This window comes from Esox lucius, chromosome 20 (assembly GCF_011004845.1).
Source record: "Esox lucius isolate fEsoLuc1 chromosome 20, fEsoLuc1.pri, whole genome shotgun sequence".
Lineage (NCBI taxonomy): Eukaryota > Metazoa > Chordata > Actinopteri > Esociformes > Esocidae > Esox > Esox lucius.
The window spans coordinates 25763177-25907355 of record NC_047588.1 but is presented as its reverse complement, the minus strand read 5'-3'; the positions used below and the strand labels follow the sequence as shown (position 1 = coordinate 25907355).

Genomic DNA, 144179 nt, shown 5'->3' with positions numbered 1-144179 from the left:
GTATCTACCCTGCTCAGTGCATCCACATGAGAGCTAACTAACTCATTGACTATTTATACACAGACACTAATTGCAATTTAAAAAGCCACAGGTGTGGACAATTCCCATTTAATTGTAATTTTCACCTGTGTGTGTCACCTTGTGTGTCTGTAACAAGGCCCAACATTCAAGGGTATTTAAAATTTTGATCCGGGCCATTTGGGTGATTTCTGTTATTACGATTTAAAAAGGAACCAAACAACTATATGATAATAAATGGCTTCATATGATCACTATCCTTACATATATATATTTTCTTTTTGTATGATCAGTCATATTTTCAAAATCAATGCCAACATTTCCCAATTTCTGCCAGGGTATGCCAACCTATGAGCACAACTGTATAAACGTACACCAGCAGTTATTTCACCCTGTGTTTATACTATACACTTCCCAAACCGGAACAGTCCTTACTGTAAACATGGCTCCAGTGATCTTGCAGAGAGGCGTCCCAAAACTCCAGCCCGCAGCGGCCTGAGCTGCCCAGAGAGGCAGTGTGAGGAGCAGTAGGGTGTCAGCTACAGCAAGGTGCAGGATAAATGTGTCTGTCACGCTCCAGCTCCGCCTCCTCTTGACAAGAACCACTAGGACCAGCCCATTACCCAGCAGGCCCAGGACCAGCGTCAGGGAGTAGAACACCGGGAGGAAAACCTGTTCAAAACGCATCCCATCCTCCGTGCCGCACACCTCACCACTTGAACAGCAGGTGTCAGTGTAGTTATAAAAATCAGAGTCGTTTTCAAAAAGATAATCTAAATAACTTCCCGAAAGGGACATTTTTCCAGTACCCATAGGGAAATCCTGAAAGTGAAAACAGGGATAGGTGAATATAGGTGGCTCAATGTATCCATAAAATGCAACACATGAGTTTCTTTTGTTTTTTCCAAAGGTCCTAATGGCTCAGAGGGTTATAGCTTTTTCACAGTCCTTGTATCATCATGGTCATCCTGAGTGTATTTGTGTGTGTGTGTGTGTGTTGGCATGTTCTCTCAGACAAAGCCATAATAAGCTTAAATGATCTGAGCCCTTTCTATTTGAAGCTGTCCTGCCGCCATCATTGCAGCCCCTAGCACCTGGCCATGCTGTAAATGGGTGTATCGGAAACCACCTACCTATCTGCCCCACAAACATTGTTACCTTTGATAGATCTGATCTTAGTATTATGCTGGCTCGCTCACACTCTTTCTAGCCCTCATGTTCTGTTAACATTTTGGTTCCACTCATTATGTTAGTGGGTCATATTAACCCAGGGGGTTAAATCACCACCCAGTACTCACTATGGATATTTTAGCAGCAAACAAATGTGTTTGACATCCATAACTAACTCATTAATTATATAGATTATAACATTTACTAGCTTTATTTTATTATATAGTCCATTTAGACCACATTTACCTTATGATAAAAAACAGAAATGTATCTCAATTTGCTATGATTGGAAAAATGTTGCAATACCTTTTAATTTTCTAGACAATCTTCTGCTTAATAATGTCTAGATATTATGACCGTAGTGACTACATCAGTGTTTTGGGTCAAAACATGTTACACACAAATGGAAAGTTAAGCAATCAGAAGGTGCAAGGTTGGTCATTTCTGCACAATAAGTGATGACGCTGTTCACAGAGGAGAGGTTTCTGGGAAGTCTCTCACACCACGTGCTGTTTGTCTCTCACACAGTGTACTGGTCTTGTGTCACACTTATCGAAGTGGACTATATATACTGGATGAAATGTATGGGTCCTCCCACCTACTACACAACAAAGCCTTTCCTGCAAGAAAAGTGCAGTTCCGATAATAACAAAGATAATAATTGCTTGTGTATGTGAAAGGTGAGGGGTGATTTAACTTTTAGTGTGTGTGATGTTAGACATTAAAAAGGGTCTCAGTGGGTGAAATATACCGATCAGCCATAACATTATGACCACTGACAGGTGAAGTGAATAACACGGATAATCAAGTTATCAGTTGATTCCATATCAGTTATTTAATTGATACTCATTATTATTCTTCAATGAGTATGTGTCTCTCAACTTTGACAATTGCTGTGTAAGAAATGCATATGTACACATTCATAGGAATGTGTTATTGACAGGATAACCAATATTTTCCTGTCATGTAAATGTTTCACATATAAATTCCAGTAATAAAACTTGGAAGGTTTTTGCAAATGATTAAAATGGTTTTATATTAGTTTTCAATACTTTTGGCACAATATTGTCTTTCTTAGTATAATTAAACTGTTTAGCATGGTGTAATGAAACGTGCATTAAATTGCATTATAGAATCACAATAATCACAATACATTTAATTTATGCAGATGTCCCAAGAATGCAGTATCTTCTTAACCAAAAATAGTTTTTCCAAATTAAACAAATGTATGCATGTTTTTTGGCACATTGGAATGAAAAAAAGTGGAGGCACGTCAACCACTCTTACCTGCACGAATGTACATTTATGATATTAACCCTTATGAATGATCATGCATCCTAATTGTTAATGGCTGCACAGATTAATATCAGTTTTTTTCTCACACTGTATTGTGATGCAGTTCCAGGAACTGAAAATTTTTGTTTCAACCATTATTTTTCGTTTAGTTTTTATTCCCTATTTTACTAGGTAAGTTAGCTGAGAACAAATTCTCATTTACGGCAAAGACATGGGGAGCAATTAAGGCTAATTACCTTTCTCAGAGACAGAAAAAACATTATTTTAACCTTGGTGGTTGTGGGATTTTGATCATGCAACCTTTCACTTATTATCAATAAGGCTACCTGCTGTTCCCCTGTTTATTGACCCACATTCAAAACCCCATATATCCTGCCAAAATATACTTACTGGGCATTAATAAATCATACAATTCCTAACATATTAACCCTTAACAGATTCCATTAACATACTCTCTGTGATTACACATGTATGGAGAAACTCTGTTGGGAAATGGTAATACCTTGAGTTGGAGAAACAATGTTGATTTATTTGGTCACCCACCATTCATTAATGCACTAGTTGTTAAAGTGGAGTTGTGGAGCCAAAACAGGTCCTTGAACATTGTATACTATGTCATGTGTTCTGCCCTGAATACGTTTTCAATGTCAAAAAACATTAGGTTTACTGTTAAAATATATTTGCATTGTTATTTGCGCGAATTATTGTAGAGCTTTTATTTTGAAGACCACAATGATAAGGAAACAAGCCAGCCCACAATAGACAGGGTTGCCATCTGGAGATTCGAACACGGGTCTCCCACGTGAGAGGCCGTGTCGTTAAATACACCTCAGAGCAGTACATTTGCTGGTTGTCAGTATACCCTCTTGTCTATACTGACACCCGGCATCTGTATATCCTGAACAAATCCTCTTTTGCCACTGGCCGTTTTAATAGTTAATTGGCCATTAGTGAATGACATTGATACAGTTAAACGAACTAACGTTTCTTAATAAGTTTACCTCCACCACAAATGGCCTCTATGTATGGCGTTTGCCACTGCCCGTTTTAACAGCGTATCAGCCAGTAATAAGCTTTACCGGTGTCTAACTTACTGGAATAATCATAAGAATTAAGCAATTGCAAGTCTGCCCAAGCTATTTCATTTTAATGGCTTAAGAACGTATTTTTTTCTTTCATGGCAAAACAACATTTCATCAAGTGAAAAGACGAGAGAATCATGGAATCTACCAGACAATTAATAAATGTTGTTTCAATAGATTCAAATGTAGGTCTCCCACATAGACTGTAAAAAAAATGGACGACGCCCTTTCGCTCTTTTCCATTGGTGAAAACTGAAGCCGCCAGTGTCCCGATACGGCGCTGACATCTTGGACTTGCGTCTGCGCAGATAGCGATCTTGGGACCAGTTCTGCGCAGTAGTTATGCGCAGTAGCGAGCAGGAAGTAAAGCCGTAAAGCCGCGAAATCAACGGCCCCACCCCTGTGCCCCGCCCTTACTCTCCCTCGCAGAATGCACATACCGTAATCAATCGCAAGTCCAAGTACAGTACAACCTTTGCTTGTTAAACCTAGACGATATGTTATAGCCTAACTTACATCATGTTTAACCTTAATTTAGAATAGGCCTAATACAAAAATAATTGGTAACTTCTAGCTAACGATCACCTGCTAGCTATTAACATGGCTATTAACGAGGCTTGTTGTCTTTTAGCTAACGTTAGCTAGCCCATTACATTTATTTACTAATTAAATAGCTTATAAATGTAACTTACCGAAAAAAATTCTAAGATCAATTGGAAATGCCAGATCGGTTAGCACAATATACTGCAGAACAACCCATTATGTCCGTGTGAAATTATATCAATTATAGAAATTTAGAGATTAAATGTAAAGCTCCAATCTCGAAAAAAGCCTGATGGCGCTTCAGTGGCTCCTCGGCCCAGATAGCTGTCAATCACAGCTGTGAATCACGACGTCACACCACCGTGTGCATTAAATAACTAACTAAAAACCAACTTATTTTAAAAACAAACTCTTGAATTTACATTAACATGATACAAACTAGAGGAGTTTAAGTATCTAGGGGTCTTGTTCACGAGTGAGGGAAGGATGGAACGGGAGATTGACAGACGGATCGGTGCAGCTTCTGCAGTAATGCGGTCGATGTATCGGTCTGTCGTGGTGAAGAAAGAGCTGAGCCGCAAGGCGAAGCTCTCGATTTACCGGTCAATCTACGTTCCTACTCTCACCTATGGTCATGAGGTTTGGGTCATGACCGAAAGGACAAGATCCCGGATACAGGTGGCCGAAATGAGCTTTCTCCGCAGGGTGGCTGGGCATTCCCTTAGAGATAGGGTGAGAAGCTCGGTCACCCGGGAGGAGCTCAGAGTAGAGCCGCTGCTCCTCCACATCGAGAGGGGTCAGCTGAGGTGGCTTGGGCATCTGTTTCGGATGCCTCCGGAACGCCTTCCTGGGAAGGTGTTCCGGTCCCGTCCCACCGGGAGGAGACCCCGGGGAAGACCTAGGACACGCTGGAGGGACTGTCTCCCGGCTGGCCTGGGAACGCCTCGGTGTCCCCCCGGAAGAGCTGGAGGAAGTGTCTGGGGAGAGGGAAGTCTGGGCATCCCTGCTTAGACTGCTGCCCCCGCGACCCGGCCCCGGATGAAGCGGAAGAAGATGTATGTATGTATGATACAAACTACAGTAAATGACAGAAACCAGCTTCGGAAAAAAGATATTTGAAGGGTAATTTAATTGTTTAGTTGGTCTCGCGTCCCATTGAATAACATAGGGAGGGCGGGGTTTATGACCTATACTGGGACCACTCACCAGGGGGCGATCGAGACGTTTTGGCTTCACTTTTCAGGGCTTGTGCGGCACGCTTGGTCTCCCACATGAGAGGCATTGTCTTTAACCACTATGCCACGGAATTACACGTTTCAGCAGTCACTAGACTCCATTGAGGATTGTGTTAAACTGACTAACATTTCTTATTAACACCATAGCGGCTGTTAAGCCAGCAAATATGTATGTTTATCCAGACCCAAAACGCATGCATGAATGGGTACTTCGAAAATCCACCAGAAACAGTCTCAATAATACTGTAAACAGTTTTATTTCAGGCTTATTAAAATGTAGATACTAACGGTTTTAGCCAGCAAAGTTTTTGTCTATAAGAAATAATTAATGATGCATACATTGCTTCGCCTGCGAGGAGACGCAAATTCGGGACCTATAGTTCACAGGTCCACTTCTCTAAACACCAAGCTATTTAACAAGCGGTACTCAGTAAGAGACATTTGCTCTTAGCCAGCTTCGCTAACGCAGTCCGGCAAAAACATGGTTGCATCTGTACACTTTCTCAGGTTAAAGTTAATCCACTGTGTGTCCCTCAGAAAGCAATGGCTGTAAGTGTTACATGTTCTTTACATGTTCATAAATTAATAATATCGGGTTTTGTAGACAATTTGCAAGTTTGTACAATTCTCATAGCATGTGTTACAGCAATGTCCTGCTAATCCTGCTAATCACTTATTTGTGTATTGTGTTGACGTTAGGCTGTCCACATTTACCTATTGATCACATAATTGTCCATTAAGTCTAGTTTTCTAGTTTCACGCCGATTCAATGTTGTCATTTTGACTTAGTTGCCATGTAAGAAGTCAATAAAGGAGCGAGCAAGCTCACATTCCTGGCTCTTGAAAAGGAGTTTGGCTGACTGTTTATCTATGTTAACACTTGGAAGTAAAACACATTGAAAGAAAAGTACATCATGTCATATCTCATTTAACACAGAATAAATAAAGGACGTTTTCAGTTGAACATGTACATGTCTTGTTTGGGAACCTCATTGCTGCTATCCCTGCATTTCAGTTGCACATGCTACCTTACACCTTCAATTTGCAGTAAATGCACATTTAGAACTGTAACGAGGACGCGCGTGGAGGACGCGCGCCATCCCCCCCGACGTGGTATTCGGCGCGCGTCGTCGCCGGTCCTCTAGCCACGCCGCTCCTCCTCCCACGGCACTGTCATGTCTTGTTATTGCACACACCTGGTGTCCATTCCCTCATTAGGTTGCCTATATTAGTTCCTGTGTTTCTGGGTGTCTTTGTGTGGTATTGTTCTATGTCTTTATATTGTGGAGAGAGGCACGTTCGTTTGAGCGTTTTATCGCCGTGTATAGCGTGCCTTTGTTGTATTATTATATTTTTGAGAATACAGTTTTGTTTATCGCCTCCCTGCGTTTGGCTCCAAGTTCTTTGACACACTCCACTACACCCAGCCGTGACAAGAACTGCATTTGTATTAGCATTTTTCAGTTTTTACATGTACATGTCTACCTCGGGAACCTCATTGGTGCTATCTTTGCATTTTAGTTGCACACCTTCAATTTGCCTCGATTGCACATTTAGAATTGCCATTTGTACTTGCATTTGTCTCATTGCACATCTATTCTTCCCACTTGTAACATACATTATACTTAATATTTGTAGATTTTCTGCCCTCTTCTATTTGCACTTCTGGTTAGATGCTAACTGCATTTTGTTGTACTGTACCTGTACTTTTTCAAAGACAATCAAGTTTAATCTAATCATGTTATAACAGGTGAGAAAGGACCCAAAAGTGAAATGCAATAATGCAATGTCTTTAATATTGAAAGAGTAACCGTCCAGATGAACAGAAATCCTCTTCTTGAAATAACAAACAGAAACTGTCATCGATATGGGCGTTAGACAAACTACAGAAATATTCCAGTAACAGAGGCAGAGCACAGCAAAAAGACCAGGTCTGGCGGCGTAAAGTCTCGGGTCTCACAGTATACGGCTGGCGGAGAGATTGCTCAGGCAGGCCGTCAGCAGCAGGCAAACTAGGCAGAGTGTAAAGTAAGCAGCAATACAGCAAACACAGCGTAGTACATGTATAGACCAGATCCAGACAGGACGGGATGGGGCAGGACGGGACGGGAACAATCAGGTCAGAAAGAGAGCCTCTTGCATGAATAACTCACGGAATAATCTGGCAAAGAAGCAGGGAAAAGGGGAAGCTAGAAGTAGCAAACACAATCGGGGGGAGAGAGAACAGTTGTGGGAGAATTAGCGTGATCGCTGGTTGCAACTAGGAACAGCTGAGGGTGAGTGAAGGTGCATGTGGTTGTGTGTGTGCGCGCGTGTGTGTGTGTAAGTGCAAGTGTGGCCAGAAGAGGGAGAAAGAGAAGGATACCAGATTCTTGACAAATCTAATCTAATCAAATAGCTTAATGAGGTGATGTAACCTACTTGTAAAAAGATAGCAAACTCCGCAAAGCTTGTCATTGGCCTTTACCTCACACTCCTTCAAGGCAGTACACGCCTACAGACGTTCCGGCCTTCTACGTTTTACTTGCACCCATGGCACTGGGGATAGTGTCAGTCCTGACACTGCCAGAGACTGTTTTTAAACGTTTTTCTGATGGTATGTATGGTTATAAGTCATGGAGCTCCCTTAGCCCCTGGCTTTGGAGCGGTCTGGCTCAGAGCATCGTTTCCTGGGTAATGCGCGTGCACCTGCTGTGGAGTGAACTCACCACCGATTTCTTTCGTGCTCACACCTTCAGTGAGAGTGAACAAGAGCAGGCGATTGCCGGTTGTTTCAACATGTGAATTCTCACAAGGACGTTATGGGCATAACTAACTCAGAGTTAATTACGCCTGGCCATCCAGATAGAGAACAACACTGGGCAATGGGCTCTGCAGCAAGAATGGTGCCGCCATCTAGCTCAGAGCCTCGTCGCCATAACACTGGCATGAGCGGTCTGGCTCAAAGCTTTTTTGCAACTTTTTTGTGCAACTTATGCCGCCAGCGATGCAGATGCCTTTGTGGTGTAATGGGTAGTTTCTCGATCTCCTGTCTGGGAGTTGTGTTCACGTCCCAAGTGGGGCCCTTTTTTTTCTCCTTCGGAAACAAGGGTTATTTCAGCCCTCCTTCAACAGAGATGGCGAGCGGCACAGAAATTTTCTGCTGGGGGCAACGTCATACTTATGACTGACCCTGTATACATGATCACTTCCAGTCCATTTAGAAGGGACGCTGTTTCACACTCTGTGTCTAGCTCCACTACTTCACTGGCTGCTCTTTGCCTCATTGTCAGGGCGACGCGTCTGGGGTGTTTGTTTTATGCCCACAGGAGACCTCGCAGGGCCACTGTTCCCGGGCAGCGTGAATCAGAGTGCTGCCAACAAAATATCCTGCTGCTAAAATAACGCTAATGAAGCCTCGTTTTGCCATCACTAGTGTGTGCACAATTGCGGATCAGTTTGTTTCAGTTATAGACATAACTATTGTGGCGCAATCCCCATTGCTCATTACAGTAGTGTGTGAGCCTTGTGCATTATTTAGCAGCTCAGCAACGTGCTTTCATTCCCTCCTGCCTGGGGGTTTTAGGTGGCATTTGAGAGTGCAACTAGTCAAAAGTGTATTTCTAAATTGTAGAGCCTGAAACTACTTTATGAAATATAAGGACATGTTTTACTAGTCAATTTGAGATGAGTAAAAGCAGAGCAGTATAATAGATAATTAGTACACCAGTCAGCAATAACATTATGACCACCTGCCTAATATTGTGTTGGTCCCCCTTTTGCTGCCAAAACAGCCCAGACCCGTCGAGGCATAGACTCCACTAGACCTCTGAAGGTGTGCTGTGGTATCTGGCACCAAGAAGTGAGCAGCAAAACCTTTCAGTCCTGTAAGTTGCGAGGTGGGGCCTCCATGGATCGGACTTGTTTGTCCAGCACATCCCACAGATGCTCAACACTTTGAACTTGTTGTATTCCTCAAACCATTCCTGAACCACTTTTGCTTTGTGGCAGGGCGCATTATCCTGCTGAAGAGACCAGTGCCATCAGGGAACACTGTTGCCATGAAAGGGTGCACATGGTCTGCAACAATGCTCAGGTAGGTGGTATGTGTCAAAGTAACATCCACATGAATGGCAGGACCCAAGGTTTCCCAGCAGAACATTGCCCAAAGCATCACACTGCCTCCGCCGGTTTGCCTTCTTCCCATAGTGCATCCTGGTGCCATGTGTTCTCCAGGTAAGTGACACACGTGCATCTAGCCATCCACATAATGTAAAAGCAAATGTGATTACCTTCGCCCATTGCTCCATATTCCAGTTCTGATGCTCACATGTCCATTGTAGGCACTTTTGGCAGTGGACAGAAGTCAGCATGGGCACCCCGACTGGTCTATGCAGCCCCATACGCAACAAACTGAGATACTCTGTGTGTGCGATTCTCTTTCTATCAGTACCAGTATTAACTTTTTCAGCAATTTGAGCTACAGTAGCTCGTCTGTTGGATCGGACCACATGAGCCAGCCTTCGCTCACCACGTGCATCAGTGGGCCTTTGCTGCCTATGTCCCTGTCGCCAGTTCACCACTTTTCCTCCCTTGGACCACTTTTGACAGGTACTGACCACTGCAGACTGGGAACACCCTACAAGGGCTGCAGTTTTGGAGATTCTCTGACCCAGTCATCCAGCATCACAACTTGGCCCTTGTCAAAGTCGCTCAGATTCTTATGCTTCACTTGCTGAAGCATAAGAATGTTCACTTGCTGCCTAATATATCCCACCCACTGACTGGTGCCACGATAACGAGATTATCTGTGTTATTCACTTCACCGGTCAGTAGTCATAATGTCATGGCTGATCGGTGAATATGTTTATATAGATTATCTGTGTTATTCACTTCACCGGTCAGTAGTCATAATGTCATGGCTGATCGGTGAATATCTATTGAATATTCTTTTTGTACATTTTAACATCTTTGGAATTTATTTTAATTGGAAATTGATATTTGTACATTCCCAGTTAATATATTTTATGCACATAGTATAAATTAACTGCAGGATTTTCTTCAATACAAATCATCTTTTCTTCCAGTGTCAGTATTAGGCTGTATGAGCTGTAAGGTGTCACGGTAGCATGTGTGTAAAAGTAAGACAAAAAACAAAAAAAACAAAATGATGACAATACTTCAAGATCTGTTACATTCAGTCATAGGCAAATGACAGCACCACCCAGGCAACACACAACAGGACCAAATAATCTGTGAGATGCAGGCGATGACAAGGCACACTTATACACAACGTAATGGTTGAGGTGTGTCTATGGGGTGCGCTGCTGCCATCATCTCCTGTCGGCGGTTAGTATGCTGGCGACGTGCAGTGCCAAAGAGGGAGGGAGCGTGCAGTGCCAAAGAGGGAGGGAGCGTGCAGTGCCAAAGAGGGAGGGAGCGTGCAGTGCCACATGGGGCACCAGTCACATGAGCAATGACAAGATCAGCCTGAATTGTGAATTTAGAGATACATTGGGTATAGAAAAGAATGCCCCCCTTGAAAATAATCACATTTTGTTGCTTTGCAGCCTGAAATGAAAACGGACCAGAAAAAAGTTTTTTTATTCAGCTGTATTCACAACTTATAACATCCAAGTGAAAGATATAATACCAACTTATTATAATACCGACCAAATTACAAATGAAAAAACAGAATCACTGAGTTGGAAAAAGAATCACCCCCCTCCTAAAAATGACTTGTAAACCCAACCAGGTGTAGTTAATCACCTTCTCAATAGCACACAAAGCCAATTCACTTTCAACTGTGATCAGCTGTGGTCATTTTGATTAGCTCATAATGTAATAAGCTTTTCCTGAAGCATTTCAGTCCTTGGTAGTGCAACTGAAGAAAACAATCAACTATGGGTGGCATGGCATTGTCAAAAGATCTCCGGGATAAAGTTGTGGACAGGCACAAGTCAGGAAAATTCAAAGGCTTTATCAGTGCCTAGAAGCACAGTGAAGTCTATTATTAAGAAGTGGAAGGTATTTGGTACAACACAGACCCTCCCTGGGTCAGGACGTCACTCCCAACTGGATGAAAGAGCCAGGAGGAAACTGGTCAGAGAGGCTACCAAATTCTCCACAAATGTGGCTTGTATGGGAGGATTGCAAGTAAAAAGCCACTCCTCAAGAAAGGCCACATGCAATCATGACTGAGGAAAAAGGTGTTATGGTCAGATGAGACTAAAATTTAATTATTTGGCCTCAATGCCAAACAATATGTCTGGCAAAAATCCAATACAGCTCACCATCCAAATAACACCATTCCTACAGTAAAGCATGGAGGTGGTAATATCATGTTATGGGGTTGTTTCTCTGCTGCAGAAAATGGACCAAAAAAAAAAGAAAAATGGATGGGGCAAAATACAGTCAAATTATTGAGAAAAATCTGCTGTTCTATGCCAGAATGTTGTCAATGGGAAGAAGATTTACCTTCCAACATGACAATGACCCAAAGCACACAGCAAAACTAACCACACAGTGGTTGAAGGAGAAAAAGGTGAATGTCCTTGTTTGGCCTAGTCAGAGCCCGGACTTAAACCCCATTGAAAATCTGTGGAATGACTTGAAGACAGCAGTCCACAAATGGTCGCCATCAAATTTAACTGAACTTGAGCAGTTCTGCAAAGAAGAGTGGTCAAATATTACAACATCTAGATGTGCAAAGTTAGCAGAGACATATCCCAACAGACTAAAGGCTGTAATTAAAGCAGAAGGTGGTTCAACAAAATACTGACACAATGGGGTGATCCTTTTTCCAACTCAGTGATTGTTTTTTAATTTTTTAATTTTTTAATGACATGTTGGTGTTATATCTTTCACTTGGATGTTATAAGTTGCACTGAGTAAATACAGCTGAATGAAACAAAAACTGTGTCTGTCTTCATTGCAGGCTGCAAAGCAACAAAATGTGATTATTTTAAAGGGGGGGGGGTTATTTTCTATTCCCACTGTATGTATATTAGGCATTATATTAATTAGACATTAGAGATTTAAATTGAAGAGAATTTTATGATTTCATGACTGACATTGAGTTTAGAACTTTAAATTTGATGTACAGGAAGGGCGATATAATTTTATTGGAATTTTTGGAAATAGCCCCAACTCTGCTTACAGCAGGTCTAAAATGTCATTTGCACAGGGGTTTCACCATCACAAGATTTTGCCATTACAGGAATTTTTATGTGACTCATTTAATTAGTGTTCACCAGTACAATAATTTGACAGTCACAAACACACTAAAACTAGTTCAATGAATCATATTCAAGAAACCATTTACGCATTTATACACGTAACCATTTTGCAAAGTTACAGATGGAAAAGCATTTGTCCCAACCCTTCATACACGTAGTTCTACTTGCACAAGCATAATTAGTCGACAAGCAATCAGGCTGTTGTCATGAATAAAAAGGGCAACAGTTAAGCTCATGCATGTTGTGGAAAAATGTATAACCACATCAAAGAAAGAGAAATGAAAAGGAAAAAAATGAGAGGAGGTAGATGAGTGAGAAGAAGTGGAAGAAGAATAATGATTTCTAATGCAATTCATGACAGTGTACTAGACCAGGTTCTTGTACTGTACATGGTGTGACAGTGAGGGAAGCTGCGCTGAGAGTACAGCCAAACCTGAGCCATTTAACCAGCAACTTTCTAGAACAGAAATTAAAATAGGTAACATCTGACTACTTTGCTGACTACATTGTTTCCTGTACCCCTGTGAATCTTTTTGCATTAGCATATGTGGAACCCTGTATCTGTGGGGTGATCTGAAGAGGGCTGTGCACAGGAAATGTCCTCACAATGTGACAGATTTGGAGCGCTTTTGCCAAGAAGAGTGGGCAAATATTGCCACGTCAAGATGTACCATGCTAATAGACTCCTACCCAAAAAGAAAGAGTGCTGTAATAAAATCAAAAGGTGCTTCAACAAAGTATTAGTTTAAGGGGTGTGCACACTTATGCAGCCAGGTTATTATTCAAAGATGTCAGTTTGTTTTTCCATTGATTTGTTCACATTCAAGGTCACATTAAAGGTGGAAAAAGTTCTGACATGATTTGTCATATTCTCTTACATAACAAGTACCTGGCATTTTAGCAGGGTTGTGTAGACTTTTTATATCCATTGTATTTGTGGATGCAGTGACAGGCAATGTTTTTTCAGAAGTGTTCCTGCAATGATTTCCTGTACGGATTTATAGCTGTTTTTAATGCAGTGCTGCCTGAGGGCCTGAAGATCAATCCAATATTGGTTTTAGGCTTGGTCCCTTGCGTACAGAGATTTCTTTGGATACTCTGAATCTTTTAATGCTATTATGTACCATCGATGATGAAACGTCTTGCAATTTTACGGTGAGAATTATTATTCTTGAATTGTTGCACTATTTGCCCCACAATCTTTTACATAGTTGTGAACCCCTCCCCATATTTACTTCTGAAAGACTCATCCACTTTGGGACACTCTTTATGGATCTTATCATGTTAATGGCCTGTTGCTTTTTTCAAGAAACAATAACATTTCTCAGTATCTAAATTTGATATGTTGTCTTTGTACTATTTTCTTTTGAATATAGGGTTTAAATGATTTACACATAATTGCATTCTGTTTTTCTTTACATTTTTACACAGTGTCCCAACGTTTTTGGAAAAGGTTGTAATTTTTTTCTTTTGTAGAATTGAGAGACACCAGTTAATCATGGTAGATAATGCATGATTGCTGAGTCCTAGCCATTGTAAACATGGTTGCTGAAAACAACCTTAAACATTTTGAAAATTCCAGTCAAGAACAATTGTGGAATTTTTTGAGGTATAGAGACAAATCCAGCCTGAGACGTATAGGGAAACATTTCTGTCCCAGATCAAAACAGGATACTGAGACAGAATAAACAATAATTACAATTATTATGTTAATGTTAAAATCCTATATATATGTTATTATACTAATATTATGCAATTACTATAATCTTATACCTGTGTAAAAACACCTACCTTTTCCCTCTGGTCTTCTTGGGCAAAAGTGTTGGTAAATTTCAGTGACAACCCCCCTCCAAAAAAAATTTGTACTTATTGTACTACAGCATATTTTCTAGCATTTACTGCAGTCTATAATATAATGCAAAGTTCATGGTGAACATTTTTAAACACTGTTTGGTTATTGATTGATTCATACATTTTTACAATAGTGTTTGAAATTCCTCATAGCAGTATACAGTATGTATTTAGTAATGTCATCATGGTTTGACTATGTTTTGGTCTGAGGTTTGTTTTGAGATGTGTGTTAAAAAAATGTTTTAAATGTAGTACACATTCAGGAAATCTGTGTTAGCAGTTTTGAGAAACAGTAATACTAATGTGTATCAACATTTTATTGTACTTAGATTCCCTGTTAAACGCAATTTAAAGTTATCAATAACAACTCAGGCCAACTTCAGCAGAAGAAACCAACCATTGTTCATAAATCAATTCTTTATCATATTTGTCAAAAAAGTGGTGCTTACCATAATCTTCATTCAAGGAGACACCACAGAGATGAGAAGCTAAAGGTGTTTTGAGCTTGACTTCAAATAGCACTGCTATTTTTAGTGAATGGGAAGTACTTTTAAACAGGATTTAGCCTATCTGCCAACAGTTTTACAACCACAAATGCTGTTATGTTATGTAATGATTGATACATATTTTTTAAAATATATTTCATACAGTCCTTTGTAACATGGTTTTATGAGCCAACAAAAACAAGAGCGGGATTGTTACACAAGACAACATTTTAGGTATATATTCTAGTGCAAAGAAAAATTATTGAAATTGAGGTTGTAACAATTTACCATAGTAGCACTAAATGGGCTACCTATAATGCTTAACATCACACTTTCAAATCTATCTTTCTTTTTCACTAATTCACTAGTTTTAGATAGGTTTGAGATGCTTCCTGTGTGTAGATGTATTGTACATGGTTGCATAGTGTAACATCTGTGCTTTCAATCTCTGAATACCAGATTGGCTTGCTGTGGTTGTGAATGTTTACCTGGACTGGGTGTTTGTGTCATGCTTTTAGACAACTGCAGTTAAAAAGTGCTTCATAAAATTAATTGATTGTTTCATTTTTTTATGTATTTTTTTTATTGTTGTTATTTAACCAGCCTTGTCAGCGAGTTAGCTGATTTAAAAAATCTGATCAAGTGTTGAATACCGGTATGATTAGTAGAGCCTGGACTTACATGCACTAACCACATATGGCATGGTGCTATCTTTATTCTGGTGGACAGGCTCATATGCTTAATACAATTAAATTATTTCCATTCCTATATTATTATATTCAATCCTCCTCTCACCATCCTCTTGTGGCTGTGAATCTGGCCAAATTGCCTGGATAACTGTGCTACATGTCTTTCCTTCAGAATTTATTATGAATGAACCTAAAGTGAATTATCTTGATAAAGTTATTGCTAATCTCTTTACGTGATCTGGAACCATCTTCTTTCATGTTGTCACCCCCCCCCCCATCAAAGCCATCAAACCACATAGTTTGCATTCATTTCTCGCTTTTCACCTTCTTGCTCTTTCTTTTAAACATATACATGCACAGACTCACACTTCTCTAGCTTGCTGTCTCTTTTCAGTGTCTGTCTCTATCACTTTCTGGTCTGTTTTTTTCACACCTTTACAGCGTCCGGTGCAGATGTGGTGGAAATGAGTTGTCGAAAGAGTAACCTGCGTGTGGGGGCAACTAACACCCTACATTTCTCAGCAACAACAACACGCGCCCTCGTCAACAGTATTTATTGTTGTGATTCATCTGGTTGTATCAAATATAATAAATATCTAATTGCAAAGAAAATGACAGGCTGTTCTAACTGAAACCATTGATTTGTCATTGGAATGGAGAAGTAGTTTACATTGGCCCCCCAGACCACTTCCACTCTCACTACCTCTAACACATTAAAATGGGTGTTATTCATAGAAACAAAAAAATGACATGTTGCATGACAGGTGTATGGAGAGAATTAATTAATATTCTCTCTGTCGTCCATCCAAAACACAGGTGATCTTATCTGTGGCTTTTTAATTAATGCCAACATCCTGATTACATTTGACTACAGTATGACTTTTAATGTTATCACCAAGACAACTGTGTGTTGAGTGTTAGAATTTTGATGATTCCAACCAGGCTTTCAATGGCAGACCACATGCAACCACACCAGCCAAGGACCTCCCGGCTTCTTTAAATGCAGGATCTTCTGAGACCAGCAACACGGACCCCTGAAAACTGGGTTCACACAATCCAAGAACTTCTTCACAAACTGTCAGAAACCGAAGGGAAGCTCATCTACTTTTAAAAACATCAGAAATGTACTGATTTCTGATCCACGCCCCTACCTTTATTTAAGATCAATGACCAACATGTGTGGGTGTATTGCTAGTCATGTGAAATGCATACACAACTGGTCAAAAGTTTTAGAACACCTAACTTTTTCCAGTTTTTATTGAAATTCACTCAGTTTCATGTACTTTGAAAATAAAGTATAGAACAAATAAATAGCTGGAGACAAAATAATAAGAAATTTTATAATTTTATTTAACAAAATGGAATCAAAATTTTTTTATTCATCAATGTTGCCATCTTTTGCAATTCAGTACATTAGTAACTTAATCGTTATAGATCTTAGTGAAACTGATTATAAAGAGATTACTTTCTTATCTTTCCTTGTGGTTCTTAATATGACGAATGAAATTTTACGTTGCATATTTTGCATCTGGCAAATCTTAGTCCTTGTATCCGAACGATACTATTTGTGGAGCTCGACTAACGTTACTGTCTGCCATGTTTGGCGCGGTTTGAACTGTGCAGCGTTAAAGGCACATACGCTGATTAGTGGTGCTGATGTCACATATAAAATAATTTTATTGCTGTTTGTTTATTATAAGTTCAAGTCATTGTCGAGTCTTCCACTTTAATCAAGCAAGTCACAAGTCCTGAAAATGGTGACTCGAGTCAGACTCGAGTCAAGTCATGTGACTCGAGTGCCCCACCTCTGATGTGCCCTACTGTGATAAACTACGTATAATGGTGTCAGTCCTGTCGACCAAGGAGGAAAGTTTAACGGACTTAGACAAAGCCTTTGAGAACGAAACGCCTATGGACTTATTGGAAGCGGAGATTGCAAATACACAGGATTACCAGGACCGCATTCTCACCTGGAAGACTGATTCAGAAAGCAGTCAGAGAACCCGCGGGTAAGCGATGCAAGTACAAGTTCAGTCAGATCTCTTAATGCACAGACTGTTAAACTGCCCAAGTTGGTGATAGAGAAATAAGCCAGTGGCAAGAATTCTGGTCTCAGTATGAAACTGCTATTCACAACAACGATGTTCTGTGTAAAAGAGAGAAGTTCACCTACCTGAAGTCATATCTGACTGGTGCTGCAGCCAGAGCTGTGGTGGGATTTACCATGAATGATAGTGTCGTGGAAAACCAAGTCCACAACGACTAAAACAAAAGCACTTCAACTCAGGAACTTGTGAATCCAATAGACTTTATTGAGAATCATAGGAGAATGACAGACATTAAAGCCCTTCTGCAGATACCCCCAAATTCTAAGTACAGGACCATGGCTTTTATACAAAATCTTCAAACATCACGCCATATGATCATCACCTTTGGAAGTCCCCTTTAAGGCGGGGTTTATCTCTTGCCCCTGTATCTTTATACCAAATCTTCAAATATCACGCCATCTGACCAACCATCACGCCATCTGACCAACCATCACGCCATCTGACCAACCATCACACCATCTGACCAACCATCACGCCATCTGACCATCCTTCTTTGGAAGTTCCCCTTAGGGCGCAGTTTACCTCTTGCCCCTCATCACTTCCTGAGTGTCCTTAATTTAACTTGAAGATCTCATGGTTCATGTTGGGGTCACACTGTCAGTGAACCCAAGAAGCTGTAAATTTCAAGGCCATAAATATCTGGACACAGGATGCTGTTCTGCTGAATTGCACTGTTACTGATAAACCCCTATGGAGCGTCAAGACCAATTGCCCCAAACTCAAGGCCATATGTTTTCTGAGGCCTTTCTGTCTGTGTGTGTGTGCGTGGGCTGCATCATCTAAGAACTCATAGTGTTTTTGGATCACTCGTTAATATGTTCCCTGAAACGTGTGATTATGCATGCATATTGATATATTCATAAAACGTGTGATTATATATGCAGTTTATAGAAAATTCCCTCACAATAGGAATTATGATGCAGCAGTGGAATTGCTTCAGAACCGTTCTGCAGCTCATACCGGAAGACATAGCACTGGCTTACACACGCAAGTCAGACCTCAATGATGAATAGAAAGTTCTTGAGCTCATAAAATTCCTGCAAACCGAGGTCTAAAGCAGAGAGCGAGTGCTAAGCCCAAGTCTTTCAGTGAGAACAAACCAAAAAGATGGAGTGTGCCCCTAGCCACTGCACTGCACACCGACAGTGATAACCGTAAACCACAACACTGTCCAGAAAAGTCTGTGTCTGCACGCAAAGAGAAACTGAAAAGGTTGGGAAGATGTTATGTGTGCCTAGGCCCTTTAACAGAGTTAAAGGTGCCTTGTGTGCTCGCAGGCATCACCAGTCAGTCTGTGAGCAGAGTGAAATGAAGACAGATGCAGACCGTGGCAGCACTAATGCTATTGTATCCTCTGTGTCTGGTGCAGTGAAACAAAAGGTTAACATGACAAACACAGTACTGCTCCAAACAGTAAAGGTGTGGCCAGAGGGCCCAGGAGGGAGAAAAATGGTATGCTGTCTGCTGGATGGAGGTAGCCAGAGAAGCTTCATTTATGAGGCCATGGTTCAAGTCTTAGGAATACCAGTAATAAGGCAGGAGATGCTACACCTTCACACCTTTGGCTCCACTATTCCTTTAACATGCACAGCGCAACATTGTAAAGGTGTCTCTGGAAAATGTGTGGAATGCACAGCAAAGAATTGACATTGAAACAGTGGAGACTCCTCAAGTGTGCAGTGCTGTGATAAAAGTGCCCGGTGAACCCCTCCAAAAGGAATTAAAGAAAAGGGGTCTGAAACTTGCTGATTTCCCACAAGAAAGCACGAATGATCCAGAACTGGCTGTGTTAATAGGAGCAGACTGTTACTGGAAGGTAGTGACAGGCAAGGTCCAGAGAATAACAGAGGCACTAGTGGCCATAGATAGCAGCTTAGGATGGGCCTTGCAAGGACCAATATCAACATCCAGTGTAACCGACACCACTTGTATGCATATCAGCCTGCAGGTGGATGCTCAGATCTCAAAACTACTACATGCCTTTTGGGAGGTGGAGTCACTGGGCATTGTCAGTGAAAAAACCCAGAACCCAGATGAAACAGAGGCTCTTCAGAGCTTTAAACATGCTTTAACATACAAGGATGGCCGTTACCAAGTTGAGTTACCCTGGCGACCAGGCAAACCAGATCTCCCAGATAACTTCACAGTGGCAAGGAGGAGGTTTGAAGGCCTCAAGTTGAAACACAGCCAAACGCACAGACATCCAAGTTGCATGTCTACAGTGATGCCAGTGAAAAGGCATAGTGCAGTTGCCTATCTGCAAGGAGAGAACAAGGAAGGAGAAGTTGTCACCAGCTTTGTGGCATCGAAGTCAAAGATGGCCCCACTAAAGAAAATGAACTTGCAACGCTTGGAGCTCATGGGTGTACTCATAGACATAATAAAGAGTAGACGCCGCATCGACCGCTACTGCCTACTGGCGCTGACGAGCCGTGGGACCGCCATCTTGGACCGGTCAGCTGCTCCACTCAATGTAATCTGTTTTGGCAGGTGAAATGAGCTGGCAGCGAATTTAATTAATCATACCTCAGTGAATACACGCTGTTTTTTTTGCTGCAAAGGTCATACATGTAGCTATGATACAGGACACATGGTTCGGCGTTTTTTAATATTCATAGTTTTATATTCATCAAAACTGTGAACATAATCCCCAAAAAGGGAGAAAAACAGGAACATTTCCAGTTTGACTATCATTCTGATTGAAACACCTAATGTGTAAATAGTGGCAGTAAAGTCAGAAATATATATTTCTCTCTCTCTCATTTCACAGCCCCCATCCCAACATACTCACATGGGTCCCAGTCTAAAATAGCAGGATGAAATGAAAAGTGACTGTTTTTATTTAAACTGCACATTTACTTTGTTGAAACTCCCTTGAAAAGTCTGCAAACTTAATTAATGTAGCAATTTTCAAACCACAGTTACAAGTGGTTTCAGAACCCAGAGGGAAAGGGATCAGGGCTAAGACACTAACAAGGACATAATGTAAAGATAAACTTCACTATACACAATCTCACAAACCCAGTGTAAGGCAAAGGAGACCAACATTTGGATTCCTGGAGACACACACCATGAGGCTAGAGTTCATGAAACACAGAGGTATTTACAGACCCACCAACACTTACAGCAGTATTCACATAAAATGTGACAGACCACTGTTTTCAGGCAGTTTTAAGCCATTGCTTTCAGTTTCAGTGTTAATCTTGTCAGAATGATGACAGATATGACATAAAGATACTATGTGTGATGAGTAAGGTTAAAGTACAGATAAAGCTTAGAATTAGTTTTGGAATGTTGGAATTTAGGATTAAAGTCTTGAATTGTCGTGGAACCACACACATGCACACGCTCTAAAACCCCTGAAAGAGGACAGTTCTCCCTCATGCTCCCTTTCTGCAGTTCAAGAGAGGTGAGTCTGGTAATGTGGTGCAGCCTTATTTTGAGAAACACAGACACAACCAATGACAACAAGTCAGAATGATGGTTGTCGATGCCAAACTGAGTCTCCTCAATGTGTTCCCCAAGCAGAAAAACATCCTCCGTTCCAATCTCCTCCCGGACGATGTCTGTGACTGTCGACACCTTAGGAGCTGGCATTGGTGAAGCTTGGCGGATCACCCTCTCTGCAGCACTCAGCACCTTATTAAAATAATAATTTAAAAAAATACATTATAATTTATATAGTGCTTTACACAGGTGAGACACCACACCGAACCATCGGGCGGCGGAAGATGGCCTGGAAGTGCCGATGGATTGTTATTCCAACCTCCTTATATGGAAAACAGGCACACAATACATACATTACTCACAAGACATAAAGATATTCATTAGGTATATTTTCAAAATTGTAATTAAAAGAACACCAACCCTACCTGACGCTCTGATTGAATTAAATAGGAGCTCCAAGTGATCTTGGCTGAACCTGTAGGTGAGCACATACCGCTGAACTAAATAATAAGCTTGTTTGAAAACCATTCTACTATCAGATGTTCTGTTGCCTTTATTTTAAGTGGGGTGGGTATGAGACATGAGAGGTAACTTACTTTTGTTAGGGTGAATTACACGTGAATAATACACAGTGTTGGGCAAGTTACTTGGAAATTGCATTGAGCTAAGCTATTAGTTACTCTGTCATGAATAAAGCTTCACTACACAAAAGCTACCAACCAGTCAAATGTAGCAAGCTAAGTAACACAAAAAAAAAAAAAAGTTACACAAACACAGCAGTAGGCTAGTTCATTACATAGGAAGCTACTTTAAGTTGTGCTAATTTCACATGACAAGAAAAGTAGCTTGTGTGGCCAAGCTACTTGGTAAATAAAGGAGTTACTACTACTGAAAAAAGTTACTTGATTCTGAAAATAGTGAAGCTACCACCAAAATACTAAGTTACTAGCTAAGCTAGTACTGCACAACAATGATAATACCGTCTTTTATTTATATAAATATATAATTAGCTGGCCAATGTTATACCAGTAATATTTGCTTTATATCTACAATAGCATTCTTGAGTCAGTGTTATAGAATATGACTTATCAAGTCTCAGTTCGCTGGGTGAACACCGGCTGGTGCAGTAAACATAGCCTAACTAGCTGGATACGATTTCAGTACAGTAATATCAAAGATCCTTGCTCCTTCTCAACTCTCTGGTAATATTCTAGTCACAAAATAGGAGACCCCGGGGAAGACCTAGGACACGCTGGAGGGACTATGTCTCCCGGCTGGCCTGGGAACGCCTCGGTGTCCCCCCGGAAGAGCTGGAGGAAGTGTCTGGGGAGAGGGAAGTCTGGGCATCCCTGCTTAGACTGCTGCCCCCGCGACCCGGCCCCGGATAAGCGGAAGAAGATGGTATGGTATGGTACAAAATACAACCAATAATACGGTAATGTTCAATCTAACTTGTGAAAAGTAATCCCCCGAGCCCTGCTTTCGATGGTCCGCCGATATGAGCAGGAGTATGCTCCACAGTGCTCTGGCATCGTTGCTTCTGCTGCTACGCAAATAGGAGTATGACCGGTCAAACATGGCGGCCGTATTTCTCGTGCCCCAGCAGCCAATGCGGCGTCTACTCTTTATTATGTCTATGGGTGTACTGATTGGAACAAGATTAGGGAACAACCTTCTCAAGCCACTGAACATGGAAAGAAATCAACTTAACATGTGGACCGATTCCATGATTGTTTTTTATTGGATACATAGCACAGCACATGGGTGGAAGCCATTTGTGGCAAACAGAGCGACTGAAATACAAAGTCTCACTAATCCAGAATTTGGTCCCACTGCAGTGGCAAAACCTATCTGGCTGATTTACCCACGAGAGGCCAGAGTGTTGAGAACCTAATCCAAGACCAGCTGTGGTGGAAGGGACCCACTTCACTGTCATCGGCTGATGAAGCAGAGAACATTGATGATGAATGTGGCATAGATGAAGTTAACACTGAGCTTAGATCTAGGTTTCAGGATGTAGTGCAGCTTACCAGCACTGAACAAGCTGAGCCACTATTAGACCTAGAAAAGTACAGTAGGTTAAAAACAGTGTTAAGAATAACTGCATGGGTGAAAAGGTTCTTAGCTAATACACGTTCTGGTCAAAAGATTCAGGGAGAACTCAATTCTGAGGAGCTTACTGCAGCAGATGTGTATTGCCTGAAGATGACACAAGGGCATAGTTTTAGCCAGGAAATCTGTCTGCTAAAATAAGGACAAATCCTCAGAAGAGATTCAAAAATCAAAGACCTGAAACAATTTATAGATGAGAATGGTCTCATTTATGTATGAGGCAGGTTGCAGCACTCTGATATTAGTTACAGGGAACCCATGTTTCTGCCTACAAAGCACAGATACTCTGAGTTACTAGTTCAGTCCTGTCATGAGAGAGTGATGCATTCTGGTGTCAGAGATACTTTAGTGCAAATGAAGGAGAGATTCTGGGTTTAGAGGGTAGGTAGCTAGTCAAGTGGGTGGTGTTACATTGTAGCATTTGCAGGAAACTAAAAGCAAGACCAGCCCAGCAAGTTACAGCTCCGTTACCCAGAGACAGAGTCACAGAGTCCCCACCATTTGAAGTTACTGGGGTAGATTTTGCAGGACCCTTGTGTGTCAGATCGAGTGATCAGCCTAATCACTTGTGCTGTGACTAGAGTTTGTTTCAAATCAAACTACTGAAAGTTTTTTTTTAGCTTTTGAAGAGATTTATTGCCAAACGAGGACTGTGTAAAGTTATTTACTCAGACAATGCTAAGAAATTCAAGAGAGCAGAACAAGACTTGAAACAACTATGGAGGAATTAGAACTTACAGAGCTGTTTACTGACAAAGGGATCTCCTGGAAGTATATTGCAGAGCAAGCTGCTTGGTGGGACGGCTTCTGGGAGAGGCTTGTAAAATCTGTAAAAAAAAATTTTTTTAAAACAGACCTTGGGAGGGCTTCACTAAACTTTGAGGAACTGACAACCATGCTTGTTCAGGTGGAGGCTGTGCTGAACTCCAGGCCTCTTTCTTATGTGGACATTGATACATCAGAACCCCAGCCACTCACACCTTCTCATTTTCTGGTTGGGAAAAGACTGACTTCCTTACCACCAAAGACTATGCTTCCTCCATCTCAAGCAACCACTGTGAGTCGAGAGGATGTGTAAGAGATGGAGATACCGACAGAGACTAATAACCAGCTTTTGGAACAGCTGGCGAAAGGACTACTTGCTGGACTTGAAATCAGCTCACAAGTGTGACAATTCCACACCCACTGTGCTAAAGGTAGGAGATGTCATCTTGATCGAAGAGGATAACACTCCCAGGCAGACCTGGATTTCGGCAGGGGGGATGTTTTCGGCACAACACCGGCAATATTCCATTCCCACCTCCTGGGGTTCTTTTTCCGCAAACACATCCTGTGAGTCAATCATCATCTAACACCACTGAGAACTGAATCATCGGTTATGAATGAATATACCGTATTTTAGCTCATATTGCGGGCCCCCGTGAACATTTTTGATATTTGTTAGAAAATGTAAATAATGTTAGAATATTTAGTCAATACAAACACAGTTGATTGCAGTTTCAACTTAAAACCGACCCAAGTGTGGTAAACTGTACCTTTTGAGAGAAATAGTGAATGTGTGAAAGAACTCTGGTATCAATATATCCAGGTAAGATGTCCGTCCAATAACTAAACAGGGTATATACACATCTATGCATAATGTAAAGTACTGTAAAACCATGGATTTACTGTTTTTTTAGAGAGTAACTGAGATGGAAGCCAGTCAAATTGCACATAAATTCATCTTTGTGGATGAAGCTGGATTCAACCTGGCATCCGGGGAAGAAATGTCATTGGTGAAAGAGTCACCGTGGATGTCCCAGGCCAGAGAGGAGCTAACATCTCAATGTGTGCAGCACTGACCAATGATGGTTTGCTGTTACACAAAACACTCATTGGCCCCTACAATACAGAGAGGCAAGCCTCTGAATACAAATGTGTCTGCCAACCAAGAGGATGTGATCCAGCTGAAACTAGTAATATTACAGATGTGTTAAGTAGCTACTGTAGCAATCCACTATTGCTGTTGAGCAATAAATCCCAAGTTAGCACCACCACAGCTTAGGGTGACTAGCTTGGTAGCCAGCGATTTTGTAATTATTTATATCTATTTCAGTTGTTAGGGAATTAACTTTAGAATTTGTCAGACAGGGAGTGTGAAAACAGTAGCAGGAAGAATTGGTTCACTCACTCACCTGTAAACCAGTGTATGTTGTATGTTAGTTAGCTGGCTGTTAGTAGGCTGAGAACCGATATAATGTTATGTAGCTGTAATAGACATACCTAGCTAAGATGCATTAATTATTAGCTAACCAGCCATTGGGCAACGCTTAAACACAGGATGCGCTGTAACCTTCAAGTTAGGCAAACCCATTTGGAAGGAGAGGGGGGTCCTGTTTTTCACTTGAGTGCCTATTCTTTATGCTACTACATACTCGTCAGCTTTGTTTAGAAAAATATGATATTATGAAAAACAAAATCCAGACAGAAGGGCACTTTGTCAGTGGTGGGGAAGAGGGACAGGGGCTGCCACCCTCATTTGCCCCTGCCTGTGCATGAGCCTGGAAAGAAATACAAAAATATTTTTTCTGTTTTATATATCCAGAATGCATTTCATAAAGGATTAAACATGTTAAGTAACAAAGGCATTTGGTTATATGTTGTAACTCTGATAAATTACCACTTTTGGAAGGTGGGACAGTAAAAGAAAATAGTGTCCAGTAAGTTTACATTTTTTTTTATGTTGAATCCTAATACAACTGGCATACATTGAACAGTTCACCTTTTGTTATACGGACACATGTTTGTGGGAGAAATTGTGTGACTATTTTAACAAGAAACCAGGCAAGCCTAGTTCAGCCGGCCCGCAATAGAAAGTGTTACCACCTCGAGATTCAAACCCGGGTCGCTTCTGTAAAAGATTGTGTCATTAACCACTACACCTCTGAACTGTACGTCTACCACCTGTCAGTATATCCTCTTGTCTCTATCCTGAACAAATCCTCTAGCGAGTCTGCCAAAGCTATTTCATTTCATGGCATGAGAACATATTTTATTCTTTCATGGCAAAACAACGTACTTCGTGAATGACATTTATACAATAACTATTAATAAAGGCGACAATAACTAACTTTTTCATCAAGTGAAAAGACGAGAGAATTGTGGAATCTACCAGAAATAATGTAATTGCTCTCAACAGAATCAAACTTAGGTCTTCCACATGAGAGGCACTGTCTCGCCAATAAACCAGGAAGTACACAATTTTGTAGTAATATTTTAACAAACGTTCAAGTCCTTCATATGCATTCTCATTTATCGTTGCAGCTTTCCCTGACTGTAAGAACCACAGGCAAAGCAACTGATGTAAGGGATTGTAAACACAGATGATCAATAGAATAATACTGTAACTAGAGGCTTGTGCAATACACTTGTTAGTGTTTTATTTATGCAGCTTTAGGGGTAAGCAAAATGTATTAATATAACTTATTGATATAATTGGCTTGTGTGTTCTTTAATATCAAGTAATATTTCAATTTCTCTAGTTATTGGGGTACCAATAACTTAGAGAATTTCAAAGATGGCGGTTCATAAGAACAAGGTCAAGCAACAGACATTGAGGACAACAAAGCTACAGACTGGCAGAGGGCAAAATTTACTGTTCACTGACCGAGATGACCGTCAACTCATTCGAATGTCACTCAACAACCATAGGATGACATCAAGTGACCTACAAAAAGAATGTCAAACAGCAGCTGAGATGAAGTGCACAGTGAGGACGGTTCGAAACAGGCTCCTAGGGGCAGGACTGAAGTCATGCAAAGCTAGAAAAAAGCCCTTCATCAATGAGAAGCAAAGAAGAGCCAGGCTGAAGTTTGCAAAAGACCATAAGGATTGGACCATAGAAGAATGGAGTAAGGTCATCTTCTCTGGATAGTCAAATTGTCAGCTTTGCCCAACACCTTGTCGTCTAATGGTTAGACGGAGTCATTATATTTGGTTCAGGTAATCACCTAATCAGTACCTCATAAAGTAAAATGGGGTGTGCCTATGTTGGAATTTTATAAACACTGGAATGGTATGGCTGCCATACATGTAGAGATGCTGATTTAAGAAAAATAAAGTGTGGTCTCTTAATTTTTTCCAGAGCTGTTTAACCATTGAGTCACATCATTAGTACTCATATGTAAAGATATTTACTGAGTTCACACAAAGCATGATTCAACAAGACATTTGATAATAATGTAAAAGTGATATAATAAAATGTATTATGAAATAACTGAATCAGATTGTGGACACTTATACTCTTTTTAAACCTGTTTTCATTGTCCATGATCAGGTGCAGTTCCGGGTCCCAACACCAAAGGAAGGTGAAGATAGAATTGATGACCACTCAGACTCATTTCTGACAATGAGGAAGAGTAAAGCTTCCATTTTTGCTTGTTATTGTATTTTGACGGTTGGATAATATTTCTTCTTGTTTGATCAGTTCATAGTTTAAAAATAACTCGTGATTTTTCAGAATTTGTCACCATTAGAAGGACCCAGTGAAGAGTAAGGCATTAATATTGGCTTATGTTCTTATATTTAAATTATTTGTAAATAGGCCAGTTTAATAATCTCTTATGTTATCAGTTGATAGTTGTATTTCAATTTCAGTGATTCGGGAAGGATATAACTCTATTAGTGGAAAAAGTTATTGTTTAGCCTGGTTATTGCCATTGAAGACCTGCAATTTAATTGTAGTGAACTAAGTGGGATTTCCTACTTTATCCTTCCTGTTTGTTTTGAAGTCCGACACAGTTCTGATTTTAATTTCTGTACCGTTGACCAATATGGGAGAGTGTGAGGTGGGTGATCAATAAAAATATTTTTTAATTACATACATTTTCTTGATTGTTTGTAAATGTTATTTTCATATGTTTCATTTGGGGCTCTTCTATATTATGTCATGTACTTTGTTAAGAGAAAATACCTGGACTGATGATCAAACAGCATTGACATAATTATATCTGGAAAGGGGTTGATAGGATAAATGTATACATAATACCTCACATGCTCACCTTAAAACTAAAGTCTGTTTACAGCCCTGTGGAATTTTGTTGCGCACCTAAAAGAGGGCATGGGACAGTTGGAGTGGATAAACACAAAGTTTGAGAGAAGTATCATGTGAGATATGTTCACTGGACAGAAAATAACTTAACCACCTATTCTAGCTGTAGGTATGAATATACTAGTGCAAAGAATTGTTATGGCATATTAAAATACCTAGTACAAAATATTGTTTCACAAATTACAAATGGGTTACTTTAAATAAATTGCATTTCAGGTTGTATTTATGTAAGATCATTATCTAACTGGTTCCAAATGTAAGTTACCTTGTCAGTACGCCGTGACAATGCAATATTGTTTGCTGGGAAATGACTACATGAGCAACATATCTAGTAGGGTTGACTATGTGGTTTGTGCTTTAAAAAGAGCAGGAGATTATATTGGCATGTACTTGAAAAATCAACAGGAAAATTGTGGAATGTAGGAATAAAAGGCAGAAAACAAACTGAGTTAACTCAGACTTATTTTGGAATGGTTGATGCTGAAGAGGAACAGGAGTAGAAGGTAACAGGTGACAAAATGAAACTTATTTTAATTACGTTGTAGCAACCAAAATAGGAACTTAACTTTTCTGGTTGCTGCCAAGTCAACGAGACAGTACAAAAACGTACTGTGTAGCGAGACTGAAGATGAACTATTCCATGCCAGAAACAGTCGCAAAATAACCATATACAGTTTCAGGTTTCGGTTTTACCCAGCAAGGTTTTTGTCTATATGGAATAATAATGTGAACTTTGCTTCACCTGCGAGAAGATACGAACTCAGGGCCTACAGTTCACAAGTCCAAAAAACTGTTAACTGTTTCCAATGTGTGAAGACAAGTGTGTGGCACTTGTTAAGTCAATCTAGTATTATTGGCTGTTCAAAATGCATAAACATAATACCTCTGGTACTACTGTCTATTTGTCGAAGGTCAGCGTAAAAGTAATTTGAAGTTAACTTAATTAGATTAGATTTAAATGTGATGTCTTTAAACAGTACTAGTACAGTACAACTGAATGCCGTTAACATCTAACCTGAAGTGCAAATAGAGGAGGGCAGGAAATGTACAATTATCTACAACTATTAAGTATACAGCTCCGGAAAGAATTAAGAGACCACTGCACCTTTTTCTTTACTTTCCAAAAAAGTTGAAAAGGAAGGTTTTGAGTGAGGAACTGAAGGGTTAAAGATAAGAGACCACTGCAAATTGAATGCTTCTGTTCCTCACTCAAAACTTTCCTTTTCAACTTTTTTTGGAAAGGAAATAAATAAATAATAATATTCCGGAGCTGTATGTACATTGCAAGTGGAATGTATAGATGTGCAATGAAGGCAAATGCAGTAAAGATGGCAATAGTAAATGCGCAGTTATTGCTGTCTGTAGCAAAATCCACTCATGAAAAGAGAGGGGTTAGGCCTACCCTCCTGCAATGACAGTAAATCAAATGATAAATTCTGTCTGACAACTTAAAGAAAACATTTCAATTGGACAAATGTCGGCAGGACATAATAAAAAAATTACATAACTCTGGAAAAATGTCATTTTAGAATTTTCAGATATTCAAACAGCCTTGAGAAACAAGTTGGTCTTTATCTGTTCTGGCTGAACTCAGAAAAAGAGGTGATTAGAATGAGAGAGAGTCACACAAGAACAAGAATAAGGAAGGAAAGGGAGAGCGTGACAGCTTTGGTTGAAAAGCAGCAGAATTTTTTTTTTTTTGAGAAAGTGTGGGTGAGAAAACTTTAGGTGTTGAGAGTAGAACTGTCTGTACAACTGACTCCAGTATCAACATGTCCTAAGGTCACATCCATACATCCTCACACAGAAGTGAGGAAGACTGCTGAGAATGCATCACTGTGGGACCCAACGTGGGAGGAACTTCCAGCCTACCTATTGGTTGACGATGATGGTGGCAAACATGCAGATTATTATCTAAGACTGTGGTGAAAGAAAATAAGGACCACACATATGGAGTGACTGGTGACATTCTAGCATGGCTAGACAGAGACATGAATCCGACACAGAACACTGGCAGAAATGGCAGAAGGATGAGAAGCATAATGAGAAGACAACAGACAAATCAGGACAAAACAACGGAGACACCAGTTCTGATGATGTCACCTTGGTGATTCTAGAGACTCTCCACTGAAAAGCAGCAGCTGTTGCATGCCGCAGAGGGGAATTAGAAGACCCCCTCTTGCATCCCATCCTTGCCGGTGTACAGTGGGGAGAGCAAGTATTTGATACACTGCCGATTCTGCAGGTTTTCCCACTTACAAAGCATGTAGAGGTCTGTCATTGTTATCATAGGTAACAATGAGAGACGGAATCTAAAACAAAAATCCAGAAGATCACACTGTATGATTTTTAAATAATACATTTGCATTTTATTGCATGACAATTGCCCCCATGACCCTCATATGCTCCTCCCTCACTCTTCCTCTCCCCTTTCTCCCTTCCTCAGTCAAATTGCCCAAGGTGTGCACCTAAACATCAGAGCCAACATCTCAGCCTTCTCCATGTCCATTACTGTAGTCCTTCCTATACTTCCCCCAAATCAACGCCAATAAACCATTCTAATACACTCTCTCACAATTGCATGGGCTCTTATACTGAATTAGACGTTGATAATAATGAAGGCCCTTTTCCTGGGTCCTTATAGCTGCACTGCAGTCCTCAGGCAACCACCCCCCAATCACCTCTTGCTGCACCTCTTGCTGCACCTATGATAGACATCCCCACCAAGATCCTCTCTCCTGCTCACTCACTCATCGAAATCTCTCCCAGTCAGTCGTCCCAAATCTCCATCTCCTCATTCCCTCACTGTACCTACCACCGACAGTCCCACCATACACAAGACAGGACAATAGTCACTCCCACCCATGGATTTATTCCACACCTCCCAACTGCACCTACAAGCCAACGTGCTTGAGATCAGTGTTAGATCCAATGCAGATTCCCTGCCAGTCCTAATGTTAATTTGTGTTTCCTGACCGTTATTCAAGCACACAAGCCCTCTCTCCTCCAACAGCTCCTCCAGAACCCACCTATTACCATCAGTCTTTCCCCTCCCCATAGCATGCTATGTGCAAAGTCACCACACCACATCACTCTTTCCCCACATTGACCATAAACCCTCATCAAAGCCCTCATTTCCAGGGCCCTACACGGACTGTAGAAATTCACAACCACCCTTCTAGCCACACTTCTATCACTATAAACCCTTGCTCAATTCCCACTCTGATAGACCTGTATGGGATCCCCTCCCTTATGAAGAATGCACAACCCCTGTCTGTCTATATCAGGTTAGTACCGTAATTATTATTAACCTAACCATGATCAACTGGACTGCTGACCCCCTCTATTCAGGTCCTGAATACATTCCCATGTCAGTCCTCTCAACCCAAAGAACCTCACAGCCTGCTTAACTATAATCTGAATCATTAGAGTCTTTACCGGCAGTACAGTTTATCGCTGCTCTCACTAACGTGACCGCCATCTTATCCATCAGCTTTGTTAGCATCCCTACACTTCCTTCTTCATCCTCAGAAACACTTTGCTCAGGTTCACACACTATCCCTGCCTGTCCACTCTTCACTGCCTGTACTACCTTCACTACCTCTGCGCAAGAGACATTACATTCTTTCCGTGACCTGCTGCACCTCCACCTTTCTCTTCATCTCCGAATATCGCCCAAATGCCACACTGTGGGAACCCCCACAGCTATGGCAATTCAATTGAGCCCCTTCGTCGCACTCCCCCTAATTATGATCACCTCCACACTTTGCACACCTCTTTTTCCCTTTACACATTGCCACCACATGCCCAAACCTGGCAGTAACAGCACCTCAAGGGCCTTAGTACATATGCTCGGACATAACTCATATACCCTATCCAAACTTTCTCGGGCAAGATCAATCCCTCAAAACTCAACAAAACCGACAAGCTCTCTACCTTCTTACCCTCATGATTCCTCTGCAGTTGCTTTGCCTCCACAAAGATCCCTACTTCTCTGGTTATCTTTGATCTTCTTCATGCTTACCATTTCAGGAATCCCAGTAATTAACCGCAGTCATTTATCCACCCCTTCATGCTTCTCTGTTCAATCAACCACACACGCTTACACACCTCTTTTACATTTGACGCCTGTCACTTTGTTTAGCATTCAAGCACACCACCACCAAATTACCATCTCCAAGAACTTTAGCCGACACAACTTCTCTCACATTACCCTTCAACTCATTCATTAACGCAATCTCTTACCCTTATCCCAAACCGCTCCCTCCGCACAACCCCTCCCTCCACTAAAAACTCCATTCCGTTCCCTTCATCCCCCAATCCCCCCGCCGTTCCGTCCATTTCTGCTCCAGTCACAGTCCAGTGTTGCACCACCACCTCCCACTCTCGCGGCCTGCAAAGTGTCAATTCCAATGTTATCTTCCTTGTCCGTGCGTGTACTAGCTACCAACCTCCACCTGTTCCTTTGCTCTGAAGTTTTCTCAAACTAACAACAAGGGAAGATTTGTGCAGTTTAAACCTGGAACGAGAGCTCCAACCCTATCTAGAGTCTCTCCGGCCTCCTACTTTCGTCAGATTAAAATCTAACTGGCCCAACTTTAAATAGGGATAGTTGATTGCTGATATCACAGTCAAATTGCATACAGCACAGGTGTTTCCAACCTTGGGGTATTTTAAAATGGAGTTAATGCATGAAAATGCATATGCAAAATTGTTAGTAACCACTGCAGTATAGCACTCAATGCAGCAACAATCATTTCATGAGACTAAATAAAAACATAGTAACCCATGTAACAAAATAGCAATAAATATTGATTACATGTAATGAACCATGATTTCAAATAATTGCACAACATTACACATAAATACAATGAAAAAAACACTCCAGTGTTGATGGGATGGATGTTGGACCTGGTTGCCTTATTGTCTCATTACACACTACTGATTCATGTGGTAGGTCATCCACCTGCAAGCTCAATGTTACATATCTGGCTAATAATGTTAATATGATATCTGAGGGAGAATTTGGCTGGTCAGTTCTGAATGCCAATCTGTAGTACAATCAAGCTATTGCAAGTTTACGAACTCATAACCCCTATGAGTTTGTAAATAATCAATCATTGTCTTGGACGTTTGGGTACATGCAAACCCATTTATGGTTGTTGGCCAGGAAATGCACTCTCCTTCAACATGTACTATGCGTGCTGGAGGAACACAAATGGTTGATCTAGTATTGTGATAAGACGCAGAGTTGCTTCTTGATCTCTCATGTACCCGCTCTGCAGTTGTTGCAATAAGTCAACAAGACCAAAAATGCATATTGCACATCATGAAAATGTCAACCTATCACAAGCCACAATTGGGCAAACATTGGCGTGCCATGATAAAACTGAATGATGATTCTACATGTTTTTCTGTTTGTTTGATGGGTATGTTGAACCCACAGAACAATTGCTGAGGCCCTGGTTAGTGGTCGTGAGCTACATGCGGCAGCTGGTTTAGTGTTAGATGATTGTGTGACATTCACAAATATTTGATGAAAGATACAATTGTTATCTTTCATCAAACATGGGATTGTCACTTTACCAAATTTCAAAACAGCAAGGGCTGACACCCTAGAACCTACTTTAAGTACTTACACCACAACTATTTCTATGGCATCACGAACCTGAAAGGTCTTCTGGGGGTATAATATGTCTGTGAGTGGTGTTATAAAGGTTTTAACACCTGCAATGTTTAGGGACATTTACAATGGGCAGATCTGATCTTAAGACCCATCTCATGTTAAAATAAAAAATGGGCAGAAACTCTCCAAAATTGTAAGTCCCGACCCCTTCTTTATATCTTACACAAAAAAAGCAAGGTTTAGTAAATGCTCTCACACATGAAATTCTGTGCTTGTAAAAACTCCATGCTTCACACGCATTGTAAAACATGAAAGGTTAACACCTACTGGTTGTAGGACATCTGTAGCACTTATCGGAACATACATTAGCATTGCTGAACACTGGCGCTCTTTTGTTAAACATCAACATCACAACAATATCTTGCTGCTGATGTAACGCATATTATTTACCTTGGAATTGAACATTCCGGAACCCTAAGACCCATTTGTTAAGCATCAAATATCTCACTAATGTTATAACACTTGTCTGGGGTGTTTATCAATCGTTATAAAACATCATACATGGACACATCAATGCAATCCTAAATTACAAAGTCACCGGAAAGTCATTCCGGAAGTTCTGCCCTAACACACGTCATACAGGAAGTCCATGCATCACACAGGTAGCCCCACCCAGCAAACCAGAAGTCCCGTTTACCAAACCCGGAAGTCCCGCCCACCTGTCAAATCAAACTGGAAGCCCAGGGTCATTAATCAGCAAAGTGACAGAAGCCAACCTATATTTCTATTACTCGCAGCCTGAGCATTAGTAGACAAGTACTACAACAGGAAGCGGATGTATGTCGTCATGTCCAGAGAGGAGACAAACTGGGGAATAGAGATAGCCCAGTGGATGCGTTGGATAGAATTAGTGTTGGATTGCAGTCATGAAATGCCCTCTGTCACAAGCCAAAATCCTACAAACTCAATATAAGACACACACTTTCCTCTTTTGAGGGTGGGGATGTGTTCTGCAAGTGCTGTGAACATGCTATGGAGAAGCTCATCCTAATGGTGGATCAATGAAAGACGATGTCATCAAGTTAGATGGTGACCCCTGGCCGATCCACACAGGGACATGATATATTGGAAGCAGTTCAATCCAAATGCCACGGACGGGGAAAACCCTGGTGGGTGAGTAGTAAATACAAGCTCTGAGTGTGCAAACGTGGTACCTGTAGATAAACCTGATGGAGCTTTAACTCTGTGGTTAGGATAATGGATTGGGGTGCAGAGGTCTGCGTGTGAGATGACATGCCAACAGGTTCAGATATTTCAATTTGCAAACCACTAGACTGCTCAACACAGTGTGTGTGTTGTTGGTCATTCTAGTTCTAGTATTGAGCAGTTTAATGGTTTGCAAATAGAAGTCTCTGAATCAGTTGGTATGTGATTTCATGCTGAAGAGCAAATGTGGGCTTTCTATGGGCATTGTTTGACTGAATAGTGTTAATGCAGGTATTGCACCAAACACAGGTTAGTTAAAAATCTATAGCATCATCTTGTATAGGACCAATGTGTGAGGGTAATGGAGCATTATATTATCTATAACAATTCGTATCAACAGTAAATACTATATTACCTATTATAATCTGTATCAACAGTAAATAGTGTATTACCCATTAAAATATGTAGCAACAGTTACTGGGGGAACTGCAACCACATGGTATAGGAACTGAAAAATACAAATAGTAAAAAAGAAACTCCTTAATGTATTTGTTTTGTGAAACCAGTTCCAAGAACAATAGAATGGTCAGTGATTTCCTTTTGGAATGGTAATGCAAAACTAACTGCATGTATAAGAAAATTAAAAAGTTACATGATGTTAAGCAAAAAATGTTCTTTTCTCTCAGAGACATTTTGCCATTATGCACTGAAGGCAATGTTAAATAGGTCTCTCAAAAAAACCACGCTTCCCTTCATTACCTCATGATTTTGCGCTGTGGTGGTGGAAATTGGGTTACAACAGCACATAACACAGTAAACCACTAACCTGACATGCTGACACAGTCAAACACGGCTGGCCTCAAAGTGGATGGCAAGCCATAGGTAGGTGTAATACTGCAGAAATTCGCACATACGCAGTTTATCATTTCCGTCTTCAATGATTTGAATGGTGTTTGTGTTCATGTTTAGTTTTTGGTCTGTCTGTGAAAATGACTTCATACAGTTTTAAGCTTCAGTACACAAAATTCAACCAATATTATAATTATCAATTGTTCTAATCTGTTTATGAATATACACAGACCACAAAAAAGATTCAGTGCTGAAATAATGGGCTTTTAGACCATGGCATCAGATCCTTTCAAATCTTATAATACAAACTGGGTTCAACCGTGTGGAGTGTGTCAAATACTTTTTTCTTTTCATAATTTGTTTTAAAGAAATTGCTGAAATCACTAAAATGTATATAGCAAATTTTTATTCAAATAACTTGCTTTTCAAATATTGCCTAAATGCATGTTGTGTATAATGAGTAATTTGTTTACCATTTACAAATATTTGAATTGGACTTTACAAGCAGATAGAAATAGAAATCACAAGACAGGGAAAATTATTGAAAGCATGAAATGTTTTGGCGCCATCTGTGGGAGACAGAATGTTGATCATAGAACAACACCTGGCCAAAGAAGTTAATATCATTGCCACAGGGATTATCAGCCCCAGGGAATATCACTGGCATCTGTTTGGTAAAAGCACAGCACCCTACAAACTGAGCTACAGAGCCAGGAAGGGTTTTGATGGTAATATATGGAGAGTTTATGGAGTATATAGAGGGCACAAAATCTGGCTGCCATAGATCTGGCTGCCATTCATGTTAGGGTACAGATCAATTAAAATAAAAAGAGACACAATTTTTGTCAGCCACAGGAAATATCATTGCCCTCCTATTGATCGAAAGGGATTGTTAAAAAAGAACAAAACAAATACTGTCAATCAATCAATCAACCAATCAGTCAAATGTATTTATAAAGCCCTTTTTACATCAGCAGTTGTCATAAAGTGCTTTTACAAAAAACATGGCCTTAAACCCCAAGGAGCAAACAAGAGTAGTGTTGAATTTCAGTGGCTAGGAAAAACTCCCTAAGAAGGTTGAAATTTAGGAAGAAACCTAGAGAGTAACCAGGCTCAGAGGGGTGACCAGTCCCAGACCTCATGTCCTCCTGAGTTTAAAACGGTAGGAGACAGGGACAATTTTGAAAATGCATTCCTTAGATCTACAAGGATTTATAGTGGAGAAGGAGAACTGACCCTACTCCCCCAGCACAATTATATAGCAGCGTAAGACCTTGGGGGGTCCAGTGATACTGTGCCCTATCCGAGGGAGGCCCCGAACAGGGCCCAACAGGCAGGAAATCAATCCACCCACATTGTCAAGCATCAACCAAAGGGACACCCACCAACCTCAACCACCTTGAATGAGGGACGATGAGTTTTGCCAGCAGAGTACAGCCCAATTGCACAAGTGCGCAACAGTGAGACAACAACAAGCCAGTGACTCCGCCCCTGGGTGGCATTGGATGGAGGGCATCCCAGTGGTGCTGAGAGCCCACCTGGCAAGACAGCAAGGGTGGTCAATATCAAACCTTTCTCGTCACCTTCACGCCCCTGGGCCAGGCTACACTTAATCATAGACCATGCTGAATAGATGAGTCTTTAGTAGACACTTGAAAGTTTGCACTGAGTTTGCATTTCTAACTTTAATTGGCAAATAATTCCACCGTAGTGGAGCTCTATGAGAGAAGGCCCTGCCTCTGGCTGTTTGTTTAGAAAATCTAAGGTTACATGTACAGTGGATATAAAGTCTACACACTCCTGTTAAAATGCCAGGATTTTGTGATGTAAAAGAATGAGACAAAGATAAATCTTGTCAGAATATTTTCCACTTTTAATGTGACCTATAATTCAATTGAAAAACAAACTGAATTCTTCAAGGGGAAAACATTTAAAATAAAAACCTTACAATGACCTGTTTGCATAAGTGTGCACACCCTCTTATAACTGGGGATGTGGCTGTATTCAGAATTAATCACATTCAAACTCATGTTAAATAGAAGTCATTACAAACCTGCCATCATTTAAAGTGACTGATTAATCACAAATAAAGTTCAGCTGTTCAGTAGGATTTTCCTTACATTTTCTTAGTTGCATCTCAGAGTAAATGCCATGGTCCGCAGGGAGCTTTCAAAGCATCAGAGAGATCTCATTGTTGAAAGATATTAATCAGGAGAAGGGTACAAAATAATTTCCAAAGCATTATACAGTCACCTAAAGGATTATTAGGAACACCATACTAATACTGTGTTTGACCCCCTTTCACCTTTAGAACTGCTTTAATTCTACATGGCATTGATTCAACAAGGTGCTGAAAGCATTCTTTAGAAATGTTGGCCCATATTGATAGGATAGCATCTTGCAGTTGATGGAGATTTGTGGGATGCACATCCAGGGCATGAAGCTCCCGTTCCACCACATCCCAAAGATGCTCTATTGGGTTGAGATCTGGTGACTGTGGGGGCCATTTCAGTACAGTGAACTCATTGTCATGTTCAAGAAACCAATTTGAAATGATTCGAGCTTTGTGACATGGTGCATTATCCTGCTGGAAGTAGCCATCAGAGGATGGGTACATGGTGGTCATAAAGGGATGGACATGGTCAGAAACAATGCTCAGGTAGGCCATGGCATTTAAACGATGCCCAATTGGCACTAAGGGGCCTAAAGTGTTCCAAGTAAACATCCCCCACACCATTACACCACCACCAGCAGCCTGCACAGTGGTAACAAGGCATGATGGATCCATGTTCTCATTCTGTTTACGCCAAATTCTGATTCTACCATCTGAATGTCTCAACAGAAATCGAGACTCATCAGACCAGGCAACATTCTTCCAGTCTTCAACTGTCCAATTTTGGTGAGCTTGTGCAAATTGTAGCCTCTTTTTCCTATTTGTAGTGGAGATGAGTGGTACCCGGTGGGGTCTTCTGCTGTTGTAGCCCATCCGCCTCAAGGTTGTGCGTGTTGTGGCTTCACAAATGCTTTGCTGCATACCTCGGTTGTAACAAGTGGTTATTTCAGTCAAAGTTGCTCTTTTATCAGCTTGAATCAGTTGGCCCATTCTCCTCTGAGTTTTAGCATCAACAAGGCATTTTTGCCCACAGGACTGCTGCATACTGGATGTTTTTCCCTTTTCATACCATTCTTTGTAAACCCTAGAAATGGTTGTGCGTGAAAATCCCAGTAACTGAGCAGATTGTGAAAAACTCGCCCGTCTGGCACCAACAACCATGCCACGCTCAAAATTGCTTAAATCACCTTTCTTTCCCATTCTGACATTCAGTTTGGAGTTCAGGAGATTGTCTTGACCAGGACCACACCCCTAAATGCATTGAAGCAACTGCCATGTGATTGGTTGATTAGATAATTGCATTAATGAGAAATTGAACAGGTGTTCCTAATAATCCTTTAGGTGAGTGTATATACCAAGGAACACAGTGAAGACAGTCATCTGCAAGTGGAGAAAATATGGCACAACAGAGACATTACCAAGAACTAGATGTCCCTCCAAAATTGATGAAAAGACGAGAAGAAAACTGGTCAGGGAGTCTTCCAAGAGGCCTACAACAACATTAAAGTAACTGCAGGAATTTCTGGCAAGTACTGGCTGTGTGCTACATGTAACAACAATCTCCTGTATTTTTCATATGAATGGGCTATGGTGGCAAGAAAGAAGCCTTTTCATACAAAGAAAAACATCCAAACTTGGCTGAAGTTTGCAAAAACAAACATCAAGTCTCCCAAAAGCACATGGGAAAATGTGTTATGGTCTGATGAAACCAAGGTTGAATTTGTTGGCCATAATTCCAAAAGGTATATTTGGCGCAAAAACAACACTGCACATAACCCAAAGAACACCATACCCACAGTGAAGCATGGTGGTGGCAGCATCATGCTTTGTGGCTGTTTTTCTTCAGCTGGGCCTTATGAACAGTCCCAAATACCAGGCAATTTTGGCACAAAACCTTCCAGCGTCCATTAGAAAGCTGAAGATGAAGAGGAGGTTCACCTTTCAGCATGACAACAACCCAAAGCACACATCCAAATCCACAAAAGCATGGCTTCACCAGAAGAAGATAAATGTTTTGGAATGGCCCAGCCAGAGCACAGACCTGAATCAAATTGAACATATGTGGGGTGATCTGAAGAGGGCTGTGCACAGGAGATGTCCTTGCAATCTGACAGATTTGGAGTGCTTTTGCAAAGAAGAGTGGGCAAACATTGCCACGTCAAGATGTGCCATGCTAATAGACTCCTACCCAAAAAGACTTAATAAAATCAAAAGGTGCTTCAAAGTATTACTTTACTTTAACTTTATTCAAGACACAGAGAGGTCCATAGAGACAACACAATACATATATATACATATTTATATATAAATATAAAAACAATACAAAACAGTTAAGAATGGTGCCGATCAGGCATAATTTATAAAACATATAAAGGCTTTGAGTCCAATTTTTCCAAAAGCAAGATGTGTACCTTGTGTCACTCTTAGAAACATCAACTGTGGACACAATGATCATATTCTTAGACCCTGTCAGTCTGCACATGAATCAATACATGAAATGTCTTAAAACAGCATTAAAAGTGGGCACATTGTTAAACACAAACATTTCACTGGCACTACTCCACCTAGGAATTTTAGTGAAGTTGAAGTTTTTTCATTTTTGACTCACTGAAATTACACCACAATTGGGCAGTATACATTGGAGTGCAATAGGTTTTGAATAGTGAGATTTTAACATCAGGTGTACATGTGGAATTTGCGTGCCAGCATATGTGCCTGCCCATATAGTTTTCCACACTGACGCTGCACATCATCATCATCATCACAAAGGTCATCTCTTATCAAATGTCCCAGATATTTAACTTTCTTTACAACCTCTAGTGGTTCACCTGCTATTAAGAGAAAAGGATAGACACACTTCATATCCTCCTTGGTTCTGGCAATCAGTACCACACTCTTCATAGAGTTAAATTTTATATCAAACATCAGTCCATACTGAGAACATATTCTAAGAAGTTGCTGCAGGCCAGCACTAGAGGGAGACAGTACCACCAAATCATCAGCATAAAGCAAGGGATTAATGAGACTATCCCCCACCAAGCAGCCAGTTCTACAGCCCTTTAACTCCCTAGATAAATCATCCATGTACAGATTGAATAGCAGCAGGGATAGAATACCACTCTGCCGCACTCCATTGGAGACATAGAAGGTGGTTGACAAACTCAACCCCCACCTAACTTGCATAGTTTGGTGAGAGTACCAGAACTGCAGTATCCTGATTAAGTATTAGTTTAAGGGTCTGCACACTTATGCCACCAGGTTATTGTGAGTTAGAATTTTTCTCCCTCAAAGATTTCAGTTTGTTTTTCAATTGAATTATTCACGTCATAGGTCACATTAAATGTGGAAAAAGTTCTGACATGATTTACCTTGGTCCCATTCTTTTACTTCACAAGAACATGGCATTTTATCAGGAGTGTGTAGACTTTTTATATCCACTTTACATGGCTGTTGAAAATTAAATCAGTCAATCTGCTCTCAATGCCCTCCATCTTTGAGTCAGTCATCTGATATTGCCGTGGTGGTATTGTTCCTACAACATCATAATTAATGTTGGCACAACTGAGGTTAGGGTAAGGCACCGGTTCTACTGAGGTTAGGTTTAGGCACAGGTGTCTCTTAGGTTAGGTTTAGGTCAAAGGGTGGGGAGCAGGGGAATATTCTGTCTTTGGACTGGGGTAACCAACTAAGTTACAATGATGGTCCTGGAGCAACATTAATTATGGTGTCTTAGGAACAACATCAACATGACTGTTACAGATGGTTAAGAGACCTTTTTCAGGGGAGGACCCATAGACCACTTGGCAGATTTTGTCCCCCCCTATGTTGACTCCATGGATACAGCCTTGATACCATACCAATTATTTTTACAATTTTAATCCTGAACACATTAACTTCCATGTCCACCAACTTAAGACCCCTAACTTTATAATCAGCAGCAAGGGTGGAACGAGATATCCTCGCTCCTTTGCCACCCCACAAGAATTCCGAGACAGTAGCAGAGAGTTCTCATATCTCCCAGTGAGGCATAACAATAAAGAATTAGTTACCACTACTTTCTCTTAAATTTTAGTCTCCTATTGATCCCAGATGCTAGGATGGAAAGAAATACTTCATCCTGTTTAAATCTGATATCTTTGACCTTTCAAACACTTTTGTCTTTTCCACATTTATTTTAGCCAATGATACTTTCCCAAACAGCTTAAAACACTCAATGATCCTATTCACGCTGTTCACAAAACAGTCCGTGTTCAAAAACATTCGAGGTGAGAAGTGCCGTGGCACACAAACAGTCGAGGAGAAGCAGACTGACTGTGCTCCACGGACAGTGCCAACATGCGTCAGTGGGACCTGACCAAAGTGCTGAAAGCGCTTTGCGAGCCGACCTTTATACCGTTGGATCAAAGCTCGCTGAAGCTTCCTTCTATGAAAATGGCGCTGCTTTTGCCAATGAGAAAAGTTTGGATTTGGGGATGACTGAACACGTTCACATGATCCACCAAATCCTTCATGGCAAGCGGAAATCGCCGACGCATACCCTCTGATGGTGAAGATAATGTAAAAAAGAGAGATAATCTTCCACAGGGCCGTAGAAAGGGTCCAAAGATTACCTGTCGCACCAAGTCATAAACAAAGATCATCTAGTGGAATATACTGTGGATTGGAGGAAAGGCTGGCTCTTGCACCGTGGATAGTGAGAATAACGCCAGTAGACAGCCCATGGCAAGCTAACCCGTCCCGTTCAGGAGCCAGGCCACCAAGGGGCCATTCAATGCCGGAGGGCGTTCAGTCATGCGTCCCGGCAATGAGGGATCAACTCCTTGACTAATTGAATCAGCTCAGGATACCAGACCACTGCCGGTAGATCCAGAGTGACCTGGATAACGAATAGTCAATCCTTCTTCACCCTGTGCCAGCAGAAATGAAATGCATCGTTGTGGCGGGAATGCGTTAATGGACACCTGGAGGCCAGGGGTGGAACCGGAACACATCCGACCCCAGAGGAGGGCCATCCTGGTGTCTCAGAGAGAACCAAAGGTCTGTTGTCGCAAAGAAGTCCACTAGGGCCACCTCAAATCTCTGTTTAAGGACAGTGATCATATGAAGCCATTTATTATCACATAGTTGTTAGAAATGATAACAGAAATCACCGAAATGGCTCTGATCAAAAGTTGACATACCCTTGAATGTTTGGCCTTGTTTCAGACACACAAGGTGACACAAACAGGTGAAAATGGCAATTAAAAGTGAATTTCCCACACCTGTGCGTTTTAAATAGCAATTAGTGTCTGTGTATAAAAAGTTAATGAGTTTGTTAGCTCTTACATGGATGCACTGAGCAGGCTAGATACTGAGCCATGGGGAGCAGAAAATAACTGTCAAAAGACCTGCGTAACATGGTAATGGAACTTCATAAAGATATAAAAAGATATCCAAAGCCTTGGAAATGCCAGTCAGTACTGTTCAATCACTTATTAAGAAGTCGAAAATTCGGGGATCTCTTGATACCAAGCCACGGTCAGGTAGACCAAGAAAGATTTCAGCCAAAACTGCCTAATGAATTGTTCAGGATACAAAGAAAATCCCATAGGTAACCTCAGGAGAAATACAGGCTGCTCTGAAAAAAGACGTTGTGTTTTTTTTCAAGGAGCGCAATACGACTATACTTGAACAAACATTAACTGCATTGTCGAGTTGCCAGAAAGAAGCCTTTACTGCACCAATGCCACAAAAAAGCCCAGTCACAATATGCTCAACAACACCTTGACACACCTCACAGCTTCTGGCACACTGTAATTTGGAGTGACGAGACAAAAATAGAGCTTTATGGTCGCAAACTTTTGAGCGCAACTGTACTCGATATTAACTCCATATGTTTTCTGGACATTCACAATTGTCTGTTCAGCGTTCTTTGTATAGAACTGTAATTCAACTGCCAAATGTTGTTGGTTTGAAATATTGACAGATATATTGTCCCCTTATTTACTGAAAACTCTTCTCTAAAATATAATAACCCTGTTGAAAGTGTTGGTTAGGAGAGACCCAAAACTGTATAAGTAATATTTGGAAATGTCACTGTTGATTGACAGGAAAATCCTGCGCGGGTCTGTGAATGTTTAGTCACTTTTGAAAAAATCCCTGTTAATGAACAGGATGGCAAAGATTTTCTACACTGCAGCGTTTAGAATAGTTTTTGTGTTTTCATATTCAGTGATTTGCATTGGCTGTATTTTAGATTTTGGGAAAATAAATTATACCCTTATTTTATGGAAATAAATAAATATATATATATATATATATATATATATATATATATATGTATATATATATAAATATTAACAAATAAGAAATTATTGTTAATGTTTAGAGAGGTTTATTAACAATGAATAAATAGAGTTTATGACACTTTTCTGCTAATACGTTGACCACTTTTATTTTGAGATATTCCACATTGTCGTCACCCGGAAGGGTTTTTATGTCACTCTCAAGATCATAGACATCTATGCTCAAGATGCTGGATAGTTGATGACGCATATAGCAAAGTTGGAGCAGCGTCATGATAGCAACATTAGTTTTGTTCCTTTATTAAGGCACATATCATGCCCAGCTTTCAACTATGTTTTAAAAAAATATTATTTGTTTTTTTCTCCTGTGACAAATCTTATCATAAGGAATACTATTTAATGAATCTGCTTCTTTTGTTAGCTAAATTTAGTATTCATAAATGTAAATTTGGAGGAAACAAGCCTTTATTTTTGATTTTACGAGAAGAAGTTTTGCAATACATAAATACAATATGGGGGCTGAAAAATAGGAAAGCTGCAAAATGTGTTTCAGTTTGTAAACATTTTAAAATGTTTGTTTAACTTTTAAACATGTTACTGAATATGTATATGTATTTTTATGCTTGTTTATTTGCTTTACTTATTGTACCCCCTGACTGCAGTTGTAATTTCTAAAAGTCAATAATAAAAAATAAAATAATTATAGCAACATTAGAGATTCCGTAGCAACAATAGGACTTCGGATTTGGCCTTCAAAATAAATGTCCGCTGTAAAACGCGATTTAATAATAAATGAATCTATTTTGCCACTTTGCTGGCATTGTGGCCATTTTGAGTTACATTGTGTCATTGGCATTGTCTGAGTTTTGCCCTTGGAACGTGTTTTAATACCCACTTTTTATTGAAATTACTCTTAATGATCAATAGGAATTGTTGTCAATGTTTTGAGATGTACCTTTTCTTTAACAATGAATAAACTCAGTTTTGAAGAAATACGTTGATTTCTTTTATATTGAAAAGTTCCCAATGTTCGTGACCCGGAAGTGTTTCTTTAATGTTGCTCACAAGACGCTGATAAAGTAGGCACGGTAACTAATGTGTCTTTAAAAATATAGTTATTTATCAACATTCAGCTGCGAAGTCTTTTTTCGGATTTCAACAAATTTACTAAAAAGGCCGCTAAACCAGCAATACAACTGGAAGCGTTTCGCTGGGTAACTGTAATTTCATAACATTTTAATTTTGAAGAAAGCGAAAGTAAACTTTGTTTCCTGAAGCGGCCTATTAAGCGGAGAACGGCAACATGGCTCAAAGTGAGTGGAATGAGGAAATGTCCGAGGGTCCATTTCTCCTTCAGGAAGACCTGACCTGTCCAGTGTGTAAGGAGCTCTACCTGGAGCCCGTGCTACTATCATGCAGCCACAGTTTCTGTAAGGGCTGTTTGGCGCAAAGCTGGAAGGTGCAGGGACAGAAGTGTCCTGTGTGCAGGAAGAGCTGTAAAGGTGAGCAACCCATCTCCAACCGTGCACTGATGGGTGCCTGTGAGTCTTTTCAGAAGGAAAAGAACTGGCGGCAACCATACGCAATCAGTAACGTGCCTCTATGTAACCTGCACCGTCTGGAGTTTCAACTCTACTGCATGAAGGACGAGGAGCCTGTGTGCGTCGAATGCGTGACGCTACATCAGACGCACGAACTCATGCCACTCCGCAAGGGGGCGCCCTATTGTAAGGTGAGTGTAATATAGGATACCTGTCATAATGAAGAATGTAGAGAATGAATATGCAAGAAGTGTCTCTAGAATAGATAATCAGCAATTACAGTTATATTCAATAACATGGCAAAATGTGCTTGTATTAAATAGATTTTGTCATGGTCTTTAATCGATGCCCTCAAGTCTGCTTTGTTTAGTGTTCCCGGTAATAATAACAATAATAGTAATAATATGAATGAGTTATGCTTGTGTTATGTTTTTATATTTCACTTCCGGTTTGAATAAGAACTAGGGGGAGGCTGGTCATTTCTTCCAATTTTCTCAGGAAGTACAATTGGTATATTTTCAGGACATTATTAAAGCCTAGAACTCAGCTTTGTTGACAGCAGAGATTCACCAACAGACAGGGATGGAAAACACAATTCAAAGAGTACAGAACAAGGTTTTTTATCTAAAATATTTTAACAATAATGGGGTAATAAAGTACAAAGTTAATTACCTTTCTTCTTACCTTTATCGAATAACACACCGTCGTAGTTGTAGGCGACCAGTCTACTGCTTGACAAGGCATTTACCATCTAACTAGCAATAACTTCGAACAGTAACTTCTCGCCCCCAGTCCTCACCAACTTGTTGAGATTGGATGGGATTGGACAGTACAGATGGACCATGATTGGATTCTGTAAGTCACTGAACAAATGAATATGGATATTCATTGTTTTGTGTTTTCTATTGCAGGAGGAACTGACCTTTAAAATCAACATTTTGGAGGAAAAAGTGGAGACCTTCAAAAAAATGAAAAATAAATACTCTAACACAGTTGATTTCATAAAGGTACTATGTAGTACTTTATCTGTGTATGATATACTGTAGAGCCTATCTATGACCACAATATATGAGAGAGAACGACAGACAGAGAGAGAAAAAGGCAGGTAGAAACAGAAGCCCTGAATCAGTTTACACTATCCAGACATTTGTACTGTTAGGTAGACTCATAGTCAAGTAAGACTCAAAGCCAAATGAACAGTGAGCTAAATGCCATATATTCACCTAAATCAGTTTAGGTGAAGAAGTTTAAACACAGCCCATTGGAAGGTGGATTTCACTATCGGAGACAGACATTTCAGAGAGTTTACACTAGAAAATAATGTAGCATCTCAACTATTTTTTTAATTATTCTCAGAAAATATATCATAGTGTAAATAGGCATGAATGCCTGTGTGTGAATGTCACTTTGAAAGTTTTATGTAAGATAATTGCATTTGTGAAAGCTGTTGAAATTCAAATTCAAGACTTTGTACACAGCATCCATGATATTAATTCCGTAATTTATTATGTTATAGCCTGTTTGACTAGTTAAGAGAATGGACAGACTGGGTTACCTTGAGACTCCAGAAAGAATGGGGAGTAAACAGTACTAATTAGTTGACAGTAAATCAAACCTAGGGCCTGGAGTCCTCACCAGAATAAAATCAGAAAATGTCTAGATGGACAGCCTCTACAGGAAACTGTATCGGTTTCATATAGATAGGATTGTACTGACAAGTAATGTTAAATGAGATATGAACAGGGGTATGCAAGTAACTTTACAGAACATCACTCTCTTCATCCAACCTCTTATACCCAGAGCCAGGCTCTGCAGGCAGAGAAGCAGATCAAGGCAGAGTTTGAGAGGCTCCATCAGGTGCTGCATGCAGAGGAGATTGCCAGACTGAAGGCCCTGGCAGATGAGGAAGAGGATAAGAAAATCTGCATGGAGGAAAATATCAACTCCCTGTCACAGGAAATCACAACTCTCACTGAGCTTATCCAAACAGTGAAGAGGGAGATGGGGGCCGAGGATTTAACCTTCCTGCAGGTAAATCGTACTGCATGCAAAACAGGCCTTTTTTGTACATGAATGCCGAAGCTGGAGTATGACTGACAGAACAGACAAGTCAATGGTGTCATAGGGCGTCCAATTAGGAAGCAGGTCTATGCTTTTCCATATTAGCCAATGGGGTCATGGAGCATCCAGTTAGGGAGCAGGTCAATGCTTTTCCGTATTAGTCAATGGGGTCATGGAGCATCCAGTTAGGGAGCAGGTCTATGCTTTTCCGTATTAGTCAATGGGGTCATGGAGCATCCAGTTAGGGAGCAGGTCTATGCTTTTCCATATTAGCCAATGGGGTCATGGAGCATCCAGTTAGGGAGCAGGCCTATGCTTTTCCATATTAGTCAATGGGGTCATGGAGCATCCAGTTAGGAAGTAGGTCCATTTTAGGGCACTAGATGTAATGGGATGTAATAACAATCATAAATGAAGTTGTTGTATATAGTACTCGGTTGCAAATCCATTTAAATTTGATGACACAAGGTTTTGTTCATACTGTTACTATCAGTCTTAAAGTGACCATTAATTAGGAGTGGGGAAAGAACTTGTTTTTTTCCCCAGGTATGGGTCTGAATAACCGGGTTATTACCTAAACCTGTAAAGGAGGAGAAAGTTCTGTTTTCCTGTTGCTAGTTTAGCCCTGACTAATTAATGGATTTGTCATGGATTTCTTATTTTGACGACACTTGGTAACTTCCTTGGTGGTGCTCTGCCAGGCCCTCAGACCTCGTTAATATTCCTGTTTGTTTCAGAGGAATTTTTACCTTTTGTCTTGTCTTCAGCAAGTGAAACACATGCTAAGTTTGATTCCGATCGGGTGATTGACATTGCCTGTCAAGAAAAGTCTGCTTTTTGGCTCTGAAAAACTCAGTGGGGAGAACAAATATTTGATACACTGCCGATTTTGCAGGTTTTCCTACTTACAAAGCATGTAGTAGCCTGTAATTTTTATCATAGGTACACTTCAACTGTGAGAGACGGAATCTAAAACATTGTACGATTTTCACATTGTATGATTATTTAAATAATTTATTTGCATTTTATTGCATGACATAAGTATTTGATCACCTACCAACCAGTAAGAATTCCGGCTCTCACAGACCTGTTAGTTTTTCTTTAAGAAGCCCTCCTGTTCTCCACACATTACCTGTATTAACTGCACTTGCTTGAACTATTTACCTGTATAAAAGACACCTGTCCACACACTCAATCAAACAGACTCCAACCTCTCCACAATGGCCAAAACCAGAGAGCTGTGTAAGGACATCAGGGTTAAAATTGGAGACCTGCACAAGGCTGGGATGGGCTACAGGACAATAAGCAAGCAGCTTTGTGAGAAGGCAACAACTGTTGGCGCAATTATTAGAAAGTGGAAGAAGTTCAAGATGACGGTCAGTCTCCCTCGGTCTGGGACTCCATGCAAGATCTCATCTCGTGGGGCATCAATGATCATGAGGAAGGTGAGGGCTCAGCCCAGAACTACACGGCAGGACCTGGTCAATGACCTGAAGAGTGCTGGGACCATGGTCTCAAAGAAAACCATTAATAACACACTACAACGTCATGGATTAAAATCCTGCAGCGCACGCAAGGTCCCCCTGCTCAAGCCAGCGCATGTTCAGGCCCATCTGAAGTTTACCAATGACCATCTGGATGATCTAGAGGAGGAATGGGAGAAGGTCATGTGGTCTGATGAGACAAAAATAGAGCTTTTTGGTCTAAACTCCACTCGCCGGATTTAGAGGAAGAAGGATGAGTACAACCCCAAGAACACCATCCCAACTGTGAAGCATGGAGGTGGAAACATCATTCTTTGGGGATGCTTTTCTGCAAAGGGGACAGGACGACTGCACCGTATTAAGGGGAGGATGGATTGGGCCATTTATCGCGAGATCTTGGCCAACAACCACCTTCCCTCAGTAAGAGCATTGAAGGTGGGTCGTGGCTGGGTCTTCCAGCATGACAACAACCCGAAACACACAGCCAGGACAACTAAGGAGTGGTTCTGTAAGAAGCATCTCAAGGTCCTGGAGTGGCCTAGCCAGTCTCCAGACCTGAATCCAATAGAACATCTTTTGGAGGGAGCTGAAAGTCTGTATTGCCCAGCGACAGCCCCGAAACCTGAAGGATCTGGAGAAGGCCTGTATGGCCAAAATCCCTGCTGCAGTGTGTGCAAACCTGGTCAAGAACTACAGGAAACATATGATCTCTGTAATTGCAAACAAAGGTTTCTCTACCAAATATTAAGTTCTGCTTTTCTGATGTATCAAATACTTATGTCATGCAATAAAATGCAAATTAATTACTTAAAAATCATACAATGTGATTTTCTGGATTTTTGTTTTTGATTCCGTCTCTCACAGTTGAAGTGTACCTATGATAAAAATTACAGACTTCTACATGCTTTGTATGTGGGAAAACCAGCAAAATCGGCAGTGTATCAAATACTTGTTCTCCCCACTGTATGTTCAGGCTCATTGTCCTGGCAAAATGCCATTCAATGAGTTTGGAGACATTTGTTGGATCTGAGCAGACCATGTGTGTTTCTGTGTCTATACTTTGGCTTGTTTTCCAGTTTTATACAGATGTAATCCTAAAATTGGTCCTTAGTCAACTTTACTGGATAAATAAAGGTTACATTTTACAGTTAAATTATATTATAATAATGTTAGGCCAAAACACAAGAAAATAAAGAAATATCAAGAGTTACACTCTGTGATGAGTGGTTTTGGAAGGCAAGCATTTAATCTTGGTCACAAACTAATAATGGATTCAATTGTTTTGTTATTTTTCAGAACTTTAAAGTCTTAAAGAGAAAGTAAGTACAGTAACATCCTATCTGTTGCCCCACAGTTCACACATACTCTGTAACATTTAAGAAATACTTATAGTATTTCTTAAATGTTACAGAGATACTGTAATACTGTGGTATTCTTTTTCTGATGATGACGACATGTTTTTAGAGCCCAGTGGCTTCATGAAGACCCCCAGAATCCCTCAGATGCTCTCCTGAACATGGCCAAGCATGTTGGCTCTCTGGGATACAGCATCTGGAAAAGCATGCAGGCTCATGTTACATGCAGTAAGTACAATTAATAAAGGACACGTTAAGGTCACATTTAGGGATGCAGCTATAGGGAAATTATTGGCCTATAGCCAATAGGTGATATTCATATACCACAATCAGTCGATATTGATGTTTTTTCATATCTGTACCCATTTACCCTGGCATATATATATATTTTTTAAATGCTAGTGATGATGCTGCTCATTTAAAAAATGGAAATTCAATCATACCCTTTTTTGTGTGCTATATATACTAACGCCTCTCCAAAATGTGTGATAATGAATGGAAAATGTATAAATGATATGATATACACATTCCCTTTCTTTAATTGTTTGTTATACAATGGCTGGATATAAATGTAGGAAATAAAATAGTTCACTGGTTCAAATCTACCAGCAATTAATTTTGGAAGGCAATCCCCATCCCTTGCACCATTAAGGGGCGATATGTAAGCTTTTTACTGTACTACTAGCATAAAAATAAAAAAAGATTTCCAGGACACATCTGCAGTTAATGTTTTGAGGTAATGTTTCAAGTAATCCTTTTCTGTAAAATTAATCTGAATGACTGACATTGCCTGTTAAAAGGTTTCTCACTGGTCCGTCTATCAGTTTATCATGACTCCTTATTCTCACTTTAGACGCTCGCAGTACTATCCTTCCAAACCTAAACCACACAGGACTTGTTAGTACTATACCGGTCTCATATGGTAAGGGAAGACGAGGAGGAGTCATGTTATTCTACATAGTGCCCTATTACACACAAAAAACACAAATATGTTTTGTAAAGATCCAAAAATGAATAAAAACATTTATAGTTACAAGTGGTATACTGCTGCTCAGTTTAGTCTACTCTAAGCCACAAATATCACCAATCTGAAATACTCAGCTAAAGGAGGTTACCGTGGTAACGGAGATCACAACATGTGTCGGTCTGCTGTCAATTGCTGGCTGGCTAGAATCTGACAGTTCTGTAGTGATTTGACATTTGTTCTAGCAGTTGCAGTTTAAACTCAAACTAATATTGAAAACCACCACGCATGTGAACAAAACAATGAACATTTATTTTCAAGTCTCACATAAATATAGTAACACCAGAAGCTTAAGAACAGTCTTGTAACTCCACTGATTATATATTTACCAAGATGCAATTGCACTATGTGTCTAAGATAAGTTTGATGCCAACAGATTTTTTTTTTCTTACTGTGGTGGCTGTATTTTTGCCATATCGATGCGCCGTGGGAAAAACCATGCTGTGGAAACTCTGGAAAGCAAAATTGGTCTGAAATATCATGCAAATTTAAAACAACTAGCTGAGACTGAGTTAAATTTTTGTCTATAATAATTTGATACTGATTGCTGGCCGATATATGGGTGCATCCCTAGTTACAAATTGCTACACTGTACATGGTTATTACATAGAATGGGATCAATGTTTTGAATGCCTTGAGCTACTGTTAGGCTTCAGTCATAGTGTCAAAAAAGTATGCACTCATTCTCTCTCACATAGTTCCCGTGGTGATGGACCCGAACACAGCCTCTCCCTGGCTCTCCTTGTCCCCTGACCTGGCCAGTGTACGGGACAGCCCTGAACGCCAGTCCCTCCCAGACAACCCTGAGCGCTTCGACCCCTGTGTTTTTGTACTGGGCGCTGAGGGCTTCTCCTCGGGCAAGCACCGCTGGGAGGTCCACGTTGGAGACAACCCAAAGTGGATCCTGGGAGTCTGTAAGGAGTCTGTGGCCCGTAAGAGGAAGTTCACGGTGTCCACAGACCGAGGCGTGTGGACCATCGGGCTCAGCAAAGGGATTTACAACGCCCTAACGGCCAGGCGCACCGTGCTAGCCGTGGAGAGTCGTCCGGAGAGGGTGCGTGTGAAGTTGAACATGGAGAAGGGGGAGATATCGTTTTGGGATGCAGGCAATGGGGGAAGACACCTGTGCACATTCACACACGAGTTTAAAGAGAGACTGTTTCCCATATTTGGTCCTGGGCTCCACAGCACCCCAATGGAGGTTTATCCAGCCAAGGTTACCATTCACACGGCATGACAGGGCTGTGTTAACAGTCACTACAGCTTGATAAGGGTATGCATCAATAGCTGATAGGCAATACTCATTTTAATACAGGGTTTTGATAGGGTGAAGACAATTCTGTTGAAACTGTATCAAATTTCTGTGCCGTGCACACGCATATTGCTCGATTTTCCTGCGATTGGCGGCCACAGTCCTCCGTGGTATGTCTCGAACATGCCGTTGTAAACTGAAATGCTAAGATAAGTCTGGTAAGATTCTCTCTTATAATGTCAACAAGAACTTTTTTCGTTTAAAGGGCTCGTGGATAGATTGTATAGACATGCTCTGTTAAAGCAGTCAGTGTATTGTGGTTGGTTGGGCTGGAGCTTCTTTTAGTTTATATATATATATATGTATATGCAGATCATGTTTCTAAGCATGTGTACATTCTTCATCAATAGAGAACGAGAATGCAAGTGATTTTAAACCTGAATGAATATCTGCTAAAGGATATAACTATATTGTACTTAAAACAACCATAAAACCTGAAGAATGATCAATTAATGATTTAATGCGTTTGTGTTTTTGGCTTAGAATAATTTTACACTGTTATTACATTCAGTTCTATTATGTAGAATACTGTGAACTTGCAGAAATGTATTTATTTGTTAAACAAACAGCAAATTAGTGGATGAACAGATGCACAGAACGTGAAATATCTTTGGGTCCTAGCGGACTAAGGATCCTGAAAGAATTACATGGAAGCCACAGTCTATTCTTAGTTTTCCTGATTGTTGAGCTATTATGAATGATATATAAGGCTTGGTTTTAGTTGTAAGAATATATTCATCGTCAAATTTTGTTGGGTTCAGGGATTTTTGCTCTAAATCATGTGTTGTATTGATATAATCAATTATTATTATTACAGAAACATACTATAAAAAGTTTATTTTCATGATTGATCATTTGTAAAGACTGCATCTATTGAATCAATCAAAATATTTCTTTCAAATTTTTCAGACACTATTCAACATAATCTATTGAAATAGTTTGTATGTATGCTACTGAGTCATCTACAAACAGATATAGTTATTCTATTAAAATGTGCCTATTGTCATAATGCTAAATCATTATCTCATATGTTTTTATAAAATATTAAGTGATGGAAATGTGGTTCTGGCAAAAAATAAAGTTTAATTTAGCCAAAATTGGTTGGCGTATCCTAACAGCTACCAAAATGTATTTCTTACACACACCTTTTATAAGGTTATATTTATAACCTTGTTCATCTCTTATGTTCAGTGTTGGTAAATGTGTCCAGGCTCTTATCTACTATTAAGGACACCAAGGTCACCAAGGTCATGAAACGTGGTGACGTCTGGCAGAAACCCGGTCCCCTTGATTATTGAAAATCCATCTTGCATATTTTGTAATAACTACAATTGAGCCCATAGCTAAGTTGGTATTGCATGGTGTTAGCAACGCAGAAGTTGTGGGTATGATTCCAATGAGGAACAGTATATATTTTACATTCTTTTAAAATGTGATCCTGACTTACCAGTGGTCACAGTTTTCTCAGATGACAGAAACCGTGCGCCCTTGTTTAATAAATGAACGCATTTGATGTGTTGGTGAGAGACAAAATTACATGTTTAGAAATTTTTGAAACATCCACTCATGATTGACAGGGTGGCATGGATATTGGCAGTAACTGACAGAAACAGTGTCTCCTTGATTCTTGAGTGAAAGTGCATATTTTCGTAACAACTGCATTCGACAGTATAGCTCAGTTGGTAGTGCATTATTTTATTAAATCAGAGGTTGTGGGTAGGATTCCGATGAGGGACAGAATACATTTGACCTTTGTGAAAATTCTATCTTGACTTACCAGGGGACACAGATTTCGCCAATGGTTGCCGGAATCCTGCTCCCTTGTTTAATGAATGAAAATCTGAACCAGGATGAAAGAAACATTGAATTAGATGGTGAAAGAGACAGACAGAATAGCATTCTAAGTTTAGACATTTTTAGAAAAATCCCTCTCAATTGACAGGGTACACTGATTTTGTTGGTAGCTGACAAAAACAGTGTCCCACTATTGAGTGAAAATGCATCCCTTTTCTGACAACTATGATTGACCGTATAGTTCAGTTGGTATTGCATGTGGTTAGCAACGCAGAGGTTGTGGTTTTCTTCTATTTCTTATATACAACCCAATCTGGATACCTCCGCATCTGGCAACACTGGTTACAGCCCCACGGTCACATATTGGTCGATCATTCGAATGCATTATGGAATAACAAAACATATAGGTGTTTATCACTTCAATGTCAACTTAGAAGTATCTAGCAAAAAATAATATAATTTTATTCTGCTTGCAATAATTTTTTCAATCTCAAGATTAATTTCTTGTGGGGCCCTCTGATTGGCTGCCATGGGTGCCACTCACCCATCGCACCCATTTAAGCTCCACCTCTGGCCCCATGTTTATTGAATGAAAATCCATCCCTCAGGATATTTCAGAAAGCAGTGTTAACATACTCTTGAGTTGAAACCACAACTCTGGGTTGACTGAATATGAGCTGTCAAACTCAGATTTGACTGTTTCAGAAAAGGTGGTAAAAATTAGCTCAGTCAGTTATGAGTTATGTTAACCCTGAGTAAAGCATGTGCATGAGGAGATAAAAAGCCCTTATCAAAGCAGATAACATGATTAATCATGGCAACAGGAGAAAAAGTTATCAGACCCTGTACTTCTCCCCAGTGGAGTTAGACATTTTAATGAACGCACATCCAGAATATGAGTGTATTTTCAAGAAAAAAGCAAAACAGTAGAAGCAGCAAAAGAACATGAGAAAGCGTGCCAGAAAATGGCTGACCGAGAAATTGCGTGAGTATTAATAGAAAAATAAGTCACATCTCTAGTGTTTCACTCATTAAACATTTATATAATGTGTGTATTTGGTACAATGTGTGTATGTGGTAGAGAGTAGAAACAGAATGGGAAATATGAACAATATGGGTAGAAGTATTGAATATTATAACTATAAGTGTAATATGCCTTTGAATGGTACATAAAAAATAATATTATAATGTACATTAAATGTACATGGAAAGACATCAGAGCATTTGTAATGTTCATGTGTGCTGGTTGAGGAGCAACAATGATGTCAACAAGACGGCAGTAGCAGTGTGAACTGACCATAGCCTGGGTGGCTGTAGTCTTTGATGAGGTTCCGTGGTTTCTTAAGGCATCGTGTATGGTAGATGCCTTGCACAGAGGGAAGATTGGCAGCTGATGACACACTCCGCAGACTTCACCACCCTCTGATGGGACTTACGATCCGCAGCGGAGCAGCTGCTGTACCAGGCAGTAATGCAGCCTGAGAGGATGCTCTCAATGGTGCACCTGTAGAAGTTGGTGAGAATTTTACAGACATGCCGAACTTCTTGAGTCTCCTCAGGAAGTATAGTTGCTTTTGGGCAGTTATGACTGCCGAGTTTGCTTGCCTGGACAGAGTGAGGTCATCCATATATGTAGGTGCAACCCAGCAGACACAAAATGTACTTGGCAGCAACTGAAGATGAAATAAGAAAATATACTTCAAACAGGAAAAGCATAAAATCAGTGCAAGCAATTGTGTTTAGCCTCCCCTATCTAATGAAACACCTTTCAGTGGCTACATTCAACATATATTTAAGTAGTGAGTGAAGTATTCTAAGCAAAACAGTACAAGTACACAGTACAGTACAAGTACAATAAAAAAAAAAAAAGTATAATTCTTTGTTATGCATTAATCTGCATACTAATGCAGTGGAAATACTTCCTATTCACATAATCTCCTTCATTCACCGAAGAAGCTGTGATAGAAGTATGAGTGCCATCTATGTAGCCAATCACGTCTAAAAACCCTAAAATATTAACTGATTAGTGCTTCAGGTCTCAAAGCTTCATACTAAATAAACTGATTACCGCTTAGACTGATACTTGCAATTCTGTATAATTATTTTTTGACGAGTCTTGTGGGTCTGTGACTTGGTAACTACTGAAGTGTACAGAAAATGTTTCAGTGCAAGAGTCACATCTCTGACAGCCGGACAGAGACGGTTGCCTTGGACATATGCTCAGCGTCACCAATGTTATACAGAAAACAAATAATTATTAGGGAATGATTAAACCATATGGGGTCTGATCACCCTGTCCCGATAGAGATTTCTGCTGAGTATTTGTGCTTCAATATCAACTGGTCCTTCGAGAAAAGGACACGCCCTGTCTGACACATTCAGATGGCAGGTTTCAGTTAAACAGTAGCACAGTCAGGGTTATTTAGAGAGCAGGTTAGCTTCATGGAATATGTTGCCATAGTAACTGACTCTGAGAAACGCTGAACTGGCTCTTTGAAACTGTAAACCCAGAGTTTCCATCAACTTTGAGTCAACTAACTCTAAGTTTTCAGTAAACCTATTTCTGAAATACCCGCCTTACTTGACTACTGTGATCACCCATATAGCTCAGTTGGTATTGCATGGGGTTAGTAATGCAGAGGTTGTGACATACATTTCACATTGAAAATTTAGTTTTGACTTACCAAGGGTCACAGATTTTGCCAATGTCTGACCGAAACGTAGGTTCTTGTTTATTTGAATGAACATTTACTCCAGAATGAAAAAAACCTATTGAATGTGTTAGTAAGTGAGAGAGAGTGGGACAGATCTGCCATTATAAGTTTTTTAACAATCCCTCTAGATTGAGAGGGGGCACGGTTTTTGGCTACTGCTGATAGAAATGGTGTCCCCTTGTTTATTGAATTCAAATCAGATCCAGAATTAAATAACCTATTAAATGTGTTGGTGTGAGACAGAGTGGCATTTTCAGTTAATTTCTCAAACAATCCCCCTCGATTGACCGGGGAACATGGATTTCGGCGGTGGCTGACAGAAACAGTGTACCCTCGATAATTGAATGAAAATCCATCTCTTACCTTTTTCGACCAATGTGATCGACCATATAGCTCATTTGATATTGCATGGCATTAGCAACACAGAGACTGTGGTTACGATTCCAAAGACGGAATGCATACATTTGGCACTTAGAAATTCTCTTTCAATTTTATTTTATTTTATCTTGACACACCAGGGGTCACTGATTTTGCTGATAGCTGACAGAAATGGTGCACCTTATTGAATGAATATCCACTCCAGAATTAAATAAACCTAAGGAATGTGTTAGTGGCTTAAAGAAACGGTGTCCCCTTGATTACTGAATGAAAATCCATCCGGTATATTTTGTGACAACCGCGCAGTTTAGGTGGTAGTGCGTGTCGTTAGCAACGCAGCCTTGGTTATGATTTCATGAGAGACCGTACATCTGACCCTTTTAAATTATCTTTCAATATTGTTGCGTTTTTTTAGATTAGTACTTAAAAAAAAATGTGTCATTACTTTAAATGGGGACGTTTTTTGTAGTTTAAACTAGTATTAGAGAAACTAGGAATCCCCTGTTTTGGCTTAATCCTATTGTGGGTAGTTTATACGTATTTTCTCTAGTGAGGTATGTTATTGATGGTGAGACGATTACAACGAGGCTTTGTGTTAGCGAACTGGAGCTTGTCAGACATACAAAAAGAGCACAAACATTTAATTCCGTCAGGCTGTGAATAAGCAAACCTTTGTCTACTAACCCATAAGATCAGTACTCTGTGTTAGTTATGCCGATATATATATATATATATTGAATTATTATTAATTAGCTTCTGTATCTGGAGAAGACTTAGCTAGCTGGCTTGCTGGCTAACTGGTTAGAATCCAACCAGTAGCTCAAGCCCCTACCAAGGCTGCTGATTTGTTTCCTGCTGTGCTGTGATTCTGGACGAGCGAGACGGGACGAGACCAACAACCCTGTCTTTGGCAGACACTTCTAGCTAGCGATCTTAGAAATAGTGTTGCAAAATGTCACTGAAAATGTGAAATATGAGGACAAAGACACGGGAACTTGTGAGTATAAATTCATTGTTGTTACGAAATGGCCACTGTAGCTTGTTACCTATGCTAGCAATAATTGGAAGCTAACGGTCCTCTGTTCTGGTGTTGGTGTTGTCGTTATAGGTGACAGCAAATCAGCTTGCTAGTTGACGTCGTGTCGATATATGTATTGTACCAAAGCTCTAACCAATGACCTATATAGACTGGTTTGTTTCATAGCGTGTTAGCCAACTAAAGTAACGTTAGACATTTACATTACAGTACGGAGGCTGTCTCTGTTTGCAGTGCTTGTTGATAGATAGCTAGCATCATCGCTTCGATATTGTTAACATAACAGATAGCTAGCTCCCTCTCCAACAATGTAGCTTTAAAGTTCACCAACGTTGTACTGACTGTTTACATTGGCTACAGTATGAGTATAATATTGTTTTTGCGGGGTGGGACGCCAATTCTCTGCTTCTATACTTCAATAGATATTTTTTACTTGTAACGTTAATGTATTTGTTACTAGCCATAGCTAGCTTCATTATTTGCCAGATCAGATGTTTTGTTGCTAACTGTTCTCCTCAAGCGTTACAAACTGAGACATTCATATAGGTTTTGAAAGACAAGCGTAATTAATAGCGCCATGAATTTGTAGTTAGCTCCTTCACCCCCCTGTATTAAATTCTAATTAATAGAGAATTTGTCAGAGCCGAATCTACAACCTATCAATAGCTGCAGTACAGTACAGTACAGCGCAGTGGTTGCTTGTTACAACTGTGCACACCACGACCCTTGCAAATGAACTTTGGGTCCATCATCTCTGGCTCACCATGTCTTTACAAAATAAGGCACCATTCATCAGCTCTTTATTAAAGACAGACGTGGTTGGATAATTAATGACATCTGTCTTATAAAAAGCAAATTCCTTGTCACTGTGTTATGGACATAAAGAATTAACAGTCTTGTCTTCCTACCAGCACAGATTATTAATCTTGTTTTCTAACTTCTATATGCAAGTGCAACATATACTTGTTTCATTTTGCAAGTTACATATATTTGTTTTGTTTTGTAAGCTACTATGTAATTCCTGTCTTGCTGAATTTCAGCAATAAACCTTTCTAGGATCTTGGCTTTGTGAGCTAGGTAATGACACAACTCTTTCTATTGAATTAGTTTTAACCTCTCCCTGTCTCTCTCCATTCCACACCAGGTGGTGAGGATGATTTCTTCTCTCCTCCCTATCCCCCTGCTCGGGGTCTTGCTGGCTGTGGCCCCAGGATGTTTGGCTGGGGACTGTAAGGGCCACAGACAGGTACTTAGAGGCCCCCCTGGGTATGTCACAGATGGCCCTGGGAACTACTCTGTTAATGGGAACTGTGAGTGGCTTATCAAAGGTGAGTGATGGAGAGAATCGTAGGAAAAAAGTGATGCACCACCGATGTGTGTTGATAGATTAATTGCATCAGGCGTGATTGTACGTTTTTTGAATTTGTAGAGCTAAAAATATAAGGAAAATTCTGTTGTTCAAAGTAGGCCTTAACTATATCAATCTGATGGTTTTTTTCTATATTGTACTCAAGCCCCCAGCAGCAATTACCGTATAGTCCTGAACTTCACCTTTATGGAGACAGAATGCACCTACGATTACCTGTTTGTCTATGATGGAGACTCATATCAGAGCCCCCTACTGGCCAGTTTGAGTGGCACCACCCTTCCGCAGCCCATAGAAGCGAAGTCTGGCAAGGTAACTGTTATCCAGTTTTATGAAGAGAGGCAACACAACCAATTTGGCAATGCTTGTTTACTAGAAATTAGTAAAATGTTCAGTGTCATTCTGGCATCTAATTACAATATTGCTTTGGCTTAAAAGGCTAATTAACTAAATAAAATATAATCAAACAGCCAAGTTTAGGCTAGCTGTTTACTAGAAACAGGCAGTATGCCGTTGAACAAGTAAACTATTTAATAGTATTGGGTTATAGTATAAAAAAGCATGAGGAAAGCAAATTGTTTACTCCCCCTTAATGATTTTTCTCTTCGCCCAGATGCTGCTTCACCTCTTCAGTGATGCCAACTACAACCTCCTAGGCTTCAATGCCACCTACTCAATATCTGTGTGCCCTGGGGCCTGTGGTGGCCATGGGCGGTGTGACACTGCCTCCTCCCTGTGCCAGTGCCACTTGGGCTGGGGAGGAGTGGATTGCACCACCCCCCTGTGTCCCCAGACATGCAACCTGCACGGCACTTGTGACAAGGTAAGAATAGGAAGGGAAACAGTATCCAATCCACATCAAAATGTTCGGCCTGTAGACAACACACAGACAACATTTTGTTACATTTAGTTACAGTTTAATTTATTCAAATACTGGAATGAGTTAACTTAAAGGGATGTCTTTCTGCAGTTATCTATCTGTATTTTGTATGTCGCCAATGTAAATAAAACAGTGTAGCTCTTTAAGTACAGAAAAAATACATAGGGAAAGGTTTCTTTGTTTTGCGTCATGCTATCCTCACTGTATTTATGCTCATGCTATCCTCTCTCACTTAATCTCTGGCTTGAATCAAGAACAGACATATAAATCTCTCTCATGTCTGTTTAGATTGTGATGGAACACACCCAGAAATAACTGTCAAGCCAATTTTCCCAATATTTTGTTAACAAAAGTGTTGCCATTTAAATGTTGAGACCAATATGTATAAAATGATCCTTACATAATAACTAATAATGTTATGTAAAATATATTACATAACAGTTATTTATATATACGTGTGTGTGTGTCTGTGTATGTGTATATATATGTATATGTATGTATGTATGTATGTGTATATATGTATGTGTGTATGTGTGTGTATATATATATGTATATGTGTGTGGTGTAGATGTGTCATGAAATTGATTTGCATTTTAATGAGTGAAATAAGTATTTGATCCCCTCTCAATCACAAAGATTTCTGGCTCCCAGGTGTGTTTTATACAGGTAATGAGTTGAGCTTAGGAGCACACCCTTAAAGGGAGTGCTCTTAATCTCAGGTTGTTAGCTGTATAAAAGACACCTGTCCAAAGCAGCAATCAATCAATCAGATTACAAACTCTCCACCATGGCCAAGACCAAAGAGCTGTCCAAGGATGTCAGGGACAAGATTATATACCTACACGGCTGGAATGGGTTACAAGACCATCACCAAGCAGCTTGGTGAGAAGGTGACAAAAGTTGGTGCCATTATTCACAAATGGAAGAAACACAAAAGAACTGTCATTCTTCCTCGGTCTGGGGCTCCATGCAAGATCTCTCCTTGTGGAGTTGCAATGATCATGAGAACGGTGAGGAATCAGCCCAGAACTACACAGGAGGATCTTGTCAATGATCTCAAGGCAGCTGGGATCATAGTCACCAAGAAAACAATTGGTAACACGCTGAAATCCTGCAGCGGCCGCAAGGTCCCCCTGCTCAAGAAAGCACGTACAGGCCCATCTGAAGTTTGCCAATGAACATCTGAATGATTCAGAGGAGAACTGGGTGAAAGTGTTGTGGTCAGATGAGATCAAAATCAAGCTCTTTGGCTTCAACTCAACTCGCTGTGTTTGGAGAAGGAGGAATGCTGCCTATGACCCCAAGAACACCATCCCCACCGTCAAACATGGAGGTGGAAACATTTTGCTTTGGGGGTGTTTTTCTGCTAAGGGGACAGGACAGCTTCACCCCATCAAAGGGACATGCATCAAGGCTTTACATTAGCGTAAATGATCAAATCAAACTAGAAATTGATTGTGGGCTTTCTGTCTCTCCCTCCTCATTGTGACTTTTGCAGAGAGGAGAGCGTTGTCTCTGCAACGCTGACTTCCTTGGCCAGAGCTGTCAGCTAGGTCTTCGTGATGACAGTGGGGCGGGGCAGTGGTGGCAGGTGAACAGGGGTGACTCCAACACACGACCCCGCACCGGCTCTGCTGGGGTCTACCTGTCCTCTACTGGAGCTATGTACCTGTTTGGAGGTAAGTAATATGCACTACCATTCAAAGTTTGGGGTCGCATAGAAATGTCCTTGTTTTTGAAAGAAAAGCAAATTTTATTGTCCATTAAAATGTCAAATTGATCAGAAATACAGTGTAGACATTGTTAATGTTGTAAATGACTATTGTAGCTGGAAATGATGATGATTTTTACTGGAATATCTACATAGGCCTATGTAGATCTTAGCCTACTGTTAGCAAGTGGATGAAAGTCAACTAGTTTGACTATATTTACTGAATTAATGTTACCTCAGAAACAAATATTTGGCCACAAAACGCTATATAAAGTTCAGCTGTGGAATCGAAAGGCGGTTGAGAGTGAAGAAAACAGTGAGTTAAGCAAATGGCATATAGCTGGTTAGCTTCGCTTGCTAGCTTCTCTAGACTCTTCCATCCAATAATCTCAGTGTTGTGTGTTGATTAATATTGTCTTCTAGTTCTGTAGTTTTGCAAACACAAATTCCTTCATACACGCGGTCTCTTTTTTGTCAAACGAACGGTCATTGAGCCAATGTTACAGGAGAACAACACCCTGTCCTCATGTGGTATCGGTAGTTTTTAAAAGCATGTATTTCAGTTATCCGAATACTATTCAAATAACAACACATATTATTCGGATAGTAAAATATGGTCTAATGCACATCCCTATAGAAAACCTTTTGAGATTTGTTAGCACCACTGAAAAGCAATAAAACTGGCCTTTTTCAGACTGGTTCAGTTTCTTCAGCATCTGCGTTTGTGGGTTTTATTACAGTCTGAAATGGCCAGAAACAAATAACTTTCTTCTGAAAGTCTGTTCTTGCTCTGAGAATCAAAAGCTCTTCCATGTAAGAAATTGCCAAGAAACTCAAGATCTCTTGTATCGATGTGTAGTACTCCCTTGCAGAGTGTGAGTGGAGCGGGAGCGGAGCAGTCCCAATTTGACTAGAGCGAGTAGCGTTATTTGAGCAAGCCAGAATGCTCTTGCTGAATTGCTCAAGTAGCGCTCCAATAGCTCTCTGAGTAGCGTTCACTTCACATGGTTGGGGCATGCTCACCCAACACAATTTTTAAGACTCTTGTGTGTTAGCTCGTCGCTTAATCTATCAGGGAGTTTACTAGTTGCAAAATATCACAGTTGCAAAATAAATGATCAGGTGTGTAACCAGTTTAGAGACATAAACGACGGCTCATACTTTACACTGCTGCAAAGGTCCTCGCTGGACGCAAAAGGAGAAATAGAGAAGTACAGCAATGAGAATGCATCATACACCATCTCATGAACAAGAAGACAGACTCTGGCCAAACTTGTGTTACTTGAAGTGAAATACAAGTTTCTATGAACAGACATTTTGGCATAACATTGATATTTCATTTCAAGTCAGTTTTATCTTTTATTTTTTACAGGCAGTATGCACAATGTACATGCAAGTTATATGCTGGATGCTTAATATTTCAATTCATGTGATTTGTAATTTCTTAACATGTAGCCCGTTGAAAGAATAGCATTTATACTGAAAAAAATTATAAACGCAACACTTTTTTTTTGCCCATGTTTATCATGAGCTGAACTCATGCGCAATGGGTGACATGTCTGGTGAGTATGCTGGCCATGCAAGAACTGGGATATTTTCAGCTTCCAGGAATTGTGTACGGATCCTTGCAGCATGGGGCCGTGCATATCATGCTGCAACATGAGGTGATGGTCATGGATGAATGGCACAAAAATGGGCCTCAGGACCTCGTCACGGTATCTCTGTGCATTCAAAAAGCCATCAATAAAATGTCCGTTGTCCATAACACACACCTGCCCATACCATAACCCCACCACCACCATGGGCCACTCGATCCACAATGTTGACATCAGCAAACCGCTCACCCACACGACACCATACACGCTGTCTGCCATCTGCACGGTACACTGAAAACCGGGATTCATCCGTGAAGAGAACACCTCTCCAAAGTGCCAGATACCATCGAATGTGAGCATTTGCCCAATCAAGTCGGTTACGACGACGAACTGCAGTCAGGTCGAGACCTCGATGAGGACAACGACCATGCAGATGAGCTTCCCTGAGATAATTTCTGCACAAACTGTCAGAAACCATTTGGTTATGCAAACCAATTGTTGCAGCAGCTGTCCTGGTGGCTGGTCTCAGACGATCTTGGAGGTGAAGATGCTGGATGTGGAGGACCTGGGCTGGTGTGGTTACACGTGGTCTGCGGTTGTGAGGCCGGTTGGATGTACTGCCAAATTTTCTAAAACGCCTTTGGATACTGCTTATGGTAGAGAAATTAACATTCAATTTAAGGGCAACAGCTCTGGTGGAAATTCCTGCAGTCAGCATGCCAATTGCACGCTCACTTAAAACTTGCAACATCTGTGGCATTGTGCTGTGTGATGGAACTGCACATTTTAGGGTGGCCTTTTATTGTGGCCAGCCTATGGCACACCAGCTGTGACACATTTGTGAACAATATCTATTACACAATTAACAGTTATCAAAGCTTACAGAGCAACCAGAATAGAAAGAGTGTAAGGCCCCGGTGCACAACTAAGCAAGAGGACAGATTTGTTAGTGTCTAGTTTGAGAAACCGATGCCTTCCAGGTCCTCAACTGGCAGCTTCATTAAATAGTACCTGCAAAACACCGGTTTCAACATCAGCCGTGATGAGGAGACTCCGGGATGCCGGCCTTCTAGGCAGAGTTCTTCCTCTGTCCAGTGTCTGTGATCTTTTGCCCACCTTAATCTTTTCTTTTTACTGGCCAGTTTGAGAAATTGCTTTTTCTTTGCAACTGCCTAGAAGGCCAGTGTCCCAGAGTCTGGTAAATTCCTTGTTTATTCCTTGAATTTTTGTGGTGACATTAAAACACATTGTCCATCCGAGACCACTACAAGATGTACAAATATGGACTACTTGAATATGTTTGTTAGTTTGGATGTTAGGGTTGATTTGTCAATGTATGCGCTGATTAAAACTGGCATAATATAATTAACTGGCTCTGTATTATTGGTTCTCTGATGTTTTCAGGGTTTGACTTGAACCGTGCTCTGGGGGACTTGGTTAAATACAACTTCAGCTCAAACCAGTGGGAGAACAGATCCTATGGACACTCCCCAGTAAGTGCCTGTTTTCATGCCAGAAACAAGAGATGCAATCTTCATACATTAGATGTCAAACAAAAACTGTGCTGTATGGGGTTAGAGTTGTCTCTGTTAATCTGGGTGTGAATGTGTAATCTGTAGGACGAGTGTGACAGTCCGTGTGAACACGTTGGTAGTCTGTAAGTGTACAATCTGTATGAGCAGATTGACAATCCGTACGTATATCTGGTATCTGTGAGCGCAAAAAATACATGTTCAAATAATTTTATAAATAGATTTATAAATAATTCTGCACGTACAAATTGAAATGCTTCGTGTATGGATTGCCTTTCACACCAAGCTTTCCGCCTGTGGGAGGGAAAAAAACTCTTCTCACTCAGGTATTTTAGGATAGCAGGTGATGTATTTTCCTTCCTTTCATAGTTGGGCCACACTGTATTTGTAGGAACCTTTTTTAATGTAGGCTTTATAATCAATGAAAGTAACATACATTCATTTTTTAATAATGTTAAAAATGTGGTTTGGGTTTTGCTAGTGTCCTTGTCATTACTGGTAGCATGAGGCGGTACCTGCGGGCCATTCAGGTTGCACTGGTAGTCCAGCTCCTCCAGGATGGCACATCCATACGAGCCATGGCAAAAAGGTGTCTCCCAGTACAGTCACAAGAGCATGGAGGACATACCAGAAGGGCTGTACAGGAGAGCTGGACTGGGCCATAGAAGGGCATCAACCCAGCAGCAGGACTGGTATCTGCTTCTTTGTGTGAGGAGGAACAGGAGGAGCACAGCCAGAGCCCTACAAAATGACCTCCAGCGGGCTACTGGTGTGCATGTTTCTGACCAATCTGTCAGAAACCGACTCCGTGAGGGTGGCATGAGGGCCCGACGTCCTCTAGTGGGACCTGTGCTCACCGCCCAGCAGCGAGCTGGTTTTAGGCTTTTCTTCTGAGAATTCTGATACAATTGGAAAAACACATTTTATACTCGTCTCTTGACAAATCTGAATACTTCCTCGTCCCACCCTGTCCCATTTCTCTTCCTTCGTATTGGTTACACATGAGCGAAGACCTGGGCCGGGTTGCCCTTTGTCTGACCTTTTTCTACTCTGCAACATACAGTGGGGCAAAAAAGTATTTAGTCAGCCACCAATTGTGCAAGTTCTCCCACTTAAATAGATGAGAGAGGCCTGCAATTTTCATCATAGGTACACTTGAACTATGAAAGACAAAATGAGAAAACAATTCCAGAAAATCACATTGTAGTAAAATAAGTATTTGGTCACCTACAAACAAGCAATATTTCTGGCTCTCACAGACCTGTAACTTCTTCAAGAGGCTCCTCTGTCCTCCACTTGTTTAACTGTATTAATGGCCCCTGTTTCAACTTGTTATCGAGATAAAAGACACCTGTCCACAACCTCAAACAGTCACACTCCAAACTCCACTATGGCCAAGATCAAAGAGCTGTCAAAGGACACCAGAAACAAAATTGTAGTCCTGCACCAGGCTGGGAAGACTGAATCTGCAATAGGTAAGCAGCTATTATAAGAAATTATAAGAAAATGGAAGACATACAAGACAACTGATAATCGTGGGCAAGATCATGTATATGCAATTTTTATCACCCTTAACCACAGCTCTGCTATTCTAGACAGTTCATCAGACAGTTAATCGGGTCATTTCTACTCTTAGTGACGTTTTTGCTTAAAGCCAGCAAATAATTTTAAACAACATCAGCATTTAGTAAATGCCAGTTCTTACACAAACCTTTATCTATGAGTGACATTAAGGTCCTCACAAAGGTTAATCAAAGGTTAGTCATGTAGGCACAATTCTCTAGTTAATATTGATAAATGCATACTATGTTACAAATTTACCCAACAGAAAGTTTATCTCAAAACTATTTTTGTGTAAAAGGCAATCTGTGTGCATAGAATTTAAATGTGTACATGCAGAATTGACATCCACAAATGTTTTTCATGTATTTGTAAATTATTGCCACTTTCAATGTGTATTTTATTGTGCTCCCACATAGCAAATTTACATATGGATTGTCAGTCTGCTCATACAGATTTTAAATGTACGCACGGAATGTCAATGTGTTCACATGGATTGTCACACTCTTTATACATATTACACATGCGTATGGATTGTCTATCTGTTCACACAAATACTGTTGAGACAAATCTAACCCCATAGTGCTGTTTCAGGTTTTCTTTCCTGTGTTTGTGTTGATATTTTCTTTTTACACCATAACATCCTTGCACTTTTTCCGTGTTCCCAATTCCTCTCTGCCTCCCGTTGACCATATGGCTGTGATAGGTGGCTCGTCACTCCCACACAGCAGTTGAGTGGAAGGGTAACATGGTTATATTTGGAGGGCAGCTTGCCAGTGGTTCTTTAGCCAGCGACGTCTGGATGTATCGACCAATTCAGGATGACTGGCAGCAGCTTGGCCAATCACACCTCCCGGGTGCACCTAGACTGGCCAACCATGCGGCAGCTGTGGTGGACAATTTTCTCTACATCTTTGGAGGTAATTAATTTATTAAAATACAAAAATTTTACATTTGTATAATGTACTTTTTTACAGGACACTTTGGCTTACCAATATATACAGTGTGTATATACAGATGATATTGGAGATCAATATAATTTCTGTATGTCATTTCTATCTTACCTCTTCCCCTCCCTCCCTTCACACACACCTATGCCCACTGCAGGTCGTACTGAAGAGGACATGTTCTCCTCATCGTTGTACCGGTTTAGTCTGTGGGGATCTGCGGTGTGGGAGGCAGTGCAGCCCACAGGGGGGAAGCCCCCCGCTACAGCAGGCCACTCCATGGTGTTCCACCCCCCCTCCAGGACCTTGCTGGTCTACGGGGGCCACAGGCCCACCACCGCCAGGTACACAGGCAGAGCTAGGCCCTTTTAGAATGGAGTAGTGTAAGTATTTTTTTAAAACAATGGCTCAGTGAAACAGCCTTCAGAAACTTGCTGATTGGTGGTTAACTTGCACCATCAGTTGCATTCAGCTTGTTCTTTAAAGATTGTTCATTTTGTCAACATACAAACCAGAAATGCAAGCACAGAGCCCCACATTTCGACCGGCGGCCCAAGAAGTTAAGTGACTAATACTTTGCTGTGGCTATTGTATCTCCTGTGTGAGGCATTGATGGCAGAATTGGTTGATGTAAATATGGTGACCTTTATATGGGCTACTTGTTTTCAACATTGGTAGATCTGATGCAGATTTCTGGTGCCATTTGGTTACCTAGCAAGAAATGTGAATCACTTTAACAACTATTGTATGTTATCATCCACAGTTCACATAGCTATTAGGGATGGGACGAAATACCATAGCACGAAATGTCACGCTTAAAGAAATCCACGAAATGCACCTTTTTTCTTTCCTTTCCAAAAAAGTTGAAAAGGAAAGTTTTGAGTGAGGAACAGAAGCATTCAATTTGCAGTGGTCTCTTAATTCTAACCCTTCTGTTCCTCACTCAAAACCTTCCTTTTCGACTTTTTTGGAACGGAAAGAAAAAGGTGCAGTGGTCTCCTAATTTCTTCCGGAACTGTATATATGTTGGATTTAAATTTGAAAATTGACTTGGCCAGTCAATAACTTTGCCTTTTTTTTTTTTTTTACCCTGAAAATAATACGGCAGTATGTTTGGTGGCATTCTCTACCCAATGCGTTGGAGGCAGATGTAGTTTTCCTCTATTTCTGACAGCAGTGTTGATGGCTGAGAGTGTTTCTATTATCAAACTCTCAGTTAATCTACCTTCTTCCTACGCCTCTCCCTACCAGGTTCAGTGTGCGCGTGAACTCTACAGATGTATTCCATGTAGACCGGAGGTTCTGGACCTCCTTCCGCTCCCGTTTTCCAGCCACCGGCCCCAGGGAGAGAGCCTTCCACTCAGCCACAGTTATTGGCAACTACATGGTGGTCTATGGTGGGGGGACATTTCATTATTTGAATCATACTGTTATCTAAGAACCACATAATCAGTTACAGCAATACCTTGAGGGAAATGTGAGGGGGAGGAGGAGCAATTGGTGTTAACTGTCTCACATAGGGACAGAACCACATAGCTTTGGCCTGAAACCAGGGACCCTAACCACTAGGCCACCTTACCGCCCCTAAACATGATCGAAGGTTTGAGCTGATTCATACACATTTCTGATGTTAAGGCCCTTTACAATGTCTCTCTCTGTTAGGGGGGAATGTGCACATACACTACCAGGAGGAGAAGTGTTATGATGAGGATATCTTCTTCTATCACCTGGGTTGTCACCAGTGGGTGTCTGCTGGGGAGAGCCTTCAACACCGTGAGTCCATGAACACAAACCACTACCTAATGCACAGAGATGTTGCTGCTGCTTTCTACTGAATGATTACTGTCCATCTGTCCGTTTCCCTTCAGGAGGGGAGGCCGTGAGAGGGCGATATTCCCATGTGGCTGCTGTAATGGAGGGCAGGGTGTTGCTGGTTGCTGGGGGTTACAGTGGTGTTGCCCGTGGAGATCTGGTGGCATATAAAGTTCCGCTGTTTGTCAGCAGCGACCCAGGAGACCGGGTTAGTGTAGGGGTTTGGACTAAATATGATAGCCAGGGTGGGGTTGAGAACTGGATGGTTGAAACTATAATGTTGCTGAAACACAATGTTCCTCGTTTATAAGCTAGTTTTATCCAATTGCCGAGTAGGTTTCATGCATGTATTCTTTGATAAAGTACCCTTTTGTGCAGTATGCCACCAAACCCTTATTTAAATTTTATGGAAACACTGCTGACAGTTATCACATGCTGTGTTTCAGTGTTTTCCATCAGTGGAAGTTTTTGATGGCCAAGTGTTGGATGGCATACTGTGCACAACGCTTATTTTTAGCATTTACTTAAATAATTTGATTCCTTGCTAATCCTACAAACTCAAAAAGATCATGTTATTTTAACAAATTGTCTGTTGACAACAGGAATAATTTACAGACACATCCTGTTTCCATGACATCTCTCGTTGTTTTATGCAACATTTCTTAAATAAAAACTGTTTATATATGGTTATAGTCAGCTTTTTTTCTGTCTGTCAGGACGCTTTGTGTGCTGAGGCCCCTGATGAAAGCGCCTGTCTGAAAAACCCAGAATGCAGCTGGTGTGAGGGCCGCTGTCGGGAGTATCAACCCACCAACCCGGTAACACACCTATCCGATCCCCATCCGCCGCTCCTAAGCAGCTGACATTCATGATAACACGCTCTCGATTTGTGTGTGTCTCTAGTGTGGCAGCACTGGGTGCCTGGGTCTGGCCCGTTTCCTGTCCGACTGCCAGTCCTGCCTGGTGTTTAGTGGGGCTCCAGGCTCCCTGCCTCGAGCCCAAGGGGACTTTGGCTGGTGTGTCCAGAACGAGTCCTGCCTACCTGTGTCAGGTTAGATGCGCAGACGAATGGTGGAGTGAAATGAGAAATGTCATTTGCTTAAATGCAAGGGAGATGAAGACGGGAGGGTCCATTTGTGAAACAGTGGTACTGTATTGTAATATGGAGGTCTGTTTGTGTGTACTTCCATGTTGGTGCTGCAGACCAAACCGCGTGCCGCGTGGACCAGATCTCAGGGGCGTACGGCTGGTGGGGGGAGCGTACGCGTTTCCTCGTCTCCCTCCTTAACTGTCGCACAGAGAACTATGTACCGGGACTACACCTGCTGACCTTCCAGCACCCCCGCAATGACTCCCAGCCTGACAAGGTACGAGAGGCACCCGCATGTACACCCTGTCCCCAGCTTCACACGTGTAGTTACAAAATGAAGGTCTACATGGGCATAATGACACCATACCTCCACTCAACGACAAAAGCTCTACTACAAATGCTTTAGTACTAGGGTGGACAATAGAATGCAGAAGAATTCAACCTAGGCTCTAAACGGCCAAAGAACGAGCTGGATATTAGTCTACGTACAGTGGGGAGAACAAGTATTTGATACACTGCCGATTTTGCCGGTTTTCCTACTTACAAAGCATGTAGAGGTCTGTCATTTTTATCATAGGTACACTTCAACTGTGAGAGACAGAATCCAAAACACATGATTTTTAAATAATTAATTTGCATTTTATTGCATGACATAAGTATTTCTTTTTAAGAAGGGGGACCGGAGGGTGTGTTCCAACTATAGGGGGATCACACTTCTCAGCCTCCCCGGGAAAGTCTATGCCAGGGTTCTGGAGAGGAGAATACGGCCGATAGTAGAACCTCGGATTCAGGAGGAACAGTGTGGTTTTCGTCCGGGCCGTGGAACACTGGACCAGCTCTATACCCTCTACGGGGTGTTGGAGGGTTCATGGGAGTTTGCCCAACCAATCCACATGTGTTTTGTGGATTTGGAGAAAGCATTCGACTGTGTCCCTCGTGGCATCTTGTGGAGGGTGCTTGGGGAATATGGGGTCCTGGGTCCTTTGCTAAGGGCTGTCAGGTCCCTGTACAACCGAAGCAGGAGCTTGGTCCGCATTGCCGGCAGTAAGTCAGACTTGTTCCCAGTGCATGTTGGACTCCGGCAGGGCTGCCCTTTGTCACCGGTTCTGTTCGTAATTTTTATGGACAGAATTTCTAGGCGCAGCCAGGGGCCGGAGGGTGTCAGGTTTGGGGACCACACAATTTCATCTCTGCTCTTTGCAGATGATGTTGTCGTGTTGGCCCCTTCTAACCAGGACCTTCAGTATGCACTGGGACGGTTTGCAGCCGAGTGTGAAGCGGTGGGGATGAAAATCAGTACCTCCAAATCCGAGGCCATGGTCCTCAGTCGGAAAAGGGTGGCTTGCCCACTTCAGGTTGGTGGAGAGTGCCTGCCTCAAGTGGAGGAGTTTAAGTATCTAGGGGTCTTGTTCATGAGTGAGGGAAGGATGGAACGGGAGATTGACAGACGGATCGGTGCAGCTTCTGCAGTAATGCAGTCGATGTATCGGTCTGTCGTGGTGAAGAAAGAGCTGAGCCGCAAGGCGAAGCTCTCGATTTACCAGTCAATCTACGTTCCTACTCTCACCTATGGTCATGAGCTTTGGGTCATGACTGAAAGGATAAGGTCCCGGATACAGGCGGCCGAAATGAGCTTTCTCCGCAGGGTGGCTGGGCGATCCCTTAGAGATAGGGTGAGAAGCTCGGTCACCCGGGAGGAGCTCAGAGTAGAGCCGCTGCTCCTCCACATCGAGAGGGGTCAGCTGAGGTGGTTTGGGCATCTTTTTCGGATGCCTCCGGAACGCCTTCCTCAGGAAGGTGTTCCGGTCCCGTCCCACCGGGAAGAGACCCCGGGGAAGACCTAGGACACGCTGGAGGGACTATGTCTCCCGGCTGGCCTGGGAACGCCTCGGTGTCCCCCCGGAAGAGCTAGAGGAAGTGTCTGGGGAGAGGGAAGTCTGGTCATCCCTGCTTAGACTGCTGCCCCCGCGACCCGGCCCCGGATAAGCGGAAGAAGATGGATGGATGGATAAGTATTTCATCACCTACCAACCAGTACGAATTCCGGCTGTCAAAGACCTTTTTGTCACAGAGTTTTTCTTTAAGAAGCCCTCCTGTTCTCCATTCATTACCTGTATTAACTGCACCTGTTTGAACTCGTTACCTGTATAAAAGACACCTGTCCACACACTCAATCAAACAGACTCCAACCTCTCCACAATGGCCAAGACCAGAGAGCTTTGTTAAGGACATCAGGGATAAATTGTAGACCTGCACAAGGCTGGGATGGGCTACAGGACAATAGGCAAGCAGCTTGGTGAGAAGGCAACAACTGTTGGGGCAATTATTTGAAAATAGAAGAAGTTCAAGATGATTGTCAATCTCCCTTGGTCTGGGGCTCCATGCAAGATCTCACCTCGTGGGGCATCAATGATCATGAGGAAGATGAGGGATCAGCCCAGAACTACACGGCAGGACCTGGTCAATGACCTGAAGAGAGCTGGGACCACAGTCTCAAAGAAAACCATTAGTAACACACTACGCCGTCATGGATTCAAATCCTGCAGCGCATGCAATGTCCCCCTGCTCAGGCCAGCGCGTGTCCAGGCCCGTCTGAAGTTTGCCAATGACCATCTGGATGATCCAGAGGAGGAATGGGAGAAGGTCATGTTGTCTGATGAGACAAAAATAAAGCTTTTTGGTCTAAACTCCACTCAGAGGAAGAAGAAGGATGAGTACAACCCAAGAACACCATCCCAATCGTGAAGCATGGAGGTGGAAACATCATTCTTTGGGGATGCTTTTCTACAAAGGGGTCAGGACGACTGCACCGTATTGAGGGGAGGATGGATGAGGTCATGTATCGCGAGATCTTGGCCAACAACCTCCTTCCCTCAGTAAGAGCGTTGAAGATGGGTCGTGGCTGGGTCTTCTAGCATGACAACGACCCCAAACACACAGCCAGGGCAACTAAGGAGTGGCTCCGTAAGAAGCATCCGAAAGATCTGGAGAAGGTCTGTATGGAGGAGTGAGCCAAAATCCCTGCTACAGTGTGTGCAAACCTGGTCAATAACTAATGGAAACGTATGATCTCTGTAATTGCAAACAAAGGTTTCTTTACCAAATATTCAGTTCTGCTTTTCTGATGTATCAAATACTTATGTCATGCAATAAAATGCTAATTAATTACTTAAAAGTTATAAATGTGATTTTCTGGATTTTTGTCTCTCACAGTTGAAGAGTACCTATGATAAAAATGACAGACTTCTACATGCTTTGTAAGTGGGAAAACCTGCAAAATCGGCAGTGTATCAAATACTTGCTCTCCCCACTGTATGCGTTTTTCAGTGAGAAGTGCATCGCGCCACCCCTATCCCCACCACCCTCTTTATATTGTTTCCCACGGTTGAGAGGAAAGTCTATACAAAACACAACATGGAGAGGTTGATTTTTGTTTTACTAGCCTTAAGCGGCCAACGATAGTAGTAGTAGCTGATTTGCCAATTTCTCATGCCCAAATCTTCGCCGTTTTCAACAAGCAGCCCTGCAGAGTCATTAATGTAAATACAACACTTTTCTGTATATAAAGGATGTTTCAGAATGTCACTATTCTTGCTAATATTGCACCCTAATCCCCTCCCTAAAAGCAAAATTAAGAAAACCATAAAAACAGGTGCTACACACCCAGTCGTATATATAATTGCTTATACATTATATGTTAAATGCCATTAAATGTTGTGTTGCCGATTGCCATTATTATTATATTGCTGTGTAGCCTATTGAGCTCACTTACTCCTCTCACTCGCCATTGGTTGGTATTACACTATCTGTCTGCTGGCCGGTGCTGGGCTCATAATCCAAGGCAGCCACTGCTTCAGATCTAAAAATGAGTGCCAGCAGCTAAGCAATGACTGACCATACGGTTTTGTTAGTACAAGAATGTGCGCATCCTACGCTCAATTTCAAACCTACTAACAAACATGACAACGTAAATTAGCTGTCGTCCTTTAGGCAAAAAAAAGAAAACATTGATTTGGTTAGCTAAAATGTTACGATGAAGGCTTAAAATGTACGTACTTAGACAAATAATACCAAAATAGGGTTTAATAAGGTTTTGCACTTTTTCGGAAGAAATATTTTTAACCACGAGTGGCAACGGTTTTGCTTTTAATGAGTAGGTGCCAGAAAGCCCAGGTGAACAACGATAAGGTATTTAGTAGCCCATTGTTAAAGGAAATGTTGTGAGGTGCATTGAAAGCTCATTGACTCTATGGGTTAGTACGGCATTGTGACATAGAACAATTGGCAAGAATTAGAATGTTTGGAATGCGTTCTGAAGTAGAGTTGGTGTCACAGCGCTCAGTAGAAATTATAGGAAGAGCCAGGGTGAAAAAAGCCCCAAAATTAGGCCTGTGTTCTGAGGATTTCTTTTAAAGCAAGCTGCTTGAATATAAGGTAATATTATGAAAATGGCCTCCATGACAAACACAACAATTTAAGTTTCATCTGGAAAAAGCGTTGTTAAATGTTTCATCTGTCTAGCCTATTTGTAGCAATGTCTGGGGTTTTTCAGCTTCTCTTAAATCTCAAACCTTGCTTAACATTCCTAAAGAATGAAAAAGATCATGAACATTAATATATTTTTTGATGGATGATATAATTAAAGATTACAAACAAATATGGTTACATTGCAAATAATGATTTAAGGAATTTAAGTCAGTATATTCTTCAAGCTGTGAAAGGCTAGCTTCCTCCTTCCTCCACACCTGGTCTCTCTTTAAATGTGAATTGGTGCCTGAGGGTAGGAACTTACCCCCCCCCCCCCCCCCCCGGTGTGATTTTAGAGAGAGGTGAGGAATTGAAGAAACAAGTCAATTGCTTATTCATGATTCTTCGCGTCTTCTCACCTCTAAAACCCTTTGGATGAGAAGGTGAGAGAAGAGGGACTTATGGATTTTATTGAGGTGTGGATGCAACAAATCAAGGACATGCAATTGAGATTCTCCCAAGGACGGAGGCAGCAAGCATTTTGATCGCTGTTAAAATTTTAGCAGGTGAAGTGGTGAGACTTTCCCGTTTGTCTGTTCTGTCTTTTTGCCTTCGAAAGTGGAGATAAAATGTTCACAGCAAAATGGTAGTAGCTGTTTGGAGTGCAACCCTGAATATTGCTCATTTGGTACTTTCGTTTTTTTCGCTGTGCCAATGTTTTAAAAATACAAACTTCAGTCTGTTTTTCTAATTATGTTCTGGTCACCCAAAATATTTAATTGAGAGTAGAAGTTCCTAGAAGAGTTACAGTGATAAGTTACAGTGATGTGTTCATGTACATGAGGTTCCTATTCTCAAACACTCCCCTGTAACCAACATGGCTGGAGATAAGGCCCTCTCACTACTTCAGCTGTAATGTCTTACCACATAATTCCATGGTCCATGTACGGTTGGTATAGAAAAGAATCACCCCCCGTTAAAATCACATTTCGGGTAAATCTTCTTCCCATTGACAACTTTCTGGCAGAGAACAGCAGATTTACCTCAATCATTTGACAGTATTTTGCCCCATCCAAGTGCTCCAGTCTCTGCTGCAGAGAAACAACCCCATAACATGATATTACCACCTCCATGCTTTACTGTAGGAATGGTGTTATTTGGATGGTGAGCTGTATTGAATTTTTGCTAGACATATCGTTTGGCGTTGAGGCCAAATAATTCAATTTTTGTCATCTCACCAAAACACTTTTTTCCACGTGGCCTTAGAATCTTCAAGGTGCGTTGGCAAAGCTCAGTCGTGACTGCATGTGGCCTTTCTTGAGGAGTGGCTTTTTTCTTGCAATCCTCCCATACAAGCCACATTTGTGGAGAGTTTGTGATATTGTTGTCACATGCACACAATGTCATGAATTCCTGCAACTGCTTCAGAGTTGCTGTAGGCCTCTTGGTTGCCTCTCTGACCAGTTTCCTCCTGGCTCTTTCATCCAGTTTGGAGCAACATCCTGACCCAGGGAGGGTCTGTGTTGTACCAAATACCTTCCACTTCTTAATAATAGACTTCACTGTTGTTCTAAGCACTGATAAAGCCTTTGAATTGTTTTTGTATCCATCTCCTGACTTGTGCCTGTCCACAACATTATCCCGAAGATCTTTTGACAATGCCTTGCCACCCATAGTTGATTGTTTTCTTCAGTTGCACTACCAAGGACTGAAATGCTTCAGGAAAAGTTTGTTTCATGCTGAGCTAATCAAAATGACCACATCTGATCACAGTTGAAAGTCAATTGGCTTTGTGTGCTATTGAGATGGTGATTAACTACACCTGGTTGGGGTTACAAGTAATTTTTAGGACTTGTAAACCCAACTCAGTAAAATCCAACTCAGTGATTCTGTTTTTTCATTTGTAATTTGGTATTATATCTTTCACTTGGATGTTATAAGTTATAAATACCGCTGAATATTGTAACTTTTTTTTGTGTCCGTTTTCATTTCAGGCTGCAAAGCAACAAAATGTGATTATTTTAAAGGGGGATGATTCTTTTCTATACCCACTGTATCAATAGATTGATAGATAATGGGTGTGTTCTGCTAGTAAATAAAAAATGGTGTAAACTTCTGTGCAGCTGGCTAGTGATTACTTATCTTCATGAGAAAAAAAATTCTTAAGTTTAAGGATATTGTAAATAGCACAAGATCTGCTAAAACCTATAGAACAGAGGTGTCAAACCGGTTCCACGGAGGGCCGAGTGTCTGCTGGTTTTTGCTCTCTCCTTGTACCTGATTGGTTAATTAGGTCACTGATTGGTTAGTTTCTACCCTCACCTGGTTGTGTAGGTATGAACTAGGAACCAATTTATAGGAAAAACCAAAAACCTGCAGACACTCGGCCCTTTGTTGAACCGGTTCGACACCTGTGCTATAGAATGATGTATGCATTTTAATCTGAGACATTCAAGAAAACCTTTTTTGAGATTATCCTTTTTTGTCAGAGTCTGTGAAGACTCCATGCATTAGCAAATGCTGAAATATAGTTTTTGATTCCACTTATGGGTTTTATTGAATCTGTTTCCCATTTTTCTTAATGTAGTCACATGGAAATGAACTACATACACTACATTTCCATTTCACACTTTTTTTTATTTATGGCTTTGTTACCGTTCTGAACTGTCCCTACAATAAATACACACTGGTTCTTTATGGAAAGGCTCATAACCTGGTCATCTTTTGATATCTTTTTATCTGACTAAATGCAATCCTGTTTACTTCTATTTTGTAATTGGTTTATCTTATTTTTTCTTTCTTTTAAGTCTGTCATCCATTTACCTTTCTGTAAGGTGGGCCTGTCAAATTGTGGGTTGTAACGCCACCTTCCATTGTCCCTTGAACCTCCACCCTTTACCCCTTCAGGTGTCTATCCTGCGCAGCACCTCCATCATCCTTAGCCCCACCACAGAGATGGATGTCACCCTGCAATTCCGGGGCTTCATCCACCCCCTGTGGGGTGCCCCACCACCTGCTCCCCCTCCAACCGAGACCGTTTCGATGTGGGCCCGCATACAAAGGCTCCACTTTGAGGCCCGCATGGCTGCTGGACCCAACTCCCTGCAACTGGTAAGAGAGCGAGTGAAAGAGACCGAGAGACAGTTACGGGTCAAACTGTTTTTGATCCTGTAGGAGTACAGACACTTTTCCTGAACTCTCTCGAATCGTTTCACCCGTCCGACCCAGAAGGAGGTAGTGGGCCGCTGGGCTGCACATCAGGAAAAGGAGACAAAGCTGCTCTCCCGTCCTGAGGGTGGGCGTCTGTTCCCCAACCTGACCCGTGGGAACCGCTACCTGGTCCAGGCCGAGGGCTACCTCAACAACTCAGGCTCTGGACAGACTAGTGAGATGGCGTTGACGTGGAACAGAACTGCGTTGCCAGGGGGAAGTGTGAGTATTACTCTGAACACACCGGGGGGCTGTGTCTCTTCAGGCAGCTGAGGACAACACGTCTGTATATACAGTCTACAGCGCCACCCCGTTCACCAAAACGGATGACTTCTATAGTCCGTTAGGATTCGTCGTAAGCAGCATGAGCGCTGGAATAAACTGTCCCTTATTGTTTCTATTGTTCTGAAATCAATTCCGCTCCATTTGGAGTCCACCCACAAATTATTTTGATTTGCAAAAATACTTTAATCAGTAAGGTCACCCATAGATTAATCAATACAATCACTCCCACTTAGGCCAACTTTGAATAATTCATTAAATGAAACAGGTAGCCAATATATCATGGAAAAATATTTTTGGTGGAATACAATGCATTAACATTTCCGTCTTTATCTTTATCTCCCAATTTGTCTGTCATTGTAGGAGATTTCGTTCTTGTTCTTGGAGCCCTACCGTTCTGGTTCCTGCTCGGGTTACCAGTCCTGTCTGGCCTGTCTGTCTGACCAGTCCTGTGGCTGGTGCCCTTCTCTGGGCCGTTGTCTTTTCCGTGCCCTTCCCGACCTAGAGCCCTGCCCGGATGAACATGGAGTAGGGGAGCGCCACCTTCTGTTGGCCCCACAACACTGCACCCTCTGTGAGGAGTACAGGGACTGCTCCACCTGTGCTCAGGTAGCTAACACACAGAATACCTCAAAACCATTAGCTTCGTGTGTGCCATGTTTAAATACTTTCCGTTTAAACATCCGGAAGATCTTTGACCTTTATGGTGTCTAACAAACAGGACCCCTACTGCGAATGGCAGATCAACTCCAGCAAGAAGGGGGACTACCAGTGCAGCCGGCGGGGTAGACTGGATGGATCCATTCGCCACCCAGGAGGCTGTCCTAAAGTCTGCAACCAGTACGTAGTCATGAATGAGTGGTCTACCCTGGCACACTCTGAACCATCTCCACTGATTCACCTACTGAAGCACTTGATGATTAATTAGCAAGTTGAATCCGGGTATGCTAGCTGTGGAATAGATTAAATGGAAAAGGTAGGGATCCCCAAGGAGTGTTTTGAAATCCACTGCACTAAAGCTATGCTACGTTGACTCTTCCAGATAACCTTCAGAATTATTTCTGACTACTGTCCATGATCATTTTGGGTTCCCCAGCACCACAAACCTTATTTCACTAATCAAGTCATCATACCTTTTGATTTGTGGAATCAGACTCAAACGCTCCCCTTAAACTCCCCAGACACTAACTTACTGGACAAAGGCAGGTACACAATAAATATTCTTTCCCGTCTGTGACAGGAGGAGGACGTGTGGGGAGTGTCTGTCTAACTCCAGCCAGTGTGCGTGGTGTGAGTCAGCCCAGGCCTGCTTCTACTTTGCTGCCTACCTCACCAAGTACCCCTATGGAGAGTGCAGGGACTGGTATGACAGGTAAATGGTCTAGGAAGGGAAGTCAATCAAGTCTCTCTTTCTTGACTTGTTTATGTTTTTCACTCTTTTCCTCTTCTGTCTTCACCCGCCTCTCCCTCCAGTGTCCACTCTGTACCCCAGTGTAAGCAGTGCTCTGCTCTGGCCAGCTGCACCGACTGCCTCCAGACATTCCAGTGCGGCTGGTGTGGCGACTACAACAACCCCACCATCGGCAAGTGTCTCAGAGGAGACTGGGCTGGGATGGATGATCCCTCTGTGAATAACTGCAGTGTGGCTGTGGCTGAAGTGCGGGCCACTAGGTATGACCGGCAAACCACCCACTCCTCAAAATGCTTACTCGCCCCCCTCCCCCGGTTTTCACAGTAGGACAAGCTGTGGTGATGTAGGTGGAGTAAGCACTACGCCTATGAACTCCTCTGCCCCGTAGCCCTGAGCCCCAAACCTCTGCCCCCCCACGGCCCATGGAGATGGAGCTGGAGCTGGAGCACCTAGATGAGGGGGAGAGGGATGCGGTCTGGTCCTACCCCACCTGTCCTGATGTGGAGGAGTGTAGGTTGGGCCTCCACACCTGCCACCCTTTCGCCACTTGTGTGAACACCCCCACCTCCTACGAGTGCCACTGCGAGAGGGGCTACACTGGAGACGGCACGCTGCACTGCAACCAGACGTGAGCCGCCTCTTGTTCCTTAGCCTTGCTTGTTTCGTCTCTCGTCTTCTCTTTCGTTATAACCCCCGGGTTTACTACTAGGTGTTATGATGTCATTCTGTGGTAATCCATTGTGTTTGAGACGACCCCACTTTCTCCCACCCTCCGTCCACATAGTTGTTACAATGAGTGTCGCGAGGGGCAGTGCAGCGGTAGCCCGCGGTTCGAGTGTGAGTGTTCCCTTGGCTGGACATCTGACCCAGCCACCCTGGTCCTGAGTGGAGTGGAGTGTGATGTCGACTGTGGCTGTAACTTCCATAGCAGCTGTATCACCGCTCCCGGCATCTGTGACCACTGCCAGGGTGAGAGGCACATCCACAACCGTCTCCAAAGGCCGAAACTCACAGGAAGCAAGCTTGTAGGGGCGGAGCAAGAAAACAAATGGGTGTTAATAACCCAATCGGGGGTGGATCGGCAGGCCGTCCTCTTTGACACCTTGCTCAATTAGATCTTTATTTATTATTATCAGTGCATAAGTTAGCTGTTGCGTCCCTAATAATACTTGGGCATTACGTTTAAAAACTACAAGTTTGTCCTCATTATGCAATAATGTAAGCATAATTGTTTAAGGTAGGCTGTTCAAATGCAATCAAAAAACGACACAATATAACAGGTTTTTATATATAATAGTTTTTTTCTTTTACAAACATGCCCTTGAAATATTTATTTTATTCCATCTACAAGACAATGTTTTCAAATGTTAAAAGAAAATTGTGTACAGGACCAAAAACTTCAGATTCATGCTTATGTTACAGTTTTACTTGAATGTTTCTTGGAATTTGTCACCAACTAAAAGCTAGCGCTCACATAACATGTCAACTAGTGCAGTAGGTGCAGTTAATCTGGATATGTCCCCCGATGCATGCTAATGTCTGGTCAGGATTGGCAACTTTTTAGTTTTAAACAGGCACATGGATATTAGGATGACGATCAAGAGTTAGTCTATCAAAGCTATAGGAAGCTTTTAAATAATGTATTACATTATGAATCATCATGAGTGACGGCACGCAATGTTTTTCACGTTGCTTTTGAGGATTTCAGCCCTTAAGCTTTCTAAAACGGGACAAATTACAGCCACACTCCAAGATGACCAGAGCAACTTTACATTTGATTTTCTAATTAATCTTCGTGTCTTATTGCTTCATGCTTATTCAGTCCTGCTCTTCTCCCCTCTTCATAGATTGGACGATTGGCCCACAGTGTGAGCACTGTCGGCCAGGGAGTTTTGGCTCTGCGCTGGCTGGTGGTGGGGGCTGTGTGCCCTGCCAGTGTAATGGCCACGGAGACCCACTCCAGGGCTACTGCCACAACCAGACAGGCCAGTGCTACTGTACACACCACACCCAGGGTCCACACTGTGAGTCCTGCCTGCCTGGATACTACGGAGATCCCAGGTGAGAGCCGGAATAGGGCAGCGGTAGTTGTTGTGGACAGGTGAGGGCCAGAATAGGGCAGCGGTAGTTGTTGTGGACAGGTGAGGGCCGGAATAGGGCAGCGGTAGTTGTTGTGGACAGGTGAGGGCCAGAATAGGGCAGCGGTAGTCGTTGTGGACAGGTGAGGGCCAGAATAGGGCAGCGGTAGTCGTTGTGGACAGGTGAGGGCCGGAATAGGGCAGCGGTAGTCGTTGTGGACAGGTGAGGGCCGGAATAGGGCAGCGGTAGTTGTTGTGGACAGGTGAGGGCCAGAATAGGGCAGCGGTAGTCGTTGTGGACAGGTGAGGGCCGGAATAGGGCAGCGGTAGTTGTTGTGGACAGGTGAGGGCCGGAATAGGGCAGCGGTAGTTGTTGTGGACAGGTGAGGGCCGGAATAGGGCAGCGGTAGTTGTTGTGGACAGGTGAGGGCCGGAATAGGGCAGCGGTAGTTGTTGTGGACAGGTGAGGGCCGGAATAGGGCAGCGGTAGTTGTTGTGGACAGGTGAGGGCCGGAATAGGGCAGCGGTAGTTGTTGTGGACAGGTGAGGGCCGGAATAGGGCAGCGGTAGTTGTTGTGGACAGGTGAGGGCCGGAATAGGGCAGCGGTAGTTGTTGTGGACAGGTGAGGGCCGGAATAGGGCAGCGGTAGTTGTTGTGGACAGGTGAGGGCCGGAATAGGGCAGCGGTAGTTGTTGTGGACAGGTGAGGGCCAGAATAGGGCAGCGGTAGTTGTTGTGGACAGGTGAGGGCCGGAATAGGGCAGCGGTAGTTGTTGTGGACAGGTGAGGGCCGGAATAGGGCAGCGGTAGTTGTTGTGGACAGGTGAGGGCCGGAATAGGGCAGCGGTAGTTGTTGTGGACAGGTGAGGGCCGGAATAGGGCAGCGGTAGTTGTTGTGGACAGTGGTGGGTAGTAATATACTACAGCTAACATGTTAAATACTGAAGTACGTTTTAAAGGACTTTCGGTTGGCTGTACTTGTTGTACTATTACTCAAGATCATATTTCATTTATTATCTGGATTATTTAGCTATTTCTACTGTTATCAGAGCTGCCAACACACTGTTGTACCACAGCACTTTGAACGGCATGTGATTGGTTTGGGTATGTAAGGGATTAAGGGGATTGGTGACACATTTTCAATTAACACCCCTCAATATTTGAGAGGACCAGCTGAAGCAGAATGGAAAGACAGAATGCGATTGTTCCTTTTCCACGTGGTTTATGAAATGATAAAAACAGTTGCACTATCTTCTCTTAGGCTACAGTGTTCTCAACATGTTAAATTGCTGTTGCTCTAGTTTACCTTCACAGAATTGTCTTTTGAGTAGATTTTGACCTGTCTGACAAATATGCCAGGTTTAGTCATCTAAAATAATTAGCACCAACTATTGAGTAGTTTGTTAAGAGGGCTATTAATACTCCTAATGGTGTAAATTAGAAGTAATCATATTCTCAAGTAAACATAATTTGTTCTTTGAAGTTATTGGCTCCCAGTATTGTCCAATTCCCGCTTATAGAGTTACCTCATCGTAGCCACTCCTCTTACATGGGCCAACCCCATTCAAAGCCATGGGCTGTTGTTGGTTTGCGGCAAACCAGGATACACAGCAAGATTTTTCCTTCCTCCATTTGAGATGTGCAGGGCAGAAGGGCTTGGGTCTTTTCAGTGTGTTAACGTGCTTTTATGTCACTTCTCTAACTGACACCCTCTTCTCCCCCTCAGAAATAATGGCACCTGTTTCCGTCAGTGTCAGGGGCGCTCTGTGATCCTGTCCCACCAGTCACCCCTCTCTGAGCTGCCCGTCTCGTCCTCCCTGGGCTGGAAAGGGGGTGTGAGTGGTAAGGGGGGTCTCCCTTACTGTCTGTGGGTGCTGTCTGTGTCTGAAGACCTGGCGCCCTGTGTACCGGGAAAGCTGTGCCCTCCCGTGGCTTTCAGTCTGCACCCCGACTCCCACACTCAGTGTACAGTGAGTAATGACTACACACCCAGACACACTAACATCTAGTTTATTGAGCCTCAGTCTGAGGTCCTGTCTGTCTCTCTAACGTAGAGCTCCTACGTATACGTTTTTGACGGCCTGCCCCGTTTCCTGAGCAACGGTGTTGTGCACCTGGACCACAACCTGATAGGTGCATTCTGTGGAACAACCCGGAGTCAGCCAATCACTGTTGAGGCCACGTCAGGTAACACTCGCGATTCGTTTTTTTTCACCGACTCAAGTCTTTATTTATTTTTGTCTCGTACTCATTTTATCATGATTAATATGTGTGGGGGGAAAAACTCCCCCTGTCATTTCTCCCAGGTGTGATCTCGGTCTACTTTGAAGCCAACGTCTCGTACGAACGGCCTCAAGGTTTCAACGCTTCCTTCTGGGTGCGCCGCTGTAGCCAGGGCTCTGAGGCAGGCGAGGATGGGTCGCCTGTGTGCCAAGCAGGGGCGCAGTGCTCCAAGGGGCTGTGCCAGTGTCCTCAGGGGTACGGGGGACCCTACTGCGACAGGCACGTCTGTCCCGAGGACTGTGGACTAGCAGAGGGCAGGGGCTCCTGCAACATTGTGAGTGGGACGGGACACAAGCACTGTACTTGGAGAACATAGGAATGCTTTTGGATTTTTGCAGTGATGTTTGCTCACTGTTCCTGTAGATTTCCGCTGGTTGTGCTAACATGAGTGAGCATCTTCCTTCAAACTAAACAGAGAAATATTAAATTGGTATCTAGAAGTTAATCTGACTCTTTTTTTTTTCTTCTTTTTTTCTCCCACTGTGTTTTAAGTCTTTGGGAGTGTGTGTGTGCGCAGATGGTTGGGGTGGCTCTGACTGCTCCACTCCCCTCGACTCTGGCAGCATAGTGTGGGAAACCCTACTGGACACACAGCTCACAGCAGTAAGAACAAGACCAACACACACGCAAACATATCCAGACACTCCGGTTGCAGAGGGCGTCATAGTGTTAAACTTCCCCTTTCCTCCGTAGAGCCAGGCCCATAGGTTCCTTCACCGGATGGGCCACTCTCTTGTGTCCGGGCCCCAGGGGACTCTCTGGATGTATGGAGGACTGTCTCTTTCAGACGGGATCCTCAAAGACGTCTACAGGTGGGATTTATTCACTACTAAGGCCAGTTATTTCAGATTTGTTTTTGTGACGGTCGATGACAAACTCAAATGAGGAAATATAGACACAGTGTGTCTGTGTGCACATCTCTCTCCTCTCTGTGTTTTGATTGGTGGGTTCATGTTGTTAGCTTCTGTCCACTTTTGATCCATGAACAGAGTCTTTGAACAAACAAATCAGGGGAGAATCTTTATTTTTAGCATGAGTCCACGATGTTGACCTTCCATAGTTCTTACATGTTCTCCAATAATTAGTTAAGTCTTTTATTCTCCTGCACATCCCCTGTAATATCTATCTGTCTTCCAATCACACACATGTATTTTATATCCTAACCTTACATGACCTGGTAGTGTCCCCTCTTGAGATTCCTGGCTCCACATGCTTATGTTGTGGTCGGGCCCCTCAATAGTGGAGACCAACTGCTTGCGATACGGTACCTCATATAGCACAAGATAAGTACCACACACTGTACAATTGTGAATAAAAACAGAATGCAATGATGTGGAAGTTTCAAATTTCAATATTTTATTCAGAATACAACATAGATGACATCAAATGTTTAAACTGAGAAAATGTATCACTTTAAGGGAAAAATAAGTTGATTTTAAAATTTCATGGCATCAACACATCTCAAAAAAGTTGGGACAAGGCCATGTTTACCACTGTGTGGCATCCCCTCTTCTTTTTATAACAGACTGCAAACATCTGGGGACTGAGGAGACAAGTTGCTCAAGTTTTTGAATAGGAATGTTGTCCCATTCTTGTCTAATACAGGCTTTTAGTTGCTCAACTGTCTTAGGTCTTCTTTGTCGCACCTTCCTCTTTATGATGCGCCAAATGTTTTCAATGGGTGAAAGATCTGGACTGCAGGCTGGCCATTTCAGTACCCGGATCCTTCTTCTATGCAACCATGACATTGTAATTGATGCAGTATGTGGTCTGGCATTGTCATGTTGGAAAATGCACAAGTCTTCCCTGAAAGAGACAACGTCTGGATGGGAGCATATGTTGTTCTAGAACTTGGATATAACTGTCATCATTGATGGTGCCTTTCCAGATGTGTAGGCTGCCCATGCCACACGCACTCATGCAACCCCATACCATCAGAGATGCAGGCTTCTGAACTGAGCGCTGATAACAACTTGGGTTGTCCTTGTCCTCTGTAGTCCGGATGACATGGCTTCCCAGTTTTCCAAATTTTGATTTGTCTGACCACAGAACACACTTCCACTTTGCCACAGTCCATTTTAAATTATCCTTGGCCCAGAGAAAATGCCTGCGCTTCTGGATCCTGTTTTGATACAGCTTCTTTTTTTGACCTATAGAGTTTCAGCAGGCAACGGCGAATGGCACGGTGGATTGTGTTCACCGACAATGTTTTCTGGAAGTATTCCTGAGCCCATGTTGTGATTTCCATTACAGTATCATTCCTGTATGTGATGCAGTGCCGTCTGAGTTCCCGAAGATCACGGGCATCCAATATGGTTTTCCGGCCTTGACCCTTACGCACAGAGATTGTTCCACATTCTCTGAATCTTTGGATGATATTATGCACTGTAGATGATAACTTCAAACGCAATTTTTCTCTGAGAAACTCCTTTCTGATATTGCTCCACTATTTTTTGCCGCAGCATTGGGGGAATTGGTGATCCTCTGCCCATCTGGACTTCTGAGAGACACTGCCACTCTGAGAGGCTCTTTTTATACCCAATCATGTTGCCAATTGACATAAGTTGCAAATTGGTCCTCCAGCTGTTCCTTATCTGTACATTTAACTTTTCCGGCCTCTTATTGCTACCTGTCCCTACTTTTTTGGAATGAGCCAATATTTGGCATGACATTACAAAATGTCTCACTTTCAACATTCGATATGTTATCTATATTCTATTGTGAATTAAATATACGTTTATGAGATTTGTAAATTATTCCATTCCTTTTTTACTCACAATTTGTGTCCCAACTTTTTTGGAATCGGGTTTGTACATTGTGTCAAGCTTAATTCAGTTACTTTTCATGCCCCATATCTATCAATGTCCTCTTTGTGGTGATTGTTGGGTTAATGTCCTCTGTGATTTGATTGGTGGGTTAATGTCATTTCTGTATTGATTGGTGAGTTCAGGTACTCTGTGTCAGAACGACGCTGGACTCAGATGCTGACCAGCCCAGGGGAGGAGGGCTCCACCCCCAGTCCCCGCTACTACCACTCCTCTGCCCTGCTGGCCAGTCACGATCCTCTCTCTGGCGTCCAGGGAACCACTCACAACCTTATGTTGGTGGTAGGCGGGGTCACGCAGACTGGTGTTGCCATGGATACATGGAGCCTTAACCTTAGTAGTCTGGTGTGGAAAGAGTACAAGGTCAGAGTTGGTTTGTTTTGGTAATGGTTTATCACTCCACCTCTTGTTTTATTTGGCAAAACATCTGGTAGATTTAAAGTTGTCTCCTTAAGTGATCTAAGCAAAATCCAAGTTAGTTGTTTTTCTATTTAAAAAAATTTGTTCTTTTGAGCACTGTTTTTTGTGAAACACAAAACCATGGAAATCAGAAATCTGGAAAATACTGAATTAGACCAAGAAATACACAGAAGCGTTTTATGAAATGCTCCAAATCATTATGTCATGAATTTCACTGTGAAGGCAATTATTTTGAGTGTATTGTCATTATTACAGAGCTCAGTGCTGCCCCCGCTAGCAGGTCACACTCTAACAGTACGTCGGGAGACCTCTGTGCTGCTCATTGGAGGGTATTCTCCAGAGAACGGCTTTAACCACCACCTGTTGGAATTCAGCGTTCACTCTGGCAACTGGACCGTCGCCCCCCACACCGGCACTCCTCCTACAGGTCAGGAACACGGCTCTGGCTCCCCCGTTATCCACGTATCAGCATGAACCCTAAAGACTCCTATTTTCCCACATTTCAGACAGACATGGCACAAAAAACCAAACAAGTTGACTTTGTTTGAAAGAATTGTGTATTCACTCCAAATCAAAAACGACTCAGACTAAAGACAAGCCGAAGATACTGCAGCATTATTACATTGTTGTAAATATTACGACATCGCTAGTTCTGCTAGGTTTCAACACATGAGTTTGTTCTGCCTGTACGTGAGTAGTGGTGTTAGTTGGTCATTCCCTGAGCTGTTGGAAACACAGACAGTACACCTCCTGTGTGTTTCTCCAGCTGCAGGCCATCATGTCATCTGCAGACCTGTGGAACCTCCATAATGACCATGGGGGAACTCTTTCTAATGGGCCTTACTGACATTATAAAAGTTATTTTACAACCCTATACCAACTTCTAACAATGTATATAGCAGGCGCTCATGCCAAGTTGAGTCAAAAGCTTTTTTAAGTCAATGAACCATGAGAACACCTTGCCTTTGTGTTGTTTGTTTTCTCAATTATGGTGTATGTAGCTATGTGGAAGTGTGCACTACCTGTGTGGGGCCAGAGAAGGTTCTGGGGTGGCGTGCCAGACACTCACTGCAGGTTTTCAGCCTGCAACACTGGTCTGGTAGACGAGGGGTGGGGGAGCAGGGGGACTGACTGATGGATGGTCTGTTTTAGGGTCATTTGGAAAGAAGCCAATTTGGCACTTGGTCTTGACATTTTGTTCACTGAAATGTAGGAGACCGAAAAGTTTCAATATAGCTAATTAAAATGTACGGCCTGTATATTTAATCATTTCATTAAGGATACTATCAACACCACAAGCCTTTTTGGGTTGGATGGTTTGTTTTTTGTTCTATAGTTCTTTCGGCATAATTGGAGAATCCAGTGGGTTCTGGTAGTCTTTAATGGTTGATTCTTATATTTCTATTTGATCATGTATATGTTGCTGGCTTGCTGTGGTTTGTTCTTGATTATGTGGCCAAAAAGATTTGGGAAGGGGTTTATCCATGCCTATCATGTTGTTTATTTAGTTGTTCTAGTTTTCCCAGAAGTGTTTGGATTGTATATATTCTTAAATTGTACTGAGCTGGTTTCTCACATGTTGTTGTTTTTTCTTAGTGTATTTCTGTACTTTTTAAGTGTTTCACCATAATGGAAGCGCAGATTCAGGTTATCTGGATGTCTGTTTTTGGTTTGATAGGTTTCCTAATTTGTTTCTTAGATTTTTGCATTCTTCATCCAAACCATTTATCAATGTTTGTAGTTTTCTCAGGTTGTCTAGTTAAGATGTTTAGGTTTGATATAGAGGCTGAAATATATAATATTTTGTTTAGGCATTTCACTGCCATGTTTGCTCCTTTACTGTTGCAGTGGAACATTTTATTTATGACATTGTCTCAAAGTTATAGAATTTGATGCTTACCTATTGTTTTCTGGTAGATGTCTACACTTCATCATCTTTATCTTGATCGTGTGCAGTTTGTCAGGTTGTAATGCCTTTTTGGTTAAGTTGGCTGTGATTTTGCTGTGATCTGCTAGTGGTATCAGCTAACAGTGAACACTGAGAGACTCTAGGTTAAGCACAGTGATAATGTAGTCTGCTGTACTACTGCCAAGAGATGAGCTATAGGTGTACTTATCATAGGAGTCCCCTGTCAGTCTACCATTGACTGTACAGACTCGGTGTTGTGACCCGTCTTTGTTAAAGGTTTTGTCACTGTTTTGTCTAGGAGGGCATAGTGGGCGTGTTGCCTTCTAGAAGTTTCCTTAACCCTTCATTTTGCCTCCTGAACAACTCGTGTCCTCCTGTCCTCCTCAGGTCTGTATGGCCACTCCGCTGTGTACCACGAGCAGACAGACGCTGTGTACGTGTTCGGAGGCTATCGCTTTCATGTGGAGACAGTGGAGCCCTCAGGGGAGCTCTACAGCCTCTACTACCCCAACCTGACCTGGTCTCTGCTGGTCCCCTCACAGGGCACAAAGGTAAGTTGCTAGGACAGACTGACACGTCAATGCTCCTTTCACAAGTTTCTCACTCGTCTCTGTGTGTGTCTCCCCAGCCCCTTTCTCGTTTCTTCCACGCTGCAGCCTTGATGAAGGACACCATGGTGATTGTGGGAGGGAGGACGGGAGAGGAGGACTACAGTAACACAGTGTCTCTCTACCAGATCAACTGTAACACCTGGATACAGCCTGGTAACGTTTGTCTGTCCAACATTACATGAGGCCACGAAACACCACTACTGATAATCAGTGATGACAATGTGGAGATTGTGCTTCAAAGTGACTTTCACTCCAAAGACCGTTAGTCACCTCTCTCTTTAGTAATTTCTATAACTCTTCCTTCTCCCCCTCACACCTCTCTCAGAACCAGCAGTAGGTGAGCCTATAAACCGTTCAGTGTCACTGGCCATGACAGGCTTGGGCGGACGACTGTTCCTCACTGGGGGATTCAACGGGGTCACCCTGGGTCGTCTTGTCACCCTGACGCTGCCCTCTGACCCCTGTGCCCTGCATTCCACGCCTGAGGCCTGCAACACCACCATGGGCAGCTGTGTCTGGTGCAGAGCCACCTGTACCTCCTCTGATACCGCGGAGAGGTCAGGCTCTGTTTGTTATACCTGATGTCCCAGCCGCCTGTACGGCGTTGTCTCCGTGGAAGTCTAGATCAGCTGGTTCATTGATTTTGATCGTATTTGAGAGTTTCATTGTCAGTCAGAGTTATTAACAAACCACCCCTTTGTTGTGGTTGTACTTTGTTGCCATCAGACTGGGCTGTGCCATCAGTCAGTCCCCCTGCTCCCCCACCCCTCGTCTACCAGACCAGTGTCGCAGGCTGAAAACCTGCAGTGAGTGTCTGGCACGCCACCCCAGAACCTTCTCTGGCCCCACACAGGTAGTGCACACTTCCACATAGCTACATACACACACCCGCTGCCCGTAAGTAAACCAGAAGGACGGATGACTATTCAGTGCCCCCTCCCTGAGTTTTGGGACCATATAGTCTGACTTGATATTCATTCTATACACTTTACTGTCCCAATACTTACAGAGGGCATAGTAAGTCACTTTGGATAGAATGCTAAATGGCAGACACGGCTCCGGAAAAAATGTAGACCACGGCACCTTTTTCTTTCCTTTCCAAAAAAGTCTAAAAGGAAGATTTTGAGTGAGGAACCGAAGGGTTAAAATTAAGAGACCACTGCACATTGAACGCTTCTGTTCCTCACTCAAAACTTTCCTTTTTGACTTTTTTGGAAAGGAAAGGAAAAGGTGCAGTGGTCTCTTAATTTTTTCCGGAGCTGTATTTTAATATTGTCACACAGCAATAGTTTCATGCCCAAAACAAAGAGTCAATTGATGCACAAACACCAAATACTAACCTCTCTAACATCTCTCGCTCTCCTAATGCTGACCTCCCTAAAATCTCTTTCTCCTAATGCTGACCTCTGTAACATCTTTTGCTCTCTCTTCTAATGCTGAACCTCTCTAACCTCTCTCTTCTAATGCTGAACCTCTCTAACCTCTCTCTTCTAATGCTGAACCTCTCTAACCTCTCTCTTCTAATGCTAAACCTCTCTAACCTCTCTCTTCTAATGCTAAACCTCTCTAACCTCTCTCTTCTAATGCTAAACCTCTCTAACCTCTCTCTTCTAATGCTAAACCTCTCTAACCTCTCTCTTCTAATGCTAAACCTCTCTAACCTCTCTCTTCTAATGCTAAACCTCTCTAACCTCTCTCTTCTAATGCTAAACCTCTCTAACCTCTCTCTTCTAATGCTAAACCTCTCTAACCTCTCTCTTCTAATGCTAAACCTCTCTAACATCTCTCTCTCTCTCTCTCTCTCTCTCCTAATGATGATCTCTCTAACATCTCTCTCTCTCTCTCTCTCTCTCTCTCTCTCTCTCTCTCTCCTAATGATGATCTCTCTAACATCTCTCTCTCTCTCTCTCTCTCTCTCCTAATGATGATCTCTCTAACATCTCTCTCTCTCCTAATGATGATCTCTCTAACATCTGTCTCTGCCTGCCCCCTAGTCGGCTCTGCAGTGTAAGTGGTGCACCAACTGTCCAGAGGGGGCCTGCATCAGTACCACGGTCAGCTGCACCACAGAACATGACTGCAGGATCAACCAGAGAGAGATATTTCTGTCCAGCAACTGTACCGAGACCAGCTGTGAGGCCTCAGACTGCCCCAAGTGCACTGCCTCAGGAAAGTGCATGTGGACACGCCAGTTCAAACGCACAGGTCAGGGACAATGCCATTCTCTTGTCAGGGCCAGGAGGTAGTCCTGACTACCAGTTAGGTTGATGACTAGACTGTAACTGTGGTCCGTTGCCTGACAACCTGTCGTGGTACCTCCAGGAGAGACCAGGCGCATCCTGAGCGTGAACCCCACCTACGACTGGACCTGCTTCAGCTACGCTCTCCTCAACGTGTCTCCCATGCAGGTGGAGTCGTCCCCCCCGCTGCCCTGCCCTCCCCCGTGCCACAGCCTCGGGACATGCAGCCTCTGTCTGGGGTCGCGGGGCTCGGATGGGGGCTGGCAACGCTGTGTGTGGAGCATGGTGCTCCAGCAGGTATTCGAGTTCCGCATTCAAGTTTGCGTTCATACGTCCATGTTCAAGTGGGAGCGCGTCTGCCTATTCTATCACAAATGCTTTCTCATTCAGCCTGACCCACCCCACCCCCCCTCCTGTCCTCCAGTGCATGAGTCCGTCCTTCCTGCCCCTGCGTTGTGAAGCGGGACAGTGTGGTCGTCTGTTGTCTGGATGGGACTCCTGCTCCCCCCAATGCTCCCAGCTCTCCCAGTGCTCTCAGTGCATCGCCCGGCCCCAGTGTGGCTGGTGTGCTGTCCGCGGGGGCAACGGTGCCGGGCGCTGCCAGCAGGGAGGCCTTGACGGTGGGTGGAACAGAGGCAAACCAGCCTGGATTCATTGACTCATAGACCCTCAGCCACTGCGTGCATTCAAACTATTCCACTTTATCATTTTAGTTCTTTAAACGCAACAACTATGTCTGGTTTTGTCTCTTTCTCTCTGGGGCGTGTGTGTGTGTGTGTCAGGTGTGAGTGAGGGAGTGTGCCCCCGGGGGAACAGCAGCTGGTCGTTCCTCCACTGCCCAGAGGAGGATGAGTGTGCCAATGGCCACCATCACTGTAACAGCACCCAGGACTGCCACGACCTGACCCAAGGATACCACTGCATTTGCAAGCAGGGCTATGTTCTCAGCAGGTAACAGACACACACTCCTTTACCATTATTATTAGCAGAATAAGTAACACTGGGATACCTCAGCAGCTTTTCACAAACCGCCTCATCATGAGATGACTAAAGACAGAGGATTGTGTCTTGGTATACATTGGTAATGCTCCTTTTTAATGTCTGCATGTTTTTATTTATTTATTTATTGAAAGAAAAAAAACTCATTTTGAGTCAACCTGGTTCCAGTCCACATTTTGGTTACCATTTTGTTGTAGTTTTTTTTTTCTTTTTTTTTACCAACATTTAGCATTTTACTGTCGGTTCATAGTTTTAAGGTTTACACATTCACACCCCTAGGCCAGGCACACAAATGCAAACTACGGTTAATTTTCAGCAAATGTACACTCACAGAGCAGTTGGTTTCCTGTAGAATGCATTTATGTTTTCATGTTTTCTTCCTGCTGCCTCTCCCCTGTAGTGTGTCAGGCCAGTGTGAGCCGGTGTGTGCCCAGGGCTGTGTGAACGGAACGTGTGTCTCACCTGGAGTGTGTCAGTGTCACTTTGGCTTTGTGGGGGAGAACTGCTCGTCTCAGTGTCGCTGTAACAAACACAGCAACTGTAAAGGTGTGACTGAACCTGACAAGTGTCTGGAATGTAAAAACAACACTATGGTAAGTGGGGCAGGTGGTTTTCCCTTACAATTCTAAGCACATCCTATATATTGTGCTGCTCCTGCTCTTCATGACTGTGGCTTGTTGGCATCCAATCACAAGTCCTTATATCACTAACTGAACCAGACCTCAAAAGTGTGGTCAATCAATCAATGTATTTTATAAAGCCTTTTTCAGATCAGTGGTTGAACCTGCCAGGTTATTGTTTCCTGATGTGGTTTAATGTGAAAGGCAGTTTTTTTCTTGCCGTGTTTTTGTGAGGAGCTTGGCAATTTCAATGGGATGGTCATAGGACCATATTGCCCCTTTAGGTTATTGTATCTACTGTATTTATAGATAGGCAACTACCAGTCTTGCAGGTGAAACGGACTACTGCGAGGCCTTGTGCTGCCGCTCCCATCAATGGTCAGGGTCTTGCCGTGGATGGTCCATTTTAGATGGTTAAGCATTATGCCTGCAGCGCTAATAACATTACTGTACCTGAATTCCACATGCATTTTGCAACTTTGTCATTTAAATTTAGTTTTTTCAGCAGAGCTAACCACTGCAAAGTCATCTCTTTCATAGCAAGCTAGTTACGGGGAGAGAGAGGGTCAAAGCTCCGTTAGGTGCTATTGGCCACCAGACAGACTGAGTCAGCAGTGTGAACTTTTATTGATCATTAAAAGATGTATCGCACAATCAAATCCTTTATCTAGTAACGTCATGGCTTGCAGTGTCTCATAACTTTATTAAAGCAAGGCCCATCGTTGATTAATAAAACAGGATATTCTACACACAACTGACCAAACACTGTTCACATCCTTGAGCAGTCAAGCCAGCGTGTGGGAGCGAAGCATGCACAAATGTTTTGGTAATCTGTATTTTTGACAAAATGTCCCTGTTCCTCTCCGGTTTCATTTAAAGCACAGAACTTCCCTCAGGCCTTTTAATAATGACATGACATAAAGCATATGTTTGGTGATAATGCACTGGAAATACAACTTTATGAAGAAAAAAAATTAAATATTTTAATTACAAAGAATTCCACTTTAGGCTGATGGATCATTCTGAATGTGCACCTCTCCCTTTCTAGGGGGATCACTGTGAGAAATGTAAGCCCCTGTTTGTGGGGTCGGCTTTGGGAGGGGGGACGTGCCGCCCCTGTCGAGAGTTCTGCAGGGGGAACAGTGCCGTGTGTCTCTCCCGGAACGAACACAAGAGGGCGTTAGACCACCCCCATGACCACCCTCTGGATCCAGACAGCGTATGTAGCTTGTAGCATCACTTATGTTCTCTGCCTTGAAACAGTTTAGAGATGTATTACTTTTGATGTTATCAAGAGGATGTCCCCTTATGTTTCCCCCTATTGGTAAAAGATGGTTAGGTTTTCAGGTCCACAAAATTGGAAAAGATATCACAGTATACAGCTCTGGAAAAAATCGAGAGACCACTGAACCTTTTTCTTACCTTTCCAAAAATGTTGATAAGGAAAGTTTTGAGTGAGGAACAGAAGCGTTCAATTTGCATTCAGTTCCTCACTCAAAACCTTCCTTTTCGACTGTTTTGGAAAGGAAAGACAAAGGTGCAGTGGTCTCTTAATCTTTCCTGGAGCTGTATCTTTTTTGTTTGACGAATCTTCCACTCCTCTTAACTCTCCTCCTCACCGTGTTTCTCTCCTTCCCTCGGTCAGATTGTGCGGTGGGTGTCAGAGGGCCCTCCAGAGGACTCGGCAGTATGTGTGAACTGCCAGAACAACAGCGTGGGGGACAAGTGTGAGAGCTGCCTTAGCGGCTACTTCCTGCTGCAGGGGAAGTGTGACAAGTGAGCAGTACAATGCCCTGTTGACATGGAGCCCCCACCAGCCTGTAAAACATTAAGGGAACACATAATTACACATCAGGTCTCGATAAACAAAATAGATTCAAGATCAAAATCTTTACTGTACATTGTGTAATTTGTGGAGAACAAAATGACATAACGGTCAGTGGAACTCTAAATCACCAACCAATTGAGGGCTGGATTCAAACTCACACCGAAAATTGAACTAAACACTTGAAATCATAGGCTGTTCCAACTTGCGTGAATTTCATCACGGCAACTCAATGTGACTCGGTAGTGTGTATGGCCTCCATGTGCCTGTATGCATTCCCGACAACATTTGGGCATGCTCCTGATGAGACAGTGGATGGTGTCCTGGGGGATCTCCTCCCAGACCTGTTAATTCTGACGATGGGTCGGAGGATAAAATCCCGGTAACTAACAGCAGTCGAGATACAATTGGCTAGCATGTGGAGGTCTGTGTGACCCTCCAGGGATATGCCTCCCCAGACCATCACTGACCCACCGCCAAACTGGTCATGCTGGATGATGGAGGAAGCATAACATTCACCACGGCATCTCCAGACTCTTTCACGTCTGTCACATGTGCTCAGTGTGAACCTGCTGTCATTTGTGAAGAGAATGGGGCACCAATGGTGGACTTGCCACTTCTGGTGTTCTCTGGTGAATGCCAAGTGACCTGCATGGTGCTGGGCTTTGAGCACAGGTCCCACTAGAGGATGTTGGGCCCTCATGCCTACTTAATGGAGTCTGTTTCTGACAGTTTGGTCAGTAACATGCACACCAGTAGCCCACTGGAGGTCATTTTGTAGGGCTCTGGCAGTGCTCCTCCTCTTCCTCCACCCACAAAGGAGCAGATACCAGTCCACCTGCTGGGTTGATGCCCTTCAATGGCACAGCAAACCTTCTTGCAACGGTACATATGGATGTGCCATCCTGGTGGAGCTGGACTACCTAAGGTCTGATGATGGGTCACTAGCAAAACACAAAACTAAAGAATCAGTCAGGAAGGATAAGGAGAGGGCAATTGTCTGTGGCCACCACTTGCAAAACCAAATCCCTGAAGTTAAATTGACTTGGTGTTATACTATAATGATTACTTGTTCTCTTAATTTTTTTGAGTAGTTATATATATAAATATAAATAAAACAATACAAATATAAGTAAAAATGAATGCAAAAACACAAAACGAGAATAACCATATTAGGATCACACCGAAGTTGCCCAAAGAGTACATATTTTCTTTTCCCCTCTTAGTGTAATAAAAGCGGCGCCCCTCCGCTGATAAATTGTGATGCGCCGCCAGAGATAAACAGAATATTTTTATGAAATACTATTGTTTTTTTTTTTTTTAACCAAGCTGAGCGCGGTTTACCGTCCTGCTCAGTTTTCCATCGCACGAGCGTCAGACAAGAGCAACAACGTCATGCACCCGACGTTCGTTGTGTCAAGCTAGCTGGTGTGATAACGATCAAAGTGTTAGGGCGTGATTCAAATCTGGTGTTGAGGACAAAATATAACCTAGAGACAAATGCTATTTTACCAAGTCTTTAATAAGTATAATAAATGCAATCTACATGTACATGGGTTCACTGCAACACCACACAGGGTAAGCAGAGAACTATTGTTGACAAAGATTTTCTTATATACATTCTGACAGTGGTAGTTCCTGCTCACTGCAGGCCTATCAGAATGGGGCTGTACGCGGTTTAGACTTGTTCAGCCTATCGCTGGCGCACAGGCTGGTCCCAGCCTCTAGGCGCGTTCCATCCGTCCGGCGTGTCCGACGAGTCTGTTTTCTTGAAGATTATCTATTCTTACACCCTTGTGTTCGGCAACTGAAGTTTCTGTTCCTGTTATCTTATTTCAGGCCCGGTCAGTTCCTCATAAATTAAAAGACCATAACACTCTTGATATATGCTCGACAGCCTAATACTATCTGCGCCCAAGCTTAACCATAGCCTGTCTGTTCTTTTTCACTGCTTGCAATATAGTTTCAGCTTAAGCACAAGCTAAAGTAAGGCACATGTTATGGGTACAATGTTTCAACACACAACACTCAATAGTAATAAGTATACCAACACATAATAGTAAAAAGTAAATTCCCACAAAAGGTAAAAAGCTAGTTAACTGTCACAACTCGTGACAATAGATAAATGTCATGCAGCAACAATACTACTTCCTATTTCCGTATTTTGCCTTCAAAATAAAAGTCAGCGGGGAAATGCAAAAATATAAACGAAACTGAATTGTTATTTAAATAATCCTTTATCACACTAACGGGCCATTTCCCGGACAGGGATTTAGCCTAGTTCTTGAGAAACAATAACTGTCAATGATAAATCACCATTGAAATCACTTTTGTCTAGCACTAGTCTTAATCCCTGTCCCTGAAATGGTTAAAGCTTAACCACATTTATGTAGAGAAGATATCTAATAAAAATAGATATTTTGATGATTTCTTTGCTGTTAGTTTGATGGTGTTCATTAGCTTTGGACAGGGATTTTTTTTGTTGATCCAACAACACTATGTTCCACCCACCACTGTAATATACAATATTTTTGCTGAAAAACTTTTCTGTGTCACAGTGAATGTGTTGTAAAAAATAATCTGGAGAGTTTGTAAAGTCAAAAATATAATGCAAAATCATGGGGCACTGTGTGCTACAGTCAGCAAAACTGTATGTTCTAACCCCCAACGCAACAAACAGTAATACACTGTACCAGGACTGTAGATTACCTCATTAGCTAGTAGGTAGTTGCATTTATTAGGAGTCAACACTTTATTAGGGGCAACACTGCTTAATCCCATAGATACCTGACATAACCCCCCCCCTCCTCCCACTAAAGGTGCCAGTGTAATGGCCATGCAGACACGTGCAATGAACATGACGGCACAGGCTGCCCCTGTCAAAACAACACAGAGACATCATCCTGCCTTAGCAGCCCGCAAAACGACAGGAAGGATTGTTACCGAACACAGGTATGGATAATACTGTTACAGAACACTGGTATGGATAATACTGTTACAGAACATTGGTATACAGCTCCGTAAAAAATTAAGAGACCACTTCACGTTTTTCTTTCCTTTCCAAAAAAGTTGAAAAGGAAGGTTTTGAGTGAGGAACAGAAGGGTTAGAATTAAGAGACCACTGCAAATTGAAAACTTCTGTTCCTCACTCAAAACTTTCCTTTTCAACTGTTTTGGAAAGGAAAGAAAAATGTGCCGTGGTATTTTTTCCAGAACTGTGGATAATAATGTTCCAGAACCCTGGTATGGATAGGACTGGGACAGAACCCTGGTATGGATAGGACTGGGACAGAACTCTGGTATGGATAGGACTGGGACAGAACGCTGGTGTGGATAGGACTGGGACAGAACTCTGGTATGGATAGGACTGGGACAGAACTCTGGTATGGATAGGACTGGGACAGAACTCTGGTATGGATAGGACTGGGACTGAACGCTGGTATGGATAGGACTGGGACAGAACCCTGGTATGGATAGGACTGGGACAGAACTCTGGTATGGATAGGACTGGGACAGAACGCTGGTGTGGATAGGACTGGGACAGAACGCTGGTATGGATAGGACTGGGACAGAACTCTGGTATGGATAGGACTGGGACAGAACTCTGGTATGGATAGGACTGGGACAGAACTCTGGTATGGATAGGACTGGGACAGAACCCTGGTATGGATAGGACTGGGACTGAACGCTGGTATGGATAGGACTGGGACAGAACCCTGGTATGGATAGGACTGGGACTGAACGCTGGTATGGATAGGACTGGGACTGAACGCTGGTATGGATAGGACTGGGACAGAACCCTGGTATGGATAGGACTGGGACAGAACCCTGGTATGGATAGGACTGGGACAGAACCCTGGTATGGATAGGACTGGGACTGAACGCTGGTATGGATAGGACTGGGACAGAACCCTGGTATGGATAGGACTGGGACTGAACGCTGGTATGGATAGGACTGGGACAGAACGCTGGTATGGATAGGACTGGGACAGAACTCTGGTATGGATAGGACTGGGACTGAACGCTGGTATGGATAGGACTGGGACAGAACGCTGGTATGGATAGGACTGGGACAGAACTCTGGTATGGATAGGACTGGGACTGAACGCTGGTATGGATAGGACTGGGACAGAACCCTGGTATGGATAGGACTGGGACAGAACCCTGGTATGGATAGGACTGGGACTGAACGCTGGTATGGATAGGACTGGGACTGAACGCTGGTATGGATAGGACTGGGACTGAACGCTGGTATGGATAGGACTGGGACTGAACGCTGGTATGGATAGGACTGGGACTGAACGCTGGTATGGATAGGACTGGGACTGAACGCTGGTATGGATAGGACTGGGACTGAACGCTGGTGTGGATAGGACTGGGACTGAACGCTGGTATGGATAGGACTGGGACTGAACGCTGGTATGGATAGGACTGGGACTGAACGCTGGTATGGATAAGACTGGGACAGAACGCTGGTGTGGATAGGACTGGGACAGAACGCTGGTATGAAGACACAGCAGGTGGATTCTCTTTCAGTTCCAACATTTGATGTTTTCTTTGTACTATTTTCTATTGAATATAGGCTTTAAATGATTTGCACATCTTTGCATTCTGTTTTTATTTCCATCTGACACACCGTCCCAACTTTTTTGGAAATGGGGTTAAATCAGAAACGGGTTGTAAATCAGAATACCTCAGGTCCTTATTGCAAAGACAACCTTCCTATTCAGGTGAAAAGCACCATACTTACATGCTCTCTGTTTCTTTTCACTCTATGGAATTTTGATCACAGTGCGCCAAATGTAAAGACTCCTTCAACGGCACGCCGGTCAATGGACGGCAGTGTTACCGACAGTTCAATGTGGACAACGAGTGCTGCTTCGACCCCACTTCCCAAACCAACTGCTTCCACGACCCCACCATCCGCAACCTGCCCAAGGGACGCACGGTCTTCTTTGCCGCCCAGCCTAAGTTCACCAACGTGGACATCCGGGTCACTATTGACGTGACCTTTGGAGAGGTGGAAGTGTACGTTTCCAACTCTCACGACACCTTCATCGTGGAGGTCGACCGCCACACGGGCATCCACAGCATCAAGATTGAGGATGAGTCGGCAGCCCGAGGCGGGTCGAGTGGGGGGGATAAGGAGCCACCTCTGTCACCAATGAAGGTGTATGCCAACTCGTCGTCATCCCCGGGAGGGCCCATGCTCCCCAACACCCCCCAGCAGCTCCAAGCTAAACAGGCGATGGACAGAGAGGTGCGGGAGGAGACTGCGGAGGGGCTCATTTCCTACATCACAGTGTGGAAGCCCCAGACGGTGCTGGTTGTCCGGGGGGTCCGGGACCGTGTTGTGATCACCTTTCCACACGAGGTCCACTCCCTGAAGTCCAGCCGCTTTTACATCGCCCTACGGGGGGTTGGCACCGAGGACCGGCAGGGGGAGTCCCAGGGCCTGCTCTTCCTCCGCCAGGACCAAGCCCACATCGACCTCTTTGTCTTCTTCTCTGTGTTTTTCTCTTGCTTTTTCCTCTTCCTCTCCGTCTGTGTCCTTCTCTGGAAGATTAAGCAGTTCATGGACTTCCGCAGAGAGCAGCGGCGCCACATCCAGGAGATGACCAAGATGGCGTCCAGGCCCTTCGCCAAGCTCACTGTCTATTTGGAGCCTGAGGAGCCTCAGCTGATCTACTTGCCCGCTCCAGGGGGCGTCGGGGTGGGGGGCAGCGCCGTAGCCCTGGCCCGCACAGGCAAGCTCAGCGCTGTGGTAGTGGGCCAGAGGGGGCGAGCAGGAGCGATGTCCTACAAACACGACCCGGGCTCCGGGCCCAACGCCGACCCCCACCACCACCACCACCTCACCCTGGGCGGAGGAGGAAACAGCGGGCAGCACTTGCCCCTGCATTACCTCAACACCCACCACTATGCTCCCACCACCACCACCACCCCGGCCTCGCACCACCACCACCACCCATCATCCCACAGCGGCTACCAGCACTTCTGTCGCTCCGACCCCTTCCTGTCCCAGCTCATGGGCTTTTCCTACTCCACCTTTAAGGTGGGGCCCATCACACTGGAGCCCACAGACGATGGAATGGCGGGCGTGGCCACCGTCCTCATTCAGCTGCCGGGGGGCATCTTGGCCCCTAACCGCGCCTGTCTGGGGTCGGCCCTGGTCACCCTGCGGCAGAACCTCCAGGAGTACTGTGGTCATGGGAACGGAGGTGGACATCCCGGTGCGGGTGGTGGTCGTAAAGGCCTGCTGGGGCATCAGCACCTCACCACTATGGCCATGTAGAGACAGAGAATCATGGTAGAGTATAAGAGATGGGGAGTTTAATTGGAAAGACCAGAAGGAGAGAGTCATGTCAGAGCCAGTCGGAGTTAGAATGATCGTACCTGTATATACACTGTAAATATTGAGTCTCTTTGTTTTCAATTATGTATCACTATATTTCAAATGCTTTACATGACCAAGCCAGCTATCTCTAGAATGCACTACAGCAATTACACGCAATATCAGCTTCAGTTGTATACTACTTGTGCCCTATATCAAGGTATGAGTGCAGTCGACATCCAGATCAGAGAGACATTTGCTGGACTGTCGTGTTTGGAATGATCAATGAAAGTAGGAGTGATACCTCCTGGGATTGGAACCAACATGTGCTTTATACCCCAAATACAGACAATCAAACATTGCCATTGAGAAGAAGAGACAGAAAGTTCTGTCTGCCTGAATGTGTTAATTTTACTTATCAGAATAGGGAAAAATTGTGATTCTTGTTTGTGAGATGGTTTTTATGTCATGGTAGTATTGATGAGTGATATTAATTGTTATTTAAGCTAATTGTCAATGTTTCTAAACTCAAAGCTTGAAGTATATATATATATTTTGCATATTCAATCACAACCCCTGTTATGTGGTTCTTTATCATTTTGTATTTTTAATTTTTTTTGTTTCCCCTACACCAAACACTCTTGTTTTGTATTGTTTCCTATTTTGAGGCTTATGGACCACATATTAAGCAAAGCAACACATTTGACATATTTCAAGTATATACAGTACCAGTCAAAAGATTAGACACATACTCGTTCAAGGGTATTTCCTTTGCCTTTACCGTTAAATGACCGTTAAATGTCCAAACCTTTGACTGGTTTTGTTACAAATGAAGTTACAAATGGTTTTGTTACAAATGAAGGATTGAATTGTTTGAATTGTTTATGTCATGCTCATGCCCCTGTAGCCATTTTATGGGATAACAAAAACACTAATGCTTTTCTATGAAACTGATCACAATAATGGAGTCTTATTATGTATTGTTTGTTTCTAAGCCTTTTATTTTTGCTATTTGATATTTACCGTATGTTAACTTGTTTGGCATTTTGCTGGACTGTGTTTATTGGCTCTCTTGATTGGATGATTGTGTCAGCCAATGAGAGCTATGATATAACTTTATTAGCATTTTTGAATGGTCTTGTGACCAATAGAACAAGGAAAAAAGTAACAGTATGCGGAACAAAAAATTGTTTGAATATGATTTCAGGTAATTGAGACCAAGAAAAGGAGGAAATATGTGCAAAGCCACATCATTTTGGTCAGTGATCATATGAAAGAATATGTATATTTAATTAAAATATTAGTGAAAATGTTTTGCTTCCCCATAATGACCCAGAATCTTCGAATTTGCTGTCCATTCTTAAGGTGCCAGTCTGGACCCGCCTTACACTACAAATTGATTCAATATTCAGAGAATTGTCTGTTACATGTCTAAACTGGAACAAAACTGCTTTCTTTTTAGCAGCACAGCATCCAGTTTATGACAATTTAAACTTTTTCAGGTACCCTCCAGTCAGTTTTCAGGCATTATTAAGTTACGGTTGGGCTTCATTGTTCTGGTGTTATTTTGCAGTTGTTTGTTTTTGAGAGATTTTCAATTTATTTTGTTGTATTTTAAAGAAGGGAACAGTTATGTACAGAAGATTGTTGTCTGCCTCTACTTTCGGTTGTAAACAATACAGGCCTGAATTAAAAGAGAACCTAAATAAATGAGTGGAGGAAAATAATGAGTGCAGATGCTTCCATACAGGTTTACTCAATAATACAAATAGGCAGTAAACATCCTATCATGCTCTGTGGCGTGTATAACAATGCGGAGCAGGCCCAGTTGACCTGGAGTTTGGATCCAGACGGCACGAGGAAAGGATCTAAGGGACTTTGAAAAAAGGGTTCATTATTGGGGCACGGATGGCAGGAGCTTCAGACAAAGACTGGCTTGTGTTTCAGTAGGAACATCTGCATTTAGATGTATGGGAAAGACATCAGTTAAAATGGACGGAAATTGTAGTCAAAAGTGCCCATTGGATGAATGTCATGCTTGTGTTTGTCCTGTTAGAGGAAAGGGTCACAAAGTCATTACAAAGTTATTTTGAGTGAACACCTATGATGAAACATTGCTATCCTGATGGGAGTGGTCTCTGCAGGCTGGTCTCTACCATTGTGAATGGTAATCTCTGTGCAAACATTGTCTTTAAACACTGCAATGCCAATAACTACTTTTGGATTTAATCCAGGTCAAAGTCTGAAAATATCTGGTGTTTCTTCTTGGGCATGTTTTCTATTAATTAGATCTGAATGACAAAGAATGGAGTTTTAACATTTGGTAAAATTCTAAATCCTCTGTACTTTCTTCCATGACCCAGAAAAGTGACCGAATGGCCAAGGAGATGTCAGTGTGTTAGTAGATTAGTGGAAGAGTGTTCTCCACTCAAAGGACAATTTCCCTCAATAACGCTTGTGTATCCCACCAGCAAGAGTTCTTAATCAGCCACACTTCACAGCTTCTGTTTTGTCAGAGGTGAAAGCATGCACACATTTAAAAACATGTTACTAATAAAAAGTCTTGCACAACTAAATTTGTTTCATATTTGTCAAATTTAGTTTGAGATCGAACCATTTAGATGTCCTTTGCTTGATATGAGTTGAGGGGGCTGGAAAAGGGCTTGCATTTTATGCAAGCACATTTCTGTGCATATTCACTCTGCTAGCTGATTGTCCTCGACCTTGCCATTTTTTAGGAAGCCTGTATAGAGGAAGCAGATAAAAAAATGTATAAACAGGCCATTAACTGTTGAGGTAAACAAATGATTTAATATGCATGTCAATTCAATACAAATTTACTTGCCAGCTTAATACAATGCAACCTTGTTAAAACAGGTTGGAAATGTAATGCTGGAATCCTTAGCTGTTACATAAGAATTTCTAAATGAATGACAAAGGTATAAATCATATCAGTCATATTCACATGCTAGCCCCAACATGAAAATGTTTAACTTCTTACAGTTTTTTTGGATTGCTTAAGCACGGTTTTCAAAACAGGGCCAGTGTTTTCAAAACACTACACACAATAAGCACAACCACACACCCAATTAGCAAAACACTACAGATCCTTTGCATAATTAAACATTCTTGTAAAAACGATACACTTCTGTTTAAAAACCACACTTTGTTACCATATGAAACACACACGTTTCACATTACTATACTCTGTTTGCACGAGTTACACTCTGCTGTGATAAACCTAAAACACTTTTAGCACTTCTACTTCCCTATGATTAAAGTAGGCTACCATCAACAAAGTACAAATATAATGTAAATACACCAAACACTACACAAGACCAATGTTGCAGACTGAAGAAACTCATTTATTTCTCAACACGCCCAAAGTGTTGACATGGAGATTCATAATACTGTAACAAAATGTCACTTTACATATTGTACTGTAAAAAAAACTAAAACAAAAAAAAATAGACATTGTCTCTTCGCCTAGCTGGATCTGGCCAGAGAATTTCATCAACATCGCAGGCAATGTTGTCATTAGCAAGACACCTTGGAAAGAAACGTCTTGAATGACGAATCCATCCTTGCATTGCTGCTACCTCCATCTGGTCACAGGCCTCGTCCATGGCTTGGATGAGGGGTACCTCAGCCTGGAGACGGAGATCATATACCTTCCACCGCCATGCCGAGAAAAACTCTTCTATAGGGTTGAGGAATGGAGAGTATGGTGGAAGATATAGGACTGTGAAATGTGGATGTTGTTGAAACCAGTTCTGAACCAGAGCAGAGCGGTGGAAAGACACATTGTCCCAGACAACAATGTATTGCATATGATTGATTTGATTTGCTGCTGTTATGTTGTGCAATTGGTCCAAGAATGTAAGTATGAGTGCTGTGTTGTAAGGGCCCATATGGGCATGGCGGTGGAGGAACCCATTCTGTGTAATGGCTGCACAGAGTGTTATATTACCCCCACGTTGCCCTGGGACATTGACTATAGCCCTGTGGACAATGATGGTTCTTCCCCTCCTTCGTGTGCTCGTCAGGTTGAACCCAGGCTCATCTATGTAAATGAACTCATGCTGGATCTCCTCTCCATTCATTCGTAAAACTCTCTGAAGAACAGTGTCAGGCAAAATTGTGTAGTTCAGTGTAGATGTAGTATACATATTACAGTAAAAGATTATGAGACAGTATGCAAGATCACACTGCTAAAGTGAATACATACCTCTGCATAATCATGCCGCAGTCGTTTCACCCTTTCGGAATTGCGCTCGAAAGGCACTCGATAAATTTGCTTCATTTGAATATGGTTTTTATTTAGGATGCGTGCCAGTGTTGATGTTGAGACCTGATGGATATTGTTGAAACTGGCGTGGTTATTGACATTGTTAGTTCGGAGCTGATTGAGTGTTATAGCATTGTTGGCCAAAACCATGTTTACTATCTCCCTCTCTTGCTGTTCTGTGAACATAGGAGGCCTTCCCCCTTGTCGTTCCAGTATACAATAGTACAGTAATTTCACAGGAAAAGGTAACAGAAGTGCTGATAGTGCATAGAATACAGTACTGTAAGCAGTTACTGAAACCGTGCAGATGTTTTTGATATTATGATATTTTTACAATACCTATTTTCCAGTCGAAATGTTCTTATCACACTTGCCACTCTGTATGGGCTTAGATTTGGCTGTACTCGCAGTCCAGCCTCCCACAGCGTCGGGCCGTGGTGGACAACGTGGTCAACCAGTGTTGCACGGATCTCATTTGTCAGATTCGGTCCTCTTTGAGCACCTTCTTGTCTTCCTCTACCTCCAGCATGGCCTCTTCCTCTGTTGATTCCTCTGTTGATTCCTCTTCCTCCCCTTCCTCCTCCTCGTTCTCCTCGTTCTCCTCCTCGTCTTTCTCTGACTCTTTCCATTGTGCTTGAAGACCGATGAACTCACCTGCTGCTTTTTATAGTGCTTATACACCTGATTGGTGTGTTTACAATTAAGCAAACACGTGTTTGCACACCTGATGACTGTGTTGAACCAATTGGTTGGACGGTGTGGTAATTTGACAGTCAGTGCTTTGGTATTGCAAGGAAGTGACTTCATGATAGATGTTTGTGTGTAATGTATGTTAAGTGTGTTTAGTGTTTTGCAAATCACTGTGTGTAGAGTTTTGCAACAAGTGTGAAGTTGACAATGTGCTTATAGTTGTGCAAATATGGGCTGATGTTTGGCTTCTTGAGTGTAAGGTTTTGCTAATAGTACTTTTAATTTTAGTGTGTAAGCAATCCAAAAAAACTGTAAGTGATTGAACACAATACGTATTGAATTTGGAAAGGCAAAGTTCTGAGTTTCCACGTTCTCCGTTTTTACTGAGACAACAAGTGTACAGTATGTGAAAACATGACAAACATGTCTCTGATTACTACCGTTTATTACCAAAAAACCGACAGCCTACTGTTAGATTTCAGACCGAAAACGTGTGTAATTTGCATACGGCACCCTGCTGGTAACCAGGATTCCAAACATTTGCCAAAAATATACAAAAATAAGGACATACAGTGCCCTCTGTCTAGAATAATTGGCACCCTAGGGAAAAGTAAAAAACTAAATATTGTTGTTTATCAGCGTGATCTTGTACTCAAAATGGCATATAAATCTAGCCTTAAAATTTGTTAGAACAATTGTTAAAAGAATAATAAATATTCAAGAAATTATTACATTATTTTCATTATAACATTATTTAATTATACTTTATCAAAATCTAAATTCCAAATTGTCTTAAGTTTCTGCAACCACCTGAAAACGACAAACGCATCTTAAGGACATGCGCATATCCTCACGGTAACTCAGTTTTTGCGCGTGCGCAAAGATAGCTAATAGCCATGATATTACCTAGTGTGATCGGGGATTTCTGTTGTAGAACCACTTTCTACCTATCTTCATAAAATCGTATTTGCCCACTGTATGGTTGAGGTCAGGGCTGAATTGTGAAGCCAACTGAATGCTAGCTATAATGAAAAGCATGTGTATCTAGCTCGGTGCGTACTGTAGACAGTACACTCTATTCTGATGACTCTTTCCCCAAAAATTCAAAGGAAGAGGACGATGTCGATTAACCTGATCTGACTAGTCAACATGAAGAACAAACCAGCAGAAAACGAAACACATTCAAGAGAACTAAACTCCAACTCTAACGGGGCTACTTTGAACTCCATCCAAATAAAAACGGAACCAAGATGCTTTGAATGGAATGAAATTGGGGAGGAACAAAATAGTTCCAAACGTTCCTCGTTGGATAAACTCGCCAAGCAACATAGAACGACATCCTCGTCTATGAGCCGGTGTTGTAAGATGTTGATTCCTGTTGTTATGCTAACAAGATTATCTAATGTAAGATGATTTGTTTTTCACAAACATTTGAGAGTTATGACCTATACGGTTGGCTTTTGGCTAATGGATACAGTTTGTTTTCTTATTCTTTGTAACGCAAGGTGGTGGTTAAGACTCTTCTGAGAGAAAGTGAAGTGTTTTTGGTGAAGGAGGAGACAGATGCCAGGAGGGATGAAGACATTGGTGGTATGAAATATCGTTCAAACAAACTAGCTACTCCCAGCACTGCAGTTTAAATGGGTGATGATTAATTGCTGAAAATGTTAATTATCAGACATGATTATTGTTGCATTATCTAATTCCTTGTTCTTCGTGTAGAAAAACAACTTTAACACTTTGTCTTTTTTTAAAACTTTATTTAACCAGTAAAAACATTGAGACCAAAAAGTCCCTTACAAGGAAGACCTGGTCAAGAAGGCAGCAGCAATTCATACATTACAAAATGAAAACACAACAAATACAGTGCAATTCAGCAACGTGATCCAGTCTAAAAAAAAAGGATATAGACTAGTCTACAACAGTCTTTAATCAAAGTTTTAAATTAATGTATTGGAATTAACATCTAGATGAGGCATGGATTGTAGACTATTCCCCTGGTGCAGAGTACCAGAAGGCAGTCTTGCCTAATTGTAAATGTCCTAGAAACTTAGTAGCAACTATCTAGCAGACAGGGTATGGTAACTGTTATTGGTGAAGGAGACCAGACTACAGAGCCGACAACAGAGTTTACCCAAAAGGGCTTTGTAGATGAATACATACAATAGTACCTATCTGCACATTTAAAGTGATGTCCAGCCCAAAATTTGGTAGAAGGTGCAAGTGGTGGGTGAGAAACTTTTGTAATGAAGCAGTTGGAAGATGCAAGAATGAATCATCAGTATCAGTAAGATGAAGGAGGCTGAATGCATATGCAATAAGTCACCATAATCAGTTACAGAAAGAAAAGTGGCATGATCAAGCTTCTTTCTAGCCATAAGCAAAAAGCTAATGAAAATGAAAACCCAATTTAAACTTAATCTTCCTTACAAGATTTTTACAATGAAAATATTTTTCGTGGATAAGCCAATATATGTGATGTTAACTTACTTTGGTTGAGTACAAGCTCTGGTAAAGGTCATGAATTTGTATTTTTGTGTATTCAAGACATGAAACCAAGGGAGGCCTGCAGTGACTGAAAGCAGTCTTGAGCTCTTCAACTGCCTGAACAATTAAAGGAGCACAATCATTTATGACAATCATCTGCATATAGATTAAACTTTTCTGGTTGCATTCCATTGTTCTTTATAAAAATTGTGAACAACACTGGAGCTAAAACAGAATCCCAGGTCACACCTATAGTAGTCTGTAGGAAGCTAGACTTGATTGTCAGGATATACACACTGTTCTGTCAGAAAGATAGTTCCTAATCCAATGTACTGCCTCTTCACTGAGACCACTATTGTTGAGTCTAGCTAGCAGTAATTCATGGACAACTGAATCAAAAGATAAATCAACAGAGAGCAGCACAATGTTGTTCCTTATCAAGTGGCTTTATGCTGTAATTTTCCACATCTAAAACTGCAGTTAACTGTGAATTCACTAGGGATTCTTAGACTTTAGTCTGGATAAGGAGTTTGGAGATAGGCCAATAGTTATTCGGAGGGCATAAGCTGAATTTCAAATGCTGGCTATGGAATTGCTCAAGAGACTCAAGTTGAAAATGTGAGCCACAGTTTCAGTAATAACATTAGCTGCTATATTTAACAGATAAGGATCTATGTTGTCTAGGTCTGCAGACTATTTATTTTATTTCTCTACATTCTAACATTTTATTTCTCTACCTTCTATCACCCTGTCCTTATTCTGCAGTCTCTTCTCCGCAGTTCTTTCCTTGTCCACACTGCACCATCTCCTTCACCAACTGTTACTTTCTGGAGAACCACATCAAGGCCAAACACCAGAAGCAGTACCTTGCCATGTTGAAAAACCACGTCTCAAAAAGTAAAACAGTGTACAGACCCACACACAATTGTCTCCACTGTAGCTCTATGTTCCATGGCCCACGACAGCTAGACATCCACACCCGCCAGGCCCACCCTTCGGCACCTCCCCAGAAGCCAGACACATCCAAGAAAATAAAGTATCAACGTAGAGTTCAGGAGAATTTCCACACCTGCCCACAGTGTGCTCGCAGATTCAAGTACCTGGGCACCTTGCTTAAACACTGCAAGAATTTGCACAAAATGGCTGTTGTTCGAACCGATGCACACATCAGTTGTGCAGACTGTGGGAAGAGCTTTGAGAATTGCTGGGGACTGGGACCTCACCAATGTCACGAACCAGACGTTTCCACACCTGAGGTCACTAAGCCTGTGGTCTGTCTGGAAGTGGGCTACCACTGCTCAGAGTGTGGGAAGATCCTCAGTACTCCTACAAGCCTTAACACTCACATGCGCATCCACACTGGAGAGAAACCCTATGAATGCAACGAGTGTGGCAAGCGCTTCTCAGAAAAAAGTGGTTACCGTTATCACATGTTAATACACTCTGGGCTTAAACCATTCAAGTGTCAAGACTGTGGGAAGGCTTTCAAACAGAAATCCCTCCTGTGGACTCACATGATTGTTCACACAGGTGAGAGGAAGTTCTCCTGCCCCCAATGTGACAAGCAGTATGCAAACAGGGCAAGTCTGAAGCTTCACCTGAGAATACACACAGGGGAGAGACCTTTTAAATGCAGTGTGTGTGATAAAGACTTTGCTGACAAGGATTATCTGAAAACACACCTGAAGATCCATAGCAATGAGAAAAACTACCACTGTGGGGTTTGTGGGAGGAATTTTATTAGGCTTGGATTGTTAAAATTACACATGCGCTCTCATACTGGGGAGAGGCCCTACCACTGCACAGTTTGTAACAAGAAGTTTTTTCGACTCTCACACTTGAAAAACCATCATCTTACTCACACAGGTGAGAAACCATACACCTGTTCCGAGTGTGGTAAAAGCTTTACACAGACTGGGGATCTGGCAAAACATAAGCGTCTCCACACTGGGGAGAAGCCATTTAAATGCCCTGAATGCCCCAGCCGGTTTAACTGCTCAGGTTCTCTGACCATTCACATGAGAACCCACACTCACCGTGATGTAAAGGCATACTCCTGCCAAGAATGTGGGAAGTGTTTTTATGAACAAAGTCACCTTACCCGCCATATGAAGACACACAAAGGGGAGAGACCTTACCCCTGTACCCATTGCTTTTCTAGCTTCACTCGGAAAGCACACCTCTCCAAACACCTGCTTAGATGTTGTAAATTATGATTAGCCTTTTTGAAATTTGTTGTTTTCATACAAATAACTTGTAAAACAAAATCAGCCACAGTGAAATTACAAAATTATAATCATAAACGCAGATGTGCCGCACCTCAGAAATTGTAATATTGTAATCATGTAAATAATGTAAAATTTTTGGCCTTACAGTACTTTGCAGAAGTCTTTAATCTAATTTATCAGACCAGTACGTGTTTGTTTAAAAAAACACTAACATTCAAGTTAACAAACATTAATACAATGAAAAGTAACAAAAACATATTGGGTTTAATATCAGTCTTTTAAATGCCCTCCTTTAGAATTCAGAACTTAAGCAATTCGCTTTCGTAGACTGTTGTGTAATTAATTTGTTGTGGTAGTTCTTTGGTAAATTCTTCCAAACTTCTTAAAGGATTTGTAATAACTCTTTATTTTCTCAGTCCAAATGATCCCACACTGCTACAGTTATGTTGAGTTCTTAATTTGCTAATCTAATATTGTGTGTTCTGTCTGCAAACCTCCACAATTAGGTCTGAAGAGGGTTTTGGGTCATTATAATAATGAAAATAGTTTTGGCCAATCAGCCTCAGATCGGCTTTTCTTGTACGATAGATGACTCTGGCACATGCTGAGCCAGCACTTGATTTGCTTCTCTCCATTAAGTGACCTTTAGTTGTTCAACAGATGCAGGCAACTTTTGGGGTCTTCAATGGGTCTTTTACTTCCCCAGTTTGGTTTCATTAGTTTGTTCCTTTAACTTCTGGATGTATTTGAATTGTTTGGTAAATAAAGAAAAAAAAACTATATACATCTTTGTAAATGCTTCTGTGCCTAAATCTTGCCGGTGCCACCAAATGTGAACATATGTTTTTTTATTTTATATTGCGACCACATTTTCCTCATCAATTTCAGAATTTTCCATCTGTGATTATGGCTCTGCAATTCAATTAATAACCCCTCAACATGAAATGGTAGTCCAAGGAAACTCTGAAGCGTGCTGAAGCAGGTAGAAATCACCTATCATCTGTTGCATCACACCACAGAGTTTTGAACTACCTCTGGAAGCAACATCAGAACTTTGTGTCTGGAGCTTCACAAAATGGGTTTCCGTGGCCGAACAGCTGTATGCAAGGATCACAACATGCGCAATGCCAAGCGTTGGCTGGAGTGGTGTAAAGCACGCCGCCACTGGACTCTGGAGCAGTGGAAACGTGTTCTCTTGAGTGATGAATCACACTTTACTATCTGGCAGTCTGATGGACGAATCTGGGTGTGGCAGATGCCAGGAGAATGCTACCTACACGAATGCATTGTGCCTACTATAAAGTTTTGTGGAGGAGTGATAATGGTCTGGTGCTGTGTTTCAGGGTTTGGGCTAGGCCCCTTAGTTCCAGTGACGGGTCATAATGCTACAGCATATAAAGACATTTTAGACAGTTGGGTGATTCCAACTTTGTGGCAACAGTTTGGGGAAGGCCCCTTTCCTGTTCCAGCATGACTGTACCCCTGTGCAATAAAGACATGGTTTTACAAGGTTGGTGTGGAGGAACTCAAGTGGCCTGCACAGAGCCCTGACCTCAACCCGACTGAAAACCTTTGGGATTAATTAGAATGGCGATCTAGCACCTTCAGTCTAGATCTTCAGTCTCTGATCTAGCACTGGGAAGTGAAGCCCTTTTATGGCATCAACCTATAGAGAATGTCTGTTTTTGAGAAAATCAAACCAACTGACTGATCTCCAAATTACATTCCATCATAAATAACAACTCATTATTTATGATCTGTCAGTCACAATTTATCCATGATACATTGTGTTTTTTATTTTCTTGGATGCAAATATTAATAGTGGCCTCCAGTGGTTTCCAAGAAACCATATGTTTTAGGCTTGTTAAAGTGAAACAAGCTTAGGATTTGAGAACGTGTTAAATGTAACGATAAGTTCACTAAATTGGCAACACTGTAGCCTATGCATTGGGTGAATGAATAATGTATGCTTAAATAAATGATAGTTGGACTACAGCCACACACATTTTCTTTTGTTGGATAACTAGTACAAAATCTATCAACTCTGCACATAATTTTCGCCACAATTATAAAAGATAGGCACTCTTATTCTGAAGGATTGCAAAAAATATCTGTGACCCGGATGAATTTATTATCCTTGCCTGTTTCAAAGCAGTGTCAACAAAATGTATAACAAAGGTAGGCGAAGCTCTGTCAAAAGAAAAATGTGTGCTCTTTGCTGTGTTGGTCTAATCAACAACTAGACTCACGGCAGGTTTAATCCAAAAATTAGCTACTGCAACAGTACATTGAGTTTACTGTTTGTATTGTAATCCTACAACGAGGCTCCGTTTATGTCTATGATAGCGATACAAGGATTGATAGTTCGCTAATAATGAACGCTAATAATGGGCCTATTACCGGTACGGTTTGCAACAGGATTGTTGAAAACGTTAACAGCTGATAGTTAATCAACATTTTTATCTTTGTGGTAATTGGTTTTACTTGGGGTTTAATGGATTATTAATAAATGCAAAACAAATCATAAATCAGTACCTGAGCAGACTTTCCGTAGCTGCGTTTGTCTCCCTTCGTTACTGTTTCTTGACATATTACTTCGCCAGGATAGGTATTTTACTCTGTATAAGAGTTTTTACTGATTCAACAATGTTTTACATATAAATTATTACCGCATCATTTGTTTTAAGAGTTATTCACCTGGACATAAGCGAATAAATTGCAGGGTGTACACTTAGATTTGAATATCTAAGCATCTCAACCGGGTCATTAAAATAAAATTACGATACCGAGTTTTTATCAATATCAGCCTGATTTGTTAGCTACAATAGTGTCGCCATCAATCGATACAATTTCACGACGTCATATCAAGCAATCTAATCGCACGCGTTATCACATGTTGCCTCGTTGATTTGAGAAACAGTAACTAAGTAGAAATTGTACTTGACGGCACTTAAAACCCCATCTAAAACAGCACAGTTGTCAGTTGTACAGGACCACAAAGGTAAATGTAAGCGTTTTCAGAATTTACATTTTCAAGCAATTCACCAATGGTGACTTTTTCCTCCAGTAGAAAGCCCTGTAGAAGTGAGAATAAGAAATAGATTACCTATATGCACAAAACATAGTTATACTGTATATGGTCCCCAAATTACTTTTCACAGCAGGGGCTGGTGGCTTAGTGGTCTATCAGGTGCTCTTTTGTAGCACCTGATAGACCACTGTGTTTGACCTTGAATTTGCTGCTAGTTGACGAGAGGCTGGAAATCCTCATGACTGAAAGCAGTTGGCCAGCATTGTTGGGGTGTTGGAAGGCTTTGTCAGCTGGGATTTCATGGTGATCTGGCAATATTGGGCACTGGCAGAAATGCCACAGGAGGTCATCAGTTGATTGAGTGTCTGCATGACTTCATGTTGTGTTGCTTAGGAGGAAGGCTTGCAGTATACTTCAATTCTCTCAAATACTTTGAGAGCTATTAAAAATGAAACTTTGAAATTTGAATGAAACTAAAAATTGGAAAATGGTGAACTTGTGGAAGGGTGAAAAAGGAGAAGGAATAGTTAGTAAGCAACGAAACATTGTTTGGCTACCTTTTTTATAGCTCAACGCTTCAGATGAGCAAACATCTAAGAAAGAATATCACCATCTGGTGGACACTTGGGCTGCAACGATCTAAAAGTAATGTTCAATAAAACCTGTTATTCTCTCCACAGAATGCGAATGAAGAGGACAAATGATTCAGCATGAAGATCAAAACTGTGAAAAAGCAACAAAACAAAATCAACCCAACTAAACTCCAACAGGAGCACATATTTACAGAATGTAAAACACAATCAGATAATGTTGAATGCAGTAGAGAAAAACCAGACATTTGCCAAACCCCTGACTTTACTCAACAGGGTTCTATCAGCTCCATCCAAATCAAAGTGGAACCAAAAGACTTTGAGAAGGGAACGGGTGAGGAACATAACTGTTCTCATCCTTCATTCCAGAAGAAGCAGATCAAACCCCCAAATCCATCCAACTCTATGGCCCAGTGTAACACACCAAAGAGTGCTGTGGTGATGCTAACACGGTTGTCTAATGTAGGATAAGTTAGTTGCCTTTTCCAAAATATGACATTTTCTGAATAGAATGTTGACAGTTGGCTAATGTATTCTGTGGTTTCTTCATCTTTCTAATAAGGTGGTGGTTAAGACTCTTCTTAGAGAAACTAAAGTGTGCTTGGTAAAGGAGGAAAATCCAGATGATATAGATGGAGGTAGGGCATACTTCATGCATTCAGTCCATCCTCAACACAGACGTTTAATGGTGGGTTTACTTAAATGTCAGTTGAATATTTATTTTAGAAATGAATGTGGAGTAAAGCAAAACATTGTTAATATCTCTTCTTCCTTGCTCTTTCAACCACTCTCCCACCGCCCTATTCTTCTTCCTTAGGTTCTTCCCCTCAGTTCTTCCCTTGTCCACACTGCACCATCTCCTTCACTGACTGTTACTTCCTGGAGACACACATCAAGGCCAAACACCAGAAGCAGTACCTGGCCATGCTGAAAAGCCACGTCTCAAAAAGTCAAACAGTGTACGGGCCCACACACAGCTGTTCCCACTGTAGCTGCATGTTCCACACCCCCCGACAGCTACACGTCCACACCCGCCAGGCCCACCCATCAGCCCCTCTACGGAAACTACACCCCTGCCCATATTGTGCCCGCAGCTTCCAGTATATAGCCAGACTGCATACACACTGCAAGGTTTGGCACAAAATGGCTGTTGCTTTTACTGATGGATACCTCAGTTGTGCTGACTGTGGAAAGAGCTTCAAGGATTCCTGGGGACTAGGGCCTCACCGATGTCACATTCCTGAAGACACTAAGCCTGAGGAGGGCCCTGTGTGTCTGAACATCGGCATGCCATGTTCAGAGTGTGGCAAGAGCTGCTCTAGTCCTCGTAATCTGCGCATTCACATGCGCACACACACTGGCGAGAAACCTTATGTCTGCAAGGAGTGTGGCAAGAGCTTCTCAGAACCTAGCAGTTACCGCAAACACATGATGATACACTCTGGGGTCAAGCCATTCAAATGCCAAGACTGCGGAAAGGATTTTGCCCGAATGGGGCACCTTAGAGTTCACATGATCATTCACTCTGGTGAGAAACAGTTCTCCTGCTCCAAATGTGACAAGAGGTTTGCATACAAGGATTGTCTGAAGCTTCACCTGAGCACACACTCAGGGTTGAGACCTTTCCACTGCACTGTGTGTGGTAAAAACTTTGCTTACAGGAATTATCTGAAGTTGCATCTGAAGATACACAACAATGAAAGGAACTACCACTGTGGGGTTTGTGGGCAGAAGTTCATAAACAGTGTAGCACTGAAAACCCATCAGCGCACTCACACCGGTGAGAGGCCTTTCCACTGCACGGTGTGTGACAAGACATTTTTCAGACACGAACACCTGAAGAACCACCAGCGCACTCATACAGGTGAGAAACCGTACATCTGTGCTGAGTGTGGTAAGAGCTTCACTCAGTCAGGAGATCTCACAAAACACACACGCACCCACACTGGGGAGAAGCCATATGAATGTTCTGTCTGCCACGGCTGCTACACCTCTTCAGGGGATCTAGGCAAACACATGAGAATCCACAATGACTCACGCCCATATGCCTGCCAGGAGTGTGATAAGACCTTCCGCTTGGCCGGCCACCTTAAAAGTCACATGAGGACCCACACGGGGGAGAGACCATACTCTTGCCCCCGCTGCCTACGCACCTTTGCTCGCCACCACCACCTCTCCGGTCACCTAGCTAGATGTCACTGAATGATGATAATGATTTACAGTATCTCACAAAAGTGAGTACACCCCTCACATTTGTGCAAATATTTGATTATATGTTTTCATGTGACAACACTGAAGAAATGACTCTTTGCTACAATGTAAAGTAGTGAGTGTACAGCTCTTATAACAGTGTAAATTTGCTGTACCCTCAAAATAACTCATTAAGGTCTAAACCGGTGGCAACAAAAGTGAGTACACTCCTAAGTAAAAATGTCCAAATTGGGCCCAATTAGCCATTTTCCCTTCCCGGTGTCATGTGACTCGTTAGTGTTACAAGGTCTCTGGTGTGAATGGGGAGCAGGTGTCTTAAATTTGTTGTTATAGCTCTCACACTCCCTCATACTGGTCACTGGAAGTTCAACATGGCACCTCATGGCAAAGAGCTCTCTGAGGATGTGAAAAAAATAATTGTTGCTCTACATAAAGATGGCCTAGGCTATAAGAAGATTGCCAAGACCCTGAAACTGAGCTGCAGCAAGGTGGCCAAGACCATATAGCGGTTTAACAGGACAGATTCCACTCAGAACAGGCCTCGCCATGGTCAACCAAAGAAGCTGAGTGCACGTGCTCAGCATCATATCCAGAGGTTGTCTTTGGGAAATAGACGTATGAGTGCTGCCTGCATTGCTGCAGAGGTTGAAGGGGTGGGGGGGTCAGCCTGTCAGTGCTCCGACCATATGCCGCACACTGCATCAAATTGGTCTGCATGTCTGTCGTCCCAGAAGGAAGCCTCTTCTGAAGATAATGCATAAGAAAGCCCGCAAACAGTTTGCTGAAAACAAGCAGACTAAGGACATGGATTACTGGAACCATGTCCTGTGGTCTGATGAGACCAAGATAAACTTTAGATGGTGTCAAGCGTGTGTGGCGGCAACCAGGTGAGCAGCACAAAGACAAGTGTGTCTTGCCTACAGTCAAGCATGGTGGTGGGAGTGTCATGGTCTGGGGCTGCATGAGTGCTGCCGGCACTGGGGAACCATGAATGCCAACATGTACTGTGACATACTGAAGCAGAGCATGATCCCCTCCCTTCGGAGACTGGGCCGCAGGGCTGTATTCCAACATGATAACGACCCCAAACACACCTCCAAGATGACCACTGCCTTGCTAAAGAAGCTGAGGGTAAAGGTGATGGACTGGCCAAGCATGTCTCCAGACCTAAACCCTATTGAGCATCTGTGGGGCATCCTCAAATGGAAGGTAGAGGAACACAAGTTCTCTAACATCCACCAGCTCTGTGATGTTGTCAAAGAGGACTCCAGTGGCAACCTGTGAAGCTCTGGTGAACTCCATGCCCAAGAGGGTTAAGGCAGTGCTGGAAAATAATGCTGGCCACACAAAATATTGACACTTTGGGCCCAATTTGGACATTTTTACTTATGGGTGTACTCACTTTTGTTGCCAGCGGTTTATACATTAATGGCTGTGTGTTGTGTTATTTTGAGGGGACAGCAAATTTACACTGTTATACAAGCTGTACACTCACTACATTGTAGCAAAGTGTCATTTCTTCAGTGTTGTCACATGAAATAATCAAACAGAAATGTTAGGGGTGTACTCACTTTTGTGAGATACTGTATAAATCTTATATATAAACTCTTACTCTATTTGTGTAGTTGGTATTGAACAAGGAAATTAACAGTGAATTAATGGTATGCCCAACTCTGTCCTAATTACAATAAAAATAAGTCTCTGAAAGCTTGTTGAGTTGTTCTGGTGTTTTCTAAACTGTTTTTACTGGAATAATACTACATTTTAGTTGCCCAGTATTCAACTAAGCATGTATGGACCTCCTCATCTGGTTTGGATATTGTAGATAGTATATGCAGTGAGAAAATCTTATTGGAGAGGATTAAGTCAAGCATGTACGATACATTATCATCCCAACGTGTTGATAGTGAGATTTGATCCCTTTCTGGCCAAAGGTCGGCAAAAACCCGTAGCTGGTCAACTAAATTGTACTACTAGCTAAGAGTGGACTAGGAATTAGGTCCCATGCCTAGCGAACAATAAAAGGAAGGCTCTCTATGCTCGTCACAACTGCATTTTGGGCATTTTTTTTGTTCTTAATTCATACAAAAATTACAATCAACTGGATGTATAACTTCGAACGTTGCTGCTAGAAAAGGAATACTTAACCTTCTGATCTGGGAAGATATTCAGCGAGAATTCACATATTTCTTTAAGAATCCAAACCAATCAACAGCCTCGAAATGCTTACACATGATCCTGTGACCGTTTTCTGATTGGTCATGTTTTATCACGTATAAACAATCCAGGAAACGCCGCTTCTTTTCCGGTGTCAACAATTAGAGATGAGTTATGCGATGGAATCTCGAAAACTATGCTAGCTTGTTTTGCTATCGTTGAGCTATACTTGGAAGTTTAAACAAAAACGTTTTACTATCATGGTTGATGTCTTCATAATCAAGTTTTAACTACGTTTGGTAGGTAACTTTCGTCAATAGATGCAAAGACACGTTTAGCTTGGAAACGTTAGCGTGTCTTGCTTACAGTTATCAGAGAACTTCGCTAGCTAGCTAGTCTTTCGGCAGATTTGCTAGTTTAGCTCGCTAGCTAGCTAGCTCCCAAAGACAACGAACAATTTAGCTACTACACCAGGTATGTTATGCTGTAAACCGGGATGCGCAACAACAATGTCAAAGTACAGCAACAAAATGCTTTAGGATAATTGTAATTAATCATGCTAATGAAACTCCTTATCAATCATACATCATAATTCGTGGAGTTTAATTGGCTAACAAATATTTTGTATTGTTGTGTTTAAATGCGAATTTTATTTACTACTTGTATAATACTAGAATAATGTCAAATTTCGCATGTATACACCTTTTGTTAGGTGCAAAGGCATGCATGTTTCAACATGGGCTAGTGCAAAGGTCTGTAGTTTATGGATTAGATTCAACTTTGTCATTGAACAAGTACAGTACAACGAATTTCTGTTAGCATCTTACCAGTTGTACAAATAGAAGAGGGCAGAAAAAGTATTAAGTATATTGCAAATAGAATTTGCGAGGTGCATGTGCAACTGAAAACATCCATTATCAGATTTTGCATAGCAGTGTTAGAGTAGTACAAAGGGAGTAGTGCAACAAGGTCCCTGAGAGGCGGGGTATGTTTAGTGATGGGTAACAGAGTTAAGCAGGGTTATAGTAGATTGAAAGAAACCTCCTGAGAATGCTGGTGTGGGAAGACCTGTACCAGTAGGAGGGCAAACAGTGTGTGGCATGGATGTGAAGGGACCCTGATGATCCCGCGGGCACTGCGCAAACACCTCTGGTGCTGGAGGTCTACGATGCCAGGATGCTGGGCACCAGTGATGTGCTGTGCGCTTGCAGGCCTTCCGATCGGCTAGGGCGCGACCGCTAAACCACACTGTGGCACAGTTAGTCAGAACGCTCTCGATTGTGCCGCAGTGAAAGTTCACAAGGATCTTGGAGGACATCCGGGCATTCTTCAGCCTTCTAAAAAAGTACAAGCGCTGCTGTGCCTTTTTGACCAAGACTGAGGTGTTGAGGGTCCAGTAGAGGTCCTCGGAGATGCGGACACCCAGGACTTTGAAGCTGGACACCCGCTCCACTTCAATGACGAGAACTAGGGCGTGACTGCAGCCTTTAGACTTCCTGTAATCCACAATGAGCTCCTTGGTTTTCTTTGCATTGAAGATCCTGTGACCGTTTTCTGATTGTTCATGTTTTTTTTGTGTGATCCTGCATCCTATCATAAGGTAGTCCTGATTGTTTTTATCATGCGTTGAAGGCCAGGTTGTTGTCAGCACGCCAGGCGCTTGACCTCCTCCCTATAGGCTGACTCATCATTGTCACTGATTTGGCCTGGTGTCTTCTGCGAACTTGACAATGGTGCTGGAACTGTGTACAGGAACGCAGTCGTGGGTGAAGAGGGAGTACAGGAGAGGGCTCAGCACACAGCCTTGTGAAACACCAGTGTCCCGGATCAGGGTGGAGGAGGGGAAGTTGTCTAACCTGGCAGACTAGGGTCTGTTGGTTAGGAAGTCCAGAGTCCAGTTGCAGAGAGAGGTGCTGATCCCCAGTTAATGGAGTTTGTTGACCAGCCTAGAGGGGATGACTATTGAATGCTGTGCTAAAGTCTATGAATAGCATTCTCACATAGGTGTTGGTTTTGTCCAGGTGGGTCAGGGCAGAGTGTAAAGCTGTGGGGTTGGCATCCTCCGTAGAACTGCTCGAACGGTAGGCAAACTGCTAGGGATCAAGTGTTGGGAGGAGGCAGGACTTTAGGTCGGCCAGATCTAGTCTTTTGAAGCATGATCGTGAGGGTGAGTGCGACTGGTTGAAAGTAATTCAGGCTAGTCGCAGTCGACTGCTTCGGCACTGTGGTTGTGGTTTTGAAGCACGTTTGGGCAACCGCCTGGGCCAGAGAGAAGTTGAAAATGTCTGTAAAGACCTCGGCCAGCACATGGTCTGAGCACACGCCTGGGGATGCCTTCAGGACCAGCCGCCTTGTGTGCATTCACCCTGCTCAGTGCAGAGGGTGCTGCCGTGGATAGTCTTGTCTGGGGGGAGTTCAGCTTTATTGGCTGGCTCTTTGTTGTCCCTGTTGAAGTGGGCATAGAACCTGCCACATGGGTTGGGTTTCGGAGTTGTTGTTTAAGTGATCCTCAATCTGCAGTTTGTGGTCGTTTTTAGCCATCTTGATGCCCCTTTTCACGTTGGCCCTGGATGAGCTGCGGGCCTCCACCTCGCCGGATCTGAAAGCCCCTTTGCGTGCCTTCTGCAGTTGTCGGGCCTCTCTGTTCATCCACGGCTTCTGGTTGCGGAAGGTCTTTATAAGTTTATGGGTGGTGACGTCGTTGGTGCAGATGTTGACGTAATCCAGAACGGAGGAAGCGTATGTTTCAATGTCCGTATGGGGGTCAAGTGTGGTTTGAGTGGCGAACAAACTCCAGTCTGTATGTAGATACTGGTGCTGTAGTAGTGAGTCTGACCCTTCTGGTCACAGTTTGACTGTCCTCGCTGATGGCTTCACACGTTTAACGAGGGGTAAATACTTCTGAGGTAGGAACAGCGAAAGATGGTCAAACTGTCCCAGGTGGGGGAGGGGAATGGCTTTGTAAGCTTTTGGAATGTTTGTGCCCATGGTCCTGTGTATTGTCTCCTCTGGTGGGGCAGGAGACATTTTTGAAATCCCCTGTAATCACAAAAACACCACCCGTGTGTTCAGTCTGCTGTTTGCTAATAGCAGCCTGCAGTTCTTCATTGCTAGTTTTAGGATTAGTATATAGACTGCCATAACGACAATAAATGTTAACTCCTGAGGCAAGTAAAAAGGCCTGCATCCTATCATCAAGTACTCCAGATTGGCCCCATTGTATTCACAGGCCCCATTGAAATTTTGAAGGGTTACTATTGATAAACTTTTAAAAGAACAACCTATTCAGCGTAGATATGAGTCAAGATGCTCAGTAGGCTATATTATAACAAAAACATTTGTATTATTTCTTTCTCTCCCTTCTAGTAATGACTGCTGTTTGTAACTTCATTCAGTAAAGTGTGTTTATTACCACTGACTTGCGTTTGTCCCACTTGGATATCTTAAAATGTGTGCACTAACTGTAAGTCACTCTGAATCTGAGCATCTGCCGAAAGACTACTATTAAAATCTTTGTTTGAATAGAATTGTTTTGGTCATAATCAGTCTTATCAAAAACAGAATTCTTTGAGACTTTTAACGAATCTGTCAAAATATAGTATATTTACACGTACCCTCAATTTAAGTAGAATGGTATATCTTGCTCATTGCCTTGTCAGAATGCAGAAGCACTACAGACATCTGTGGGAATTGAATGGGGACAGAAAAAGGTATACAGGATCATATGCATTTTGTTAAATGAGATGAATATAACTTTTTCTAATGAATCTTAAAGATCACTTAATGAAACTGGTTTTGTATCTAATACTGAGTATATGTCGGATTTTGTGTTAGTGTACTAGAATTTACAAATATAGATGAATGCATTTGCAATATGTGTTTACAAAAATATTGCCCATCTCTGGTTGCCACTAAAAGGCTTTCCTCTGTATGCTCACCCTCTGTTTTGAGATGGCAGAACATCCATGTAATGTTGTTCGTAAGGATAAGGCTTTGAAAGGAAGGTATGTGAGTGTTCTTTTGGGTGTGTTAATTAACAGAATAGAGCCCTGACTTTTGTCAGATAATACAGAATTGTGTTTTACCTATGTTAGATTGGTAATCCGGTCTTATTTTTCTTTTTTATGAAAAGGTGTTGTCTTATTGAGACAGTCTGGTCTACAAGATGAAGAACAAACCTGTGAAAAAGCAACTCAACAAAATCAAGAGGACTAAACACCAGGATTCCATTAAAACAGAGTGTGAAGCACACTGCTATGATGTTGACTGCAAAAGGGAAGAACCAGACATTAGCCAAGCTGGCTCTCCTAACTCTAAAGGGGTCATTTCTGATTCCATTCAAATCAAAGAGGAACCAAAAGACTTTGAAGTACAGGTTCATCACTTGGATTCCAAAGTACCCCACAAGGTTTCTGGAACCATGAATACCCTGGATGAAACCGATTCTGTTTGTGTTAGCCAAGGAACAGCGGAGATAAAAATGGAGAATGATTCAGAGGTCCACGAGGTCGTGGTTAAAAGAGAAACTCAAGTCTGTTTAGTGAAAGAGGAAAATATGAATGAAGAAAACCTGGATGAGGACACAGATGGTGCCATCGAAGGCTGGAGGGATTCAGAAAGCAACAGAGGTATGCATACATAGTCAACCGCCTAAAATCATAGAATCTTAAAGTTTCTCACAATATTTTATAGTGATTGACTAAGCTTTTTGCGGGTACTCTGTGTTGAAAAGCTGTGTGTATACAGTGCTGTGCATAAGTATTTGCCCCCTGTCTGATTTTCTGTGTTGCACATTTTTCCTACTGAATTTAGTGAGGTGTGTGTGGGAGAGAAATGACAGAACTGTTTGTTTGGTGTGCTAAGTAGTCTTACATGGCAATGAAAGTGATTATTAGCATCACATTTCAATATTATGGTAAGCAATTTGGAATGGTTTGTGCCTGCCTTGCTGAATATTAATCTGACACACAGGTTCCCAAGCCACATCATGCCACAGTCAAAATACATTTTGGAAAACTTAAATAAAACGGATGAATGTCGCTCTTGAAAGCGTGACACAGCCATTTCTTAGATTATCTGGCTCCACCAAAACACAGTCAGAGCCATGCTGTCCGAATGGAAAGCTTGGAAAAGTAGTGAATATTCTGAGGATGGCATTTCTGCCATCTGCTCTCCAAGAGAAAGTGTAAAATCATCCATGAGGTCACAAAGAACTCTAGAACAACATCCAGGGATGCCACTCACCTATAAGGTCAGTGTTCATGACCCCACCATCAGAAATAAACTAGGCAAAAGTTAAATGATGGCAAAGTAACAAGGCATAAACCACTGTTCAGTAAGAATAACAGAAACGGTGATCTTAATTCTGCCAAAAAAACACCTGCATAATCTTCAGGAACTATTTTTAATGGGTATGTTAGTCAAAAGTGGACATTTATGGGCTACAGTGTTTGGTGATAACCAAACTGCATTCCACATTGAGAACCTCATACCAACGGTCATGCATTGTGGTTATTTGGAGATGCATTGCAAAATATCATCATTAAACCATGACTTTAGCCCCAGGACCTGGAGTACTGGTCATCATTGAAGGAACCAGGAATTCTTTGTGTCAGAATTCTACAGGTGAATGACAGTCCACCTGTCGGTAAGCTGATGCTAATGCTCAGCTGGTTCATGGAGCAAGAGATGCATCTTAAACGGATAGGCAAGTCTACTTTAGAGTTGTCAAAGAACAAGAAACGTGAAGTTCTAGAATAGCTAAACCCCATTTGAGGTGTTTTGGCAGAACCTGAGATGTGCAGATAAAGCTTTAAAACCCACAAATGTTACTGAGTTAAAGGACTTCTGTGTTGAGTGCACCAAAGTTCCTCCATGGCACTGAGAGAGATCTATCTCTAACCACAGTAAGGGATTGTTTTCAATCACTGCTGCAAAAGGTGGTGTATCCTGTTGTTGAACCTAAGGGGTCGATTCATTTTCCCACATGGCGGCATTGAGTAGTGCATGACTCTCTAATAAATGTCAAACGTTTTTTTCATTGTTTTTTCTAGTGTTAGGTTTTGGTTGAAGATCTGAAAAACAGAAATACAATAAAGCAGACTGGGGAAAATACTTATCCTGCCACTTTAAGACTACTATTGTTTTACTATTGAAATGTTTCCTGTTGTTGTTTTCATGTAACTATTTCCTGTTTGTTAAACACAGTCTTTCTGTCTACCTCAGTCTCTCCTCAGTTCTTTCCTTGTCCACACTGCACCATCTCCTTCACTGACCATTCTTTCCTGGAGAAGCACATCAAGTGGAACCACCAAAAAGAGTACCTGGCAATGTTAAGAAACAGTTTTTCAAAAAGCAGTGGGACAGAGGGTGTCCCAAAACACAGCTGCGTCCACTGTAGCCTCAAGTTCCAGACACCACGGCTGTTGAGCATCCACACCCGCCAGATCCACCCTTCAGCCCCTCCCCGGAAACCTGCCCCTCCACGAAAACCTGCCCGTCTCCGCAGGGTTTCTGGGAAAGTTTTCACCTGCCCACAATGTGCTCGAAGATTTGGGTACCTCGGTAGTCTGCAAAACCATTGTGAGCTTTCACACAAAATGTCTGTTGTTCGCACTAATGGACACCTGAGTTGTGGAGATTGTGGGAAAAGCTTTAAGAATTGCTGGGGACTGGGACCTCATCGTTGTCATGAACCAGAAGGTTCTACGACGGAGGACACTAAGCCTGTGGTCTGTCTTGAAGTCGGCTGCCATTGCTCCGAGTGTGGCAAGATCCTCTGTAGTCCTCAGAGCCTGAACATTCACATGCGCATCCACACTGGAGAGAAGCCTTATGTATGCAAAGAGTGTGGCAAGAGATTTGCTGAGGGTGGTAGTTTACGCAAACACCTGCTGATCCACTCCGGGGTTAGGGCATTCAAGTGCCAGGAATGTGGGAAGGATTTTGCCCACATGAAAGTTCTTAGGGGTCACATGACCACGCACTCTGGCAAGAAGCCTTACTCTTGCTCCCACTGTGACAGACAGTTTGGATACAAGTCTAGTCTGACCATCCACCTACGCTCTCACACAGGAGAGAAACCCTTTCACTGCACAGTGTGTGGTAAGGACTTCTCTATCAAGAGAAACCTGAGGCTTCACCTAAAGATCCACAACAATGAGAAAGGCCATCAGTGTGGGGAGTGTGGCCTGAAGGTGATAGACATTGGCGCGTTGAAGACACACATGCGCTCACACACTGGTGAGAGGCCTTACCACTGCACTGTGTGCAGCAAGAAGTTCATTCGACTTGAACACCTGAAGAACCACCAACGCACTCACACAGGTGAGAGACCGTTTGTCTGTTTGGAGTGTAACAAAAGCTTTGCACAGTCAGGAGATCTCACAAAACACATACGCACCCACACTGGGGAGAAGCCATATGAATGTTCTGTCTGCCACGGCTGCTACACCTCTTCAGGGGATCTAGGCAAACACATGAGAATCCACAATGACTCCCGGCCTTTTCCCTGCCAGCAGTGTGACAAGAGCTTCCGCTTAGCCGGCCACCTGAAGACTCACATAAGGACACACACTGGGGAGAGACCATACTCTTGCCCCCGCTGCCTACGCACCTTTGCTCGAACCCACCACCTCTCCGGTCACCTGGCTCAGTGTCACTGATTATTTGATTTGCATTTATGTAGCAGCTTTCTTAAACTCAGTGCTTTACTGTATTATGGGGGTAGCTCACTCTTGACTACTTCCAATATGTAGCGCTTAGCTGAGAGACGCTTGGAAACCATATTTTCACCTGAACACAAGCTAGGGGAAGGTAGCTGATGTTACAGTTGGCAAGATGTTGGTGTATATTCAAAGGAAGATTAACAATTGGCCAAAAGGCCGTTCTCTCTGTGGCCTGGTAACCGATAGTGATTGATTGATCAAGGAAAGAGTCAATACGTTAGTAGGCGACTAGAAGTTTCCTTCCCTCCTTGCTAGCCATCGTTCTTCGGGGACAGACATGTATTCTACTGAACTTTTTTAGATATTTAACCCCTCCTTTTTGAATCAGTTAAAATATGAGAAAATCCTGCATGCATCTATGAAATGTATTGCAGAACTAGATAAATTTTGGGGGGGATTTCTCCCCTAATGATTGAGTGGGTTTGGTCTGTCATTTCAAACAAGCACATTGCTATCCTTGTTCCTTTTCCTTGACAGTCATTGTTTAAAAGAGGCATGGAAAAGACTGAAGTTAGATCAATTGAGAAAATGCCTACAGTACTCGTTCCAGACACAGTATAGATGTAGATTGAGTTTATGTTGGACAGAGGTTTTAATTTGCCTGCAGTTTCAAAATTGCTTTATTTTAAAGGGATAGGTAACTACAACATATTAATGACCATGATTTCCCGCTCACCATCGCTGTTGATGATACCCCAATTAGTTAAACCATCTAGTGGATTTAATTGCACTAAAGGGTTCAGTGTAATTTCAACCAAGACTGTCATGCAAATGATGAGGCTGATTTGAGTAAACTGATGCTGATGTTTTGTACTCTGAGATCATGACACTGTTTCATGGGATATATGATTGCCAAATTTTTTTTTAATGAAATTGAACTGATTGGGTGTCTGCAGTATACAGCACGAGACCAATACTTAAAGTATAGCCTATGATGGTTATTGTATGAGTTACTTTGACTAATACTGTTATCTTGGTGCGTGGTATAACTTAGTCTATATTGGTAGTGTTATGTGTGTAATAACTTATGAGCTTCAACGTTGTATATATTCTAAATTATTAGACAACTGTTATAATAAGGATGTCAATTACTTTATCTACAATGCAATTACACTGACTGACAACTATGTGTAAAAGGCAATTAACTAATGCAATAAATTATTTACAAAAAAAATGTTGTTGGAGTTCTGTTTTGGAGGGTACCGTTTGTCAAATGTAGCCCAATAGATGCTAGGCTTGTATATTATCTGTATGTATAAATTTTTTTGAAAGGGTAATCCAGCCTATGATCTATATTGTAAAAAAGTGTAATTGTCATTGTTTTATTTTGTTGGTAAGGAACATGAGAAATGTTGCTATCTGTTCATTTAACTGAGGGCAACTACAAAAGCCAAATTCTGTCTGGACAGTCTTGGTGGCTAGGTTTGTTTGCACCTCTGTAGCGAATTCAAATGTCGTCACCATAATACCAAAGTCAATATCAGCAAAGTAGTGTACTTCATGCAAGTTTACACCTATGAGTAAAAATATTAGCATGTTTAACTTGTTAGAGATTGTTTTCTAGGTTACAGCTGCGTGCAGATTCCTGCAGAGAGCATATTTGTGAGTGAGAAGGAAAGTATCTTTACACTGTGGTGAACTGTGACCTTAGGAAATTGTGTGTGTACACACTTTTTTTCTCCTGTTCAAAAGTTTGCGGCCCCTTAGGCATGTCTTTGTTTTTTAAATAAAATGATGAAATTTATCAGAACTACAGTGTAGACGTTGTTAATGTTGTGAATGAGTATTGTAGCTGGAAACAGCTGATTTTTTTAATGGAATATCTACGTTGATGTACAGAGGTCCATTATCAGCAACCATCACTCCTGGGTTCCAGTGGCATGTTGTTTGCTAATCCATGTTAATAATCTTTAAGGGCTTACTGATCATTACAAAACCCTATGGCAATTAAGTTAACACAGCTGAAAAATGTTGTGCTGATTAAAGAAGCAATAAAACTGGCCTTTAGACAAGTTCAGTATCTATTTCTGTTCTGAAGAGAAATGGAGGCTATTCAATAGAGTTCAATCAACCAAATGTATTCATAAAGCTCTTTTTTTTGTTGCTTTTTTTGCTCAAGGAGCAAGTGGTTAGGAAAAACTCACTAAAAGGGGACAAAGTTTTGGAACCAGGCTCGGGGGGGTGACCAGTCCTCTTATGGCTTATTATTCCATGGGAGAAATTGCCAAGAAACTGAAGATCTCGTACAAAGCTGTGTACTACTCCTTTCACAGAACCCACAAAACACCAGTCTCAACGTCAACAGTGAAGATGCGATTCTGGGCTGCTGGCCTTCTAGGCAGAGTGTCAAAGATAAAGCCATATCTCAGACTGGCTATGCTTTAATTGCCTTGCAGACCTTTGGCATTGACAAATGCGAAGGTTGAGGGACACAATTATTATTTTAATAAAGCAATTATTTCTTCCCTTGTCGATGACTATATTTCCTATTCAAACTCATTTCATGAAAGAAAGGTCAAAGTGACTCCAAACTGTTGAACAGTAGTGTACATGTAACCCTTTGACATGACAGATGAAAGTGTTTTTGACAAGTATGTCCATACCATTTATTGGCTGGTTTGAGATCCAGTGTGCAGGTAACGGTTTTAAAAACATAATCAGGTGTAATGTGTTATACTGCATCTTCAGCACTAGAAATATAGCTATGATTCCTTGCTACACGATTTCTGGATTTCACATGACTAGTTAAATTATGGTGACTTTATTTTACTAACTTGAAGTGAGTTTTTAATTGACCTTTATTTATACAGAAAAATCAACTTGAGGCCAAGCTCTCTTTCACAGCCAACCCCTGTCTTATAACAATCAAAACATACAATATGGAAATCAGATAAATATATGCTGCACCAAAAAATTAAGGGAACAAGGAAATCACGTATTGGGCCTCGATTAACGAAACATTAAGGATAAAAATCTTTACTGTACATTGTGTAATTTGTTGCAAACATAATGACAACAGTCAATGGGAACCACAACCACCAACCGATTGAGGGCGGGATTCAAACTCACACCGAAAATCTAAGTAAACAATTGAAATCACAGGCTGTTCCAACTTATGTGAATTTCTTCATGGCAACTCATAATGTGACACAGTAGTGTGTGTGGCCCCCACGTGCCTGTATGCATTCCTGACAATGTCTGGGCATGCTTCTGATTAGATGGTAGATGGTGTCCTGGGGGATCTCCCAGACCTGGATCAGGGCATCAGTCAGCTCCTGGACAATCTGTAGCGCTACTTGTCGGCATCGGATGCACAGATATATAACATCCCAGAGGCTCTCAATTGGATCCAGGGCCAGTCAATGGTATCAATGCCTTTGTCATCCAGCTGTCAGGGAACCGTTGGTTAGCGAGTGTCTGAGCGACCCTCCAAGGATATGCCTCCCCAGACCATCATTTACCTGCCGCCAAACCGGAGGTCATTTTGTAGGGCTCCTGGCAGTGCTCCTCCTGTTCCTCCTTGCACAAAGGAGCAGATACCTGTCCTGCTGCTGGGTTGATGCCCTTCTATGGCCATGTCCAGCACTTCTCGTGTAACAGCCCGTCTTCTGGTATCTCCTCCATGCTCTTGGGACTGTACTGGTAGACACAGCATACCTTGTGCCATCCCTAGATGACCTGTGTAATCTGAATGGCCTGCAGGTACCGCCTCATGCTACCAGTAGTGACAAGGACACCAGCAAAACACAAAACTAGAGAAGAATCAGTGAGGGAGGATAAGGAGAGAGCAATTGTCTTTGGCCACCACCAGCAAAACCATTCCCTTTTTGGGGGTGTCTTGCTGTTGTCTGTCCAGTGCACCTGTTGTCACTTTATTTGCACCAAAACAGGTGACATTGATTCACAATTGGTTATGCTTCCTAACTGAACAGATTGATATCCCTGAAGTTGAATTGACTTGGGGCCGGTTTCTAAGACACAGATTACGTCTAGTCTATGACAAAAAAAAAACAAGCTCAATGGAGTTTTCTATTGAACTTCATTTTTTACTCCTAGACTAGGCTTAATCCAGGTCTGAGAAACCGGCCCTTTGTGTTATACTGTGATGACATTTAAAATGTATTTTCAGTAGTTTAGCTTCTTGGTTTGTGTTTCAGGGAGTAGATTCCTCACAGATTCCTCCCAAAAAAGATTTTTTTTCTTCTTCAAATGAATAAGAATGAGAATCTAAAATAGTTATTGCATATGGATTAAGATTAAGCCTATGGACACAGATTAAGTTTCATTTAGGGGTAAACATTCAAGGTCAGTGGAGAGCTTAGTCTATGTCTATGAAATTGGCCTTCAGTAATTTAAAACTGAGGATGGATCCACCAAATTGTGATACATTTTATTACCTAAATGGCAGTGTGAAAGGAAAAATACAAAAATACAGAATAAAAAATATTCCAAAAGATACCAAATTTCCCAAAAGGCACTGACTCAAAATCAGATGCGGACTACTTATGCTATCCATTGCATATACTGTATTCGTTCAGTAGTATATGTTGGCCATAGAGTGGCTTTAAAACCAGTGGTTAGCTATAGAGATCTTTAGTACAACTGAACTGATTCCACTTCTTCTAGAATGTGATTCACAATGAAGTACAGTACAGAGATGGCAGTGCAGTGCTTCAATACAGTGCCCCCTATTGGGCTTCTCATGTGTGTATAAATCATTTTGAGCATCTGATATACAGGCTGAATATGTTTTCTAATTTCTCATAAAATGATTCTCAATATTTATTACATCAAGATATGAGCCATGTATTCATTAAATCACTTGTATTGGTAGCATTTTTGTCAAATCACTTCTCTCAACTTAGAATACACCAAATAGTTATGTCCTTGTTAGTACAGCATACTAGCAAGTTATCAGCTGTGAACCTCGCACATTTCCAGCCTGGGTATGCATCACTTGGACAAGGGCCCCAAACAAGACTGTCTGGGTCAATTCAGAGGCAACTGCTCTATTATTTTTATGTCTGTGATTACGAGGACAGAGTCGTAACTATGACTTGGGCCCAGATAACAAAGATGTATTTAGAGCTAAATAATATTGAGTGTACCTTTGTTTAAAGCTGGAATCAATACTTTTTAAACCGTGTCCATTTTTCATTTAGCCGTCATGTCTGTGCAGAGGAGGGGCTGGGAGATGAATGGGCTGGATCCTCTAATTCCCCCTGTTGCAGTTATCATAATTGTTGAACAACCATGGTTTTTAAAGATTGGGCGTCCAGGCCACACAAAGAAAGTTAATAGATTTAGAAAATTTAGATGGATTGTGCAGCAGACGTATTTGGAATGTTCCAGGAAGATGGACAAATATGACCAGGGGTTGAGGTGTGTGTGTGGGGTGGGGGGTGTAAAACAATACACAGTCAGGGCAGCAGCACAGAATGCATCCTGCCTCACAGATAAAGGTGTTGGTGTGTAGATGTGTTGAGTGAGTGTCTTTGTTCTGGTTAGTACGGTAATGGCCGGATGTGTCATAGTTTGAAGCCCAGATCGGTCTTAATGCAGAAGTGTTCACCCGTGAATTGTCACTGAAAGGCTCTAACTGACAAGCAGTTCCTCTCTCGGGACAGCAGGGGGAAACCGCTGGCTGTCTGTGGATGCTTCAGGGAATATAGAAGGAAGTCTCACAACCTATGAGTAGTGGCAGGCAGGAGGAAGAGCTTGGGATCTCTTAAAAGGCTCAGGCTGTAGACGGCAATTTACAGACTTAGTACATTGTTCCACATAAGCACAAATTGTCACAATCAGGTTGTCTCGATGCAGTTGTCTTTCAATCGCTCACGTTGTCTTATATTTGCTTTGTTGAACAGTATTACAGACCTATTTTCCTTGGCTGCCATACATGGTAGGAAATACACCCATTTTATTTTGCACTGTGTATTTATTTATATGGCTTTTAGAACCTGTCGAGCGATACAACACAGACAAAGCTGATGTATGTCCTATTTTGAAACCCGTTTATGTATCTGATTACAAACATGTTTCTCTTGCAACCTATGCCCTGTTTTATATAATATTTACATAATTAAGACATTTTCCTCTCTGGCTTTTATACTCAACCTTTTTTTTATTTGTTTCAACTTGCAACAAATTTAACAGTCTGTACTGAGGTTCACAGGCCTTAATCTATGGATTTCACATTACTCTGAGTACATGGGTATGGACAATTTCTGGGCTGTTATTTAAGCTTGTGAAACATCGTTTGTTGATATTTATGTTCAAGGTATTTCACATCCATTCTCTTTCCCAAGCCTCGGATGAATGTCATCACGGCTGGGGAGTTAGGTGAGACAACCTTTAAGTTAGTTCAACTAGTAATTTAACAATTTTCTGCAGTAACTATATTCAAATCTTAAATTTAAAGTAACTTGTAACTTCCTGGGTAGTGGTGTAGCTGACTACTGGAACTATATAGTATCATTATTTTGTTGCAAACATTTTATATCTGTGAAATAATTCATATTTTGTTTAATTAAACTTAATTGCACAAGTCTGCAACTTGTCTGCCATTTCAGATTTTCATATGATAATTGTTCACACAATAGTTATGTCCAAAATAAGTGTTATTAGTGAACTCGTTTTTAGTTATAGTGGTTCTTAACATCTTTCAGTGTGTAATTAGCATTGCAGCTCTGTAAACTATATTTTCAAAGCTTTCCTGACACTGTGAATGGTTGTGATGTAATTATATTTCATCAGTACAGTATGGATGGTACCATAGCTGATTCTACAACAAATCATAAAAAAATCGAAACGACACCTATTTATTTAGCCTTCCCCATCTCAAAGCCAAACGGCAATAGCATTTTCAGTCCGTCCCCCTGACAGACAGTTGGTAGTCTTTTAGGTTGCTGTCTGAAAATTGAATTACCCCATATTGGATCCTATAAAATTCCAGTGGGGGGAATTTTCTTTCTGTGATGTAATTTGAGCTATCCAATTTTTCTTGTATTTACTGTCTATATTTTTGTCAATTTGGTAGAGGAACACATTGTACGCATTGGTGCTTTGGTGTCACCGGTGTCGTCGCGGTACGGTAGTTTTGGTGCTCGTCAGCCCTGGAGGTCAGTGTGTGGGAAGAGGAGGTGGCTCTACGGGGGCTTGGGGCCGCTGTCGGCCCATCCCTTTGGGCTCCACCAGGCCCAAATCCACTCCCTCTCATTCATGAAGGGGTCAAAACACGGGTCAAAACATACAGTTTGACTCTGGAGAGACATGCTGGTGTGTGGGCGTAGATTAAACTGGGTATTTTTGGGGGGCTCTGGTAAAGGCGGCAGCTGGTAACGGCTCTCTCGTCTCACTCTCTCAGAAGTTCATGGATGCCTTAAACCATTGGTTTAAAAGAAAAAATACACATACACATTTATATATATATATATATATATAAAGAGGAAAATGAATAACTACATTTTTGGGTGAAGAGTGCTGCGATAAGACTGGTGAAGGCAACTAACTGGGGTTGGTATTTTTCCCAGATAGATATTGTAGCCATCCTTTCTATGTGGACCATGTTTAAAGTTCTAAGTATGTTGGATTGCTCCATTGGTGCAATGCATAGGGTGTTTGCCTTTCACACTGGGGACAGGGGTTCACATCAGGCCTGCTCAATAAATAAAAGGTATTTTCCCTAATAGTGTCATCACCTTAGTGGTGCTGTCAACTGCTTTTTTTCCCCTACTGTTCTCCACTAACTACAAGCAAGTATGAATAGAGACTGTTTCCTGATGATCAGATCTAGAAAACCTCAGTGTCCTGGTTATGTTGTCATCATGACATGTGTATGTAGGAAAAGGAACTGCTAACCACTTTGACTCTGGGCTTGTCCATCTGTACTATCCAGCGAGCATCTGCCATGGCGGCTGGTGTTGTGGCTCTCTGACCGCCACCTCCCTCCTCCTCCATCCCACTGTAACCTTTTGCTCCTTCTGTCTGTTTAGCGGAGGGATAGAGATGTGGAGGGCGAGAAAGACTGACAGTGTGCGCTCCCCTGCTCAGTAAATATGAACTGCACCCAGCAGACAGTCTCATTCATCACAGAGGGAAGGAGAGGGAGATGGGAGGGAGGAGGGTAAAGTAGTGGGGAGGAAGGGAGGGAGGGAGCGAACTAGTGAGCGGGAACTGGGTGAAGTGACCACAGTGTTTATTCAAAGGAGAAAGGGGGAAGAGAGAGGGGCTGTGCGAGAAAGCAGATAGAGGCCGGGTGGAATGATTGGGGGAGGATGATAACAGAACAGAGACAGGGAGAGAAGTTAAGATGATTGCAAGATATTGGGGGAAGCTTAAGAAATATAGCAAGACTGATGAAAAGTAGACAGATACCAGAATCTAATCAGTTAGCAGGGAATGGACCTGTTTCTATCTTGTTTGAGCTGGTACAGCGTGATTTCTGACAATGTGTAGATTATAATACTACACAATTAATGAAATTGAAAGGATTCTATTAAGTCCTTTTTACACAAGCAGTCTTCAGAAAATGCTTATTTAGATAACCAGCATTAAAACAAGCAAGAAATTTGATTTTTCCACCATAGTTTCCAGGAAGAGTTAATGTCAAAAACTCAGGAAGAAACCTAGAGATTAGCCAGTCCCTGGGGAGTGCCAAGTCCTCTCGTGGCTGTGCCAGGTGGAGATTATAAGAGTACATGGTCTTTTAAGACAAAATAGATCGTTAAGATAATCCAACATTCAGATGACTGGCAGGTCAAATACTTACTGCTCCAGAGAAAATTGGATTCAGTTGGATTGTCATAGGCTCTTAACAAGTAGAGACGGAAATTACAATGCATCCAGGTGGTCTGTAGCGCGACAGCAGGAGTTGGCAGACAGAATTTACATCAGCAACGAGGCAGGTGGATGTTGGACAGGGACAGATAGGAGTCATCAGTCCGTGTAGTCCTGAGGCGTGGTCCTGGGGCCTGTGAGTGAGTGAAATTAGATGGAGCATACCTAAGGTCCAACAGCACACCATAAAATAACAGGGGTATTTACAGCACGCACGACAGACTGACTCTAGTCCCTGTGCACATAGGTCATAGATATCTGCAAACAGGGTCAACCAGGTAGGAAGTCGTCCCATCCATTTGGCCGAGCATAGCCACGGACCACCAAAGGGACATCAACAGTCCCCCAACCGCTATGACACAGAGCTGAGAATAGCCCACAGAGTTTGTCCTCTATGCAAGCCTTAGAGGGTGCAAAACTGGACAGAGAGATCTTGTCAGTAACTCAACCCATTCAGGTTGAGTATGGTGAAAGTCTGACGTGACTTGATGTACCCTCTTAGAGATGGCATGGGAGAGCATGAGTAAGCCAGTGACTCAGCCCCCTTAATAGGGTCAGTGGCAGAATATCCCAGTGAAGAGGAAAGCATTCCAGACAGAAACAGAAAGAGTGGTACCTAAATCCAGTGCCTTGACATTCACCTTCACACTCCTCGGTCAGACAACACTCAATCTTAGGCTCTATTCAGTAAATACTTAAAGATTGAGACTGAGTCTGTGTCTCATAGATTAGCAGATACAGTATCTCACAAAAGTGAGTACACCCCTCACATTTCTGTCAATATTTGATTATATCTTTTCATGTGACAACACTGAAGAAATGACACTTTGCTACAATGTAAAGTAGTGAGTGTACAGCTTGTATAACAGTGCAAATTTGCAGTCCCCTCAAAATAACACAACACACAACCATTAAAGTCTAAACCGATGGCAACAAAAGTGAGTACACTCCAAATTGGGCCCAAAGAGTCAATATTTTGTGTGGCCACCATCATTTTCCAGCACTGCTGGAACCCTCTTGGGGATGGAGTTCACCAGAGCTTCACAGGTTGCCACTGGAGTCCTCTTTCACTCCTCCATGACGACATCACGGAGCTGGTGGATGTTAGAGACCTTGTGCTCCTCCACCTTCCGTTTGAGGATGCCCCACAGATGCTCATTAGGATTTAGGTCTGGAGACCATCAGTCCATCACCTGTATCCTCAGCTTCTTTAGCAAGGCAGTGGTCGTCTTGGAGGTGTGTTTGGGGTCGTTATCATGTTGGAATACTGCCCTGCGGCCCAGTCTCCGAAGGGAGGGGATCATGCTCTGCTTCAGTATGTCACAGTACATGTTGGCATTCATGGTTCCCTCAATGAACTGTAGCTCCCCAGTGCCAGCAGCACTCATGCAGCCCCAGACCATGACACTCCCACTGTAGCTCCCCAGTAATGCGCAGACACACAATGTTTAGTGAAAAACAGGGTGATCTTTATTCCATCGGAGACCACTAATCCTGTGAAACTGCCAACAAAACAACACTTATCACAAATGCTTGCCGTAACCACATTGCAACAATAGCTTATTACATTAACAAAGCAAGCTAGCAGGGTAAGTTAACTAAAACGTGTACTTTCTCAACATTCTCAACGTACCTTGTTGGCAGCTTGTTACAAAGGAGCTAAACACGTCTCATACCAACTTATCTTCACACAAATACATTGTAGTAACTTAACTTAAAATATGAATACACTTTCTTACGGAATGCGCTTAACACGTTACATTGCCGCTCTTTTCATCCATGTATATCTCAAAACTGCCCCACTCTGGCAGTGCACGTGCAAATTAGTTCCACCCCAAGCTATTTAGAACATTATGTAGAGACATAACATTTATACACATAAACTATATAATAACTGTACTGAAATTACACACCACATAAATGAAATCTAATGCATGTTAATGAACTGACGGCGGTTACACCCACCAACATGCTTGACTGTAGGCAAGACACACTTGTCTTTGTACTGCTCACCTGGTTGCCGCCACACACGCTTGACACCATCTGAAGTTTATCTTGGTCTCATCAGACCACAGGACATGGTTCCAGTAATCCATGTCCTTAGTCTGCTTGTCTTCAGCAAACTGTTTGCAGGCTTTCTTATGTATCATCTTCAGAAGAGGCTTCCTTCTGGGATGACAGCCATGCAGACCAATTAGATGCAGTGTGCAGCGTTTGGTCTGAGCACTGACAGGCTGACCCCCCACCCCTTCAACCTCTGCAGCAATGCTGGCAGCACTCATACATCTATTTCCCAAAGACAACCTCTGGATATGACGCTGAGCACGTGCACTCAGCTTCTTTGGTTGACCATGGCGAGACATGTTCTGTGTGGAACCTGTCCTGTTAAATTGCTGTATGGTCTTGGCCACAGTGCTGCAGCTCAGTTTCATGGTCTTGGCAATCTTCTCGTAGCCTTTATTTAGAGCAACAATTCTTTTTTATTTGCCATGAGGTGCCATGTTGAACTTCCTGTGACCAGTATGAGGGAGTGTAAGAGCGATGACACCAAATTTAAGACACCTGCTCCCCATTCACACCTGAGACCTTGTAACACTAACGAGTCACATGACACTGGGGAGGGAAAATGGCTAATTGGGCCCAATTTGGAAATGTTCACTAAGGTGTGTACTCACTTTTGTTGCCAGTGGTTTAGACATTAATGGCTGTGTGTTGAGTTATTTTGAGGGGACAGCAAATGTACACTGTTATACCAGCTGTACACTCACTACTTTACAAAGTGACATTTCTTCAGTGTTGTCACATGAAAAGATATAATCAAATATTTACAAAAATGTGAGGGTTGTACTCACTTTTGTGAGATACTGTAATTCCCCAAACATGAAGCTATATGCGAGAAAACCCTGCCTCCAGTTGCTTTTTTAGACGTTTTGTTACAAACAGAGGGGACTACATTTTGATTACATTAACCTTTGTCAAAGTAGAAAAATTCTGTTGTTCAGAAGGAGTGCCGGGTGATCTGAATTATTGAACATGCACACTTCACTTCACTTTTTCTATCAGAAACATGCTAGAATGCAAGAATTATGCAGCAATATTTCTTTTTGTTTAGCTCTGCCCACCTCATTTCCTATTTTCTGCCTACTTGACTTTCCAAGACTCGTGGTTTACAGTACCATGAAAAAGTATGTGCCCCCTTCTTGATTTCCACTATTATTGCAAATTTTTCACACTGAATGATGTCAGATCTTCAGAAAATGTAATATACTGTAAGACAAAAATAAACACAAAAATGTATTGGTGAAATAACAATCGTACTTATTTAAGGAAAACAGTTATCCAACTCGTATGTGAGCGCCTGGTTGCCGGGCTTTTTCTCACGGGGTCCGGCCGGGCTCAGCCCGAAGGAGCAACGTGGGGCCGCCTTCCCGTGGGCTCACCTGCAGGAGGGACCATAAGGGGTCAGTGCCTGGAGGATCGGGCGGCAGTCGAAGGCGGGGGAGATAGTCGGGATCACCTCTACGCACGGCTTGGGCTCTGGAACCACACTCCTTGAGAGAGGATGGACTCTTCACCATTCTGGAGTTGGCCATGGTGAGAGGCAGCGGGCTGGTGTGGGTTTGCTTATAGCCCCCCAGCTCTGCTGCCATGTGTTAGAGTTTACCCCGGTGAACGAGAGGGTCGTTTCCCTGCGCCTACGGGTCGGGGATAGGTATGTCACTGTTGTTTGTGCCTATGGGCTGAACGTCAGTGCAGAGTACCCAACCTTCTTGGAGTCTCTGGGAGGGGTGCTGGAAAGTGCTCCGACTGGGGACTCCATCGTTCTACTGGGGGACTTCAACGCCCACGTGGGCAACGACAGTGACACCTGGAGGGCTGTGATTGGGAGGAGTACTTCAAGGATCTCCTCAATCCCGCCGTGGGAGGAACGGCCCCCCTGATCTGAATCCGAGCGGTGTTCAGTTATTGGACTTCTGTGCTAGTCACAGTTTGTCCATAACGAACACCATGTTCAAGCATAAGGGTGTCCATCAGTGCACGTGGCACCAGGACACCCTAGGCCGTAGGTTGATAGGTCGTTTCATCTGACCTGCGGCCGTATGTCTTGGACACTCGGGTAAAGAGAGGGGCAGAGCTGTAAACTGATCACTGCCTGGTGGTGAGTTGGATCCGATGGCGGGGGAGGAAGCTGGACAGACTCGGCAGACCCAAGCGTTCTGTAAGGGTCTGCTGGGAACGTCTGGCCGAGTATCCTGTCAGAGAGATCTTTAACTCCCACCTCCGGCAGAGCTTCGACTGGATCCCGAGGGAGGCTGGAGATATTGAGTTCGAGTGGACCAGGTTCTCCACCTCCATTGTCCAAGCGGCCACTTGGAGCTGTGGCCATAAGGTCTCCGGTGCCTGTCGAGGCGGCAATCCCCGAACCCGGTGGTGGACACCAGAAGTAAGGGATGCCGTCAAGCTGAAGAAGGAGTCTTATCAGGCCTGGTTGGCATGTGGGACTCCTGAGGCTGCTGACGGGTACCGGCAGGCCAATCGGACTGCAGCCCGGGTGGTTGTGGAGGCAAAAACTTGGGCCTGGGAGGAGTTCGGTGAGGCCATAGAGAAGGACTATCGGTTGGCCTCGAAGAGATTCTGGCAAAACGTCCGGCGCCTCAGGAGAGGGAAACAGTGCCCTACCAACGCTGTTTACAGTGGAGGTGGGCAGCTGTTGACCTCAACTGGGGATGTCGTCGGGCCGTGGAAGGAGTACTTCAAGGATCTCCTCAATCCCGCCGTCACGTCTTCCATTGAGGAAGCAGAGGCTGAGGGCTCAGAGGTGGACTCGTCCATCACACGGGCTGAAGTCACTGAGGTAGTCAAGAAACTCCTCGATGGCAAGGCATACCTCATGTCTCTGGATGTTGTGGGGCTGTCTTGGTTGACACGCCTCTGCAGCATCGCGTGGCGGTCGGGGACAGTGCCTCTGGGATGGCAGACCGGGGTGGTGGTCCCTCTTTTTAAGAAGGGGGACCGGAGGGTGTGTTCCAACTACAGGGGGATCACACTTCTCAGCCTCCCCGGGAAAGTCTATGCCAGGGTACTGGAGAGGAGAATACAGCCGATAGTAGAGCCTCGGATTCAGGAGGAACAGTGTGGTTTTCGTCCGGGCCGTGGAACACTGGACCAGCTCTATACCCTCTACAGGGTGATGGAGGGTTCATGGGAGTTTGCCCAACCAATCCACATGTGTTGTGGATTTGGAGAAGGCATTCGACTGTGTCCCTCGCGGCATCCTGTGGAGGGTGCTTTGGGAGTATGGGGTCCTGGGTCCTTTGCTAAGGGCTGTCAGGTCCCTGTACAACCGAAGCTGGAGCTTGGTTCGCATTGCCGGCAGTAAGTCAGACATGTTCCCAGTGCATGTTGGACTCCGGCAGGGCTGCCCTTGTAATTCTGTTCGTAATTTTTATGGACAGAATTTCTAGGCGCAGCCAGGGGCCGGAGGGTGTCAGGTTAGGGGACCACACGATTTTGTCTCTGTTCTTTGCGGATGATGTTGTCGTGTTGGCCCCTTCAAACCAGGACCTTCAGCATGCACTGGGATCTTTGCAGCCGAGTGTGAAGCGGTTGGGATGAAAATCAGTACCTACAAATCCGAGGCCATGGTCCTCAGTCGGAAAAGGGTGGCTTGCCCACTTCAGGTTGGTGGAGAGTTCTTGCCTCAAGTGGAGGAGTTTAAGTATCTAGGGGTCTTGTTCACGAGTGAGGGAAGGATGGAACGGGAGATTGACAGACGGATCGGTGCAGATTCTGCAGTAATGTGGTCGATGTATCGGTCTGTCGTGGTGAAGAAAGAGCTGAGCCGCAAGGCAAAGCTCTCGATTTACCGGTCAATCTACGTTCCTACTCTCACCTATGGTCATGAGCTTTGGGTCATGACCGAAAGGACAAGATCCTGGATACAGGCAGCCGAAATGAGCTTTCTCCGCAGGGTGGCTGGGCGATCCCTTAGAGATAGGGTGAGAAGCTCGGTCACCCAGGAGGAGCTCAGAGTAGAGCCGCTGCTCCTCCACATCGAGAGGGGTCAGCTGAGGTGGCTTGGGCATCTGTTCCGGATGCCTCCTGAACACCTTCCCGGGAAGATGTTCTGGGCCCGTCCTACCGGGAGGAGACACCGGGGAAGACCTAGGACACGATGGAGGGAGTATGTCTCCCGGCTGGCAAGGGAATGCCTTGGTGTCCCCCCGGAAGAGCTAGAGGAAGTGTCTAGGGAGAGGGAAGTCTGGGCATCTCTGCTTAGACTGCTGCCCCTTCAACCCGGCCCCGGATAAGCGGAAGAAGATGATGAGATGATGATGAAGTTATCCAACAACAACTGGACCTCTGTGAAAAAGTGATTGCTCCCCTAAACCAACTAACTTTAGCAGCAGCAACTGCAACCAAACACTTCCTATAATTGGAGATCAGTCTTTCACATGCCTGTGGAGGAATCTTGGCCCAGTCTTCTTTGTAGAACTGTAATAATTCAGTGACATTGGAAGGTTTTTGTTTTTGCCGTTTCAAAGTCCTGACTTAGCATCTCAGTGGCTCAGGACTAGACCACACCAAATTCTTAATTTTGTTTCTTTTCAAATAATCTGAGGTGGACTTACTCTTGTGTTTAGGATCATTGTCCTGCTGATGGCAGACATAACGGGACCTCTGTCTTCCAAAAAGCTATTTTGACACGTCTGTCCAGAAAATACTATCCCAAACGGCTTTGTTTGCAACCAATGTGCTTTTTTGTAAATGTGAGACAAGCATTAGAGTTTATCACCTTGCAATAT

General features: G+C 42.5%; 6 protein-coding genes across 14 annotated transcripts in view; 5 read left to right on the top strand and 1 right to left on the bottom strand.

Moving 5' to 3' along the window:
* cxcr3.1 (chemokine (C-X-C motif) receptor 3, tandem duplicate 1) overlaps positions 1–15156 on the bottom strand; it is an 18123-nt gene extending 2967 nt beyond the window's left edge. Inside the window, exons 1-2 of the mRNA XM_010894169.4 lie at positions 14862–15156; positions 454–840 (exon numbers count right to left, since the gene is read on the bottom strand). Coding sequence (XP_010892471.2) covers positions 454–840; positions 14862–14873 — 399 coding nt within the window. The 5' untranslated portion in view covers positions 14874–15156. The remainder of the gene's footprint in view (positions 1–453; positions 841–14861) is intronic.
* Positions 15157–45472: 30316 nt separating this feature from the next.
* trim35-28 (tripartite motif containing 35-28) lies at positions 45473–54312 on the top strand. The gene is made up of 6 exons (XM_010894118.3): positions 45473–46152; positions 46873–46968; positions 47762–47992; positions 50803–50825; positions 50971–51089; positions 52584–54312. Exons 1-6 carry the CDS (start codon positions 45724–45726, stop codon positions 53120–53122), a joined length of 1437 nt encoding a protein of 478 aa, XP_010892420.1. The 5' UTR covers positions 45473–45723; the 3' UTR covers positions 53123–54312.
* A 4110-nt stretch (positions 54313–58422) lies between these two features.
* Positions 58423–105702, top strand: megf8 (multiple EGF-like-domains 8). Its single transcript, XM_010894119.5, has 43 exons — positions 58423–59080; positions 60264–60447; positions 60634–60797; positions 61099–61308; positions 62864–63044; positions 66076–66164; positions 68470–68683; positions 68871–69054; positions 69962–70107; positions 70373–70483; positions 70579–70730; positions 71239–71340; positions 71426–71573; positions 71726–71889; positions 78987–79190; positions 79308–79511; positions 79935–80180; positions 80293–80411; positions 80812–80943; positions 81045–81242; positions 81371–81610; positions 81767–81951; positions 82830–83043; positions 84787–85030; positions 85115–85247; positions 85367–85617; positions 85836–85946; positions 86037–86155; positions 88294–88531; positions 88844–89015; positions 90885–91048; positions 91126–91261; positions 91434–91665; positions 91835–91961; positions 93103–93313; positions 93431–93645; positions 93773–93968; positions 94131–94299; positions 94748–94940; positions 96016–96186; positions 96613–96743; positions 99612–99744; positions 101585–105702. The coding sequence occupies exons 1-43, from the start codon at positions 59057–59059 to the stop codon at positions 103085–103087; spliced, it is 8664 nt and encodes a 2887-aa protein (XP_010892421.2). The 5' UTR covers positions 58423–59056; the 3' UTR covers positions 103088–105702.
* A 3295-nt stretch (positions 105703–108997) lies between these two features.
* Positions 108998–114281, top strand: LOC117592727 (zinc finger protein 501-like). 2 transcript variants are annotated; one of them, XM_013139432.4, is made up of 3 exons: positions 108998–109508; positions 109610–109694; positions 111371–114281. In XM_013139432.4, exons 2-3 carry the CDS (start codon positions 109668–109670, stop codon positions 112805–112807), a joined length of 1464 nt encoding a protein of 487 aa, XP_012994886.1. In that variant the 5' UTR covers positions 108998–109508; positions 109610–109667; the 3' UTR covers positions 112808–114281. The 2 variants fall into 2 exon arrangements, with proteins under 2 accessions (XP_012994886.1, XP_012994885.1); XM_013139431.3 differs by having other exon boundaries at positions 111357–114280.
* A 662-nt stretch (positions 114282–114943) lies between these two features.
* LOC106023681 (zinc finger protein 501) lies at positions 114944–118723 on the top strand. Of its 6 annotated transcripts, none has more exons than XM_013139430.3 (4): positions 114944–114997; positions 116531–116902; positions 117003–117078; positions 117258–118723. In XM_013139430.3, the coding sequence occupies exons 2-4, from the start codon at positions 116561–116563 to the stop codon at positions 118640–118642; spliced, it is 1803 nt and encodes a 600-aa protein (XP_012994884.2). In that variant the 5' UTR covers positions 114944–114997; positions 116531–116560; the 3' UTR covers positions 118643–118723. The 6 variants fall into 6 exon arrangements, with proteins under 6 accessions (XP_012994884.2, XP_019896860.2, XP_019896861.2 ...); XM_020041301.2 differs by lacking the exon at positions 114944–114997 and adding an exon at positions 115009–115221; XM_020041302.3 differs by lacking the exon at positions 114944–114997 and adding an exon at positions 115260–115820.
* Positions 118724–120938: 2215 nt separating this feature from the next.
* LOC106024827 (gastrula zinc finger protein XlCGF57.1-like) lies at positions 120939–130232 on the top strand. Of its 3 annotated transcripts, none has more exons than XM_013139429.4 (3): positions 120939–121107; positions 124941–125436; positions 127034–130232. In XM_013139429.4, exons 2-3 carry the CDS (start codon positions 124974–124976, stop codon positions 128470–128472), a joined length of 1902 nt encoding a protein of 633 aa, XP_012994883.2. In that variant the 5' UTR covers positions 120939–121107; positions 124941–124973; the 3' UTR covers positions 128473–130232. The 3 variants fall into 3 exon arrangements, with proteins under 3 accessions (XP_012994883.2, XP_012994882.2, XP_019896857.2); XM_013139428.4 differs by having other exon boundaries at positions 120939–121282; XM_020041298.3 differs by lacking the exon at positions 120939–121107 and adding an exon at positions 124588–124812.
* The last annotated feature ends 13947 nt before the right edge of the window (positions 130233–144179 follow it).

What these genes read in the sequence shown, in the direction of transcription:
- trim35-28 (XM_010894118.3), top strand. Translation starts at nt 45,724, where the DNA reads ATGGCTCAAAGTGAGTGGAATGAGGAAATGTCCGAGGGTCCATTTCTC. An exon ending in AGGATTTAACCTTCCTGCAG is followed by an intron (nt 47,993 to 50,802) that starts GTAAATCGTACT and finishes GTTATTTTTCAG; the next exon opens with AACTTTAAAGTCTTAAAGAG. An exon ending in GCAGGCTCATGTTACATGCA is followed by an intron (nt 51,090 to 52,583) that starts GTAAGTACAATT and finishes TCTCTCACATAG; the next exon opens with TTCCCGTGGTGATGGACCCG.
- megf8 (XM_010894119.5), top strand. Translation starts at nt 59,057, where the DNA reads ATGAGGACAAAGACACGGGAACTT. An exon ending in CATCTGTGACCACTGCCAGG is followed by an intron (nt 81,952 to 82,829) that starts GTGAGAGGCACA and finishes CCCTCTTCATAG; the next exon opens with ATTGGACGATTGGCCCACAG. An exon ending in CAGGGCTATGTTCTCAGCAG is followed by an intron (nt 94,300 to 94,747) that starts GTAACAGACACA and finishes TCTCCCCTGTAG; the next exon opens with TGTGTCAGGCCAGTGTGAGC.
- LOC117592727 (XM_013139431.3), top strand. Translation starts at nt 109,254, where the DNA reads ATGAAGAACAAACCAGCAGAAAACGAAACACATTCAAGAGAACTAAAC. An exon ending in TGCTAACAAGATTATCTAAT is followed by an intron (nt 109,509 to 109,609) that starts GTAAGATGATTT and finishes TTGTAACGCAAG; the next exon opens with GTGGTGGTTAAGACTCTTCT. An exon ending in GAGGGATGAAGACATTGGTG is followed by an intron (nt 109,695 to 111,356) that starts GTATGAAATATC and finishes CTTATTCTGCAG; the next exon opens with TCTCTTCTCCGCAGTTCTTT.
- LOC106023681 (XM_013139430.3), top strand. Translation starts at nt 116,561, where the DNA reads ATGAAGATCAAAACTGTGAAAAAGCAACAAAACAAAATCAACCCAACT. An exon ending in TGCTAACACGGTTGTCTAAT is followed by an intron (nt 116,903 to 117,002) that starts GTAGGATAAGTT and finishes CTTTCTAATAAG; the next exon opens with GTGGTGGTTAAGACTCTTCT. An exon ending in TCCAGATGATATAGATGGAG is followed by an intron (nt 117,079 to 117,257) that starts GTAGGGCATACT and finishes CTTCTTCCTTAG; the next exon opens with GTTCTTCCCCTCAGTTCTTC.
- LOC106024827 (XM_013139429.4), top strand. Translation starts at nt 124,974, where the DNA reads ATGAAGAACAAACCTGTGAAAAAGCAACTCAACAAAATCAAGAGGACT. An exon ending in GGATTCAGAAAGCAACAGAG is followed by an intron (nt 125,437 to 127,033) that starts GTATGCATACAT and finishes TGTCTACCTCAG; the next exon opens with TCTCTCCTCAGTTCTTTCCT.